The 142301-nt window shown below is 48.0% G+C and overlaps 9 protein-coding genes across 18 annotated transcripts in view; 5 read left to right on the top strand and 4 right to left on the bottom strand.

Annotated features, from left to right (window-relative positions):
• The window catches only part of LOC144735560 (uncharacterized), a 19207-nt gene extending 14723 nt beyond the window's left edge, over nt 1-4484 (top strand). Inside the window, 2 exon segments of the mRNA XM_078618001.1 lie at nt 3405-4144; nt 4147-4484. Coding sequence (XP_078474127.1) covers nt 3405-4144; nt 4147-4301 — 895 coding nt within the window. The 3' untranslated portion in view covers nt 4302-4484.
• A 21501-nt stretch (nt 4485-25985) lies between these two features.
• Nucleotides 25986-31666, top strand: LOC144735430 (complement C1q tumor necrosis factor-related protein 5-like). Its single transcript, XM_078617833.1, has 3 exons — nt 25986-26097; nt 28490-28623; nt 29348-31666. The coding sequence occupies exons 2-3, from the start codon at nt 28503-28505 to the stop codon at nt 29752-29754; spliced, it is 528 nt and encodes a 175-aa protein (XP_078473959.1). The 5' UTR covers nt 25986-26097; nt 28490-28502; the 3' UTR covers nt 29755-31666.
• Nucleotides 31667-33000: 1334 nt separating this feature from the next.
• Nucleotides 33001-41002, top strand: LOC144735429 (complement C1q tumor necrosis factor-related protein 5-like). Of its 3 annotated transcripts, none has more exons than XM_078617832.1 (4): nt 33001-33040; nt 36828-37039; nt 38952-39023; nt 39545-41002. In XM_078617832.1, the coding sequence occupies exons 2-4, from the start codon at nt 36841-36843 to the stop codon at nt 40027-40029; spliced, it is 756 nt and encodes a 251-aa protein (XP_078473958.1). In that variant the 5' UTR covers nt 33001-33040; nt 36828-36840; the 3' UTR covers nt 40030-41002. The 3 variants fall into 3 exon arrangements, with proteins under 3 accessions (XP_078473958.1, XP_078473957.1, XP_078473956.1); XM_078617830.1 differs by lacking the exon at nt 33001-33040 and adding an exon at nt 33066-35132; XM_078617831.1 differs by lacking the exon at nt 33001-33040 and having other exon boundaries at nt 33065-37039.
• Nucleotides 41003-45676: 4674 nt separating this feature from the next.
• On the top strand, nt 45677-50067 carry LOC144735445 (complement C1q tumor necrosis factor-related protein 5-like). The gene is made up of 4 exons (XM_078617845.1): nt 45677-45902; nt 47580-47788; nt 48013-48084; nt 48608-50067. Exons 2-4 carry the CDS (start codon nt 47593-47595, stop codon nt 49090-49092), a joined length of 753 nt encoding a protein of 250 aa, XP_078473971.1. The 5' UTR covers nt 45677-45902; nt 47580-47592; the 3' UTR covers nt 49093-50067.
• Nucleotides 46555-59313, bottom strand: LOC144735446 (uncharacterized). 3 transcript variants are annotated; one of them, XM_078617847.1, is made up of 5 exons: nt 58639-59166; nt 56710-58228; nt 56454-56504; nt 53721-53900; nt 46555-52393 (listed from the first exon to the last, which is right to left on the bottom strand). In XM_078617847.1, the coding sequence occupies exons 4-5, from the start codon at nt 53855-53857 to the stop codon at nt 51970-51972; spliced, it is 561 nt and encodes a 186-aa protein (XP_078473973.1). In that variant the 5' UTR covers nt 53858-53900; nt 56454-56504; nt 56710-58228; nt 58639-59166; the 3' UTR covers nt 46555-51969. The 3 variants fall into 3 exon arrangements, 2 of the variants coding, with proteins under 2 accessions (XP_078473973.1, XP_078473972.1); XR_013588614.1 differs by lacking the exon at nt 56454-56504 and having other exon boundaries at nt 56710-56837; nt 58639-59313; XM_078617846.1 differs by lacking the exon at nt 56454-56504 and having other exon boundaries at nt 58639-59165.
• A 2732-nt stretch (nt 59314-62045) lies between these two features.
• On the bottom strand, nt 62046-72995 carry LOC144735458 (uncharacterized). 4 transcript variants are annotated; one of them, XM_078617859.1, is made up of 4 exons: nt 68643-70286; nt 68393-68443; nt 64977-65156; nt 62046-64363 (listed from the first exon to the last, which is right to left on the bottom strand). In XM_078617859.1, the coding sequence occupies exons 3-4, from the start codon at nt 65111-65113 to the stop codon at nt 63940-63942; spliced, it is 561 nt and encodes a 186-aa protein (XP_078473985.1). In that variant the 5' UTR covers nt 65114-65156; nt 68393-68443; nt 68643-70286; the 3' UTR covers nt 62046-63939. The 4 variants fall into 4 exon arrangements, with proteins under 4 accessions (XP_078473985.1, XP_078473987.1, XP_078473986.1 ...); XM_078617861.1 differs by lacking the exon at nt 68393-68443 and adding an exon at nt 65700-65778 and having other exon boundaries at nt 68643-70285; XM_078617860.1 differs by lacking the exons at nt 68393-68443; nt 68643-70286 and adding an exon at nt 72792-72995.
• Nucleotides 72996-78141: 5146 nt separating this feature from the next.
• On the bottom strand, nt 78142-103337 carry LOC144735586 (uncharacterized). Of its 3 annotated transcripts, none has more exons than XM_078618019.1 (3): nt 102892-103337; nt 81062-81239; nt 78142-80448 (listed from the first exon to the last, which is right to left on the bottom strand). In XM_078618019.1, exons 2-3 carry the CDS (start codon nt 81196-81198, stop codon nt 80025-80027), a joined length of 561 nt encoding a protein of 186 aa, XP_078474145.1. In that variant the 5' UTR covers nt 81199-81239; nt 102892-103337; the 3' UTR covers nt 78142-80024. The 3 variants fall into 3 exon arrangements, with proteins under 3 accessions (XP_078474145.1, XP_078474144.1, XP_078474147.1); XM_078618018.1 differs by lacking the exon at nt 102892-103337 and adding an exon at nt 91472-91589; XM_078618021.1 differs by lacking the exon at nt 102892-103337 and adding an exon at nt 81783-81946.
• Nucleotides 103338-109611: 6274 nt separating this feature from the next.
• LOC144735447 (tumor necrosis factor receptor superfamily member 11A-like) lies at nt 109612-129552 on the top strand. The gene is made up of 7 exons (XM_078617850.1): nt 109612-110532; nt 117621-117777; nt 119676-119801; nt 120612-120764; nt 122231-122318; nt 125637-125713; nt 128331-129552. Exons 1-7 carry the CDS (start codon nt 110521-110523, stop codon nt 128471-128473), a joined length of 756 nt encoding a protein of 251 aa, XP_078473976.1. The 5' UTR covers nt 109612-110520; the 3' UTR covers nt 128474-129552.
• Nucleotides 129553-132133: 2581 nt separating this feature from the next.
• Nucleotides 132134-137132, bottom strand: LOC144735448 (complement C1q tumor necrosis factor-related protein 5-like). Its single transcript, XM_078617851.1, has 4 exons — nt 136943-137132; nt 136190-136367; nt 134631-134684; nt 132134-133532 (listed from the first exon to the last, which is right to left on the bottom strand). Exons 2-4 carry the CDS (start codon nt 136362-136364, stop codon nt 133045-133047), a joined length of 717 nt encoding a protein of 238 aa, XP_078473977.1. The 5' UTR covers nt 136365-136367; nt 136943-137132; the 3' UTR covers nt 132134-133044.
• Nucleotides 137133-142301: the final 5169 nt, after the last annotated feature.

Raw genomic sequence — 142301 nt, 5'->3', positions numbered from 1 at the left:
GAGTTAGGTTCCAGAGGTCTGTTTGTAAGTCGATTTGTTCAACTTTACTCCTGTCGACTCCAAACACGTTGTACGACGTGTACGCTACACACAGGGAATGGTTAAGTTGTATAATGTCCTGCAGATGTAGATGCCACTGGTTCTTCACGTTCCGCAGATGTAGATGCCACTAGTTCTTCACGTTCTGCAGATGTAGATGCCACTGGTTCCTCACGTTCTGCAGATGTAGATGTCACCACCACTGCCATGTATTGCACGGCGATTGAACTTATGACTCTGCGTCCGAACAGGAAAATGGACATACGGACCGGGTTTGTTTGTACTTCTTGGTAGAGTATTCCCTGTATAACGCGATCAAGTGAACGGAACTACGTCGCTGCGAGTAGGAATAAGCCGGTGGTTGTAACGGCACCCTCGGCGTAGCATCGTCATCGCACATGAGGCATTGGCGATGATGCTGGATGCTTCTCGACGCTTCCTACCATACGCCTCGGTCTTTGTTCAGTCCCCTGCATTATGCATCTCGCGTGTTATCACGGACTGTTGCTTTACCCCCTACATTATGTTATTTAATCGCAATTTTTTCTTCTTCCATAACGCAGTGTTCTTTAGGAACGCAACTACTACTGTTACCGTGCTATGGGGTAAGACAGACTGTGTAAGGGTAAAAGGGTTTGTCGACAACCATCTTGGCCGCGTGTCTTATCCCCCGTGACGCGCGCCGATAGCTTCTCTTCAGCGGCCACGGGTGCGCCCCTTCCCCAATTACAGCTTCGGATCTGAAGACCGTTAAAGTGGAAGGCGGCAGTGAGAGGCCAGAGGAGTTGACAGAGACCCGTGGGTGTTTGGTCACCGGAGACGAGAACTACATCAAGGTGGAGCTTTCGGCAGAGGACATTGGTGAAGGTGAGTCCATCGTTTGTCACTTCACTCTGCCCCGTCCAGAGACCCCTCTTATGGAGGTCACTGACTGGGTCCGTGACCTATTTTTTTTTTTATTGCCTTGGCTTAACCATTGATCATCGAGACATGGCGGTCACTGCCTCGCGGCGCTTTGCGGATGTGCTTCCGCGGCCGTCTGGAATGACTCTTCGTTCCGACATGAGGAAGCCACAGCATTTACAATTCGGGTGCTGGGTTTACTCTCCAACACACAACCAGTTAGTGCTGTACTAGTAATGAATTGGCAAGTTTTGTTTGTGTGACAAATCTTTACTTATCGGCTTTGTTGGGTGGTGGTGGGTTTAACGACACATTTATATTTCTACATTATAATTAGAGCGTGTTCGTTTGCATGTTCACCACAAGTAACTGTGGGGTTAATGCAGTAACTTGATTCCATGAAAAAGGTTTCTATTTGGTGTTTGAACATCTTAACACAACTCCTGTTTGATTGCCAGAGAGGGCAAAACCTATACTTATTTTTTCATACATTTATATTCACGCGCTCTAACCCCAAAAAAACCTCTGTAGTGGATAATGTTGGACGCAAAAGCCTACTTACTGCGCGCTAAACTAGACCTCCACCGTTGACGATCGGTGGCGTTTGTCACGGTACATTTTTTTTTCTGCATTACCAGCTCCGGATCTGAAGACCGTTAAGGCGGAAGGAACCAACGAGCGGCCGAAGGTGACGGCGGAGTTCCGCCGGTGTTCGGTCACCGCGGACAAGAACTTCATCGAGGTCGAGTTGTCGGAGGAGGATGTCGGTGAAGGTGAGCTGCGTTTTATCCACAACTTTCTTGCCGTTCAGCCCCCCCTCCCCCCCTTTTTACTAAGGCCGATTAGTCCCCCCCCACCCCCCCCACCCGCCCCACCCACATCTCCAACACAACGATTGATTACGTACGGTGCGAAAGAAGTTCGACGAACATCCTCACTTGTTGGCGATCGTACGTTACACAGTAGACTCTCGATTATCCGCGCGTGCGGTTAATTCCATTTGCTGATTAACCGCGCACATGAGATTTTGACGTACATTGATAACACATGGATTTTCCCTTAAGCCCAAATTAATGATCTAAAAAACAGTTATACAACAATGTTATTCTTGGAAAAGTTTTTTGGGTTAAACCGAACACACATGTTGCTCCAGTTAATCCGAAATCTACGCGGTCGCCACTGCAGTACAGTAGTTGTCTTATCTTTACAACAGTGGGTGACGGAGTTTGATTGATGTTGATTGGCGTGACTCTGCTGCTGTCATCCACTTAGTGGGCCGAGTCTTCTGCATGGGAGCAGGATAGTATTATCATCACTGCAATAAAACCAGAGCAATACATAAAATTTTGATTTGAAGCTTTCGTCACTGCTGGAATCCATATTCTTTGGTTCTTTCGAACTACTGGATTTTATTTTTATGCCTTAGGACGACCGGTTGTGTTGCGATCGAAACGTCGTGATATATTGTGTTTCATTTCATTTTATTTTTCTACCTATGTGACTTTACCGAAAGAACCAACGAGTATAGCAATACATTCGTTTATTTTGCCCATTAACAAACTCAATTTTCTTAACTGATACTTAATTAACACCTAATATTAGTGGCTTTTGGCATGGGCCATCCGCCAGGGAAATTAAGGATGGTGAACCGGAGCTTGAGGACCAGATGACCTCCGTAACAACGGCCAGGACCACAATGCCAGTTCCCCAGGATTGTAAATTGCCCCCAGCGAGTAGAATAGTGACTGCATCGATCATAACAAGAGACTGGGGCATCTTGCTCATCATTGTCCCGTGGAAACCAACAATGCATACACTGCTAACGCGCTGGCACTTATCACTTTATCTTCCTTGCGTCTGTTAAGCGAACTTTGAATGGTTCTTCTTTTTTACACGCTTTCATTTAACTCACTCTGCCTGTTGTTGTTGTCGTTGTTGTCGTTGTATCCTCAAATCTTGTTACTCAATTTTAACCTACTTCCCAATGTATCGACTGCAAACTTGGCATACTTATGTCATACTGATGACAATACTATCTTCTATAATAATAAAAAATATATATATTTTAAACAATATTTTTTTATATGTTATGTTTCGGCTTGGGTCTCATTGTCCACGGTAAACTGACGTTGGCTGTAATTGACAACTGTCCCTTACATTATGGCAAGCTTCGTGGCCAATTACTGGAGCCGTGGAGTTCTACCATTACTAGTACATTTCATAAAAGCGTGTTTAAATGTTTTTGTTTTTTAAATATTACTTACTTCAGCAGATCATGACGCAAAGGAAACGGAACTCCTGTGTGAGGAGTGCGGGAGGGGCGGACGCTTCGATGCACAAACGGACAGAGCGACGGAACGCAGCAGCGGCAGCAGCAGCAGCAAGACCCCTCGAGCCTGCAAGCGGTGCGGGAAGTCGCTCAACATCACTGCGCCGTCGCGCGCGAGAGTCGCCGGCGACAGGAAGAAGCCGCACACGTGCAAGGAGTGCGGGAAGGGCTTCACGCGTCTCTCCAACCTGGAGAGACACGCGACGACGCACTCCCTTGACAGACCGCACGCGTGCAAGGAGTGCGGGAAGGGCTTCGCGCAGCGTTGCACGCTGGAGGTGCACGCGAGGTCGCACACCGGCGAGAAACCGCACGTCTGCGTCGAGTGCGGGAAGGGGTTCGCGGCGCGCCACATTTTGGAGGCACACGCGAGGTCGCACACGGGCGAGAGGCCGCACGCGTGCGCCGAATGCGGCAAGGTCTTCGGGCAGAGCTCCACTTTGAAGGTGCACCTCAGGACGCACACGGGCGAGAGGCCGCACGTGTGCGCGGAGTGCGGCAAGGGCTTCGGGCAGAGCTCCGATTTGAAGGTGCACGTCAGGACGCACACGGGCGAAAAGCCGCACGTGTGCTCCGAGTGCGGCAAAGGCTTCGGACTGGGCTCCACGTTGAAGGTGCACATGAGGACGCACACGGGCGAGAGGCCGCACGTGTGCAAGGACTGCGGCAAGGGCTTCGCGCAGCGGTCCACTCTAGAGGCGCACGGCAGAACGCACAGCGGCGAGAAGCCGCACGTTTGCCCTGAGTGCGGCAAGGGCTTTTCACAGCGCTACACCTTGAAGATACACTCCAGGACGCACACCGGCGAGTGGCCCCACGTGTGCCAGGAGTGCGGGAAGGGATTCGCGCGACGCTCTGACCTGGAGAAACACAGGAGCACGCCGGTGAGGAGCCGCATGTGCGCCGGGAGTGTGGGGATCGTTTTTCTCAACGTAATACTGTGACGGCACATTCCAGGACACACGCAGCACTCGACTTAACCCTGCCCCCCCATTCCGAGACGTCTGCAAGTAGGCAGGGTCGGCGTTGATTTTACTTAGAGAGTAGCGGTGGTGCCGTTGTTTTTTATAAAGACGTCCTTACTCACCGCAGAGAACCGTAGCGACACGACCGCCGCCGCCACTCTACGATGGCTGGCACCAAAGCTGAGCCACACTCCCTCCCCGCACGGCCTTGTGAGAGCCTCGGTGTACCAATAAAGTTACTTCAGTTATTTTTCCAGTGTCGTTTTGACTATGTACACGTACGTCATCGGAATGTCATGGGGAAAAAAAACGATGGCGTACACACGTACGTACATGTGTGTACGTCATCGCCAACGGGAGTTGGGAGGCACACACATTACACACACATTACACACACATTACACACACACATGGGTAAGAAGTGGCACGCGCGTGCCAGGAGTGTGGAATAAGTTTTTTAAAAATCAACAGTCAACACTTTCAGAGCACACCCGAGAACGCAGACCGGGGGGGGGGGGGGAGTTGTGACCCGTTGACACGTCCATACATCCGGTCTCGTGCCCGTGAGATCCGTTTGGGAGACCAGCGCGCTCGCGTTGGGAGACTTGCTCCCGTCAAGCATTGCGAGGCAGCGCGCAAGGCGAGAATCCGCAAGCGAAGGAAACAGAGCTCCCGTGAAGGGGTTTTTTGTCGCTTTGCGAAATGAGCAAAGATGTTTCGAGTGAAGACGACGTCGCCAGTAAAGACGACGTCGCGAGTCGAGGATACGCGAGGCGCGGGGGACAAAGACACGGGGAGTGAGACACGGTGATAGATACATAGGGATAGAGCCACAGAGAGACGCGCAGATAGATATATAGATGGACTCGGGACACGCAACGTCGGATATGAGGATCTTTATTGTAGCACACTGACTCGCAAGCCTCAGTCACCATGCCTCCCAGCCCCCTTCTCGACTCTCTCCTTGTATCCCGGCCCCCCTCCATCTCGTCCCCCCTCTTCCTCCACCAATCTCATCTCTCTGCCACCCACCCAACCGACTCCCCGCTGTCTCCTCCCCCATATTCCACTTTCCTGCTCTTTTACTTTTGAAACCAAGATGACCAATCCTAGCTCAGTATTTTCTCTGGCACCTCCCCTGGGTATTAATTCTAGATTTGAAGCTTTCGTGACTGCAAGGATTCATATGCTTAGGTTTTTTCCGGTAAAGTCACGTAGGTAAAAAATTAAAATTAATAAAAGTAAAATAAAAATCACGATGTTTCGGAGGCAACACAAGCTTCCGTCTTCAGGTGGAACCGTCACAGCACGATTGCTGTATTTTACTTGATAGCTGTATCTTACTTGTGTTGCCTCCGAAACGTCGTGATTTTTATTTTATTTTACTTTTATTAATTTAAAATTTTTACCTACGTGACTTTACCGAAAAAACCTAAGAATACCTCCCCTGGGTTTGGGCCCGCCCCGCCCTCTGATGTTGATTGACTCCTCCTTCTCTCCCCGATCTCAAGATGTAATAAAGTGCAAGGATAATATGCAAAGTATAATATCCTCCTCCGGGGAAAGAAACTCTTGAGCCATCCTCGGCTCAGCATAGTTACCAACAAACCCCTTTGATGGCCAAGGAATTCCCATGAGTAACCACAACAACAACTGTGTAGGAGAACTGCAAGGAGGATGAAGTGTACGCGTTGAGATGATTGCCAAGAGGTGGCCGAGGGGCGGTGTAAAGGGGACGGCGAAATGTTTCCACGTTGAGGTGATTGAAGACACTCGCCCTAAGTGGGGTGGGAGGGGCCAACTGTTCGATTTGGAGGCGGGGCCGAGAGAGGAATATATAAGGGGAGTGAGGCCCCGCAGTCTGGGCCCAACAAGCTACGAGGTGGGCGACTTCGGGGCTTACTGTTGGCGGAGCGACGAGGTGGAAGCCGTCGGGGCTGACTGTTCGCGGAGCTGTATAACACGTTATTCTTTGGAAATCAAAGACTTCACCTTTTTCAACGGTTTAACTTAACTTGATTCCTCTGTTTATCGTGGTCAAATCTTGTAATCAAAATTTAGTTCACTTCCCGTTGTCAAATAAATTCCATTGACACACGTACTCAGATCCGGTGACAGTGCGTGCCTGTATCAAAATCGGCATGAATTAATTAATTCGCTACTTTAAAGCAATTTACATTTTGTATGGACGCCTAATTATTTTTATATATATATTTGTGTAGGTCAAAAACGCCGCGGTCCCTAAACTGTGGAATCGGCTCACACAAAAAGCAGGCGCCACGTGTCTCAGGTGCCATTAACGTACAGTACGTCTCGACCGTGAGTTAAACGAAGTTGTTAATAAAACCGTTGCTTTTAAAACAACTTTTTAAAAGGAGTTTATTAGATTGGACGTCTCCAAAGAGCATCTTTACGACTGCAATGTAGAATGATAATAATTTAGGAACGAACATGTCTCACGTCTATTCTAAGTATCAACAATCGTAATGTAATGGGTTGGTTTTTTTGGGTTAGATCGCGCAAATATAACACGTTCCTTCGGAGTGGGCAGGTAGGAACTTGGTTGGACAGCGCATTCGTGCACGACAGACAGACAAATAATCCCTGGTGGGCAGTGTGGATGCTGTTGTTCCTACCTGTATAAGTGTAGTTTATCGTGTATAGTGTAGTGTGTAGGTTAAACGTTGAGTTTTATAAGGGCACCACGGGGTGACCAGCCCCACCCCACCCAGCCCCACCCCTCCCACCCCCACCCAGCCCCTCCCCACCCAGCCCCTCCCCACCCTCCCCTCTCCACCCAGTCCTACCCCTTCCACCCCAAACTGAATCACCTTAAGGATGGGAATGTTGAAAGAAACACGAGGCAGTGTGGAACTGTTGTTCCTACCTGTATAAATGTGTCGTTAAAACCTGCCACCACCTGCCACAGTCAACAAGTAAGGGTTTTAACGACACATTTATATATTTATGCGATCTAACCCAAAAAAAACCCTCTTATGGATGACATTGGTCGCGGAAGCCTGCTACGTGTTAAATCGTAATGTATTTTGCGAATTGAATGGATGCACTTAAGGCGGCGAGGTGCATCAACACAGTGGCATGTAGAAAGACGAGCATGTTTGATCTATGATGAGGTGCCTGTGTAATGAGACGTGGGAAATCGCGTCATCTTTTGTGTGCGTGTATAGCAGGTGTGATATAAGCCCATTGTCTCACCATACCTGTCAACCCCTTATCAGTGCCCTGCCTTATTACAGACCAATTCAGACCTTACTGGTCACCCCGTGCCCTTTATAAATCTCAACGTTCAGCCTAGAAAGTCCCATCACAAGGAGAGAAATAAACACATAGACAATATTTTTTGCCCGTATTGAAACGGCTGCACGCACATATGGACTTGAAAATAAAATTTCCCTGTACTAGAATACGATTAAACCCAATAGGTTGACAGGTATGTCTCACGATTTCTAGAAAGTGGTGTATTGTGGTTTCTCGTTCAACCACGACGACCCATGTGTGGAGGCATATGTGAATTTGCCCTGCAATAAACAATAACCTATACAGTCAATCCGTTTTTTGTTTTGTGTGCATTTGGTTTTCCCTGATGTTCCGGGCTCGTGCACGGCTGATCGGCCCTTCGTGATGACTTTTGTCACCGTAGTTCTTGGGGTTCAGGCGCTACCGTCGTTTCTGAAGAGAGAAAATTCTGGGTTAGGTAGAGACGAGCGCACGGACGGCAGTGGTGCAGACAGATCGGAGCCTTACTCTTTGGTTCTTTCGGTAAAGTCACGGAGGTATAAAATAAATTAAATCACGACGTTTCGGACGCAACACAAGCGTCCGTCATCAGGTGGGACAACCACAGCAAATCTAGATTCGACCGGAGCCTGGTGAGTTTTGTGTGCATGGCAGGTTTGTTAACTCGTAGAAAGGCAGGCTTTCAGCCTAGACCAGGGGTCGGCAACCTACGGCTCCGGAGCCGCATGCGGCTCTTTACGGACTGCTTCTTGACGATATGTACGTATGTACAGTATGTACTCAGATGCATTGCGGCTCTTGAAATACTGAATTTTGTACCGAATTGGAAAGAAATGGCTCTTCTTGTTATTTTGGTTGCCGACCCCTGGCCTAGACGGATGAACAAACCACTGGCCAGGCAATTGGCCAGCGCCTGTAGTACTCAACTCCCACCAGCAGAGAGCGATGTCCCCGAGGCGTTGGAGGAAATGGACCCAGAATGTCCAACGTTACGATGTCGTTAACTCGACTGACTCATCGACTGCAGTGGCGGAATGATCTTCTCCGGTGGAGGCTTCCTTTGTGCGCACTCAATGGCATTTTTGCATCATGCGTGCATAGTGACTAACTCGGAGACTACTACTTGGAGTCACTTTTATTTCACGAACACCATTGGGATAACACCCTCCATGGGTGCACACTCTACAGTCACTAGCCTATACACAACTCCAACCCTCTAACACTGACGGCGCTGAACGGAGACAGCCAACAACAATATCGAGCGAAGAAGACAGCGACGATGTTGACGAGATGGTAACGACGATCTTGAACAGCACGACGGTAATCTTACTTCCAGCAACAGCCACGAGGTCTCCCACAGAGGCCCCTCTTATAGTCTCAGCGTGGCCTCGCTCTGCCCCGGTGTTACAGGCCGTAGTATACCCCCAGGCCGTAGTATACCCGGGGTTAAAACGGCCTAGGCTAGATTATACCCGGGTATATTATGGTCTAGGCCAATTTATACTCTGGGGTATATTATGGCCTAGGCCAAATTATACCCCTCTAGGCCAAATCATACCCCCATGATAGTAATAGTGTTGAGCGATATACACATGAATTACTAAATTTTTCCAACATTTTATTTAAAACTGTAAACACAGACTTTGATTGCTTCAACCAGAAAAACTTTAATAATAACCCTATCCATATCCCTAACCCTAAAAATTATTCAATTGATCAAATTGAGATTCTTCCATTTATACGCATTTTAGATATCGATTGAAGTTCGTTTGAACTTTCACATGGGGCATATTCTGGCCTGGAGGGGTATGGTCTGGCCCAGTCTAGTTTAAACCCCCGGGTAAAGTTTAGCCTAGGACAGTTTATCCCCCCGGGTATACTCTGACCTGGGCCAAACTATACCCGGGTTTAATCGGGACATGGGTAATTTTAGCCTGTTACACCGGGCACGCCAACGCCTCTGGAAACCTACTAGCGGGTTCCCGAGGCTTTCCGATGGGACCCCTCTGTGACCTTTCCCCTAGATGTCCCCATCTCGTGTCTATCGTGGCCTGCTGACTTGGAGGGGGGGGGGGGCAAATGTGACTCAGACCATCACTTGTCGGTGACAACCCTGAAGGTTAAACTAAAGAAGGAAGCAAGACAAAGTCCTATCCCACCACTGAACCTTGAGGAATTTAAAGAGGATAGAGCAGCACAGTACACGGTAGAAATGTCTAACAGGTTCAAGGCTCTGGAGTTGTTGAAAGAGAAAGAAACACCCAAGAACTTTGGAAGAGCACAAAAAACAGTACCCTTGGATGTTGCAAATGTAACAATCCATCAAGGCTAAGAGACAGAAAACCTGGATTTCTGATGAGACCTTCTTAATCGAAGAGAAAAGGGAAGCGAAGAGCAAAATACCTCAAACAATATCAAGATTTGAAGGCCGAAATACAGAAGAAGCTGCGAATTGGATAAGCAGATGTAGATAGTTGGATGATGTGTGGGTGAAGAACTGGAATCAGCAAACCAAAAAGGAAACGCGAGGAAACGTTTTTTTTTTCCAGGCAGCCAGGACAATCAATGAAATTTCAACCACGACTGCAATGCATCCAAAATGCGACTGGGGGAAAATCTCATGGAAGCTTCGCAGATTTGTCGTCGAGCCGTGGCGAGAGTATTGCGAAGACCTATATGATGAAACATAAATTAGCTGTTTTTATTGAAAATGCTATATTTGATATCTCAAAAACATGATGTGATAGACAAAAACGGATGCCAGATTTGGAATCAGCACCCCAAAATTACCTTAAAACCGTTAGAATACCTTATGCCAGAAAAAGTGTGTTGACCAGTGTTATCAGACGAATCCAAGCAAACAAAGAAAAAGATCCCCCATATAGCCTGTAACAGACTGTTGGGGCAAGTGCTGTTAGCGAGCAGCACCTATGAAGGCCGGCACGGCACACGAGGGGGTGGGTAGTCCAACACTACGCCCGACCGCCTTTGTTAACCCAGTGGCAATGCTTTTACGCATCGCACCGGGTACTCATTTGAGGCTGTGTCGACCTAGGGGAGGTTCAGATAATGGTCACTGGGTGTTGGTGACCGTGAGTGGGAATCGAACTTGGGTCGCCGGGTTCGCAGAGCAGCGTAGCATTGACCGCTTGCAACACCGCTTCCCCATCACAACCACCACTTGTCAGACGAATCCAAAGCAAACAACACGACCCTTGCTCGTATTTCACACCGAGGTTAATTACCAGCGTTGTGACCTCCATGGTGGTGGGGTCCTGTGGTGGGGGTCCCGTGGTGGGGGTCTCATGGTGGGGGTCTGGGCTGTCGTGGCTTCCTCTGGCGTGCCGAGATAATTAGAGGCACCAGTTTGGCAAGCGTACATCACAGACCGACGTTTGTTTGGTCATTGGGCATTGCTGCTCTAAGGGACCCCGCGTGAACCTTTAGACTCGAGTCAATTAACAAACTCTGTGTTTGTGTCTCTATATAAACAGGCTGTGTGTGTGTATATGTAATGGGTTCAACTGAGTCGCAGTTGTAGACTTGAAGGCAACACATTTATTCAGTTCCAACACACGGGGTAACTTTCCCCTTAACAGAATAACAACCGATGGTTGTGACCACCAGGCTATCTACACTAGTTACTACATAACTGCTACTACTGACCGGGACCAACAGCTTCGGTCCGGGTCCATGTGTTGGAGACTCGTTGAATGGAGAACGTAGACGAAGGGGTTCTCTGCGGCGTGGCCTGCTCTGCCCTTGGCCACGTCCACCTTCCAGAATCCTCGGGAAGGATCTTGGTCCCAATCACGTGACCACCCCTAGCCCCCTCTTGGGGCCCCTTTGTAGACTTAACTGGCCACGTGCTCTCCCGGGTCAACCAGAGTGCCATGGCCTCGAATAACCTAATCCTTCGGCCGGCACCCACACACCCTGTCCCGTAGGGTCGGCACTGCACGCAAAACGTGGTGCCATCCAGCGCTATCATTCAGCACTCACCGGGCCCCTCTAGGGCCGGACTACTCCCACACCACTGTGGTATCCGCGATGTCGTTACACGGCACGCCGTGCCCCTCTGAGGACGGCACTGCACCCAGCATGTTGACATCCAGCGATGTCACTACATATAGATAAGTAACTCACAATTGCCTGTCCTTCAGTCACACTCTGAATCACCCAAACTGTAAGTAACACCTAATAGAGGTTATTTTTTTAGGTGGTTAGATTGCGTAAATGTAAATGTTGTGTCGTTAAGTCCTCCACCGCCAGACGTAGTATTCAGTAAAAAGGTGGCTTGTCACGTCAACAAAACATGGCCAATTCGTTACTGACTATTGTATGTAGGGTGTTGATTTTAAGCTTTCGTGACTGCAGGAATCCATACTCTTTGGTTCTTTCGGTAAAGTCACGTAGGTATAAAATAAAATAAATCACGACGTTTTGGGCACAACACAAGCGTCCGTCATGAGGTGGGAAAGCATGGTCTGCTGCTGAGGCAGACTTTTAAAAGGTTTGAAATGGGTGTAGCCCAAGGGTCATAAAGAAGTGGCCGGGGCTAGTGATGTTAATGTGAGAAATTAGCATGTAACTGTAAGATAGAAGAGCGGCCTCCTGGACGAGGGCACGGAAGTGGCTATGTTAATGTGAGAGATTAGCATGAAATAATAGCTGACACAGGCAGGTAGGATGGAAACATCACAGTCAGTTAAGACTTTACCTGGTTAATAACGTCCTTCCAATGATTGCTCAGTTTGTATCCATCTTCTTGGTTGAAGTTGTGTCCATGTTTATATATCTGGATGACTTCATGAACAAATCTCTGAAGGTAGCCGGTAGGTTTGCAGAGTACCTCCGTCTTGGAAAAATAAATTTCGTGTGAGCCCACAGCGTTTAAACAATGATCAGCAACGGCAGAGGTATTGGTCCTACCGTGTTTCAGATCTGCCTTGTGTTCACGAACGCGGTCCGAAACGTCGTTTCGTTCCCCCAATGTAACTTCTGCCACAACCACAAGTCAGTTTGTAGACACCAGGGTATTGCATGTCAGGAATCACATCCTTTACAGATGGGATTAAATCAAGGATTTTGTGTACTGTGTTGAAACGAACCTGGATCCTGTGTTTGTTTAAGATTTTGGAAATCTTTTTGATAACGCCTGCTATGTATGGCCAAGTGATAGTTTTGGTTGGATCCTCAGAAGGTTGTCTCCCCATGGCCGGGGAGGCAGTCTTGCGGATTGTACGGTCCGAGTATCCGTTCATCCTGAGGACTTGGTGTACGTGCTCCAACTCACTAGCTAGGCGGTGCTGGTCGGAGATGCAACGGGCCCTATGGTGTCGTGTTTTGATGAGGGAATTCTTCTGGGCTGGATGGTGGTGGGAGTCAGGCTTTAGATAGGCATTCGTGTGGGTGGATTTCCTATATAACGAATGTCCCAACGAGCCATCAGGTCTCTTCTCGATCAAAACATCCAGGAATGGTAGCTTGCCATCCTTTTCCACTTCCATGGTGAATTTGATAGACGGGTGTATGGAATTGATGTGGTTGAGAAATTGGTTCAGTGCTGGCAGGCCATGTGGCCAGATGACGAACTTGTCATCTACGTATCTCTTCCACAAGGAAGGACGTAAGGTGTGTGTCTGGATGGCATCTGTCTCAAATTTCTCCATGAAAACATTCGCTACCACTGGCGATAAGGGAGAACCCATTGGGGTACCCTCATTTTTTTGTAGAATGTACCATTCCAGGCGAAGTATGTGTTGGTAAGACAGTGCCTTACCAAAGTTAGTACAACTGGATTCAGTCCTTGTTGGACCAAGTCTTCAATGATTGCAATTGTGTCAAGTACAGGTACATTGGTGAACAGAGAGACTACATCGAAACTGAAAAGCAAATCATCCGGAGACAGTGAGATGTCCTTGATTGGAGAAACCAAGTGAGCTGAGTTAAGTACAGCTGAGGTGGACTTGCCCGTGAAAGGAAGCAGGGTCTCAGACAGAAATCGGGCTAGTTTGTAGGTGGGTGAGTTAATGGTGGATTTGTTAGGACGGAGCGGGGTACCTACTTTGTCGATTTTTGGAAGGCCATAAAATCTGGGTGGTCTAGCAGCCGAAGGGTTTAGGGAGCTCTGCTTGGTCTGATTGATTAGAGAAGTCTATTTAGTGATGATATTGTTGGTTTTAGTGGCTAGGAAGTTGGTGGGATCTCTGTTGTTTTTGGTATAGCTGCCATCATTAAGAAGGTCCTGAATTTTGTTGTTGTAAGTGGTTTTATCTATGATGACAGTGGCATTGCCCTTGTCGGCTGAGAGGATGACAATGTCATCTCTGTTTTTTTATTTAGAGAGTTCAAAACGCTCGTCCTTGCTGATGTTACTAATGGGGTTCTCAGCGTTTTTGAGGATAGCAGCAATTTCAGATCTAGCAACGTCTGCCGAGATGTGTCCCATGTCTTTGAGGGCTACGTCGACCTGGGCGATTATATCATCCCCTGGGATATGTTTAGGGGTGACTGCGAAATTCAACCCTTTAGCTAGTACCGATTTTAGGCTGTCGGAAATTGGGATGTTACTCTGATTGATGACAATCTTGTTAACATCTAACTTTTGAACGTGTTGGTCTGGCTTCTTTTTTGACAGGCGGTTGAATTTAGCGATCAAGTTAACTTTACATTTGGTTGACATTGAAGTAGCAGAAGAGACTGTCATGTTATCTACATGGTCCCATGTAGATACCATGGAGGGTGTGTAGGTATATATAACTGACTCTATTGTGTGTAGGGTGTTCTCAGGTTTTTTCGGTAAAGTCACGTAGGTAAAAACATTAAAATTAATGAAAGTAAAATAAAACAAAACAAAATAAAATTCACGACGTTTCGGAGGCAACACAAGTCTCCGTCATCAGGTGGGACCGTCACAGCCGAATTAGCTGCATCAAGTGAAGCAATGATTCAAGATGTAATCCCTTATAAGCAAGTTGAAGGGAGGTGGAGAGGGGGGGGGGGGAGAGCTTATCAGGCTGTGGTAGCCAATGAATGGAAACGTATCGGGAGGGAGGAGGAGCGGTGATCAAAGACTGCACGCAGTGCTCAACACAATGAATGGAGACGTGTCGGGACGGAGGGCGAGCGGCGATCAAAGACTGCACGCAGTGCTCAACACAATGAATGGAGACGCGCCGGGACGGAGGGCGAGCGGTGATCAAAGACATCACGTAGTGCTCAACACAATGAATGGAAACGTGGCGAGCGGTGATCAAAGAACAATGAAGAGATTACTGTTAAACACTGTGGATGTTAACACTCGGTGAAGTAAATTAAAATAGTGCCTGTCAGATAAGATGGTCCAAAAAGTGTAATTAAGTCTTTTTTGCGTGGTTAATAACATCTTTCCAGTGATTACTGAGTTTGTACCCATCATCACGGTTGAAATTATGTCTGTGTTTGTATATTTGTATGGCTTCGTGTACAAACCTTTGATGGTAGCCCGGAGGTTTGCAGAGAACCTTGGTCTCGGAAAAGACAATTTCATGAGAGCCCGCCGAGTTGTAGCAATGATCGGCAACGGCCGAAGAATCAGTTCTGCCGTGTTTCAGATCTGACTTGTGCTCGCGGACACGATCAGCAACATGACGTTTTGTTTCTCCAATGTAGCAATCACCACAAATGCAACTCAATTTGTAGACTCCAGGATACTGTAAGTCAGGAACGACATCCTTCACAGATGGAATCAGATCACGGATTTTATGCACTGTACTGAATCGGACTTGGATCTTATGTTTGTTTAGAATTTTGGAGATCTTTTTGGTCACGCCTGCTATGTATGGTAACGTGATAGTTTTGGTCAGAGTTTCATGTGGTTGTTTCTGTGTGGTGGGAGAGACAGCTTGGCGGATAGTGCGGTCAGAGTATCCGTTCATCCTGAGGGCCCGATGTACATGTCTTAATTCATCAGTCAGGTGGTGTTGGTCAGAAATGCCATGGGCTCTGTGGTATAGCGTTTTGATGAGAGAATTCTTTTGAGATGGGTGGTGGTGGGAATCCGGTTTCAAGTAGGAATTTGTGTGGGTGGCTTTCCTGTAGACAGAATGTCCCAAGGATCCGTCAAGCCTCCTCTTAAACAGAATATCCAAGAATGGTAGTTTACCGTCTTTCTCCACTTCCATGGTGAATCTGATAGATGGGTGTCTAGAATTGATGTGGTCCAAGAAGTGGTTCAATGCTGGGAGGCCATGTGGCCAGATGACGAAAGTGTCATCCACATATCTCTTCCACAGGGAAGGACGCAGGGTGGATGTCTGGATGGCGTCTGATTCAAACTTTTCCATGAACATGTTGGCTATAACTGGTGACAAGGGGGAGCCCATAGGGGTACCCTCATTCTGTTTGTAGAAGGTGCCATTCCAGGTAAAATAGGTGTTGGTGAGGCAATGCCTAACCAGCGCAGGTACATCAGAATTCAATCCATGTTGGACTAAGTCCTCAATTATTGTTAGGGTGTCCGGTACTGGGACTTTGGTAAACAAAGATACTACATCAAAGCTGACGAGGATGTCATCAGGAGATAGTACCATGTCCTTAACCATAGAGACTAATTGGGTTGAGTTGAGTACTGCCGAAGAGGTCTTGCCTGTGAAGGGGAGCAGAGTATCTGATAGAAAACGGGCTAGTTTGTACGTCGGAGAGTTTATCGTCGACACGATGGGTCGTAGCGGGGTGCCTTCTTTATGGATTTTGGGAAGACCATGATCTGATTCCATCTGTGAAGGATGTCGTTCCTGACTTACAGTATCCTGGAGTCTACAAATTGAGTTGCATTTGTGGTGATTGCTACATTGGAGAAACAAAACGTCATGTTGCTGATCGTGTCCGCGAGCACAAGTCAGATCTGAAACACGGCAGAACTGATTCTTCGGCCGTTGCCGATCATTGCTACAACTCGGCGGGCTCTCATGAAATTGTCTTTTCCGAGACCAAGGTTCTCTGCAAACCTCCGGGCTACCATCAAAGGTTTGTACACGAAGCCATACAAATATACAAACACAGACATAATTTCAACCGTGATGATGGGTACAAACTCAGTAATCACTGGAAAGATGTTATTAACCACGCAAAAAAGACTTAATTACACTTTTTGGACCATCTTATCTGACAGGCACTATTTTAATTTACTTCACCGAGTGTTAACATCCACAGTGTTTAACAGTAATCTCTTCATTGTTCTTTGATCACCGCTCGCCACGTTTCCATTCATTGTGTTGAGCACTACGTGATGTCTTTGATCACCGCTCGCCCTCCGTCCCGGCGCGTCTCCATTCATTGTGTTGAGCACTGCGTGCAGTCTTTGATCGCCGCTCGCCCTCCGTCCCGACACGTCTCCATTCATTGTGTTGAGCACTGCGTGCAGTCTTTGATCACCGCTCCTCCTCCCTCCCGATACGTTTCCATTCATTGGCTACCACAGCCTGATAAGCTCTCCCCCCCCTCTCCACCTCCCTTCAACTTGCTTATAAGGGATTACATCTTGAATCATTGCTTCACTTGATGCAGCTAATTCGGCTGTGACGGTCCCACCTGATGACGGAGACTTGTGTTGCCTCCGAAACGTCGTGAATTTTATTTTGTTTTGTTTTATTTTACTTTCATTAATTTTAATGTTTTTACCTACGTGACTTTACCGAAAAAACCTGAGAATATGAATCATTGCAGTCACGAAAGCTTCAAATCTAGAATGTGTAGGGTGTGTAGTGATACTACTGACTCTATTGTGTGTCGGGTGTGTAGTAGATACTACTGACTCTATTGTATGTAGGGTGTGTAGTAGATACTACTGACTCTATTGTGTGTAGGGTGTGTAGTGATACTACTGACTCTATTGTGTGTAGGGTGTGTAGTGATACTACTGACTATTGTGTGTAGGGTGTGTAGTGATACTACTGACTATTGTGTGTAGGGTGTGTAGTGATACTACTGACTCTATTGTGTGTAGGGTGTGTAGTGATACTACTGACTCTATTGTATGTAGGGTGTGTAGTAGATACTACTGACTCTATTGTGTGTAGGGTGTGTAGTGATACTACTGACTCTATTGTGTGTAGGGTGTGTAGTGATACTACTGACTCTATTGTATGTAGGGTGTGTAGTAGATACTACTGACTCTATTGTGTGTAGGGTGTGTAGTGATACTACTGACTCTATTGTATGTAGGGTGTGTAGTGATACTACTGACTCTATTGTATGTAGGGTGTGTAGTATAGATACTACTGACTCTATTGTATGTGTAACGTAGTAACTCGGCGGGAGACGACTTCACGGGTAACACACTCTTTATTTTACCAAACTCGTTCACAGGTGACTAACACCTACTTTGTATCTCGGGTGACAAACACCCACTTAGTATCTCGGGTGACAAACACCCACTTAGTATCTCGGGTGACAAACACCCACTTAGCTACTCGGCGACTAACGCCCACTGAGCTACTCGGATGACCAACACCCACTTAGCTACTCGGCGACTAACGCCACTGAGCTACTCGGGTGACCAACACCCACTTAGCTACTCGGCGACTAACGCCACTGAGCTACTCGGGACACTCCCTGCCCGGGGTATCCGTCTTGACTGTGGGTCCCCAGCCCGACCCACGTGGGCGTCGGACCCCGGGTCCCACAGCCTCGCCTCCGAGCCACACAGGGCCCCGGTCCCCACAAGGACGGCGGGACTAGGGGTCTCGGGGCACTAGGTCTTCAGCTCCGTCTTCGGGTCTTCAACTGGGTAACTCTCCCCGAGTGCTCTCGCGCGTCCCCCTTTATACCCCACCTGCGGACGTCGCTGCAAGCACCCATCTTATTCGACCAATCACTCGGCGCTGGCTACGATCCTGTTTTCCCACATCTCATCGTGCCTCACCACCCACGCCGCGCCGCCCCGTCATCTGTCACTCCCGGCGCGCGCGTCCACACCACGCCCACAACGCGTGCCCAACCCCGCACCCCGCGCCGCCCCGTGATCCATCACTGTCACAGTCGGCGCACGTCAACACCACCACTACATCACCCCCTACCACATAGCTCGCAGCCGACCCGGCTGCTATAAAAATATACAAACCGCCCTGTGTGCCCCGTAACACAACACAACAACAAGAACAACAACTAACGTAACAACACAACACGACGCGAACACTACCATCCGCAACCATCAACCAATGCCACCGCGACAATAGAACAATATATACAAACCGGCGAGTGACAATAGCAATGTGTATGCAGAAAGGAAAATAAATGGAATTTTTTTTTTTTTCTTTCGACTCGTGCAGTGTCCCATTCTTTCCGAGCGTCCCTACAACGGGACATTACCCCGGCAGAGGGGAACACCGGGCGAGCTCGGTGTTGAGAAAAAACGTCTTCATGAAAATTGTTGTGCCCTAGCCCGAGTCCGCCTTGTCGGTCCGTCGTACGGCACCAGACGCGGTTGAACGTCCGGTGGTGCCGGCGGTTCAGGAAGACATCGGCCAGGTATCGAGGACCCGTGCGTGCCGCGGGGTTCAGGCTCCCGACGGTCAGCAGCCGTCAAGCCCGAGGCACCTGGGGGTGGGTCAGGTGGAGACACGTGAGGATCAGCCTGCGACACCTCCCTCCCCGAGTCGACGGTCACATCACACGCCCGGTCGTTACGGCACAGAACGGGGTCACACGGTGCCGCATAGGGCTTCAGTCGGGAGGGGTGCACGTACCAACGGCGTTTTTCCCATTTAATCTGTATACTCTGGGGTCGTGCAACCCGCACAATTTCCACCGGTCCCCTCCAAGGTCTCAACAACTTGGGGGACGTAGCCAACGGTGCATGTGGACAATGCAGCCAGGCCTTATCGCCTGGTTTCCAATCATGCGTATGCACCCTCCGCCCATGCAATCTCTCGTTCGCAATTTGCCGCGACCGCGAATTCAACCTCGCTGCCTCCCGCGCTTCAGTCAATTTGGCGATATTAAATTTGATGTGGTCTGCCAATTTAGATTTTGCACGTGGCTGGGAAATCCCCAGTTGGACGTCCATGGCCGGATCGGCCTCCCGCCCATACATAAGAAAAAATGGGGAAAACCCCGTCGCCGCATGAGGGGCCATTCGATAGGCCGCGAGTACCCCCGGCACCTGTAAGTCCCAATCAACCTGATCGTCGCAGACCTGTTGGCACAACATAGACGTAATCGTCCTGTTCAGACGCTCAACCATCCCGTCAGTCTGCGGGTGGTAGGGGGAAGTATGCACTTTCTTTGTACCCAACAGGTCGCACACCTCGCGCAACAAAACGCTCGAAAAATTCTTTCCTTGATCAGTCAGCAAGCGTTCGGGGGCGCCCTTGTCCAAAACATAACCCTGGACAAAGGCGTCCGCCACCCCTGCAGCCGACTGGTTGGCGAGCGGCCATGCCATAGGCCATCGGGTGAAGTATTCCACGCCAACCAGCAGGAACCTATTTCCCCTTGGTGTAGCAGGAAAGGGCCCCAAGATGTCCAACGCAACCAATTCGTTTATACGCGAGACTTGAATGGATTGCAGCGGTGGATTAGCTGCCAATGGTGGCGGTTTCCTTTTGGCGCACCCTACGCATCCCTTAAGAATATTCGCCACGTCGTTACCCATCCCCGGCCAATAATAGTCTCGCTGGATTAGGGCGAGCGTTTTGTGAAAACCCAGATGCATGAGCCGTTCATGAGCTGCCAGAACGACCCTACCCCGCATAGCAACAGGCACAATGAGCACGTGACGCCGGGACATGTTGTCCCACTTCATCAAAAGGCCCTGTCTGCACACCCAGGAACCGACCCGCGCATCCCCTACCTCGGGAGCGCCAACTTTCCGACGTAGCGTAAGTAGGGAGCTGTCGGACATTTGGAGACGGCCCCACTCAATGAGGGGCAACGACAACAACGAATCCCTCCCCGTGGGGGCGTCGACTCCCGGGGTGTCAGTGGCGGCGAGCGCAACTCCCGGGGTGCCGGCGACCGGGGGTTTGCACCGCGCCGATCCCGACAAACATGTGCAGTCCGTGCACGGTGGCAACCGCGACAAGGCGTCCGCATTTGAGTGTCGCAATCCCTTGCGGTAAATCGTCGTGAATTGGTAGTCCTGAAGGACCTCCAACCATCGGGACAATTGGCCCGATGGCTGTGCCACGCGCATAGCGTATTGTAGAGCCGCATGGTCCGTACGGACCGTAAAATGACGGCCGTAAAGATACGGCCTGAATTGCTGTGTAAAAACCACAATCGCTAACAATTCACGACGAGTTACGCAATAGCGTTGTTCGGCGGGGGAAAGAACTCTACTACCGTAGGCGACCACCCGTTCAACCCCCCCGACCACCTGTGAGAGCACCCCCCCGATACCCGTGTTGCTGGCATCTGTGTCAAGCAAAAACGGTTGTGTGAAATCGGGGTAACACAAGGGGGGAGCCTGCACCAAGGCGTCACGAAGGGAGCAGAACGCAGCCTCCTCTTCCGCCCCCCAGTGAAACCGCACGCCCTTAGCCGTCAAAGCGTGCAGGGGCCTGGCTATGGTGGCAAATTGCTTGACAAAACGACGGTAATAGGAGGCGAAACCAATGAAACTGCGAACCTCTGTGACCGAGGTTGGCGTTGGCCATGAGCTGACGCAATGCGTCTTAGCAGGGTCCGTCGAGATCCCTGAACGACTCACGATATGGCCCAAATACCTGACCGATTCCCGAAGCAGAAAACATTTAGCCGGTTTAAATTTAAGCTTAGCGGAACACATCCTGAGGAACACCGCTCTCAGTCGCTGGAGGTGCTCCTCAAAAGTCCGACTAAAGACGATGATATCGTCGAGATAAATCAAACAGGTATCCCATTGGAGGCCCGACAAAACCAATTCCATGAGTCTCTGGAACGTGGCGGGAGCGGAATGTAAGCCCATGGGCAAACGGTTGAATTCAAATAGGCCACCAGGTGTCCGGAAAGCGGTTTTAGGTTTAGACTCGTTATCGAGTGGCAATTGCCAAAATCCGGAAAGCAGATCGAGTGTGGAAAAAAACTGTGCTCCCGCCAAGGCATCCAGCGACTCATCCATCCTGGGGAGCAGATACGCATCCGCCATCGAGATTTTGTTTAAGCGGCGGAAATCGACACAAAACCGCAAGGACCCGTCCTGTTTTTTTACTAGGACAATAGGAGCACCCCACGGACTAGAAGAGGGCGAAATGATATCGGCCGCCAACATATCATTAACCGCCGATTGCACATGCTCCTTCTCGGCTGGGCTGAGCCGGAAGGGATTCTGACGAATAGGGGCCGCGTCCCCTGTAGCTATGTGGTGGCGCAACAGGTCAGTGCAGCCGATATTGTACTTATGTTCGCTGAACACGTCAGCAAACTCGAGTAGCAAACCCCTCAATGCTCCCAATTGCACCTTGGACAAGTTAGCAGAACCGGCACACAACGAGTCCAACCACTCAGTCCCCTCATCACTTGGAGGACGCGACTTGACAGTGAAATCTGCTTGAGCCACGAGCCGTTCCTCAACGGGTAGCGGCGCGGCGTGAGCCAGCACCGTTCCCTGCGCAATTACGGCCGGCCGCGACCCCGTATTCAGGACCATTACGAACGGCTCACTGTCCCCTCTCACCATGGTTTGAGCAACCGCTAAGTCGAGGCCCCTTCTGGCCCTGTTAGACGGCCCCAACAGCACCCCCTGTGCCTCCGCACCCACCTCGAGTGGCTTCCTCAACCGAAGGGGTACTAACATTTGCGATCCCGGGGGCACCCGTACAGTGTGAGTTGCCAGCGCCTGCACCGTCGCACAAACCGTGCGCATTTTGGTAGGGCTCGTCAAGAACGCAACGCGCCGACCTGACGGAAGCTCAATGCAGGCCTGATCTATAAGAATTTTGATGGGCATTTTGGCCAAAAAGTCCGTACCTAGCAAACAGGGAACGGCCAGCGATGATGATACAAAAATAGGGCCCGCCAATTTGATGTCACCAATGCAAATAGTCGCCCGAATCTGGCCGATGATCCCCAGGGAACCCCCATTCGCCGCATAAAATGGCACGTCTACTGGCAGAAGGGGTCTACTTTGGACGGGAAGAATGTTATAAATAAGGTCCGAGATGATGGTGGCCGACGCACCCGTGTCCACAAGCACCCGGACCTCAACCCCGTCAATAAACCCCGTTACCACGGACGACCCGGCCGACGCAGCCACGATCCTGTGGGCCAATTCGGACCACTCGACTGCTTGCGGGCCGTGTACGGAACCCCCTCGCCGAAGTGAACCCCCGGCACCCAGCCGCGAACCCCCCACCGCCAAGCGGCGACCCGAATGTGCCGTGTTTGTGGACCGAACGTGTGAGGTGCCGCGACTTGCCGGGTTTTGTTGGGATGACTTGTGGGCCTGGTCGTCGTCCCGACGTGGTCCTGTTGCGCGCTGACGCGGGGCCCGGCACCCGGCTGCGACGTGACCCCGAAGGCCGCAGTTGTAGCAGACGACGGACGTCGTAGGTTTCGGTTGCTCCAGCTTGCGGGGTGAACGTGTGGGCGAACAACCTCCCGTTCTCCACTCCCCCGGACGCGATGCAGCGAAGGCCTGCTCCTGATCCGCAGCTGGCTGAGGTTCGGCGATCGTGGCGGCCAGTGCCGCGTTCCCCGCCCATTTGCAGACGACCCCCGGCTTGCATTTGAGGACCTCGTACGCGTGAATGCTCGTGGCGATCGCCAGGGAGCAGATATCCATCTCGTCCGCCACATTGATGGGGACCCCCAACTCGTGGGCCAACGCCAGCAGCTGCTCCGTCACCATGGCGTCCTTCCCCTCCTTATCCATGCGGGGAAAAGCTGCGTCCGCCAAGGCGAGCAGTGCCGTGCGATAGGCGAGCGTCGTTTCTCCAGCCACCTTCCGCCGATCGTAGAACTGGTGGCGACACGTGGAGGGCGGTCCGAACACCTTCGCCATCAGGTGTAGTGCGTCCTGGAGCGTAGAGCGGGACGACCTTGCAGCAGATGTGAAGGCTGCAAGCGCGTCGTCGTCAAGCATCGCTGGCAACGCACGCAGGGCAGTGGTGTCGGACCACCCCGACATCTCCTGATGAGCGAGGAACCTTCGTTGGAAGGCTCCCCAGTCGCCCCCATCCGCCTTGAACGCCGACAGCGCGGGCAATCTTTGCTGGAGGACCCGATCGTCGTCGACGTCGGAGAGATTTTCCCGCGCTCCGCTGTAGTTGTGTAAAATGTCGGCTCGGTTGTCAGGCGCAAAATGGAGAGCTCCGGCGCGCGCTGATGACGTGGGCTGCGCTGAGCGGAGGTGTCCGGCCACGTGGCGTCCGTGTTTCCCGCCAATCGATGGCGGCCCCTCAAAAACGGCGGCAACTTCCAGACTTTTGGCGCGAAGCGCCTTTTGGCGGGATTCCTCCAACGTCGCTTCCTCCACCAACCCCGCAGCCGTTTTTTCCGCTCGCCGGAACGGAGATGTCAGCCAAGACAGCGGCGGCGGCGAGTAGCAACTCCGCCAACCGGGAGTGCGCGTCTTGGAGGCTGGTGTCGGCGGCAAGCGGAGCGTCGGCCATCACCGCGAAGTGCTGCATCGGCGGCAACTCCTCGTCCTCTCCTCCCGAGGTTGGTGTCCCCGGTACGCCGTCGTCGTCCCGACCTCGCTCGTGGGTACGGGTAGTCTTCCTCGTGTCCATACTTCTTGAAGACAGGTTTACTTCTGACGCCAGTTGTAACGTAGTAACTCGGCGGGAGACGACTTCACGGGTAACACACTCTTTATTTTACCAAACTCGTTCACAGGTGACTAACACCTACTTTGTATCTCGGGTGACAAACACCCACTTAGTATCTCGGGTGACAAACACCCACTTAGTATCTCGGGTGACAAACACCCACTTAGCTACTCGGCGACTAACGCCCACTGAGCTACTCGGATGACCAACACCCACTTAGCTACTCGGCGACTAACGCCACTGAGCTACTCGGGTGACCAACACCCACTTAGCTACTCGGCGACTAACGCCACTGAGCTACTCGGGACACTCCCTGCCCGGGGTATCCGTCTTGACTGTGGGTCCCCAGCCCGACCCACGTGGGCGTCGGACCCCGGGTCCCACAGCCTCGCCTCCGAGCCACACAGGGCCCCGGTCCCCACAAGGACGGCGGGACTAGGGGTCTCGGGGCACTAGGTCTTCAGCTCCGTCTTCGGGTCTTCAACTGGGTAACTCTCCCCGAGTGCTCTCGCGCGTCCCCCTTTATACCCCACCTGCGGACGTCGCTGCAAGCACCCATCTTATTCGACCAATCACTCGGCGCTGGCTACGATCCTGTTTTCCCACATCTCATCGTGCCTCACCACCCACGCCGCGCCGCCCCGTCATCTGTCACTCCCGGCGCGCGCGTCCACACCACGCCCACAACGCGTGCCCAACCCCGCACCCCGCGCCGCCCCGTGATCCATCACTGTCACAGTCGGCGCACGTCAACACCACCACTACATATGTAAGGTGTGTAGTAGATACTACTGACTTTATAGTATGTAGGGTGTGTAGTATATACTACTGACTATTGTATGTAGGGTGTGTAGGCATATACACTACCACCTATTGGAGAGACAAAGACAAAGATCCCCCGTACTGCCTGTAACAGATTGTTGAGGCAAGTGCTCTTAGTCGCGAGCAGCAGCGCACTGTGGCAACACGAGGGGGTGGGTGGCCATCACCACACCCGGCCGCCTTTGTCTCCCCCAGTGGCGATGTTTACGACACCACACCACTACACCAGGGATTCATTTCAGGCTGAGCGACGCACACACGCACACACACACTGACACTGTGTGTGTACGAAGAGCGATGGGAATGGACTTTGCGCGTTCCACAGCTATTTTCAAATATCCATAATTCATTTCAGGCCCCTGGCCACAATGGGGATCACTTATAAGACGAATCCAAGCAAACAAAGACAAAGATCCCCCGTGTAGCCTGTAACAGACTGTTGGGGAAAGTGCTGTTTGCGAGCAGCACCTATGAAGGCCGGCAAGGCACACGAGGGGGTGGGTAGTCCAACACCACGCCCCACCGCCTTTGTCACCCCAGTGGCGATGCTTTCACGCACCGCACCAGGTACTCATTTGAGGCTGAGTCGACCCAGAGGAGGTTCAAATAATGGTCACTGGGTGTCGGTGGCCCTGAGCGGGAATTCGCAGAGCTGCGTCGCGTTGACCGCTTATACCACCACTCCTCCACCACCACCACTTGTCAGACGAATCCAAAGTAAACAACATGACCCTTGCTCGTATATCACGCCGGGGTTAATTACCAGCGTCGTGACCCCCGTGGTGGGGTCCCGTGGTGGGGGTCCGGTGGACACCCGACAATCGGGGGTCTGGGCTGTTGCGGCTTTCTCTGGCGTGCCGAGATAATTAGTGGCAGCAGTCTGGCGCGCGTCCATCACGGCTGCTCTAAGGGACCCCGCGTGAACTTTTAGACTCGAGTCAATTAGCAGTCTCTCTCTGTGTTTGTGTCTCTATATATACAAGCTGTGTGTGTAGATAAGTAACTCACTTTTGTCTATCAGTCCGTCGCACTCTGTATCACCCAAACGGTAAGTGACACCAAATAGAGGTAATTTTTTTGGAGGGGTTAGATTGAGTAAATGTAAATGTTGTGTCGTTAAATCATCCACCACCCGACGTAGCCAATCAGTAAAAAGGTGGCGTGTCACGTCAACAAAACGTGGCCAATTCGTTACTGAGTACAGCACCGACCGGTTGTGCGTTGGAGAGTCAAACCCACAACATTTTAATGGGTTTAACGACACACATTTATATACATACGAGATCTAACCACCCCCATAAAAAATAAATCTGTATTATGAATATTGCTCGCGAAATCCTACGACTTGCTGAACTGGTAAGTCACACACCGCATGGACTGTGGCTTACTAACCCCATGCAGCTGCTGATGCCGCTGCTATCATTTGTGGTAACCAGGGTGGCTTCAGAAATGATAACCTCATAGGTCAGTGGGACTTTGCCTGCTAAAAATAAAATCATGAAATTTTTGTTTAGTGATTTGCTCACAATTTCCTTCACTCTGCCCTCCTGTCGTGTGTTTAGTGTTGTGTTTGTTGTTGTAGTTTATTTGACCCGACTGGACATCTGTGGACAAAGAGCTTCATAGCTCATCAGATTCCTCCTGCAGCATAAATACAATATTCTGATTCTATCATTAATTGGATCATAAAGACGGCAGCTTGCATCGCTGCAATGCCATCGCACAGCAGTCGATGGCTCTCGTAGGGAGATAGAGAGAGATAGAGAGAGATTGAGAGAGATGGAGAGAGATAGAAAGAGATATAAAGAGATAGTGAGATTGACCTTTCACTTTAAAACAACTATTATTGCCGCAGAGAGAGATAGAGAGAGGGATAGAGAGATATAGACTTTTAAACTACTTTTATTGCCGCCAGCAGCAACAGCACTGGAGGCGATTCCGATACGAAACATACAAAGTCACCAGCAAACAAATAACCGCTATAAATCCACGCGCTGTGGCACTAAATGCGCCGCGCTCAACAAAAAATGAAAGTCACGTGGTGGTGGTCATCGTGCCCGACACTGTGACGAGCGAGCGCTTCAGAAGGTGAACACGAGGGTGCCGTGCACGCTGGTACAGAGGGCTTTTCCGGCTCCCCAGTGTTCGAAGAAGACGTGCACATCACTGGTATGTGTGTGGTATGCATGCTCCAGCCGGAGCCGTGCCTTGAGCAGGCCCCTGAACACTGGAAGCACAGAGCAGCCGTCAGTGTCACCTTCCAGCATCTTTTTCCTCGTTCTGTACACCGCCATCTTCGCCTGAACACAGGCATGTTCCTGCAGCCTTCGGAGCATCAGTAGATTGCCGGAGTCGCTGTGGTCAGGGGGGTGCATGCAGGAGACGTACAACTCCGGGAAGGAGGAGGGGAGGGGGAGGACCGCCACCTTCCCCCGCTTCAGGCACAGCTCCTTCATGGTGCGGAGCGACGTCCCGCAGTAGCTTCTCCCCGGCGAGCATGGAGCAGAGTCCCGTGGTGCTGGCGATCTCAGCTGCGGTCTTCCACTTGCGCTGGTGGGCCTGCACGAGGTCGAAGACTGTCCGCAGCCCTGCTGATGTGAGGCGTAGAGCCAGGGTCCTCTCTCCTCTGATCCCCTGGAAGAGGCCGTTGCAGAACAAGGGCTCGTTCAGGAACTGGGTGAGGTCGTAGGGCTCGTGCGTTCTGCTCCACTCGAAGCTCCGCCACGCATCCAAGAAGCTCTGGTGATAACCTGGCAGCCTCGTGTAGTCGACCAGGCTCAGGTCCATCAGGAAGAGCTCCTTTCTGTACCCCAGGCACCCCCTTGCATTCCTCAGCAGGACGAGGGCCGGCGACTTCCACGGTAGCTCCTCCCGGTCGTACAGCAGCCGACTTACTGCCATGAGCCTGAAACTCATGACCCTGGCGGCAACGTCCACCAGACCCTTGCCGCCCTCACCCACCGGCAGGCAGAGAATGCCCGGCCAGTGTTTCCCATGCCAGACGAAGTGCGCGAGTGAGCGGTTGACTCTGGTGAGTAGCCAAGCAGGAGGCTGGAGGGCCTTGGTCTTGTGCCACAGCACGGATGCTGCCAGAGTGTTAGCGACAAGCACTTGACCCCTGAAGGACATCTGCAGAGCGAGGCGTGCCCATGTCAGTAATTTAGCCTCGATTGTGTTGGCCAGCTCGGTCCAGTTGTTCAGAGCGACGTGTGGTTTCCCCAGGTAAACGCCCAGGTACTTGAAGAGACAGAGAGAGATATAAAGAGAGATAGAGAGAGAGCGGTCGACTTGTGGGGCGGGGGAGAGGACGACTCAGAGAGAGATGGCGAGAGAGGACGACTAACACCACCACTACTAACCACCACTACTACCACCACCACCACTACCACCACCATTCCTACTACTACCACCACTACCACCTCCCCACCCTCTCCCCGCAGGGAGTGACTGGCGATGTCTCGTCTCTGGCTGCTATCGCTGCTGCTGCTGGGCTTGCAAGCACTGCCATCTGATGGTGCCAAGAAGCTGGACCATGCGAAGAGCCCGGGGAAGTGCTGCTGCACTTGCTCGGATGGTGAGGCGGGGAATTAGGACTGTATGATTGCGACGGTGGCGGTGGTGGTGGTGGTGATGGTAGTCGTGGTGGGTTGGTGGTAGTAGTGATGGTTGTAGTAGTGGTGGTGGAAGTGGTGGTAATGGTGGAAGTAGTAGTGGTGGTGGTGATGGTAGTAATGATAGTGGTGGGTTGGTGGTAGTAGTGGTGGTGGTAGTAGTGGTGGTAGTGGTGGTGGTAGTGGTGGTGGTAGTAGTGGTGATGGTAGTAGTGATAGTGGTGGGTTGGTGGTGGTAGTAGTGGTGATGGTGATGAGCATTGGGGAGCGGTGGTGTAGTGGTCAGCGCTCCGCTGCGCTATGAACCGTGGGACCCGGGTTCGATTCCCGCTCACGGGACAATGCCGGCGACCATTATCTGAACCCGTTCTGGGCCTTCCTTAGGTCGACTCTAACCTGGTGAATAACGTTCTTCCAATGGCTGCTCAGCTTATACCCATCTTCTCGGTTGAAGTTTTCTCTGTGTTTATATATCTGGATGGCTTCATGGATAAATCTTTGATGGTAGCCCGAAGGTTTGCAGAGTACCTTGGTCTCGGAAAAAATAATGTCGTGTGAGCCCACCGCGTTATAACAATGGTCAGCCACGACAGAGGTATTGGTTCTGCCGTGTTCAAATCTTCCTTGTGTTCGCGGACACGGTCCGAGACATGTCGTTTTGTTTCCCCAATGTAACTGTTACTGCAGACGCCACGATGCCCAAGTCTGCCTTCACAGCCAAGCTGTCGACGCCCAGACCGGCGTCGGGATCGCCCATAAAGTTCGACATGATACTCACCAACAGCGGGAACCACTACAATCCGAGCACGGGCAAGTTCACGTGCGTCTACCCGGGCACCTACTACTTCGTGATGCACGTGTGCGTGTTCTGGGAGAGCGTGTTCGCGAACCTGAAGAAAAACGGGGAGGTGGTGAACAGGTATCACAGCGCTTGGGTGAATGGCTGGCCTGGAGTGGCCGTGAGTGGTGGGTCCGTGCTAAGTCTCAAGGAGGGGGATCAGGTCTGGTTGGAGGTGACGGGTGCCTACAACGGTATCTTCGTGCGCAATGATATAGACAGCTCCTTTTCTGGCTTTCTCCTGTCGCCCGAGTGAATCAGACTTGAGAGCGCAACAAAGGGCATTTGCAGGTAGAATTATGATACTATAAATCTAAATGCATACTTTTCTGAAGGCGATCATCATTTATCAATCACTATTTGATTTTGGGATTTTAAAAAACCTTTATGAATGAACAATTAAATTTGAATGATTGAAAAAAGGCTTCACGCTTTTCTGGCATAAAATGAAGACACATTCTATAACAAGGCATAAAGTGTGCATTTTCTACACAGACTTGTGGTAAAACATTCAAACTTGCTTTAATACTGTACGCACTATCCTTGAAACTGATTGGACTACACCAGAGATAGCCTCCTCCGTGGCTTCGTTTCACCACCAGTGTTAGACCAGAGACTGCCAAGAGGAGCACAGTACAAGGACAATGCAAACCCTACAATTATTAACAGCTCCGGTTAAGCAGTTATATGGATGGGGCTCTTTTTGCTGGTCTCATTTAATACCTTTCTACTGGTGTAAGGATAAATCTTGACTTAAAGCTTTCGTGACTGCAGGGTTTAATATTCTTTGGGTCTTTTAGTAAAGTCACGTAGATAGGTAAAAAAATAAAATTACAAAAAACTAGGACGTTTCGATAGCAACACAAGCGATCGTCATCAAGTGGAGATGATGATCGTTTGTGTTGCGATTGAAACGTCGTAGTTTTTGTATATATTTTTTTACCTATCTACGTGACTTTACCGAAAGACCCAAAGAACATGGTGTAATGATGTTAAGACATCCTTGGATAGCGTCTTCGTAAGACATTGGGGTTACATGGATATCATAAACACCATAACCGCCACGAGGGGGCAGTACTGCATAAGGATAGCGAGGATGTGGCCTGCTAGATGGTAATTGGTTGGAAGGTTTGAAAGAGGGGGAAGCCGGGAATACAGGTAGTCCCCGAGTTACGTTGGTCCGACTTACGATATTTCGATTTTACGATGGCGATAGCCGTACGACAAAATTGCCATCAACAACCTAACATCGTTCAAGTATGCAGACGATGGACAAAATCTTGGTGAGTACAGTAATGATATGTTACGATACGTTCAATGCATGTATTATACGTAGCTTTAGCGATTTCATTTTAAGGTTACCACGATACGATACGTTCAATGCATGTTTAAAGTCTTTTTTTTTAGCAGATAGGATTGTTTCCTGAAAAAACTTTCTATTAATTTGCAGTTCATATAGGTAGGCTAAGAATTGACCTTGTTTTTTTACTTTACATTTTACTGTGCAATACAGTATTGTAATTAATACATACATACAGTATATAGTTTATACAGTACGGTACTGTAAATTGCTCTGTTTTGCCAAATTATCACCATTCTTTAAGACTCCTGGGTAGGCTAGGCCATCTTCGACTTACGATATTTTCGACTTAAGATGGGGTCGTCGTAACGCATCTCCATCGTAAGTAGAGGACTACCTGTATTTGAAAGAGGCAATAAGGGAGGATCCGTCGGGGACTGTTAGAAGGGCAGCAGAGAGATTGGTTAGAAGGAAAGCATGGGCTAGGATTGGAGAGGGGAATAGGGAGGAGAAAAGGGAACAGGGAGGGGGGAACGAGGGGCATTCGGGAGAGAGAAGAAAGGGAATGGAGTTGGCTGGTGGTAGCCACTGGACGTTGTTGTTAAGACAATAAACTTCATCCAAGATGTGACGCCTTTGGAGTCCTTCATTGCACTGGCAATAAGGGTACCAAAGAGGCATATTTATGCATTTTTTTCTTGAAAATATTTTTCTGTAAAAGTGAGATTCAATAACTCCGCGCACACAGGAGCCACTACTCACCCCCATAACAAAGTTGACAACTCGCTGCCGTTAAGGTTTGTGAAGTGACGATTCTGTAATCTGTAAAGTGTATTCCTAAATGTGATTAAAGTGCACTCCTAAATTATTTTATTGTACTGGTGTTTTTGTTGTTGTTCTCTCGCTGAGATCGCAACCACTGTCGTTCTTACCAAACGTCATCGTACAAAAAACACTCTTAAAGAAGAACCAACCTCGTGGTGTTTGTTTGCAACGTCGGAGTGCAGGCGTCTCTGGGTTTGTGTGCAATACAAAGTTACATCTGTCGCAGAAGCCAAAAGAGATGCTCGCATTGTGAACACCGATTCTCAATACACCAAAACCTTGCCCATCGTGGGCGGTTCATCAGCATCACGATCCATGTACAGATAGCCCCGTAGTAGTTGGTATCCACTGCACATTTCGTCATGTGTTTCCACTTTCTTTTTTCTTGTAGTGCCAATATGCTCAAGTAGAGCCGCATCTTTCTGGTACCAACCTCTTATGAGGTTGTCGTCAAGCCATTCTGTTAGGTCTTAGGGGTCGTCCATAAATGACGTCACGCGATTTTGGACGATTTTTTACCCCCCCCCCCCCCTAGTCACACGGCGTCACAAAAAGTCAGACCCCCCTAAATATGACGTCACAAAGCTCTGCCCTCCCCCCCCCAAAATAAAACATGCTTAAAATCGCTTTACACTATTGTCATTGTAGTGCGTATTTAATGTGGCGCTGCACTCTGATGTTGTAGGAGAAAACATTTATTAAAAAGGCGATTTAATTAAGCAGAACGTGTATTTATTTAAGGTTATGCATTTTGATGTGACGTCACATTTCTCAAACCCCCTCCCCCTCGTCACACATCGTCACAAATGTCTAACCCCCACCCCCTCCTAGGTGCGTGACGTCATTTATGGACGGCCACTTACTCTCTTTCCGATTCCTTACATTTTTCTTAACTACACACTTTTAATTTCCCCGTTGTGGTGGGGCGGGGGGGCGAGAGGCCGCAAGCGTGCCCCGAGTGCGGCAAGGCCTTCTCCCTGCGCTCGGATTTAGAGCGAGACTAGTTTTTGAATTGTGTACCGTGCCTAAACTCTAGTTAATTCGTCAATTACTCCCTAAAATATATGGTATTTTATATTGCTCAACGAAGTGGCTTATTATCGTCATCACGTGTACATTATAGCAGAAGCCAAATAACTCGAAATGCGTGATGTTGAATATAAACTAAACTATTTTTATTTTACCAGGTAAGGCCCCACTGAGCTGCAATGTGGTAGCTCTTTTTCATAAGCAATGTGGCTATCGCAAATGTTAGCTCAACGAAGTGGCTTATCACATGGAAACGGATAGCAGCCAAATCACTCTGAACGCGTGACCTTGATTCTAAATGTGGAGGGGAAAAGCGGAGGACCCGAAGAAAAGCTGCACGCGGACAATAGACTTCCAATCGTCAAGCGTGGTGGTCATCGCTCGACTGGTAAGCTGCGCGTTACATTAGCTCCAATAATATATAGCTGTTGAATCGATATTACTTGAATGTTGATCGACTAACAGGAACTCGGTAATGTTAATTGACCGTCGATTGAGTTGTTGGTGGAAGTGTAGATACGCACAACGAAGACTTTGACATTCAAGTTGATTTCAATAACAAAATACTGGTAACACTATGTAACACGATTTTTGTCCCTGGGTAGTAAGTGTTATTTACTAATTGATTATGCCTAAAAAGTAGGACCGTGATAGTTTGAAATGTACCTATTTTCAATGAGAAAACGTGGTGTGCATTTGTGTCTTTCGTTCACGAAAGCTTTAAGTCAAGATCTCTTTACTCTTCTGTAAATCTTGATTTGAAGATTGTAAATTTTCTTCAATGTTTTTTTCACCTTTCGCTTTTGCGTCTGAGGAGAGGAAATGTGGTGCACGTGCAGAAAAGTATTCATATGGTACGTAATGGGTTTCCAGGAACGGAACCCCAATGTATAACAATGCGCCTACAGGAAACGAGGGGTTCGACTTACGACGCCTCGACTTGCGGCCGTTGCCCAGGAACCAATTAGGTCGTAGGCGCGGGGGTCGCCTTTAGATTGCCGTTTTTGCGCGGAAATTTATTAATAAAATGGCGTTGCACCTCGTGCCGAGTTACTTTGTTATTACAAGTGTAGAGACACAGTTGGATGTCTTTGTGGGTCGCGCTAAGGGCACGTGACCGGAAGCCGGCCTCGATTGGACGAGCTAAAGTTTAGAGATGGGCGGGGCAGCTGATGTTGATGTAAACATTTATAAACAGCTTGCCCTCAGAGACGAACCTCCCTGTTCCTGATGACGACCGCTTGTGTTGTGATCGAAACATTGTGATATTTGTATTTTTGTATTCACTTAATTTTCATTTTTATTATTTAATTATAAAATTTTCTATCTACGTGACTTTACCGAAAGAACCACAGAATATGAATTCCTGCAGTCACGAAAGTTGTAAGTCAAAACTGTAACAGACTATTGGGGCAAGTGCTCTTAGTCGCGAGCAGCAGCACACTGTGGAAACACGAGGGGGTGGGTGGCCAGCACCACGCCCGGCCGCCTTTGTCTCCCCCAGTGGCGTTGTTTACGACACCACGCCCGCCCTCTTACCCTGAGGCTGCACCCATCTCAGGCCTATATAAGACCTTGTTTCAGTACCTTTCTCTCTGTCACCTGAAGACGGTCGCTTGTGTTGCGATCGAAACGTCGTGGTCTATTCATTTTCTATCGACGTGACTTTACCGAAAGAACCAAAGGGTATGGATTCCTGCAGTCACGAAAGCTTCAAATGAAGATTACACCACACCCTTGCACTGGTAACTATTTTGAGGCTGAGCGACGCACACACACACTGGTGCTGTGTGTGCACGAGGAGCGATGGGGTTGGATTTTGCGCGTTCCACAGCTAATTCCAAATATCCATGATTCATTTCAGGCCTCTGACCACAATGGGGATCACTGATCAGACGATTTCAAGCAAACAAAGACAAAGATCCCCCGTATAGCCTGTAACAGACTGTTGGGACAAGTCCTGTTAGCGAGCAGCACCTATGAAGGCCGGCACGGCACACGAGGGGGTGGGTGGTCCAAGGTCACGCCCGGCCGCCTTTGTCTCCCCAGTGGCGATGCTTTTACGCACCGCACCAGGCTGAATCTACCTAGGGGAGGTTCAGATAATGGTCACTGGGTGTTGGTGACCGTGAGCGGGAATCGAACTCGGGTCGCCGGGTTCGCAGAGCGGCGTAGCGCTGACCGCTTGCACCACCGCTCCCCCACCACCACCACCACTTGTCAGACGAATTCGGGGCTAATCACCAGCGTCGTGACCCCCGTGGTGGGGTCCCGTGGTGGGGTCCCGTGGTGGGGGTCCCGTGGACAGCCCACAACGGGGGTCTGGGCATTGCTGCTGCTCTAAGGGACCCCGCGTGAACGTTTTAGACCCGATTCATTTAGCAGTCTCTCTCTGTGTGGACGTCTCTATATAAACAGGCTGTGTGTATAGATAAGTAACTCACAATTGTCCGCCCGTCGCACTCTGTATCACCCAAACGGTAAGTGACACCTAATAGAGGTTATTTTTTTGGGGGTGGTTAGAACGCGTAAATGTAAATGTTGTGTCGTTAAATCCACCACCACCCGACGTAGCCAATCAGTAAAAAGGTGGCGTGTCACGTCAATAAACCGTGGCCAATTCGTTACTGAGTACAGCACCGACCGGTTGTTGTGCGATGGAGAGTCAAACCCACAACATTTTAATGGGTTTAACGACACACATTTATATACATACGAGATCTAACCACCCCAATAAAAAATAAATCTGTATTATGAATGATATTGCTTGCGAAATCCTACGACTTGCTGAACTCGTAAGTCAGTGGGGCTTTGCCTGCTAAAAATAAAAATAAATATATTTTAGTTTAGTGATCAGCTCGCAATTTCCAACACTCTGTCCTCCTGTCGTGTGTTTAGTGTTGTGTTTGTTGTTATAGCTTTTGTGATCCAACTGGACATCTGTGGACAAAGAGCTTCATAGTTCATCGGATTCCTCCTCCAGTATAAATACAATATTCTGATTCTGTCATGAATTGGATCATAAAGGCGGCAGCTTGCAACGCTGCAATTCCATCGCATAGCAGAATATGGCTCTCGTAGGGAGATAGAGAGAGATAGAGAGATGGAGAACGATGGAGGGAGATGGAGAGAGATTGAGAGATATCAGTTCAGTTCATGTATTAGGTATAGCCCTGTGAGCCATTCGGCTCTTGACTCGGGTGCAACCGCAACAAACAAAAACATGAACAAGAACATCTTAAAGTGACTACGCGCAACAGAAAAATCCAGGAAAAACAGCGAAGTCTTCCAGAAAAAGCACCGCATATCAATGCTGTGTGACAAAATCCCAGTGGGATGCAAGTCAAAAAAGAACAACCATAAGACAATTTAGATTAAAGTTATCAGTCTAACTCTGTACTGCAACAAACAAATTAGGCTAAACCAAAACGTTTTCGAAATCATCAAAATAAAGCTATAATAACAATGTAACAGTGATCATAGGAACTGTGATTGAAATTTAACATTAAACGATATACATAACATGTACGACCAAACTTTCCAGCCATAGAAGGCAGCATTAATCACTCCATAACAGCAGGAGTATCAGTAGGAGTATCAACATTTTTCAATGCACCTTTAAAGATCAGCACACTATAATAAAAACTGAAGATCATACTTTGCAGCAGTCATCCGGAGCGATACATTTGATTTCAGGCCATTGAATAGCAGTGGCAGCTAGGGGTGTACAACTCCTCTAGAGCATCTTATTGGTTATTTCGGTAAAGTCACGTAGAAGGAAAATAATAAAATAATACAAATAAAACATAATAAGATAATTCTCACGACGTTTCGGCCACAACGCAAGCAGCCGTCTTCAGGTGGAGAACAGGTCTGTCGAGAAGGCAGAGTCTGTATTATTTTATTATTTTCCTTCCACGTGACTTTACCGAAAGAACCAAGAAGATGAATCCCTGCAGTCACGAAAGCTTTAAATCGAAAATCCTCTAGAGCAGTTTTGAGTGAAGAGAGAGAGGGGTTGACTCGGGGGGGGGCGTGGGAGAGGAGGACTTCCACCACCACCACTACATCACCATCACCACCCCTACTACTGTCACCACCACCACTACCATCACCACCATTACCACCACCACCACTACTACCACCACTAACACCTCCCCACCCTCTCCCCGCAGGGATTGACTGGCGATGTCTCGCCTCTGGCTGCTGCTGCTGCCGCTGCTGCTGAGCTCGCACGCACCGGCAGCTGCTGGTGCCCAGGAGGAGCCGGGCGTGGCGGAGTGCCCGGGCCAGCGCTGCGGCTGTGCTGGCGGTGGCGCCGCGGGCATCCCCGGACTGCACGGGCAGCTCGGAGCCGCGGGCAGAGACGGCAGGGACGGCAGGGACGGTGAGGCGGGGAATTAGGTGGCGGTGGTGGTGGTAGTGGTGGTGGTGGTAGTAGTGGCAGTAGTGGTGTTTGTGGCGGTGGTGGTCGTGGTGGTAGTGGCGGTGGTGGTAGTGATGATAGTAGTAGTGGGTTGGTGGTAGTGGCGGTAGCGGTGGTAGTGGCGGTGGGTTGGTGGTAGTAGTGGTGGTGGTAGTGATGGTAGTGGTGATGTGGCGGTGGTGGTGGTGATGGTATTAGTAGTGGTGGGTTGGTGGCAGTAGTTGTGGTGGTGGTGGTGGCGGTGGTGGTAGTGGTGGTGATGGTAGTAGTGGTGGTGGTAGTGGCGGTGATCGTAGTGGCGGTGGTTTTAGTAGTGGTAGCAGTAGTTGTGGTGGTGATGGTAGTAGTGATAGTGGTGGGTTGGTGGTAGTAGTAGTGGTGGTGGTGATGAGCATCGGGGAGCGGTGGTGTAGTGGTCAGCGCTACGCTGTGGTACGAACCTTGGGACCCGAGTTCGATTCCCGCTCACGGGGCAATGCATAAGCTGTAAAACGAAGCCTCAATCCTCACGCCGTTGCTGGGCGGGTATTGGCTGAACCCCCCGCCTGGGACAGACGGGTGAGCGGGTATGAGGAAACGTAGGTGAGGGTAGCAGTAGAAATGCGAAGTTGCTGTGTGCGAAGTCGCTGAGAGCAGAGATGCTGTGTGCAGGATAAGTGAGGTGCAGAATATACAAGAGCGAGGAGAAGTTGAGTATATGTGACCGTATAGATAGTTGTAGGAGTGCCTACAACTGGTGCAAGTACAGGTGAATAAAGTGTAAGCAGGTGACTTGTTACAACGTGTTGGTGTGAGTAGTTTTTGAAGACACTACACATGTAAGCGTAGCTTTTACGTAGCCACTTACAGCGCGGTTTACATTTTTTAAAATTCCTTAGGATTACGTCCCACGTTTTATTTTAATTTAATTCACATCAAATATTGGAGGGGGATCCCCCCTCCCACCTGACCGATTTTCCGCACCACCCCCCTGAGCCGATGATGTGGTGACTATCCAACAACAATAGAGGCAGGTCTCAGAGTACGCGACGGGGGTTAGGTTCCGTGTACCCCTCCCCCACCGGGTAAGTGCGAATTGGCGTAATTTGGGGAATGCCTATACGAGTGTAGATACAATGTATAAATATACTGCTACTCTACTATACACTACCATATTACTATATACTACTACACTGTACTGCTATATTATTATACACTACCATACTACACTACTATATTACTATACAATACTATACTACACTACTAAATTACTAAAGACTACTATACTACACTACAATATTACTATATACTACTACACTATACTACTAAATTACTATACACTACCATACTACACTACTATTTTACTATACACTACTATACTACTATATACTACTATATTATTATTATACACTACTACACTATACTACTATATTTCTATACACTGCTCAACTATATTACTATATACTACTATATTACTATACACTATTATATTACTATACGCTACTATACACTTTTATATACTACTATATTACTAAGAGTCTATATACACAATGTAAGAGTGTATATGAATGTTTAATGAATGACAGTACTTTACAGTAAATGATTCACTCATCATCAGTAGCATCCAGGTCAGATAGAACACCTTTTTTTGCGGGCGATGGCTACACGCCGTCAAATCCATCTTTCGCGTAATGGTAGGGGGTTATTTGACGAGTCACAAAGTGTAAGCGTGAATCTGGGGGGGCGGTCGGTCGCGTGTGAGTGGACCCGTGTACTCTGAGCCCATTACTGTAATTTTTTGTTTTTAACGCCAAGAAATGTGGGCCATTGATTGTAACCACTGAAGCAAGGCGACTCGATGAACATTAAAAAATAACGCAAATTTCATTTGCAGGGAGCATCGGTCCACCAGGACCAAAGGGAGATGTCGGGAATTCCGCAGTCGACGGAGCGAAAGGAGAGCCCGGTGAGAGTGTGGATGACTTCGTCACAACGGGGTTACGGCAAGATCCGACACCCGTGGTCCATCCGGTGCTCGTGCAAGCTTCGTTGGCTTTGGGTTACCAAGCGAATATCCAGCGGTGTTGTTCTGAGGTCGCACTCGTTACACCGCGCAGAGCTCTTGCCACGAGCGAACCGCGGAACCGCGCTGCTGATCTCGCCAAAGAAGCGTTAACCATTTTCACGCGAACTCTGCTCGTCCAAGCAGCAGTGGTGGCTTTTGGCTCAGCCATGGATCAAAGACGGTCACCGCATTGCGCACTTTCAGATGAGGTTCTGTGGCCATCTGGAATGCTCTTCTGATATTAGGAAGCCACCGGGTCCATGCCATTTTAAATGTACAATTATTTTTTCTTGAGAACTGCTTTTTGTGTTTAGTTTGTTGTCCTTCCCCTGCACCTACGATTGTCACGCTTGGCAACGTGAGTTGCGAAAGAAACTCAACAAACATATACGCATACATATGCCGGAATTTCATATGTTCAGGTTTTCCGGGGAGGACTGGAATGCATGGCGAGTTAGGGCGTCCGGGACAGCCTGGCATGAAGGGCGACCCAGGCGACTGCGCCACGATGCCCAAGTCCGCCTTCACAGCCAAGCTGTCGGCGCCCAGACCGGCGTCGGGATCACCCATAAAGTTCGACGTGATACTCACCAACAGCGGGAACCACTACGATCCGAGCACGGGCAAGTTCACGTGCGTCCACCCAGGCGCCTACTACTTCGTGATGCACGCGTGCGTGTACTTGGCGGGCGTGTACGCGAACCTGAAGAAAAACGGGGAGGTGGTGAACAGGTATCACAGCGCTTGGGTGAATGGCTGGAATGGAGTGGCCGTGAGTGGTGGGTCCGTGCTAAGTCTCAAGGCGGGGGATCAGGTCTGGTTGGAGGTGCAGGATGCCAACAACGGTATCTTCGTGCGCAGTGATATAGACAGCTCCTTTTCTGGCTTTCTCCTGTCGCCCGAGTGAATCGGACTCGAGAGCGAAACAAGGGGCGTTTGCAGTTAGAATTATGATACTATAAATCTAAATGCATACTTCTCTGAAGGCGATCATCATTTATCAATCACTATTTGATTTTGGGATTAAAAAACCCTTTATTAATGAACAATTAAATTTGAATGATTGAAAAAAGACTTCACGCTTTTATGGCATAAAATGAAGACACATTCTATAACAAGGCATAAAGTGTGCATTTTCTACACAGACTTGTGGTAAAACATTCAAACTTGCTTTAATACTGTACGCACTATCCTTGAAACTGATTGGACTACACCAGAGATAGCCTCCTCCGTGGCTTCGTTTCACCACCAGTGTTAGACCAGAGGCTGCCAAGAGGAGGACAGTACAAGAACAATGCAAAACCCTACAATTATTAACAGCTCCGGTTAAGCAGTTATATCGATGGGGCTCTTTTTGCCGGTCTCATTTAATACCTTTCTACTGGTGTAAGGATAAATCTTGACTTAAAGCTTTCGTGACTGCAGGATTTCATATTCTTTGGGTCTTTCGGTAAAGTCACGTAGATAGGTAAAAAAGAAAATGACAAAAAACTAGGACGTTTCGATCGCAACACAAGCGATCGTCATCAGGTGGAGATGATGATCGCTTGTGTTGAGATTGAAACGTCGTAGTTTTTGTATATATTTTTTTTACCTATCTACGTGACTTTACCGAAAGACCCAAAGAATATGGTGTAATGATGTTAAGACATCCTTGGATAGCTTCTTCGTAAGACATTGGGGTTACATGGATATCATAAACACCATAACCGCCACGAGGGGGCAGTACTGCATAAGGATAGCGAGGATGTGGCCTGTTAGATGGTAATTGGTTGGAAGGTTTGAAAGAGGGGGAAGCCGGGAATACAGGTAGTCCCCGAGTTACGATGGTCCGACTTACGATATTTCGATTTTACGATGGCGATAGCGGTACGGCAAAATTGCCATCAACAACCTAACATCGTTCAAGTATGCAGACGACGGACAGAATATTGGTGAGTACAGTAATGATATGTTACGATACGTTCAATGCATGTATTATACGTAGCTTTAGCGATTTCATTTTAAGGTTACCACGATACGATGCGTTCAATGCATGTTTAAAGTCTTTTTTTTAGCAGATAGGATTGTTTCCTGAAAAAACTTTCTATTAATTTGCAGTTCATATAGGTAGGCTAAGAATTTACCTTGTTTTTTTACTTTACATTTTACTGTGCAATACAGTATTGTAATTAATACATACATACAGTATATAGTGTATACAGTACGGTACTGTAAATTGCTCTGTTTTGCCAAATTATCACCATTCTTATTCTCAGGTTTTTTCGGTAAAGTCACGTAGGTAAAACATTAAAAGTAATGAAAGTAAAATAAAACAAAACAAAAATAAAAAATAAAATTCACGACGTTTCGGAGGCAACACAAGTCTCCGTCATCAGGTGGGACCGTCACAGCCAGATTAGCTGCATCACATCCCGAGAGTTCTCTGGTAGCACATGTTCTTTTAATGTATTTTGTTTCTCTGATTAATGACTGTCATAACTCTTGTTTGGTGTTTGGGTTGCATCGACATTAAGAATTCCATCCTGGTTACGAGGCCACTTAGAGGAAATCATATTGCGTAAATTTACGTCAATTGTTTGAGTTCTGTCCCAGACCCTACATATTTTAAATTGGATATCTTGATGCAGCTAATCTGGCTGTGACGGTCCCACCTGATGACGGAGACTTGTGTTGCCTCCGAAACGTCGTGAATTTTATTTTTTATTTTTGTTTTGTTTTATTTTACTTTCATTACTTTTAATGTTTTACCTACGTGACTTTACCGAAAAAACCTGAGAATATGAATCATTGCAGCCACGAAAGCTTCAAATCTAGAATTATCACCATTCTTTAAGACTCCTGGGTAGGCTAGGCCATCTTCGACTTACGATATTTTCGACTTACGATGGGGTCGTCGTAACGCATCTCCATCGTAAGTAGAGGACTACCTGTATTTGAAAGAGGCAATAAGGGAGGATCCGTCGGGGACTGTTAGAAGGGCAGCAGAGAGATTGGTTAGAAGGAAAGCATGGGCTGGGATTGGAGAGGGGAATAGGGAGGAGAAAAGGGAACAGGGAGGGGGGAACGAGGGGCGCTCGGGAGAGAGAAGAAAGGGAATGGAGTTGGCTGGTGGTAGCCACTGGACGTTGTTGTTGTTAATACAATAAACTTCATCCAAGATGTGATGCCTTTGGAGTACTTCATTGCACTGGCAATAAGGATACTAAAGAAGCATATTTATGCATTTTTTTCTTGAAAGTATTTTTCTGTAAAAGTGAGATTCAATAACTCCGCGCACACCGGAGCCACTACTCACCCCCATAACAAAGTTGACAACTCGCTGCCGTTGAGGTTTGTGAAGTGACGATTCTGTAATCTGTAAAGTGTATTCCTAAATGTGATTAAAGTGCACTCCTAAACTCTTTTATTGTACTGGCGTTTTTGTTGTTGTTCTCTCGCTGAGATCGCAACCTCTGTCGTTCTTACCAAACGTTATCGTACAAAAAAACCCTTAAAGAAGAACCGACCTCGTGGTGTTTGTTTGCAACGTCGGAGTGCATGCGTCTCTGGGTTTGTGTGCAAGACAAAGTTACATCTGTCGCAGAAGCCAAAAGAGATGCTCGCATTGTGAACACCGATTCTCAATACACATAAACCTTGCTCATCGTGGGCGGGTTCATCAGCATCATATCCATGTGCAGATAGCCCCGTAGTAGTTGGTATCCACTGCACATTTCGTCATTTGTTACCACTTTCTTTTTTCTTGTAGTGCCAATAAGCTCAAGTAGAGCAACATCTTTCTGGTAACCAACCTCTTTTGATGTTGTCGTCAAGCCATTCTGTTAGGCCTTACTCTCTTTCCGATTCCTTACATTTTTCTTAACTACACACTTTTAATTTCCCTGTTGTGGTGTGGGTGGGGGCGAGAGACCGCACGCATGCCCCGAGTGCGGCAAGGCCTTCTCCCTGCGCTCGGATTTAGAGCGAGACTAGTTTTTGAATTGTGTACCGTGCCAAATCCTACTCTTGATTTTTTTGTTTTTCCTAAACTCTAGCTAATTCGTCAATTACTCCCTCAATATATGGTATTTTATATTGCTCAACGAAGTGGCTTATCATCGTCATCACGTGTACATTATAGCAGAAGCCAAATAACTCGAAATGCGTGATGTTGAATATAAAATAAATAATTTTTATTTTACTAGGTAAGGCCCCACTGAGCTGCAATGTGGGAGCTCTTTTTCATAAGCAATGTGGCTATCGCAAATGTTAGCTCAACGAAGTGGCTTATCACATGGAAATGGATAGCAGCCAAATCACTCTGAACGCGTGACCTTGATTCTAAATGTGGAGGGGAAAGCGGAGGACCCGGAGAAAAATCCACGCGACCACGAGGAGAGAGAGATAGAGACGCAAACTCCAAATCTACAGCAGCAGGCATTCTCAGGGTCGGAATCCAACCCACGACCTCCTGCACACCATGCAAGGTAGTTAACATCTCGCCACACTCGTCGACGCGTCAGTGCGACTGAACATCAACAACGTTCAACGGTCGTGAGCTGCACGCGGACAATAGACTTCCAATCGTCGAGGGTGGTGGTCATCGCTCGACCGGTAAGCTGCGCGTTACATTAGCTCCAATAATATATAGCTGTTGAATCGATTTTACTTGAATGTTGATCGACTAACAGGAACTCGGTAATGTTAATTGACCGTCGATTGAGTTGTTGGTGGAAATGAAGATACACACAACGAAGACTTTGACATTCAAGTTGATTTCAATAACAAAATACTGGTAACACTATGTAACACGATTTTTGTCCCTGGGTAGTAAGTGTTATTTACTAATTGATTATGCCAAAAAAGTACAGAAAATGGCTATTATTCCCCACAAACTTTGTGACCAGGACCGTGATAGTTTGAAATGTACCTATTTTCAATGAGAAAACGTGGTGTGCATTTGTGTCTTTCGTTCACGAAAGCTTTAAGTCAAGATCTCTTTACTCTTCTGTAAATCTTGATTTAAAGATTGTAAATTTTCTTCAATGTTTTTTTCACCTTTTGCGTCTGAGGAGAGGAAATGTGGTGCACGTGCAGAAAAGTATTCATATGGTACGTAATGGGTTTCCAGGAACGGAACCCCAATGTATAACAATGCGCCTACAGGAAACGAGGGGTTCGACTTACGACGCCTCGACTTGCGGCCGTTGCCCAGGAACCAATTAGGTCGTAGGCGCGGGGGTCGCCTTTAGATTGCCGTTTTTGCGCGGAAATCTAATAATAAAATGGCGTTGCACCTCGTGCCGAGTTACTTTATTATTACAAGTGTAGAGACACAGTTGGATGTCTTTGTGGATCGCGCTAAGGGCACGTGACCGGAAGCCGGCCTCGATTGGACGAGCTAAAGTTTAGAGATGGGCGGGGCAGCTGATGTTGAAGTGAACCTTTATAAACAGCTTGCCCTCAGAGACGAACCTCCCTGTTCCTGATGACGACCGCTTGTGTTGTGATCGAAACGTTGTGATATTTGTATTTTTGTATTCACTTAATTATAATTTTCATAATTTAATTATGTTTTTTCTATTTACGTGACTTTACCGAAAGAACCACAGAATATGAATTCCTGCAGCCACGAAAGTTTTAAGTCAAAACTGTAACAGACTGTTGGGGCAAGTGCTCTTAGTCGCGAGCAGCAACGCACTGTGGCAACACGAGGGGGTGGGTGGCCAGCACCACGCCCGGACGCCTTTGTCTCCCCCAGTGGCGTTGTTTACGACACCACGCCCGCCCTCTTACCCTGAGGCTGCACCCATCTCAGGCCTATATAAGACCTTGTTTCAGTACCTTTCTCTCTGTCACCTGAAGACGGTCGCTTGTGTTGCGATCGAAACTTCGTGATCTATTATTTTTTTATCGACGTAACTTTACCGAAAGAACCAAAGGGTATGGATTCCTGCAGTCACGAAAGCTTCAAATTAAGATTACACCACACCCTTGCACTGGTAACTATTTTGAGGCTGAGCGACACACACACACTGGTGTTGTGTGTGCACGAGGGGCGATGGGATTGGACTTTGCTCGTTCCACAGCTATTTTCAAATATCCATTATTCATTTCAGGCCTCTGACCACAATGGGGATCACTGATCAGACGAATCCAAGCAAACAAAGACAAAGATCCCCCGTGTAGCCTGTAATAGACTGTTGGGGCAAGTGCTATTAGCGAGCAGCACCTATGAAGGCCGGCACGGCGCACGAGGGGGTGGGTGGTCCAACACCACGCCCGGCCACCTTTGTCATCCCAGTGGCGATGCTTTTACGCACCGCACCAGGTACTCATTTGAGGCTGAGTCGACCCAGGGGAGGTTCAGATAATGGTCACTGGGTGTTGGTGACCGTGAGCGGGAATCAAGTTCGCAGAGCGGCGTAGCGCTGACCGCTTGCACCACCGCTCCCCCACCACCACTTGTCAGACGAATTCGGGGTTAATCACCAGCGTCGTGACTCCCGTGGTGGAGTCCCGTGGTAGAGACCCGTGGTGGGGTCCCGTGGTGGGGGTCCCGTGGTGGGGTCCCGTGGTGGAGACCCGTGGTGGGGTCCCGTGGTGGGGGTCCCGTGGACACCCCACAACGGGGGTCTGGGCATTGCTGCTGCTTTAAGGGACCCCGCGTGAACGTTTTAGACTCGATTCATTTAGCAGTCTCTCTCTGTGTGGACGTCTCTATATAAACAGGCTGTGTGTATAGATAAGTAACTCACAATTGTCCGTCCGCCCGTCGCACTCTGTATCACCCAAACGGTAAGTGACACCTAATAGAGGTTATTTTTTTGGGGTTGGTTAGAACGCGTAAATGTAAATGTTGTGTCGTTAAATCCACCACCACCCGACGTAGCCAATCAGTAAAAAGGTGGCGTGTCACGTCAACAAAACGTGGCCAATTCATTACTGAGTACAGCACCGACCGGTTGTTGTGCGTTGGAGAGTCAAAACTACAACATTTTAACGGGTTTAACGACACACATTTATATACATACGAGATCTAACCACCCCCATAAAAAATAAATGTATTATGAATGATATTGCTCGCGAAATCCTACGACTTTCTGAACTCGTAAGTCAGTGGGGATTTGCCTGCTAAAAATAAAAATCTTTGTATTTTAGTTTAGTGATCAGCTCGTAATTTCCAACACTCTGTCCTCCTGTCGTGTGTTTAGTGTTGTGTTTGTTGTTATAGCTTTTGTGACCCAACTGGACATCTGTGGACAAAGAGCTTTATAGTTCATCGGATTCCTCCTCCAGTATAAATACAATATTCTGATTCTGTCATGAATTGGATCATAAAGGCGGCAGCTTGCAACGCTGCAATTCCATCGCATAGCAGTCGATGGCTCTCGTAGAGAGATAGAGAGATGGAGAACGATGGAGGGAGATGGAGAGAGATTGAGAGATATCAGTTCAGTTCATTTATTAGGTATAGCCCTGTGAGCCATTCTGCTCTTGACTCGTGTGCAACCGCAACAAACAAAAACATGAACAAGAACATCTGAAAGTGACTACACGCAACAGAAAAATCCAGGAAAAAACAGCAAAGTCTTCCAGAAAAAGCACCGTATATCAATGCTGTGTGAAAAAAATCCCAGTGGGATGCAAGTGAAACAATAACAACCATAAGACAAATTAGATTAAAGTTATCAGTCTAACTCTGTACTACAACAAACAAATATGGCTAAACCAAAACGTTTTCGAAATCACCAAAATAAAACCATAATAACAATGTAACAGTGATCATAGGAACTGCGATTCAAATCCAACAACAAACGATATACGTAACATGTACGACCAAACTTTGCAGCCATAGAAGGCAGCATGAGTCACTCCATAACAGCAGGAGTATCAGTAGGAGTATCAAAAATTTCCAATGCACCTTTAAAGATCAGCACACTATAATAATAAAAACTGAAGATCATACTTTGCAGCGGTCATCCGGAGCGATACATTTGATTTCAGGCCACTGAATAGCAGTGGCAGCTAGGGGTGTACAACTCCTCTAGAGCATCTTCTTGGTTCTTTCGGTAAAATCACGTAGAAGGGAAGTAATAAAATAATAAAAATAAAACATAATAAGGTGAAGAATGAAGAAGTTCTTCACCTGAGGACGGCTGCTTGCGTTGTGGCCGAAACGTCGTGAGAATTATTTTATTATGTTTTATTTTTATTATTTTATTACTTCTCTTCTACGTGACTTTACCGAAAGAACCAAGAAGATGAATCCCTGCAGTCCTCTAGAGCAGTTTTGAGTGAAAAGAGAGAGAGGGGTTGACTCGGGGGGGCGGGGGAGAGGACGACTACCACCATCACTACCACCACCACCACTACTACTGTCACCACCACCACTACCACCACCACTACCATCCCCACCATTACCATTACCGCCACTACTACCACCACTAACACCTCCCCACCCTCTCCCCGCAGGGATTGACTGGCGATGTCTCGCCTCTGGCTGCTGCCGCTGCTGCTGCTGAGCTTGCACGCAACGTCAGCTGCTGGTGCCCAGGAGGAGCCGGGCGTGGCGGAGTGCCCGGGCCAGCGCTGCGCCTGCGGCTGCGTTGGCACCGCGGGCATCCCCGGACTGCACGGGCAGCTCGGAGCCGCGGGCAGAGACGGCAGGGACGGCAGGGACGGTGAGGCGGGGAATAGGTGGCGGTGGTGGTGGTGGTAGTGGCGGTGGTGGTAGTGGTGGTGGTAGTGGTGGCAGTAGTGGTGGTTGCGTGTGAGTGGACCCGCGTACTCTGAGCCCTTTACTGTAATTATTTTTTTAACGCCAAGAAATGTGGGCCATTGATTGTGACCACTGAAGCAAAGCGACTCGATTAACATTAAAAAATAACGCAAATTTCATTTGCAGGGAGCATCGGTCCACCCGGACCAAAGGGAGATGTCGGCAATTCCGCAGTCGACGGAGCGAAAGGAGAGCCCGGTGAGAGTGTGGATGACTTCGTCACAACGGGGTTACGGCAAGATCCGACACCCGTGGTCCGTCCGGTGCTCACGCGAGCTTAGTTGGCTTTGGGTTGCCAAGCGAATATCCAGCAGTGTTGTTATGAGGTCGTACTCGTTACACTGCGCAGAGCTCTTGCCACGAGCGAACCGCGATACCGCGCTGCTGATCTCGCCAAAGGAGCGTTAACCATTTTCACCCGAACTCTGCTCGTCCAAGTAGCAGTGGTGGCTTTTGGCTCAGGCATGGAACAAAGATGGTCACCGCATTATGCACTTTCAGATGAGGTTCTGCGGCCATCTGGAACGCTCTTCTGATATTAGGAAGCCACCGGGGCCATGCTATTTTAAATGTACAATTATGATTTTTTCTTGAGAACTGCTTTTTGCGTTTAGTTAGTTGTCCTTCCCCTGCACCTACGATTGTCACGTTTGGCAACGTACGCTGCGAAAGAAGCTCAACAAACATATACGCATACATATGCCGAATTTCATATGTTCAGGTTTTCCGGGGAGGACTGGAATGCATGGCGAGTTAGGGCGTCCGGGACAGCCTGGCATGAAGGGCGACCCAGGCGACTGCGCCACGATGCCCAAGTCCGCCTTCACAGCCAAGCTGTCGGCGCCCAGACCGGCGTCGGGATCACCCATAAAGTTCGACGTGATACTCACCAACAGCGGGAACCACTACGATCCGAGCACGGGCAAGTTCACGTGCGTCCACCCAGGCGCCTACTACTTCGTGTTCCACGCGTGCGTGTACTCGGAGAGCGTGTTCACGCACCTGAAGAGAAACGGGGAGGTGGTGCACAAGTTCCACAGCGCTTGGGTGAGCAGCTGGCCTGGAGTGGCCCTGAGTGGTGGTGCCGTGCTGAGTCTCAAGGCGGGGGATCAGGTCTGGTTGGAGGTGACGGGTGCCCACAACGGTATCTTCTCGCGCAGTGATATAGACAGCTCCTTTTCTGGCTTTCTCCTGTCGCCCGAGTGAATCGGACTCGAGAGCACAACACGGGGCGTTTGCAGGTATAATTATGATACTATAAATCTAAATGCATACGTCTCTGAAGGCGATCATCATTTATTAATCACTATTTGATTTTGGGATGAAAAAAAACTCCCTTTATGAATAAACAATTATATTATTTAAAAAAGGATTCACGCTTTTCTGGCATAAATACAGGTGTTAAGATGTAAAAAAATAAGACACATTCTATAACAAGGCATAAAGTCTGCATTCACTACACAGACTTGTGGTAAAACATTCACACATGCTTTGATACTGTACGCTAGGCCTCAGTAAGGTAAGGTAATTTACCCTTTTTACCGGGGTAAGGTAAAGGGTAGGGTAAAGGTAGCTCGGAAGAACTACCCGGTAGGTTAAAGGTAGCGCGAAGTATTACCCGGTAAATACAGTACCTTGTTTCCGCTAAAAGCTCCATGGCGCAGTCCGTGGCTTCCATTTAATAAGGAATATTTAAAATAAATACATTTTAAACACTCTTTTATGAAATGTACGAGTAATGGCAGAACTCCACGACTCCAGGAAGTGGCCCCGAAGCTTGCTATAGCATAAGGGGCCGTGGCCAATTACAGCCAACGTCAGTTTACCGTGAACAATTAGACCCAAGCCAAAACATAACATATAAAAAAGAATGTTTAAAAATATATATTTTAAATTTTTATGATGGAATATAGTATTGTCATCAGTATGACATAAGTATACCACGTTTGCAGTCGACACCACATTGGGAAGTGGGTTAAAATTGAGTAACAATATTTGAGTATACAACGACAACAACAACAAGCGTGTAAAATTGGAATCATCGAGAATATTCCATTTGAATATTATTTTTGAACCATAACAAAGTGGACACATCGCTTGCCATTAAGTTGTGTGAAGTGACAATTCTGTAATCTGTAAAGTGTATTCCTAAATGTGATTAAAGTGCACTCCTAAACTCTTTTATTGTTTTAGTTTTTTCAGTTTCATTTATTAGGTATAACCCTGTGAGCCATGCGGCTCTTGACTCGGATGCAACCGCAACAAAACAAAAACATGAACAAGAAACATCTTAAAGTGACTACACGCAACAGAAAAAAATCCTGGAAAAAAACATCAAAGTCTTCCAGATAAAACACCGCATTTCAACGCTGTGCAAAACTCACAGTTGGATGCAAGTCAAACAATAACAACCATAAGATAATGTAGATTAAAGGTATCAGGCCAACTCTGTACTACAACAAACAAACATGGCCAGACCAAACCGTCCTCAAAATCACCAAAATAAAGCCATGAAACAATGTAACAGTGATCATAAGATCAGTGATTCAAATCCAACAACAAACGATATACGTAACATGTACGACCAAACCCCGCAGCCATAGCTGGCTGCATGATTCACTCCATAATAGCAGGAGCATCAGTAGCAGAATCAACATTTCTCAATACACCTTTAAAGATCAGCACACCACAATCAAAACTCAAAATCATACTTTTTGTAGTACTGGTAGTTTTTGTGTACTGGTAGTTACAGGACCGCCGCGTGACATCGTGTTGTTGGTGTTTTTGTTGTTCTCTCGCTGAGATCGCAACGTCTTACCAAACGTCATCGTACAAAAAAAAACTCTTAAAGAAGAACCGACCTCGTGGTGTGTGTTTGCAACGTGGGAGTGCATGCGTCTCTGGGTTTGTGTAAAAGACAAAATTACATCTGTCGCAGAAGTCAAAAGAGATGCTCGCATTGTGAACGCCGATTCTCAATACACCAAAACCTTGCCCATCGTGGGCGAGTTCATCATCATCAGCATCACGATCCATGTGCAGATAGCCCCGTAGTAGTTGGTATCCACTGCACATTTCGTTATTTGTTTCCACTTTCCTTTTTCTTGTAGTGCCAATATGCTCAAGTAGAGCCGCATCTTTCTGGTACCAACCTCTTATGATGTTTTCAAGCCATTCTGTTAGGTCTTAGGGGACGTCCATAAATGATGTCACGCGATTTTGGACGATGTATCTGTGGGTCGCGCTTTGGGCACGTGACCAGAAGCGGGCCTCGATTGGATGAGCTAAGAGCATGTGACCGAAAGCGGTGCCCGATTGGACTAGTTAAAGACACGTGGAAGAAAACAGTGCCTCGATTAGACGAGCTAGGGGCACGTGGCCGGAAGCGGGGGGGGGGGGCTGTCCTTCATACAGCAAGGGGCGGCGCCAGGAGTTAAAGGGGGAGTGCCGGGGGGATTCGGGGCTCGTTCGGGCATAAAGCGAGTTAACTCACAGGCACATAGTGAGCAGCCTAGGGCAAGTTAGCCACACTTAGCAACAGAACCCGGTGTACATTGAATTGTTTATCTGCCTCCTACAACAGTGTGTGTGCGCCTCAGTTGACATACACTGCACAAGTGTTAATAACTTGTTTATTTTGATCAATCCAACTGGAGTTGGAAGATAATTAGAGTGTTTTGTTGATGAAAATATAAGTTGTTTTGGTAATTTCTGATATCATTTGGTATGTTTAACACGTATAGAGGCTTTTGGGTTAGAGTAAATCTAAATGTGTCGTTAAACCCAACACCAACCAACAAAGCCAATTAGTAACGTTTGTCACGTAAACAAAGAATGTCACTTTTTTTGTAAATGCAAATGTGGGTTTACTCTCCAACACACTGGTGTGCTGTACCAGTAAAAAATTGGCCACGTTTTGTTTACATGAATAACCTTTACTAATAGGAGAAAAATCCACGCGACCACGGGGAGAGAGACACACACGCAAACTCCAATTATACAACAGGCGTTAGGGTCTGGATCGGAACGCACGACCTCCTGCATACCAGTCGAGGTAGTTAACACCTCCTAGCCACCATGGGGTTACACGCCCGTGAGCTGCACGCGGATGATAGACCTATGCTCGTCGAGCATTGTGGCCGTCACCGCGAGATTCATCGCGCTGTTGGTGACCGTGGCGGGGGAGTCGCCGGCCTTCTTCTTGTCGAAATCGTACGGCTTGTCCCGGGAGTGGTCCATTTCCTCCAGGAGTCGATTCGACGCTCTGACGTAGGTCTTGCCCATGTTCTCCAGCTGAATGCCGACCATTCGGTCGTAGACGATGCACGCGTAAGGGCTGCTGAAGAAGATGTCCAGGCACCTTTCGGTGTCCCGGATGGCGTAGCGCAGCACTCCGAGGCAGCCCTTCACGCCTACCTTGTGCTTGCGGAATCCGCAGGCGCGCTTCTCCCCGGGTTTGATTTCTGTCTCCAGGGAGTAATCCAAAACGCCGTGAGATGTCACGTAGCTGGAGGGAGAAACACACACAGGTCACGTTGCGAGCGGTTCGGATTAAAAATCTTTGTTTATCATGGGCAATGCTTGTGCTGTCTGTTTCTATGTCTCGCACACAAGACAAAGATCCCTTGTATAGCCTTAATACACTGCTGGGACAAGTGCTGTTAGTGAGCACCTATGAAGGTTTTACCCGGTAAAGTAACAAGTTTAATTTTAGTATATTTAAGTATTTATTTTTAGTGATTTGCTTACCTTTACTATACTTTGCACTCCTATCGTTTTTTTCTTAGTATTGTTTTTTTGTAACTTTCTGACTGCGCCCAACCGGGACATCTGTGAAAAAGAGCTTCATATCTCATCGGATTTTTCCAAGGATAAACAAAGTTGTAACTTTCAAGTTGAAACTGTTAATAAAGGATAAATAAAGTTGTAACTGTCAAGTTGCACCTTTATTTATCCTGGAGAAATCCGATGAGCTATGAAGCTCTTTTTCACAGATGTCCCGGTCGGGCGCAGTCAGAAAGTTAAAACTACAAACAATGCAAAGAAAAAAACGATAGGAATGCGAAGTATGGTAAAGTTAAGCAATTCGCTGAAAATAAATATGTAAAAACTACAAAAATTCTACTTTTTTACATTACCAGTGTAGTGTAGCACAAGTCGGAGACGAGGTAGTTGCAGGAGGCACCTTTTACTGTAACACCTTTCGGCCGTTCACAAACTGGATCACCTCCTTCTCGCTCCTGTTACCCTACAGCCCAACCTAGACACAACCCTCACCGCTTTGCACCGACGGCATTGACCGAGACAGCCAACAACTGTCTGGCCACGCAATTATCTAGTGAAGACGGCAGTGACGAAGGTGGCGAAGATGACAGCGGCGGCGAGACGAGTCCACTCCCAGAACCGGCAGCCCAGAGCTCTCGCTCTCCGCTGCTTTTAATCTACTCGGCGCGGCCTGGCTCCGCCCTGGCCGCACCTCCTTTCTTGAACCCACTAGCGGGTTCCAGGGGCTTCCCAATGAGGTCTTCCTCTGCACTGCCGGCACGCCCTGTGCTCCACAGTTGCCGCAGCTGGACAGCAGTCGGTGCTGTGTCACTATACCAGGTAAAGCTTTCATAGATGCTACTCGCTAACAGTACTTGTACCAGCGGTCTGTTAAGGCCATACGGAGGATCTTTGTCTTATGTGTGAGACATAGAAACAGACAGCACAAGCATTGTCCATCCACCTGACCGATTTTCGTGTTTAGTTTATTGTCCTTCCCCCACACCTCAGATTACCATGGTTGGCTACGTACGGTGCGAAATAAGTTTAACAATCATGCGCGTACTCACGTTGGATGTTCGAGTGTGTACGTCGATAGGTTGGTGATCTCTATGGCAACCGCGACACTTGTGGGCATCCCGGCCAGAATAGCCTCGACTGTCTTGCCCTTGTACTCGGCCTTGCTCGGCGACGATTTGTGGGACATGGCTCCCTCTGACGCTCACCCTCACAGTCCGCGTGCGCGATTTCTGAGCACGTGGCAAGACATACGCACATAACGACGACAACACCAAGACGTGACATCACAATCAGAGCATAGTATTTCTACTGCAGGAGGAATCTGATGAGCTATGAAGCGCTTTGTTCACAGATGTACAGTAGGGGGCATGGGGTCAGAACGTTACAACAACAAACACAATACACAAACACGATAGCAGTCCAAAGTACAAGAAAGGTAAACAAATCACCGAAATTACATAAATATATAATACATCATAGAGGTTTTTTTTGGGTTAGATCGCGTGAATATGAACGTGCATCGTTAAACCCGCCACCACCCGACATGGCCAATTAGTAAAGGGTCTGTCACGTAAAAGGGGCAGCAGCGGGTTTAACGACACAACATTTATGTTTACGTGATCTAACGCCTCCAAAAAATCTCCATTATGGATAACATAGCTCAAGCGTTAAAGCTTCTGCGACGAATGGGTTCATGTATTTCGCGTGACATCAAGAGGGTGCCAGCCTTTGTTACAATATACCTACAGTTGTATAAACTATGCAACTATAAAAGATATTTGTATTTATGTTACCAGGTGGAAAGCCCCACTAAGCTGCTATGTATATCTTTTTTCAGAAATGACCTGGCTATCACAAATGATAGCCCAACGAAGCGACTTATCATCATTCAGGTGGTCAGGCCACAGACAACCGAGTCATCATTGTCGCTGTGATGATGTCTCTTTCGTATTTGTGGATCGGGGTCATTGCGTTTTCACGCGCTCTGTGCAACGCGTCATCGTGTCGCTTGTCCCCTGGCGATAGCCACACGGCATTTATTCACTGTTTTCGAGTCGTTCACGTAGCTACGTGATCGTCCATCGCTCCTTCGGCATCCGCGGCTATCGTGACCCCCACTTTTCCCCCACGAGTCATCTGAACGGGGACCCTTTGGCGGAGTGGAATTCTGGGCCAGTGCCACGTTGTGTACGTGCAGGACTCGTTGGCGCGCGAAAGAAATGATGAGAATGTGAACGAAAGTCTCACCGGAGCACGCGCGCGATCTCGGTTCAAACTGGCATAAGAAGGCAAAGAGTTGGAGTCATACCGGTTCAGTCAGGGTGCCGCGGTGGTTGGGAGATCTTAACTACCTCGTCTGGTATACAAAAGGTCTTGGTTTCGATCCCGACCCTAACGCCACGGTGGCGAGATGTAATCTACCTCGCCTGGTGTACAGGAGTTCGTGGGTTTGATTTCCACCCTCACGCCTGCGGTATATTTAGTTATTGCGCGTCTCGCTCTCTCCCTTCCGTGGTTGCTTGGATTTTTCTACGGGTCCTCCGTTTTTTTTCTCCACATTTAGAAACGACGTCACGCGATTAGAGTATTTTTCTGCTGCTGCTATATATTTCCACGTGATAAGCCACTTGGTTGAGCTATAATTTGTGATAGCCAGATCGCTTTTTAATAAGAGTTACATAACAGCGAAGACAGATTGAGGTATTGCTTTAGTTGCTCTTTGTTTAATTGTTTAATTCTAAGCGTAATAACAAGTAGATGAAAGGCTGGTCACATGGATACACAAAGAGCGGTGGAAATATATTTCCCGAAAAATGGGATTTAAATAAATAAATAAGCTAATTATAAGAAATGATGAATGACATTTGTAATTATACTGCACTGTTACAGGTGTAGGCCTGTTTTTCTACATTGATTTGAAAGCTGGGAGTCTATAGGTCTCTGTATGAATATGTGGGTCTGTGTGAGTATAGGGGTCTCTCTGCGAGTCTATGGGTCTCTTTGCGAGTCCATGGGTCTCTGTATTAGTCTTTGGGTCTGTCTGCGAGTCCATGGGTCTCTGTGTGGGTCCATGGGTCTCTGTGTTAGTCCATGGATCTCTCTACGAGTCTATGGGTCTCTGTGCAAGTCCATGGGTCTCGGTATTAGTGCATGGGTCTCTCTGAGTTTGTGGGCTCTCTGCGAGTCCATGGGTCTAGGTGAAGTCCATGTGTCTTTTAATGAGTCTAAGGGACTCTGAGTGAGTCTATGTGTCTCTGTGTGAGTAAGTTGGTTTCTGTGTGAGTCAGTGGGTCTCCGTGCGAGTCAATAGGTATTTATGAAAGCTGAACAATTACAAAGCTTCAAATCAAGATTAATTACAAATACCATACAAAGCAAACGGGAAGCAACAGAAGTATTTTTCGCAAGCATTTCATAGAAATGTAGTGTATCGTGTAGTGTATAGTAGTGTATAGTGTAATATAGATTAATGTATATAGCATCAGACAGCGCGCGATGCGGTGACCCTATTTGTTTAATGGCCAGCCAAAAGCCACTGGTGCTGTGAGGATTATCAGTTCGGTTTATTAGAATAACCCTGTGAGCCAAGTAGCTCTTAAATCATGACCAGAGTTTGCTTGACGCGATGTTTATAGCTCCTTGACGAGATGAGCAGCGAGGTGGCATTGTGTGGTTCATTTTATCGCAAGCACACTTTGTGTGTATGTGTAGTGTAACGATTTGCGACCTTGTAACAATGAGAGTGACGAGTGCATACCTATCAGCCCCTTATCAGAGCCTACCTTAAGACAGACCAATTCAGATATTATTGGTCATAAATCTCAACTTTCATCCTACAAAGTCCCATCACAAGGAGAGAAACACAAACAAATAGACAAAAACGTTATTTCTGTTTTCCCGTATTGAAACGGATGTATGCCGTATAGACCATAAAACTCGATTTACCTCTACAGTAATACGGCTAATCCGTATGGGTTGACAGGTATGCGAGTGCGACCTCATAATAATTATAACAGCGGGAGGTTAACCGCTACTCACCGTGCCAGCGAGTGTCCGCCTCCGCCTGACTGAATCCCGGAACCCTCCGAACTCGTGCAACCCAGGTAAAGCACAAGGGGCGTGCTGCCAACTCACGGTAGCCAGTACACTCGTCCAATAGGCGATACCTGTATTGTTCAAAGGGTGATGATGCGCATGGCCAGAACAGACACGAACCGGCTCGCATTTACCCTGCTCCAGCTAGCTTCATTCAGAATATGCCAACTGAAAGCTCCGTGCTGCTGCTACAATGTTGCGTTGAATTGTTCAAGACAAAGTTGCATTAGTGGGCTCCTCCAGCAGGCAAGGTCAAATTCAATGGTTCATGACCCCCCACCAATCATCGCCTCTCTTAACCTCACCTGGCCTAACCGTCCCACCTGACGCTCATCCAACCCTCCCGCTCTTCCTGGCTCCCTGTGCCCGCTAACCAATCAGAGCGTGGAGTGTTTGCTTTCCAGCCTTCTTGATTACTGTGTCCCAGGGTTCGTATGGGACAATTGCTACACACGGAGCATACTCGACAAAAGAAAACGGGGTGACATTTATGAATTTCTCCCCTGACTGCCCGAGATGGCCCTCCCGCTAAAACACAAACCTACTCCCATGCGTCATGTTATTGCCCAGGCATTGATAAATGTTACCGTGATGTCCCGAATTGTTTTCCCCTTCAATAAACTGCGCGGCACAAAGCTTTCGCCTAATGACAGAGGAGCCACTGGTGGGGTCTGAAGCGCTGAAAAGGTATAGAATCCTCAGCGTGCACTACTCCAGACCTTTCACTTAATAGCCATAGAGACCATTCACTTGAACCGGAGAGATCATGAACCTCCACCATCTACCTGGAAATGGCGGTACAACTCGCTCCTGGCATGTGTGAGTATGGAGCACCCTAAGCTATGACCTCAAGAGGAAGGAGTTTGATGCCAAATGGCACCCTCTGATACAACAGAGCCTGCATAGCTGTCAACCCCTTATCAGTGCCTACCATATTACAAACCAATTCAGACCTCATTGGTCACCCCGTGCCCTTATACATCTGTAGTGTCATAGTGCCGGCTTGTGGACAGCAACGGTAACTGTGGTGAGGGCATGCACGTGGTGATGGCAGAGTAGAGGAACAGGGGTAAGGGTCACAGAGGACCCCGTCTGGATGCCACTGGAATCTGCTAGCTGGTTCGAGAAGGCAGGTGCGGTCAGGGTGGAGACAGGCCGCGCTGGTAGCATAAAAGGAGCTGAGAGCGGGAGCTCAGGGCTGCCGGATCTGGGAATGGACTCGTCTCGTCGTTGCTGCCGTCTCGTTGCCGTCGTCGCTGCCATCTTTACTAGATATTGCACTGCTGGAAGTTGTTGGATATCTCATTCAGTGCAATCAGTGTTTGATGGTTAGGGTTGTGTACAGGCTAGGCTAAAGTAACTGTGGAGAGTGTAAGGACGAGTCCGTGAAAGGTGTTAATAAAGAAGGTGGCTCTTAGAAACTTTCTCTGAATCATTGAGACTACACATCTCAGCGTTCATCCTGCAAAGTCCCATCACAAGAGAGAAACACAAATAGACAATCACTATTACTACAATCATCACTGGCATTGTCATCACTACACCCACCACTAGTACACTCACCACTAATACCCTCACCACGACGTACCTGTCAACCTCTTAACAGTGCCTACCTTATTAGAGAGCCCAATTCAGACTTTATTGGTCACCCCGTGCCCCTTATTAATCTCAACGTTCATCCTACAAAGTTCCATCACAAGGCAGAAAGACAAATGGACAATTTTGGTTTGCCCGTATTGAAACGGCTGTACGGCGTATGGACATTTAAACTACATTTCCTTGTACAGGAATACGGCTAAACCGTATGGGTTGAGAGGTATGCGAGTACGACCTTAGAATAATTATAACAGCGGGAGGCTAAACGCGACTCACCGTGCCAGCGAGTGTCCGCCTCTGCCTGACTGAATCCCGGAACCGTCAGAACTCGTGCAACCCAGGTAAAGCACAGGGGGCGTGCTGCCAACTCACGGTAGCCAGTACACTCGTCCAATAGCCGATACCTGTTTTGTTCAATTGGGTGATGATGCGCATGTATATATTTTGGCAAGAACAGACACGAACTGGCTCGCATTTACCCTGCTCCAGCTAGAATAATTCAGAATATGCTAACTGAAAGCTCGTTGCTGCTGCTACAATGTTTTGTTGAATTGTTCAAGACAAAGTTGCATCAGTGAGCTCCTCCAGCAGGCAAGGTCAAATTCAATGGTTGACGACCCCCACCAATTATCGCCTCTCTCACCCTCACCTGGCCTAACCGTCCCACCTGACGCTCACCCACTCACTCACCCATCCACCCGCTCCCTCTTTTAACCTCTTCCTATCTCCGCAGGTCCTTGCACTCCGTCTCCGCTAATCATCGTCCTCTCTTACCTTTACCTGGCTGATCTCCGGACCGGTAAGCCGCGTATTACATTAGCTCCAATAATATTTAACTGTTGAATCGATACTACTTGAATGTTGATCGACTGACAGGAACTCGGTAATATTAATTGACTGTCGATTGAGTTGTTGGTGGAAATGAAGATACGAAACAACAAAGACTTTGACATTAAAGTTGATTTCAATTAGAAAATACTGGCAATACTATGTAACACGATTTTTGTCCTTGGGTAGTGTTATTTTTTTAATTCCTCATGCCTAAAAAGTATATAAAATGGCTATTATTCTCCACAAACTTTGCTTTTGTGACCAGGACATTGATATTTTGAAATGTACCTATTTTCAATGAGAAAACGTGTGCATTTGTGTATTTCGTTCACATAAAGTTCGGGTAACAAAAGCAAAGTTTGTGGGGAATAATAGCCATTTTCTGTACTTTTTAGGCATAAGCAATTAGGAAATAACACTTCCTACCCAGGAACAACATTTTTTCGTTACAGTGTAATCATTGCATCTAGATTACTAACACTGACACACTTAATCCCACTAAAATAGGAATTGAGAAGCGGTGTTGTGACGTGGAGAGTTTTGGTGATTGCTATTGAAGGCATTAGATGTTCACTTGAGTTGCGACCCCCTGCTTTTAAGACCTTCATTCATGTAATTAGGACCCCATGATAAGGACCAAAACTCGTAACTACGACTGCCAAACGACTGCTACAGACGACGAGTCGATTGGTGACGAGCATGCGTATGCCATGCGCTGCTTTGCTCCACTGCCGTGTGCGTTCGTACAATGTAGCCCGACAGTCTGCAGCTGCGCCGAAAGCGAACGCAGCAGCGTCGCTTTTGTAAAGTTCTTCACTATTATTCTTTGAGTATAATCACGTAGATAGGTTGAAAGAAAATAACAAAAACATTTTCGTTCAACCTATCTACGTGACTTTACCGAAAGACCCAAATAATGTGATTCCTGCAGTCACGAAAGCTTTAAGTCAAGATCTCTTCACTCTTACGTACATTTTCTTCAATGTTTTTTTTTCACCTTTCGCCTTTTCGTCTGAGAGGAAATGTGGTGCATGTGCAGAAAAGTACTTAAGGGTATTCAAAGGAAAGTGTTTGTTTTAACTTAATACATGTTAGTAAAAGGTATGTTAAGTTACAATAAATGTTTTTTTAGGGTTAATATTAGTTTATTTTCCTGGTAAATTTAGGTATTCATATGGTACGTAATGGGTTTCCAGGAACGAAATCCCAATGTATAACATTGCACCTACGGGAAACGAGGGGTTCGACTTATGATGGTTCGTCTTGCAGTCGTTGCCCAGGAACCAATTAAGTCGTAGGTGCGGGGGTAGCCTTTAGATTGTTTGCTGTTATTGCACGGACATCTAATAATAAAATGGCGTTGCACCTTGTGCCGAGTTACTTTATTATTACAAGTGTAGAGACACATTTCGATTTAAAGCTTTCGTGACTGCAGGGATTCATCTTCTTGGTTCTTTCGGTAAAGTCACGTAGAAGGGAAGTAATAAAAAAAACGTAATAAAATAATATAATTCTCACGACGTTTCGGCCACAACTCAAGCAGCCGTCCTCAGGTGAAGAGAGGACGGCTGCGTGAGTTGTGGCCGAAACGTCGTGAGAATTATATTATTTTTATTAAGTTTTGTTTTTATTATTTTATTACTTCCCTTCTACGTGACTTTACCGAAAGAACCAAGATGTAGAGACAGTTGGATGTCTCTGTGGTCGTGCTAAGGGCACGTGACCGAAAACGGGCCTCGATTGGGCGAGCTAAGGGCATGTGACCGGAAGCGGTGCCCGATTGGGCGAGCTAAAGACACGTGGCAGAAAACGGTGCCTCGATTAGACGAGCTAGGGGCACGTGACCGGGAGTCCCGATTGGAGGAGTAAGGGTCACGTGAACTGAAGCGGTATCTCGATTGGAGGAGTTAAAGTAACGTGGCCGAAAGTGGGGGTTGCCGTCCTTTATACAGCAAGGGGGGGGGGGGGCGGGGAGATTCGGGGCTCGTTCTGGGATCAAGCGAGCTAACTCATAGGCACACAGTGAGCAGCCGAGGCCAAGTTCGCCACAGTCAGCAACAGAACCCGGTGTACATTGAATTGTTTAATAAACGCGTTGCCTCCTACAACAGTGTGTGTGCGCCTCCGTTGACATACACTGCACAAGTGTTAATAACTTGTTTATTTTTATCAATCCAACTGGAGTTGGAAGATGATTAGAGTGTTTTGGTGATGAAAATAGAAGTTTTGGTAATTTCTGATTTCATTTTGTATGTTTAACACGTAGGGCTTCGCGACCAATATCCGTTAAAGAGGCGTTTGGGTTAGATTGTGTAAATCTAAATGTGTCGTTAAACCCTACACCAGGGGTCGGCAACCAAAATAACAAGAAGAGCCATTTCTTTCCAATTCGGTACAAAATTCAGTATTTCAAGAGCCGCAATGCATCTGAGTACAAACTGTACATACGTACATATCGTCAAGAAGCAGCCCGTAAAGAGCCGCATGCGGCTCCGGAGCCGTAGGTTGCCGACCCCTGCCCTACACCAACCAATAAAGCCAATTAGTAACGTTTGTCACGTAAACAAAGCATGTCACTTCTTTTGTAAATGCAAATTTTGTGGGTTTACTCTCAGACACACCGGTGTGCTGTACCAGTAAAGAATTGGCCACGTTTTGTCTACATGACAAACCTTTACTAATAGAAAAATCCACACGACCACGGGGAGAGACACACGCAAACTCCAAATACACAACAGGCGTTATGGTCGGGATCGAACCCACACGACCTGTATACAAGGCGAGGTAGTTCACATCCTGCCACACTCAACGGGCTTTGTGCCAATCTTTTCACAGCCCCGTGAACCAAGTGCGTGTACGTTCCGCAATATTTTTTTGCGATGCATATTGATTTATTCCAGAGGACAACCATTGTGATCTTTCCAAACAGTTATACCGATTATATCTGTAAAATGTGCGTTTTCCAGTAACAAGGTTAAACTGAAAGGCAGCCCCGTTCGCAACATAATACAGCCAATGAATCAACAAAGGCAATTGATACACGTTGCTACCAAGTGCGTACCATATACACGAATAATACTCATAGGATTAGCATTCGCGGTGGGTTGACAGCTAAAATACACACTGTCCAAAACCACGCAGCGTATTACAATTATAATAATCACATCTATTGCACGATATTGTTCTTAATCTGATGGACAGGAAGCAAAACATCAAACAAGCATCCTACGAGCTCCTATTGTAAGGTCGAATTCATGTGACATTTTCATTCCGTTTACATCAATTCTTAAAGAATATAGTCTGTGTGTGTGTGACTACATTGGAAACTCATTTCGAAATTTAAAATGCAATTCTTTAGAACTGCTGCTTGTTGTCGTTGTGTTTAGTTTGTTGTCCTTCCCACCGTACCTCCACTGAGTGGGGTTGGCTACGTTACGGTGGTGCTAAATAAATTCAACAAGCAATACGATGTGCGAGGGATATTTCAAAATGAGTGCCCCTAATTTTTCTTACCCAATGTGTTTCATTGCTCAACTGAACCTATCCCCCCCAAAGACGAGTAGATATTCAGATTAAAACTAAAAAATTGTGTTGTCCGGTTGGATTACTCAGCAATTGTTATTATTCGCTTTTACCGTAGTTCTTCATTTTCATGGAATTTCGAGAGTCGTCTTCGATAATGTGAATATATCAGCGTTTCTATTTCGCTTAGATCGTATTTATTTTTAACGTACAGCGCTTTAAAATACTTCAATAGAAAAAAATTTGATTGTAGAATATATCGAAATTTGAGAGATATTAAAATAATTTTTACCTTTCGGATAGCTACAGGAGTAGTGCTGCTTGGAAGTGAATCGCCAAGTAAAATGCAATGTTTAACTGCACACCTATGCTGGTTACCATATGTCGACGGTGATTGTGAGCAGACAACAACAGGAAGTGGCCACTGTCTGTTGTTGTCTGCTCCAAAGTCTACGTTTGCGACTCAGTTGAACCCACTACACATGTGTACGGTTTAAGCACTTGATTTGTGATTAACATTTCCAAGAATAACAATGTTGTATAACTGTTTTTAGATTATTAATTTGGGCTGAAGGGAAAATCCATGAGTTATTAATTCATGTCAAAATCTCAGGTGTCATGGTTAATGCGCAAACTAGATAAACCGCACGTGGATAATCGAGAGTCTACTGAGTATATACATGTATATAAGCCACATCTATTCAAGCCGCACTTCAAGTAATCTTAACATGCCATAAGTATGTCGGGCTTATGACGTGTCGGCGGTACTTAACATCAAACTAACATTTTTGTTTGTCCATAATAGTTTTTTTTGTCCGTAATACATTTTTTTTTGTAACGATTTCTGTTTTACCAGGTAAGGTCCCACTGAGCTGCTATGTAGCCCTTTTATAGAAGCGACTTGTCCCTCACAAATGATAGCTCAACGAAGCGGCTTATCATTACGTGGTAATTTATAGGAGCCAAATACTCTAAAAGCATGTTTCTAAATGTGGAGGGAGGAAAAATCCACACTACCACGGAGAGAGAGAGACACGCAAACTCCAAATACACAATAGGTTTGAGGGTCGGGATCGGACCCACGACCTCCCACATACCAGGCGAGGTAGTTAACATCTAGCCGACGTGATGATGATGCAGAAAGAATGAGATAGGGTCTGGATAGAAACCCACGGCCTCCTGCATACCAGGTGAGGTAGTAAACACCTCCTAGCCACCATGGGGTTACAAGCCCATGAGCTGCACACGGATGATAGACCTGTAATCGTCAATCATTGTGGCCGTCACCGCGAGATTCATCGTGCTATTGGTGACCGTGGCGGCGGAGTTGCCGGCCTTCTTCTTGTCAAAATCGTACGGCTTGTCCCGGGAGTGGTCGATCTCCTCCAGGAGTCGATTCGACGCTCCGACGTAGATCTTGCCCACGTTCTCCAGCTGAACGGCGACCGTTCGGTCGTAGACGATGCACGCGTAAGGGCTGCTGAAGAAGATGTCCAGGCACCTTTCGGTGTCCCGGATGGCATAGCGCAGCACTCCGAGGCAGCCCTTCAAGCCTACAGTGTGCTTGCGGAATCCGCAGGCGCGCTTCTCCCCGGGTTTGATTTCCGTGTGCGGGGGGTAATCCACCACGCCGTGAGAGGACACGTAGCTGGAGGGAGAACGATACAACGGTCGCGTTGCGAGCGGTTCGGAATCAGAATCTTTGTTTATCCTGGATAATGCGTGTGCTGTCTGTGTCTTTGTCTCACACACAAGTCAAAGGTCATCTGTATAGACTTAACATACTGCTGGGACAAGTGTTGTTAGCGAGTAGCATCTAAAAACGATAGGACTGCAAAGTATAGTAAAGGTAAGCAAATCACTAACAATAAATACGTAAAAATACTAAAATTACACTTTTTTACATTACCAGATAAAGCTTTCATAGATGTTACTCGCTAACAGCACTTGTCCCAGCAGTATGTTAAGTCCATACCGAGGACCTTTGACTTGTGTGTGAGACAAAGACACAGCACACGCATTGTCCAGATCCACGTGAGCGATTTTCGTGTTTAGTTTCTTGTTCTTCTCCCGCACCTCATATTAGCGCGATTGGCTACGTACGGTGCGAAAGAAGTTCAACATACATACACAGAGACCCACAGACACCCAGACCCACAGAGACTCACAGAGACACCCACAGAGACCCATAGAGACCCACAGATTAGCACGGTAGGCGACGTAGGGTGCGAAAGAAGTTCAACATGCGTGCGCGTACTAACGTCGGATTTTCGAGTGTGTATGTCGATAGGTTGGTGATCTCTATGGCAACCGCGACACTTGCGGACATCCCGGCCAGAATAGCCTCGACCGCCTTGCCCTTGTGCTCGGCCTCGCTCGGCGATGATTTGTGGGACATGGCTCCCTCTGACGCTCACCCTCACAGTCCACGTGCGCGATTTCTGAGCACGTGGCAAGACATACGCACATAACGACAACAGCAAGACGTGACATCACAATCAGAACATAGTATTTCTACTGCAGGAGGAATCGAATGAGCTATGAAGCTCTTTGTTCACAGATGTCCAATAGGGGGCACGGGGTAAGAACGTCACAGCAACAAACACAATACACACAAACATGATAGCAGTCCAAAGTAAAAGTTAAACAAATCACCCAAACTACACACAGAGACAACAATAAGCCATCCCCCATCCGACCAGGCAAAGCCCACTGAGGCATCAACTTATTTTTGTAGAACCTACCCGGCCGTCACAAATTGATAATCGCTCAAGAGAATGGCCTCGCGTCATCTGGTCACTCGTAGCGTCACAGGATGACGTGTGCAAAATCAATCGACGTCACGTTCAAAGGAAGCGTGTTCAATAAAAAAAACTCCTTTAAAAAAGTTGTTTTTTAAACAACGGTTTTATTAACAACTTCGTTTAACTCGCGGTCGAGAAGTACGCCAATGATGCGATGGCTGCTTCCACATCAACGCTTACTTGAATTAATTGATGACTTTCGTAACTCGTTCACACGGAGCAGGCGATTCGAGAGTTTAGGGACCGCGGCGTTTTTGACCTACACAAATATATATAAATAATACGGCGTCCATACAAAATGTGAATTGCTTTAAAGTAGCGAATTAATTGATTAATTTATGCCGATTTTGATACAGGCATTGATTGTTGCCGGATCTGAGTACGTGTGTCAATGGAATTGATTGGACAACAGGAAGTAGACTAAATTTTGATTTCAAGATTTGACCACGACAAACATAGGAATCAAGTTAAGTAAAACCGTTGAAAAAAATTTATTAAAATTATGCGAAGGAAAAGAGTCGGCCTTGTCGAGCAAAATGACATTTGTTTTTCATTTCGTCCACCAGTGGGCCAACTGTAGCGATGTCGCTTGGGCTTTTTTAAATCCTTTATATTAAGTTCACTTGCTTGCTTGCGCGCTTACGACCGTGCAAATCTTTCGGTCGTTTTTTAACCCACTTCCCGTGATCCAATCGAGCTGACATTTTGCACACAGACTCGTTGTGCGTGACAATTTATTTTCGTAAAATTTTTTTCCAAAATTTTCCACTTTTTAGGGAATTTTTTTTTCATATTTTATTTAAAATACCAATGTGATGAAAATGAAACTCTTACTCAAGAAAAACAGAAATTAATAATACAATAAAACGGGTTAATTTTTTCCATTCCGCCAGCAGAAACTATTTCAGCGAACCGGATTTCGGCGACACGTGAACGCTGCCATAACCGGATTCGGGGTGTTTTCTTTTTTGTGGCTTAGATCGCGTGAATATGAACGTGTGTTGTTAAACCCGCCACCACCCGATATGGCCAGTTAGTAAAGGGTCTGTCACGTAAACGGGCAGCAGCGTGTTTAACGATACAACATCTATGTTTACGCGATCTAACGCCCCCAAAAAAGTCTCTATTATGTGTAAGATTGCTCAAACGTTAAAGTTTGTCGTGTGACATCAAGAGGGTGCCAGCCTTTGTTACAATATACCTACAGTTGTATAAACTGTGCAACTATGAAGGATATTTGTATTTATGTTACCAGGTGGAAAGCCCCACTAAGCTGCTGTTTTGCTCTTTTTCAGAAGCGACCTGGCTATCATCAGCACGTAGACATTCATAGTGACCAAATAATCTAAATGCATGTAAAATCTTAACTAAACTATGTTTAATTTTATTTTGCCAGGTAAAACCCCACTAAGCTGCTATGTATCTTTTTTTCAGAAATGACCTGGCTATCACAAATTATAGCCCAACGAAGCGACTTATCATCATGATGTGGACATTTATATCAGCAGCCGGGTAACTATTAACGCGTGAGATGCTGATTATAAACGTGGTGGGGAAAAACAACCGGAGGATGCTGAGAAAAATCCACGCGACCACGGGGAGACAGACACGCAAACTGCAAATATACAACAGGCGTCATGGTCGAGATCTAGCCCACTACGACCTCCTGCATACCAGGCGAGGTAGTTAACATCTCCTAGCCACCTCGGTTCAAACCGGCATAAGAAGGCAAGGAGTTGGAGTCATACCGGTTCAGTCAGGGTGCCGCGGTGGCTGGGAGATCTTAACTACCTCGTCTGGTATACAAAAGGTCTTTGTTTCGATCCCGACCCTAACGCCACGGTGGCCAGATGTTAACTACCTCGCCTGGTGTACAAGAGGTCGTGGGTTCAATCCCGACCCTAACGCCACGGTGGCTGGGAGATGTTAACTACCTCGCCTGGTATACAGGAGGTCGTGGGTTCGATTCCCACCCTCACGCCGGCGGTATATTTAGAGATTGTGCGTCTCGCTCTCTCCCCCGTGCTCTGTAAGTCTCTGTGTGAGTCTGTGGGTCTCTGTATGAGTCAGTTGGTCTCTGTGAATCAGTGGGTCACTGTGTGAGTCAGTGGGTCACTGTGCGAGTCCATGGGTCTCTGTGTTAGTCCATGGGTCTATCTGTTAGTCTACGGATCTCTGCGTGAGTCTATGTGTCTCTGTGTAAGTTGTTTTTTGTGAGAATCAGTGGGTCTCTGTGTGAGTCAGTGGGTCTCTGTGCGAGTGAGTGGGTTTCTGTGCGAGTCCATGGGTCTCAGTGTAAGTCCATGAGTCTTTATGAAAGCTGAAAAATTACAAATACCCTACAAAGAAAACGGGAAGCAACAGAAATTTTTTTCGCAAGCAGGATAATATTAAACATTTCATAGTAGTGTAGTGTATCGTGTAGTGTAGTGTATAGTGTAGTATAGAGGAGTATATATTGTAGTGTATCGTCTAATGTACGGTAGTGTATAGTCTAGGGTATATTAGTGTTATAGTGGCAATATATTATGTACTGTATAGTGTATATTGTAGTTTAGGGGAGTGTATATAGCATCAGACAGCGCGCGATGCGGTGACACTCTTTCTTCGATGGCCAGCCAAAAGCCGCTGGTGCTGTGAGGATGATCAGTTCGGTTTATTTAGAATAACCCTGTGAGATAAGAAGCTCTGAAATCATGACCAGAGTTTGCGTGACGCGATGTTTATAGCTCCTTGACGAGATGAGCAGCGAGGTGGCATTTCATTTTATCGCAAGCACACTTTTGGTGTGTGTATGTGTAGTGTAACGAGTTGCGACCTTGTAACAATGAGAGAGACGAGTGCATACCTGTCAACCCCTTATCAGAGCCTACCTTAAGACAGTCCAATTCAGACCTTATTGGTCATAATTCTCAACTTTCATCCTACAGAGTCCCATCACAAGGAGAGAAACACAAACAAATCTACAAACACGTTATTTTTGTTTTGCCCATATTGAAACAGATGTATAGACCTTAAAACTCAATTTCCCTCTACAAGAATACGGCTAAACCGTATGGGTTGACATGTATGCGACTGCAACCTCGTAATAATTATAACAGCGGCAGGTTAAACGCAACTCACCGTGCCAGCGAGTGTCCGCCTTCGCCTGACTGAATCCCGGAACCCTCCGAACTCGTGAAACCCAGGTATAGCACAGGCGGCGTGCTGCCAACTCACGGTAGCCAGTACACTCGTCCAATAGCCGATACCTGTTTTGTTCAATTGGGTGATGATGCGCACGTATATATTTTGGCAAGAACAGACACGAACTGGCTCGCATTTACCCTGCTCCAGCTAGAATAATTCAGAATATGCTAACTGAAAGCTCGTTGCTGCTGCTACAATGTTTTGTTGAATTGTTGAAGACAAAGTTGCATCAGTGAGCTCCTCCAGCAGGCAAGGTCAAATTCAATGGTTGACGACCCCCACCAATTATCGCCTCTCTCACCCTCACCTGGCCTAACCGTCCCACCTGACGCTCACCCACTCACTCACCCATCCACCCGCTCCCTCTTTTAACCTCTTCCTAGCTCAGCAGGTCCTTGCACTCCGTCTCCGCTAATCATCGTCCTCTCTTACCTTTACCTGGCTGATCTCCGGACCGGTAAGCCGCGTATTACATTAGCTCCAATAATATATAACTGTTAAATCGATATTACTTGAATGTTGATCGACTGACAGGAACTCGGTAATATTAATTGACTGTCGATTGAGTTGTTGGTGGAAATGAAGATACGCACAACAAAGACTTTGACATTAAAGTTGATTTCAATTAAAAAATACTGGCAATACTATGTAACACGATTTTTGTCCTTGGGTAGTGTTATTTTTTTAATTGCTCATGCCTAAAAAGTATATAAAATGGCTATTATTCTCCACAAACTTTGCTTTTGTGACCAGGACATTGATATTTTGAAATGTACCTATTTTCAATTGTGTATTTCGTTCACATAAAGTCCGGGTAACAAAAGCAAAGTTTGTGGGGAATAATAGCCATTTTCTGTACTTTTTAGGCATAAGCAATTAGGAAATAACACTTCCTACCCAGGAACAACATATTTTCGTTACACAGTGTAATCATTGCATCTAGATTACTAACACTGACACACTTAATCCCACTAAAATAGGAATTGAGAAGCGGTGTTGTGACGTGGAGAGTTTTGGTGATTGCTATTGAAGGCATTAGATGTTCACTTGAGTTGCGACCCCCTGCTTTTAAGACCTTCATTCATGTAATTAGGACCCCATGATAAGGACCAAAACTCGTAACTACGACTGCCAAACGACTGCTACAGACGACGAGTCGATTGGTGACGAGCATGCGTATGCCATGCGCTGCTTTGCTCCACTGCCGTGTGCGTTCGTACAATGTAGCCCGACAGTCTGCAGCTGCGCCGAAAGCGAACGCAGCAGCGTCGCTTTTGTAAAGTTCTTCACTATTATTCTTTGAGTATAATCACGTAGATAGGTCGACGACAACACCAAGACGTGGCATCACAATCAGAGCATAGTATTTCTACTGCAGGAGAAATCTGATGAGCTATGAAGCGCTTTGTTCACAGATGTACAGTAGGGGGCATGGGGTCAGAACGTTACAACAACAAACACAATACACAAACACGATAGCAGTCCAAAGTACAAGAAAGGTAAACAAATCACCCAAATTACATAAATATATAATACAACATAGAGGTTTTTTTGGGTTAGATCGCGTGAATATGAACGTGCATCGTTAAACCCGCCACCACCCGACATGGCCAATTAGTAAAGGGTCTGTCACGTAAAAGGGGCAGCAGCGGGTTTAACGACACAACATTTATGTTTACGTGATCTAACGCCCCCAAAAAATCTCCATTATGGATAACATAGCTCAAGCGTTAAAGCTTCTGCGACGAATGGGTTCATGTATTTCGCGTGACATCAAGAGGGTGCCAGCCTTTGTTACAATATACCTACAGTTGTATAAACTATGCAACTATAAAAGATATTTGTATTTATGTTACCAGGTGGAAAGCCCCACTAAGCTGCTATGTATATCTTTTTTCAGAAATGACCTGGCTATCACAAATGATAGCCCAACGAAGCGACTTATCATCATTCAGGTGGTCAGGCCACAGACAACCGAGTCATCATTGTCGCTGTGATGATGTCTCTTTCGTATTTGTGGATCGGGGTCATTGCGTTTTCACGCGCTCTGTGCAACGCGTCATCGTGTCGCTTGTCCCCTGGCGATAGCCACACGGCATTTATTCACTGTTTTCGAGTCGTTCACGTAGCTCCTTCGGCATCCGCGGCTATCGTGACCCCCACTTTTCCCCCACGAGTCATCTGAACGGGGACCCTTTGGCGGAGTGGAATTCTGGGCCAGTGCCACGTTGTGTACGTGCAGGACTCGTTGGCGCGCGAAAGAAATGATGAGAATGTGAACGAAAGTCTCACCGGAGCACGCGCGCGATCTCGGTTCAAACCGGCATAAGAAGGCAAAGAGTTGGAGTCATACCGGTTCAGTCAGGGTGCCGCGGTGGTTGGGAGATCTTAACTACCTCGTCTGGTATACAAAAGGTCTTGGTTTCGATCCCGACCCTAACGCCACGGTGGCGAGATGTAATCTACCTCGCCTGGTGTACAGGAGTTCGTGGGTTTGATTTCCACCCTCACGCCTGCGGTATATTTAGTTATTGCGCGTCTCGCTCTCTCCCTTCCGTGGTTGCTTGGATTTTTCTACGGGTCCTCCGTTTTTTTTCTCCACATTTAGAAACGACGTCACGCGATTAGAGTATTTTTCTGCTGCTGCTATATATTTCCACGTGATAAGCCACTTGGTTGAGCTATCATTTGTGATAGCCAGATCGCTTTTTAATAAGAGTTACATAACAGCGAAGACAGATTGAGGTATTGCTTTAGTTGCTCTTTGTTTAATTGTTTAATTCTAAGCGTAATAACAAGTAGATGAAAGGCTGGTCACATGGATACACAAAGAGCGGTGGAAATATATTTCCCGAAAAATGGGATTTAAATAAATAAATAAGCTAATTATAAGAAATTATGAATGACATTTGTAATTATACTGCACTGTTACAGGTGTAGGCCTGTTTTTCTACATTGATTTGAAAGCTGGGAGTCTATAGGTCTCTGTATGAATATGTGGGTCTGTGTGAGTATAGGGGTCTCTCTGCGAGTCTATGGGTCTCTTTGCGAGTCCATGGGTCTCTGTATTAGTCTTTGGGTCTGTCTGCGAGTCCATGGGTCTCTGTGTGGGTCCATGGGTCTCTGTGTTAGTCCATGGATCTCTCTACGAGTCTATGGGTCTCTGTGCAAGTCCATGGGTCTCGGTATTAGTGCATGGGTCTCTCTGAGTTTGTGGGCTCTCTGCGAGTCCATGGGTCTAGGTGAAGTCCATGTGTCTTTTTATGAGTCTAAGGGACTCTGAGTGAGTCTATGTGTCTCTGTGTGAGTAAGTTGGTTTCTGTGTGAGTCAGTGGGTCTCCGTGCGAGTCAATATGTATTTATGAAAGCTGAACAATTACAAAGCTTCAAATCAAGATTAATTACAAATACCATACAAAGCAAACAGGAAGCAACAGAAGTATTTTTCGCAAGCATTTCATAGAAATGTAGTGTATCGTGTAGTGTATAGTAGTGTATAGTGTAATATAGATTAATGTATATAGCATCAGACAGCGCGCGATGCGGTGACCCTCTTTGTTTAATGGCCAGCCAAAAGCCACTGGTGCTGTGAGGATTATCAGTTCGGTTTATTAGAATAACCCTGTGAGCCAAGAAGCTCTTAAATCATGACCAGAGTTTGCTTGACGCGATGTTTATAGCTCCTTGACGAGATGAGCAGCGAGGTGGCATTGTGTTGTTCATTTTATCGCAAGCACACTTTGTGTGTATGTGTAGTGTAACGATTTGCGACCTTGTAACAATGAAAATGACGAGTGCATACCTATCAGCCCCTTATCAGAGCCTACCTTAAGACAGACCAATTCAGACCTTATTGGTCATAAATCTCAACTTTCATCCTACAAAGTCCCATCACAAGGAGAGAAACACAAACAAATAGACAAACACGTTTTTTTGTTTGCCCGTATTGAAACGGATGTATGCCGTTATGGACCTTAAAACTCGATTTGCCTCTACAGGAATACGGCTAAACCGTATGGGTTGACATGTATGCGAGTGCGACCTCATAATAATTATAACAGCGGGAGGTTAACCGCTACTCACCGTGCCAGCGAGTGTCCGCCTCCGCCTGACTGAATCCCGGAACCCTCCGAACTCGTGCAACCCAAGTAAAGCACAGGGGGCGTGCTGCCAACTCACGGTAGCCAGTACACTCGTCCAATAGGCGGTACCTGTATTGTTCAAATGGTGATGATGCGCATGTATATATATGGCCAGAACAGACACGAACCGGTTCGCATTTACCCTGCTCCAGCTAGATTCATTCGGAATATGCCGACTGAAAGCTCCGTGCTGCTGCTACAATGTTGCGTTGAATTGTTCAAGACAAAGTTGCATCAGTGGGCTCCTCCAGCAGGCAAGGTCAAATTCAATGGTTCATGACCCCCCACCAATCATCGCCTCTCTTAACCTCACCTGGCCTAACCGTCCCACCTGACGCTCATCCAACCCTCCCGCTTTTCCAGGCTTCCTGTGCCCGTTAACCAATCAGAGCGTGGAGTGTTGGCTTTCCAGCCTTCTTGATTACTGTGTCCCAGGGTTCGTATGGGACAATTGCTACACACGGAGCATACTCGACAAAAGAAAACGGGGTGACATTTATGAATTTCTCCCCTGACTGCCCGAGATGGCCCTCCCGCTAAAACACAAACCTACTCCCATGCGTCATGTTATTGCCCAGGCATTGATAAATGTTACCGTGATGTCCCGAATTGTTTTCCCCTTCAATAAACTGCGCGGCACAAAGCTTTCGCCTAATGACAGAGGAGCCACTGGTGGGGTCTGAAGCACTGAAAAGGTATAGAATCCTCAGCGTGCACTACTCCAGACCTTTCACTTAATAGCCATAGAGACCATTCACTTGAACCGGAGAGATCATGAACCTCCACCATCTACCTGGAAATGGCGGTACAACTCGCTCCTGGCATGTGTGAGTATGGAGCACCCTAAGCTATAACCTCAAGAGGAAGGAGTTTGATGCCAAATGGCACCCTCTGATACAACAGAGCCTGCATAGCTGTCAACCCCTTATCAGTGCCTACCATATTACAAACCAATTCAGACCTCATTGGTCACCCCGTGCCCTTATACATCTGTAGTGTCATAGTGCCGGCTTGTGGACAGCAACGGTAACTGTGGTGAGGGCATGCACGTGGTGATGGCAGAGTAGAGGAACAGGGGTAAGGGTCACAGAGGACCCCGTCTGGATGCCACTGGAATCTGCTAGCTGGTTCGAGAAGGCAGGCGCGGTCAGGGTGGAGACAGGCCGCGCTGGTAGCATAAAAGGAGCTGAGAGCGGGAGCTCAGGGCTGCCGGATCTGGGAATGGACTCGTCTCGTCGTTGCTGCCGTCTCGTTGCCGTCGTCGCTGCCATCTTCACTAGATATTGCACTGCTGGAAGTTGTTGGATATCTCATTCAGTGCAATCAGTGTTTGATGGTTAGGGTTGTGTACAGGCTAGGCTAAAGTAACTGTGGAGAGTGTAAGGACGAGTCCGTGAAAGGTGTTAATAAAGAAGGTGGCTCTTAGAAACTTTCTCTGAATCATTGAGACTACACATCTCAGCGTTCATCCTGCAAAGTCCCATCACAAGGGAGAAACACAAATAGACAATCACTATTACTACAATCATCACTGGCATTGTCATCACTACACCCACCACTAGTACACTCACCACAAATACCCTCACCACGGCGTACCTGTCAACCTCTTAACAGTGCCTACCTTATTAGAGACCCCAATTCAGACTTTATTGGTCACCCCGTGCCCCTTATTAATCTCAACGTTCATCCTACAAAGTTCCATCACAAGGCAGAAAGACAAATGGACAATTTTGGTTTGCCCGTATTGAAACGGCTGTACGGCGTATGGACCTTTAAACTACATATCCTTGTACAGGAATACGGCTAAACCGTATGGGTTGAGAGGTATGCGAGTACGACCTTCGAATAATTATAACAGCGGGAGGCTAAACGCGACTCACCGTGCCAGCGAGTGTCCGCCTCTGCCTGACTGAATCCCGGAACCGTCAGAACTCGTGCAACCCAGGTAAAGCACAGGGGGTGTGCTGCCAACTCACGGTAGCCAGTACACTCGTCCAATAGCCGATACCTGTTTTGTTCAATTGGGTGATGATGCGCACGTATATATTTTGGCAAGAACAGACACGAACTGGCTCGCATTTACCCTGCTCCAGCTAGAATAATTCAGAATATGCTAACTGAAAGCTCGTTGCTGCTGCTACAATGTTTTGTTGAATTGTTCAAGACAAAGTTGCATCAGTGAGCTCCTCCAGCAGGCAAGGTCAAATTCAATGGTTGACGACCCCCACCAATTATCGCCTCTCTCACCCTCACCTGGCCTAACCGTCCCACCTGACGCTCACCCACTCACTCACCCATCCACCCGCTCCCTCTTTTAACCTCTTCCTAGCTCAGCAGGTCCTTGCACTCCGTCTCCGCTAATCATCGTCCTCTCTTACCTTTACCTGGCTGATCTCCGGACCGGTAAGCCGCGTATTACATTAGCTCCAATAATATATAACTGTTAAATCGATATTACTTGAATGTTGATCGACTGACAGGAACTCGGTAATATTAATTGACTGTCGATTGAGTTGTTGGTGGAAATGAAGATACGCACAACAAAGAGTTTGACATTAAAGTTGATTTCAATTAAAAAATACTGGCAATACTATGTAACACGATTTTTGTCCCTGGGTAGTGTTATTTTTTAATTTCTCATGCCTAAAAAGTATATAAAATGGCTATTATTCTCCACAAACTTTGCTTTTGTGACCAGGACATTGATATTTTGAAATGTACCTATTTTCAATGAGAAAACGTGTGCATTTGTGTATTTCGTTCACATAAAGTCCGGGTAACAAAAGCAAAGTTTGTGGGGAATAATAGCCATTTTCTGTACTTTTTAGGCATAAGCAATTAGGAAATAACACTTCCTACCCAGGAACAACATTTTTTCGTTACACAGTGTAATCATTGCATCTAGATTACTAACACTGACACTTAATCCCACTAAAATAGGAATTGAGAAGCGGTGTTGTGACGTGGAGAGTTTTGGTGATTGCTATTGAAGGCATTAGATGTTCACTTGAGTTGCGACCCCCTGCTTTTAAGACCTTCATTCATGTAATTAGGACCCCATGATAAGGACCAAAACTCGTAACTACGACTGCCAAACGACTGCTACAGACGACGAGTCGATTGGTGACGAGCATGCGTATGCCATGCGCTGCTTTGCTCCACTGCCGTGTGCGTTCGTACAATGTAGCCCGACAGTCTGCAGCTGCGCCGAAAGCGAACGCAGCAGCGTCGCTTTTGTAAAGTTCTTCACTATTATTCTTTGAGTATAATCACGTAGATAGGTTGAAAAAAATAACAAAAACATTTTCGTTCAACCTATCTACGTGACTTTACCGAAAGACCCAAATAATGTGATTCCTGCAGTCACGAAAGCTTTAAGTCAAGATCTCTTCACTCTTACGTACATTTTCTTCAATGTTTTTTTTCACCTTTCGCTTTTTCGTCTGAGAGGAAATGTGGTGCATGTGCAGAAAAGTACTTAAGGGTATTCAAAGGAAAGTGTTTGTTTTAACTTAATAAATGTTAGTAAAAGGTATGTTAAGTTACAATAAATGTTTTTTAGGGTTAATATTAGTTTATTTTCCTGGTAAATTTAGGTATTCATATGGTACGTAATGGGTTTCCAGGAACGAAATCCCAATGTATAACATTGCACCTACGGGAAACGAGGGGTTCGACTTATGATGGTTCGTCTTGCAGTCGTTGCCCAGGAACCAATTAGGTCGTAGGTGCGGGGGTCGCCTTTAGATTGTTTGCTGTTATTGCACGGACATCTAATAATAAAATGGCGTTGCACCTTGTGCCGAGTTACTTTATTATTACAAGTGTAGAGACACATTTCGATTTAAAGCTTTCGTGACTGCAGGGATTCATCTTCTTGGTTCTTTCGGTAAAGTCACGTAGAAGGGAAGTAATAAAAAAAACGTAATAAAATAATATAATTCTCACGACGTTTCGGCCACAACTCAAGCAGCCGTCCTCAGGTGAAGAGAGGACGGCTGCTTGAGTTGTGGCCGAAACGTCGTGAGAATTATATTATTTTTATTAAGTTTTGTTTTTATTATTTTATTACTTCCCTTCTACGTGACTTTACCGAAAGAACCAAGATGTAGAGACACTTGGATGTCTCTGTGGTCGTGCTAAGGGCACGTGACCGAAAACGGGCCTCGATTGGGCGAGCTAAGGGCATGTGACCGGAAGCGGTGCCCGATTGGGCGAGCTAAAGACACGTGGCAGAAAACGGTGCCTCGATTAGACGAGCTAGGGGCACGTGACCGGGAGTGAGCCCCGATTGGAGGAGTAAGGGTCACGTGAACTGAAGCGGTATCTCGATTGGAGGAGTTAAAGTAACGTGGCCGAAAGTGGGGGTTGCCGTCCTTTATACAGCAAGGGGGGGGGGGGCCGGGGAGATTCGGGGCTCGTTCTGGGATCAAGCGAGCTAACTCATAGGCACACAGTGAGCAGCCGAGGCCAAGTTCGCCACAGTCAGCAACAGAACCCGGTGTACATTGAATTGTTTAATAAACGCGTTGCCTCCTACAACAGTGTGTGTGCGCCTCCGTTGACATACACTGCACAAGTGTTAATAACTTGTTTATTTTTATCAATCCAACTGGAGTTGGAAGTGTTTTGGTGATGAAAATAGAAGTTTTGGTAATTTCTGATTTCATTTTGTATGTTTAACACGTAGGGCTTCGCGACCAATATCCGTTAAAGAGGCGTTTGGGTTAGATTGTGTAAATCTAAATGTGTCGTTAAACCCTACACCAGGGGTCGGCAACCAAAATAACAAGAAGAGCCATTTCTTTCCAATTCGGTACAAAATTCAGTATTTCAAGAGCCGCAATGCATCTGAGTACAAACTGTACATACGTACATATCGTCAAGAAGCAGCCCGTAAAGAGCCGCATGCGGCTCCGGAGCCGTAGGTTGCCGACCCCTGCCCTACACCAACCAATAAAGCCAATTAGTGACGTTTGTCACGTAAACAAAGCATGTCACTTCTTTTGTAAATGCAAATTTTGTGGGTTTACTCTCAGACACACCGGTGTGCTGTACCAGTAAAGAATTGGCCACGTTTTGTCTACATGACAAACCTTTACTAATAGAAAAATCCACGCGACCACGGGGAGAGACACACGCATACTCCAAATACACAACAGGCGTTATGGTCGGGATCGAACCCACACGACCTGTATACCAGGCGAGGTAGTTCACATCCTGCCACACTCAACGGGCTTTGTGCCAATCTTTTCACAGCCCCGTGAACCAAGTGCGTGTACGTTCCGCAATATTGTTTTGCGATGCATATTGATTTATTCCAGAGGACAACCATTGTGATCTTTCCAAACAGTTATACCGATTATATCTGTAAAATGTGCGTTTTCCAGTAACAAGGTTAAACTGAAAGGCAGCCCCGTTCGCAACATAATACAGCCAATGAATCAACAAAGGCAATTGATACACGTTGCTACCAAGTGCGTATCATATACACGAATAATACTCATAGGATTAGCATTCGCGGTGGGTTGACAGCTAAAATACACACTGTCCAAAACCACGCAGCGTATTACAATTATAATAATCACATCTATTGCACGATATTGTTCTTAATCTGATGGACAGGAAGCAAAACATCAAACACGCATCCTACGAGCTCCTATTGTAAGGTCGAATTAATTCATGTGACATTTTCATTCCGTTTACATCAATTCTTAAAGAATATAGTCTGTGTGTGTGTGAATACATTGGAAACTCATTTCGAAATTTAAAATGCAATTCTTTAGAACTGCTGCTTGTTGTCGTTGTGTTTAGTTTGTTGTCCTTCCCACCGTACCTCCACTGAGTGCGGTTGGCTACGTTACGGTGGTGCTAAATAAATTCAACAAGCAATACGATGTGCGAGGGATATTTCAAAATGAGTGCCCCTAATTTTTCTTACCCAATGTGTTTCATTGCTCAACTGAACCTATCCCCCCCAAAGACGAGTAGATATTCAGATTAAAACTAAAAAATTGTGTTGTCCGGTTGGATCACTTAGCAATTGTTATTATTCGCTTTTACCGTAGTTCTTCATTTTCATGGAATTTCGAGAGTCGTCTTCGATAATGTGAATATATCAGCGTTTCTATTTCGCTTAGATCTTATTTATTTTTAACGTACAGCGCTTTAAAATACTTCAATAGAAAAAAATCTGATTGTAGAATATATCGAAATTTGAGAGATATTAAAATAATTTTTACCGTTCGGATAGCTACAGGAGTAGTGCTGCTTGGAAGTGAATCGCCAAGTAAAATGCAATGTTTAACTGCACACCTATGCTGGTTACCATACGTCGACGGTGATTGTGAGCAGACAACAACAGGAAGTGGCCACTGTCTGTTGTTGTCTGCTCCAAAGTCTACGTTTGCGACTCAGTTGAACCCACTACACATGTGTACGGTTTAAGCACTTGATTTGTGATTAAAATTTCCAAGAATAACAATGTTTTATAACTGTTTTTAGATTATTAATTTGGGCTGAAGGGAAAATCCATGAGTTATTAATTCATGTCAAAATCTCAGGTGTCATGGTTAATGCGCAAACTAGATAAACCGCACATGGATAATCGAGAGTCTACTGAGTATATACATGTATATAAGCCACATCTATTCAAGCCGCACTTCAAGTAATCTTAACATGCCATAAGTATGTCGGGCTTATGACGTGTCGGCGGTACTTAACATCAAACTAACATTTTTGTTTGTCCATAATAGTTTTTTTTGTCCGTAATACATTTTTTTTTGTAACGATTTCTGTTTTACCAGGTAAGGTCCCACTGAGCTGCTATGTAGCCCTTTTATAGAAGCGACTTGTCCCTCACAAATGATAGCTCAACGAAGCGGCTTATCATTACGTGGTAATTTATAGGAGCCAAATACTCTAAAAGCATGTTTCTAAATGTGGAGGGAGGACAAATCCACACTACCACGGAGAGAGAGAGACACGCAAACTCCAAATACACAATAGGTTTGAGGGTCGGGATCGGACCCACGACCTCCCACATACCAGGCGAGGTAGTTAACATCTAGCCGACGTGATGATGATGCAGAAAGAATGAGATAGGGTCTGGATAGAAACCCACGGCCTCCTGCATACCAGGTGAGGTAGTAAACACCTCCTAGCCACCATGGGGTTACAAGCCCATGAGCTGCACACGGATGATAGACCTGTAATCGTCGATCATTGTGGCCGTCACCGCGAGATTCATCGTGCTATTGGTGACCGTGGCGGCGGAGTTGCCGGCCTTCTTCTTGTCAAAATCGTACGGCTTGTCCCGGGAGTGGTCGATCTCCTCCAGGAGTCGATTCGACGCTCCGACGTAGATCTTGCCCACGTTCTCCAGCTGAACGGCGACCGTTCGGTCGTAGACGATGCACGCGTAAGGGCTGCTGAAGAAGATGTCCAGGCACCTTTCGGTGTCCCGGATGGCGTAGCGCAGCACTCCGAGGCAGCCTTTCAAGCCTACAGTGTGCTTGCGGAATCGGCAGGCGCGCTTCTCCCTGGGTTTGATTTCCGTGTGCGGGGGGTAATCCACCACGCCGTGAGGGGACACGTAGCTGGAGGGAGAACGATACAACGGTCGCGTTGCGAGCGGTTCGGAATCAGAATCTTTGTTTATCCTGGATAATGCGTGTGCTGTCTGTGTCTTTGTCTCACACACAAGTCAAAGGTCATCTGTATAGACTTAACATACTGCTGGGACAAGTGTTGTTAGCGAGTAGCATCTAAAAACGATAGGAGTGCAAAGTATAGTAAAGGTAAGCAAATCACTAACAATAAATACGTAAAAATACTAAAATTACACTTTTTTACATTACCAGATAAAGCTTTCATAGATGTTACTCGCTAACAGCACTTGTCCCAGCAGTATGTTAAGTCCATACCGAGGACCTTTGACTTGTGTGTGAGACAAAGACACAGCACACGCATTGTCCAGATCCACGTGAGCGATTTTCGTGTTTAGTTTCTTGTTCTTCTCCCGCACCTCATATTAGCGCGATTGGCTACGTACGGTGCGAAAGAAGTTCAACATACATACACAGAGACCCACAGACACCCAGACCCACAGAGACTCACAGAGACACCCACAGAGACCCATAGAGACCCACAGATTAGCACGGTAGGCGACGTAGGGTGCGAAAGAAGTTCAACATGCGTGCGCGTACTCACGTCGGATTTTCGAGTGTGTATGTCGATAGGTTGGTGATCTCTATGGCAACCGCGACACTTGCGGACATCCCGGCCAGAATAGCCTCGACCGCCTTGCCCTTGTGCTCGGCCTCGCTCGGCGATGATTTGTGGGACATGGCTCCCTCTGACGCTCACCCTCAGTCCACGTGCGCGATTTCTGAGCACGTGGCAAGACATACGCACATAACGACAACAGCAAGACGTGACATCACAATCAGAACATAGTATTTCTACTGCAGGAGGAATCGAATGAGCTATGAAGCTCTTTGTTCACAGATGTCCAATAGGGGGCACGGGGTAAGAACGTCACAGCAACAAACACAATACACACAAACATGATAGCAGTCCAAAGTAAAAGTTAAACAAATCACCCAAACTACACACAGAGACAACACTAAGCCATCCCCCATCCGACCAGGCAAAGCCCACTGAGGCATCAACTTATTTTTGTAGAACCTACCCGGCCGTCACAAATTGATAATCGCTCAAGAGAATGGCCTCGCGTCATCTGGTCACTCGTAGCGTCACAGGATGACGTGTGCAAAATCAATCGACGTCACGTTCAAAGGAAGCGTGTTCAATAAAAAAAACTCCTTTAAAAAAGTTGTTTTTTAAACAACGGTTTTATTAACAACTTCGTTTAACTCGCGGTCGAGAAGTACGCCAATGATGCGATGGCTGCTCCCACATCAACGCTTACTTGAATTAATTGATGACTTCCGTAACTCGTTCACACGGAGCAGACGATTCGAGAGTTTAGGGACCGCGGCGTTTTTGACCTACACAAATATATATAAATAATACGGCGTCCATACAAAATGTGAATTGCATTAAAGTAGCGAATTAATTGATTAATTTATGCCGATTTTGATACAGGCATGCATTGTTGTTGGATCTGAGTACGTGTGTCAATGGAATTGATTGGACAACAGGAAGTAGACAATTTTGATTTCAAGATTTGACCACGACAAACATAGGAATCAAGTTAAGTAAAACCGTTGAAAAAAATTTATTAAAATTATGCGAAGGAAAAGAGTCGGCCTTGTCGAGCAAAATGACATTTGTTTTTCATTTCGTCCACCAGTGGGCCAACTGTAGCGATGTCGCTTGGGCTTTTTTAAATCCTTTATATTAAGTTCACTTGCTTGCTTGCGCGCTTACGACCGTGCAAATCTTTCGGTCGTTTTTTAACCCACTTCCCGTGATCCAATCGAGCTGACATTTTGCACACAGACTCGTTGTGCGTGACAATTTATTTTCGTAAAATTTTTTCTCCAAAATTTTCCACTTTTTAGGGAATTTTTTTTTCATATTTTATTTAAAATACCAATGTGATGAAAATGAAACTCTTACTCAAGAAAAACAGAAATGAATAATACAATAAAACGGGTTAATTTTTTCCATTCCGCCAGCAGAAACTATTTCAGCGAACCGGATTTCGGCGACACGTGAACGCTGCCATAACCGGATTCGGGGTGTTTTCTTTTTTGTGGCTTAGATCGCGTGAATATGAACGTGTGTTGTTAAACCCGCCACCACCCGATATGGCCAGTTAGTAAAGGGTCTGTCATGTAAACGGGCAGCAGCGTGTTTAACGATACAACATCTATGTTTACGCGATCTAACGCCCCCAAAAAAGTCTCTATTATGTGTAAGATTGCTCAAACGTTAAAGTTTGTCGCGTGACATCAAGAGGGTGCCAGCCTTTGTTACAATATACCTACAGTTGTATAAACTGTGCAACTATGAAGGATATTTGTATTTATGTTACCAGGTGGAAAGCCCCACTAAGCTGCTGTTTTGCTCTTTTTCAGAAGCGACCTGGCTATCATCAGCACGTAGACATTCATAGTGACCAAATAATCTAAATGCATGTAAAATCTAAACTAAACTATGTTTAATTTTATTTTGCCAGGTAAAACCCCACTAAGCTGCTATGTATCTTTTTTTCAGAAATGACCTGGCTATCACAAATTATAGCCCAACGAAGCGACTTATCATCATGATGTGGACATTTATATCAGCAGCCGAGTAACTATAAACGCGTGAGATGCTGATTATAAACGTGGTGGGGAAAAACAACCGGAGGATGCTGAGAAAAATCCACGCGACCACGGGGAGACAGACACGCAAACTGCAAATATACAACAGGCGTCATGGTCGAGATCTAGCCCACTACGACCTCCTGCATACCAGGCGAGGTAGTTAACATTTCCTAGCCACCTCGGTTCAAACCGGCATAAGAAGGCAAGGAGTTGGAGTCATACCGGTTCAGTCAGGGTGCCGCGGTGGCTGGGAGATCTTAACTACCTCGTCTGGTATACAAAAGGTCTTTGTTTCGATCCCGACCCTAACGCCACGGTGGCCAGATGTTAACTACCTCGCCTGGTGTACAAGAGGTCGTGGGTTCAATCCCGACCCTAACGCCACGGTGGCTGGGAGATGTTAACTACCTCGCCTGGTATACAGGAGGTCGTGGGTTCGATTCCCACCCTCACGCCGGCGGTATATTTAGAGATTGTGCGTCTCGCTCTCTCCCCCGTGCTCTGTAAGTCTCTGTGTGAGTCTGTGGGTCACTGTGTGAGTCAGTGGGTCACTGTGCGAGTCCATGGGTCTCTGTGTTAGTCCATGGGTCTATCTGTTAGTCTACGGATCTCTGCGTGTGTCTCTGTGTAAGTTGTTTTTTGTGAGAATCAGTGGGTCTCTGTGTGAGTCAGTGGGTTTCTGTGCGAGTCCATGGGTCTCAGTGTAAGTCCATGAGTCTTTATGAAAGCTGAAAAATTACAAATACCCTACAAAGAAAACGGGAAGCAACAGAAATTTTTTTCGCAAGCAGGATAATATTAAACATTTCATAGTAGTGTAGTGTATCGTGTAGTGTAGTGTATAGTGTAGTATAGAGGAGTATATATTGTAGTGTATCGTCTAATGTACGGTAGTGTATAGTCTAGGGTATATTAGTGTTATAGTGGCAATATATTATGTACTGTATAGTGTATATTGTAGTTTAGGGGAGTGTATATAGCATCAGACAGCGCGCGATGCGGTGACACTCTTTCTTCGATGGCCAGCCAAAAGCCGCTGGTGCTGTGAGGATGATCAGTTCGGTTTATTTAGAATAACCCTGTGAGATAAGAAGCTCTGAAATCATGACCAGAGTTTGCGTGACGCGATGTTTATAGCTCCTTGACGAGATGAGCAGCGAGGTGGCATTGTGTGGTTCCTTTTATCGCAAGCACACTTTTGGTGTGTGTATGTGTAGTGTAACGAGTTGCGACCTTGTGTAATAAACGACTGGACCACGATGTCTGGCTCAGTGTCCTTTATTATTCGGTTCGTGCTGTACACCCACACGGGTGTCTTTACTCTGTAGCTTCTCCACGGTGCTGACTCCAATGTCGGCCCGATCCACAACAGCAGCTCCGCTGCTGTTTCTCTCACACAGCCCCCCTTGGCTGTACTCGCTGCTGCTCTTCTCCCTCCGCAGCTCTCCCAGCTTCTTGCTCTCTCTCTCTCTCTCCGCAGCTCCTCCTGGCAGCCACACCGCTGCCTCTAACAAGCAGCCCCCTCTATCTCTCTCTCTCCGCAGCTCCTCCTGGCAGCCACACCGCTGCCTCTAACACGCAGCCCTCCTGGCTGTCTCCTCCTCAGCTGCACACCACTCCGCAGCTTCCTCTTATCTTCGGGGTTGGCTCCCAATGGCCGTCGGCGCCCCCCCCTCTCCACACTTGCCCGCGTGGCCTCACTCTTTTCCGCTCACACCCCGACTACCTTCCCCTTCCGGTTTACCCGCTTAAAGCCCCGAACCTTACCCCCACGTCACATGACTCCACCCCCCGTGACGTCACCTCCGGAAGGTCGCTTACGCCCGCATTACACCACCCTCCCCCGTAGAAAAATCCCAGCCGACCTCGGCTGACCAATAGCAAATCGTAATGCGGCGAACCGAGCTTCCCCCCCTTAAAGGACACTAAGCATATAATGTAACAGCAAGAACAACAACAACGCAATCAACATCAACGATCGTACAAAAGCATGCAATAAATACAACTGTAAGAAGAAAATAACAAGACAGCAACAATCAACGAAACGTAAGCGATTTGGAACGTGTGCGGGTCGCCGGCCCGTCCCGGACGGTCGGCGGCCCACTCGCAGAACGGGAACGCGATGAAAGTCGAGGAACGACAGGGGGTAATCCCCCTCTCGCAGCTGGAAGTCCACCGCCGTCCCGTGTCTCTAAAGAGTTAGTCTTGGGCTCGTCCTGTGACCGTGCCCGCAGCTGGGTCGGAAGGGCTGCAGGGCTCGAAGGTCCCGCAGACCTGGCAGGCGTCCTCCGAGCAGGGCCCCACGTCCCCCGCAATGTCACGGCCGGCCTGTCTGGAACAGGTACGACAGGCGCTCTAGCAAAATCAATGGACGCAGGCAGGGGAGAGTCAGCAGCAACAGACCCCGGCAAGGCAACATTGGGGGATGACGCATCATGTAAGGGAGCAACATATGGTTTCAAGCGCGACGTATGCACAACCCAGCGACGAGACCCAATCTGGACGCGTGCTGTCTGTGGGTTGGGAACCGCAATGAGGCGTACGGGACCATGCCAGGGTTTGTGCAATTTCGGCGAGGTCCCCGGACGTACCTGTGGACAATGAAGCCAGGCTAGGTCCCCAACCTTCCAAGGGCACTCCCCCTCAGACCGTCGCGCATATCGCTCGTTCCGGGCCTGGGCTTTGGCCGTAGCCACGCGGGCATTCTCCCGCGCCTCCGTGACTCGGCGAACCGTGTCCTGAATGTATTCAGGAAGTGGTTTCCGAGGTCCCTTCACCCCAGTTCCCAATTGCACATCCACCGGCGGCACGTTTTCCCGACCATACATAAGGTAAAACGGCGAATATCCCGTAGCCGCATGAGGCGTCATCCTGTACGCCGAAAGCACCCCGGGGATGTGCAGATCCCAATCTGATTGTTGTTCACTCACGGTATGGCAAAGCATGGCAGACAATGTCCTGTTCAGCCGTTCAACCATACCATCCGTCTGCGGATGGTATGGGGATGTCCGTACTTTCTTAGTCCCAAGGCCCGCGCACACTTCCGCCAATAATTTAGAAGAGACATTCCTGCCCTGGTCCGTGAGGAGTCTCTCAGGCGCCCCCTTATCCATAATATACCCAAACAAAAAGGCGTCGGTAATGGCCGCGGCCGACTGATCAGGCAACGGCCAGGCCATCGGCCAACGGGAGAGGTACTCAACCCCCACCAGCAAATATTTATTACCCCTCGCCGATGGTGGAAAAGGTCCCAATATGTCCAGTGCCACCAATTCATTGACTCGAGACACCTGAATCGACTGGAGAGGCGGCACGTAAGGATGTTTCGGCGGCTTACGTTGTGCACACGCAGGGCACGCGCGCACGTGCCCTACGACATCTGTCGCCATGCCGTGCCAAAAATAATGACGTTGCAACGTCAACAAGGTCTTCTGCACCCCTAAATGTAAGAGAGTGTCACAATGGAGGGTTCTAATCAACTCGAACCGCAAGGACGTTGGTACCACCAGGCGCCAACGTTCCTGGAACCCCTCCCGCCACATAAGCAGACCATCTCGGAGAGCGGTTTGCGGCCCCACAGCCGTACTCGGACTCCCATTGTCCTTAGCAGACCGCTTCCGCAAGGACACCAATGACTCATCCATCATCTGTTCCCGGATCCAGACAGACCGCGGCAGATTCAAAACCCCGTCAGCCGGTCCCGGTTCCATCGGAGTGTCCGACTTCTCGACGGCCAACGTGAGCGGCTGAGGGGGGTTTGGAATCGGCGAACACCTATGCGTCCCCGACTCACATTTACAAGGGGCGCGCCGCGGTAATCTGGAAAGTGCGTCAGCGTTCGCATGGCGCACACCCTTCCGATGTTGAATTTGGAAGGAAAATTCCTGTAGCGTGTCCAACCAACGTGCCAACTGTCCGGATGGCTGGTCAATTTTAAGGGCATATTGCAAGGCCGCATGATCCGTACGCACAATAAAAGAACGACCGTAGAGGTATGGTCGAAATTGCCGTAGGAAAAAAACAACCGCCAATAGTTCTCTGCGAGTGACACAGTAGCGGGTTTCCGCAGGAGACAAGACTCGGCTACCATACGCCACGACACGCTCTACACCCCCTTTAGACTGTGATAACACCGCCCCAATACCTGTGTCACTTGCGTCCGTATCAAGAATGAATGGGTGATCGAAATCGGGATAATCCAATGTTGGGGCCGTGGCCAATAGATCACGCAGACTCCGAAAGGCCGCCTCCTCCGGCTGTCCCCAACCAAACTTCCGTCCTTTACCCGTAAGGAGATGCAAAGGCCTCGCAATCGTCGCAAAACCCGGCACGAATCTTCGGTAATACGAGGCAAATCCCAAAAACCGCCGAACATCCCCCACGGTGGCCGGAGTCGGCCAATCCCGGACGCACGCCGTCTTTTCCGGATCCGTGGACACTCCCTCAGCGCTCACAATGTGCCCCAAATAGCGGACGGACCGTTGCAGTAGGTGACATTTCTTTGGTTTGAATTTCAATTTGGCAGAACGCATCCTCGTGAACACTGTCTCCAGCCGCGTCAAATGTTCATCGAATGTGCGGCTGAAGACAATGATATCGTCCAAATATATAAGACATGTCTCCCACTGCAACCCCGTCAAAACGAGCTCCATCAATCTTTGAAATGTAGCAGGGGCCGCATTCAATCCCATCGGGAGACAGTTGAATTGAAATAACCCCTGCGGCGTACGGAATGCGGTTTTCTCCCGTGAGGACTCGTCAAGGGGAAGCTGCCAAAATCCCGAAGAGAGGTCCAGTGTGGAAAAGAACTTAGCCCCCGACAATGCGTCGAGGGAGTCATCCATACGCGGCAGGGGGTACGCATCTGCCACCGATATCTTATTCAATTTGCGGAAATCAACACAAAATCGCAATTTGCCATCCTTCTTCTTAACCAAGACGACTGGAGCGCCCCATGGGCTGTTAGATGGCGATATAATGTCCGCAGCCAACATGTCTTCCACTGCCCCCCTTACGTGTTCTCGTTCCGCAGGACTCATCCGATGCGAATTTAATCGAATAGGGGCAGCATCGCCCGTCTCAATGTGATGGTAAAGTAAGGAAGTGCGGCCCAAATCCAAATCATCGGAGCTGAACACATCGGAATATGTCAACAACAATTTACGCAGCGCACCACGTTGCTCCATGGACAGGGAAGAATTTTCGTCACATAATTGAGCAACCCAACGATCATCCGAACTCCTTGGCTCGGAAACCCCAGCAACAACTCCCCGGCTATGTGGACAATCATGGGTCGCAAACGCCGTAGTGGCATGTGCCACAACCGTACCGGCCGGGACACGGACGTTTTCTCCCCCCGCATTAAGCACCTGTAAAAACGGTAATTGATCCGGCCGGACGATGGTCTGTGCCCCCACTAACGCCAACCCGGTTGTTATCGTGGCGGACGGTGACAACAAGACCCCTACTGCTCCTAGCCGATCAGGCAGGGGCTTCCGATACCGCAAGGGTATAAGCATCTGTGTACCAGGTGGAATGTCCACAGATGCGACGGACAGCGCCTGCACTTGTACGGCCGAAGCAGGTCGCCCCCAGGGCGACGGCAGAAACGAGATTTGACGGCCCCCCGGCAGTTCAATACAATTCTCATTGATTTTGATCAAAATGGGCATCTTAGCCAAAAAATCGGTGCCTAACAAACAAGGAACCGCCAAAGATCTCGATATCAACACAACACCCGAGGCCGACACATCCCCAATAGATATCTTAGCATCCACCTGACCCACGATGCCCATGCTACCCCCGTTCGCAGCGACGCACGACCCATAAACCGGACGCACAGCCCCCGACGGAATGCCCAACAGATGGAAAATGACATCCGATATAATAGTCGCAGACGCCCCCGAGTCGACCAAAATGCGCACGTCCACACCTTGTATGGACCCCGGTACAGTGGACGAACCCGTAGCGGCCGCGACAACTCTCCGTGCCAATTTGCGCCACTGCGTAACTGAATGACAAAGCCCCGTCGATGGCCTTTCTTTAACAACAACAATAGGATCGCGCAACACAGGTGGTGGGTGAGGTGGAAAGCCTTGCCGAGTGTCTGGTGCGTGCCGACATGCCTGTTTCGGAGGATCTTTAGCCGACTTGACCGGTGCCGAGGCCTCCTGCTGCGGCGGAGCCGGGAAGCGGGCCCAGCAGTCTCTGGCGTAGTGGCCCCTACGCCCGCAGCGGAAACATTCGGCCTCGTTGCGCCGAAGCGCAGGCCTCGCCTCCTGACGGCCCCGTTCTGGTAGCACCGCGCGCGGTCTCGGCCCGCCGCGTCCCGTCCATGGAGCGGAGGCGGCCGTCAGTTGTTGAGGGCCCCGGTCATCCGGAACATAGACGGCCTGCGCAGGGTTCCACCCCAGCGCATCCCCTTCTTTGACGGGCCCCCCCGTCCACGCCGTCACTTGTTTCCAGCGACGGAGGTTGAATTGCGCATCGAGACACTTAGCAGCCATCCGGGAAGTTAGCTTCTCATGCCCACACACAGGCATGGGGATCCCTAGATCCCGAGACAGCTCCAACATCTTCCCTAATATGAGAGGCTCAAGCAGGTCCTGTGGCGTCTCAGGATAAGCTGCCATGGCCAGCTCCAGCACCGCACCCCTGAACGCCACGGGCGACTCCTCTGGTGCTCGTTGTCGTTGAGCGAATCGCCGATGCGCATCATCTGGTGGCTCATAAGCATCGGCCATTTCTTGAAAAACACCACATAAAGTTGCCTTCTTATCGGTCGCTATGGAACGGAAGAATCGGACAGATTCGTCGTCCAGAAGAGTCGGCAACACCTCCAAAGCCTCCGCATCGGTCCATCTTGCTGTGCGTACCGCCGCCAAGAAGCGGCAGGCGAACGCGCTCCAGTCCCCACCGACGGAAAATTCTTTAACCGTTGTAAGGTGGCGACTCCGACTCCTCTTCCCGCCGTCTTCCAATGGTGGTAGTTGTGATGGCAAATTCAAAATGGCGTCGGCCCGCGGCGTGGCCAAGATGGCGGTTTGGCGCCACGGAGCGCGCAAAATGGCGGCCTCTTGCCGCGTGGGCAATGGCGGCGGCAGGACAGGCAACGTGGCGGCCCGCGGAGCACCACTTGCATCATCCATCGTCCCTGGCGCGACGAGATGGCATAGATGCGCCAGGACGTCCTTAAGTGCCTCCAGTTGTACCGCCATCGCTTGCCATCGTTGATCCGCGTCTGATAATGTCGACGGACCCGCCAACCCGCCAACATCCTCCACACCCGTTCCCGTGGTCGCCTCAGCCTGGCTCTCCTCCTCCACCCCAACAGGATCCGTGGTTGGAGGGAGTTCGTCGTCGTCGGACGAAGAAGCCGATGCAGGCGCCGGATTAACTTTCTTCCTCACTTGTTTCGACATGCCGTTGCACTTCCGACACCAGTGTAATAAACGACTGGACCACGATGTCTGGCTCAGTGTCCTTTATTATTCGGTTCGTGCTGTACACCCACACGGCTGTCTTTACTCTGTAGCTTCTCCACGGTGCTGACTCCAATGTCGGCCCGATCCACAACAGCAGCTCCGCTGCTGTTTCTCTCACACAGCCCCCCTTGGCTGTACTCGCTGCTGCTCTTCTCCCTCCGCAGCTCTCCCAGCTTCTTGCTCTCTCTCTCTCTCTCCGCAGCTCCTCCTGGCAGCCACACCGCTGCCTCTAACAAGCAGCCCCCTCTCTCTCTCTCTCTCCGCAGCTCCTCCTGGCAGCCACACCGCTGCCTCTAACACGCAGCCCTCCTGGCTGTCTCCTCCTCAGCTGCACACCACTCCGCAGCTTCCTCTTATCTTCGGGGTTGGCTCCCGATGGCCGTCGGCGCCCCCCCCTCTCCACACTTGCCCGCGTGGCCTCACTCTTTTCCGCTCACACCCCGACTACCTTCCCCTTCCGGTTTACCCGCTTAAAGCCCCGAACCTTACCCCCACGTCACATGACTCCACCCCCCGTGACGTCACCTCCGGAAGGTCGCTTACGCCCGCATTACACTTGTAACAATGAGAGTGACGAGTGCATACCTGTCAACCCCTTATCAGAGCCTACCTTAAGACAGTCCAATTCAGACCTTATTGGTCATAATTCTCAACGTTCATCCTACAAAGTCCCATCACAAGGAGAGAAACACAAACAAATCTACAAACACGTTATTTTTGTTTTGCCCATATTGAAACAGATGTATAGACCTTAAAACTCAATTTTCCTCTACAAGAATACGGCTAAACCGTATGGGTTGACATGTATGCGACTGCAACCTCGTAATAATTATAACAGCGGCAGGTTAAACGCAACTCACCGTGCCAGCGAGTGTCCGCCTTCGCCTGACTGAATCCCGGAACCCTCCGAACTTGTGAAACCCAGGTATAGCACAGGCGGCGTGCTGCCAACTCACGGTAGCCAGTGCACTCGTCCAATAGGCGATACCTGTATTGTTCAAATGGTGATGATGCGCATGTATATATATGGCCAGAACAGACACGAACCGGCTCGCATTTACCCTGCTCCAGCTAGATTCATTCAGAATATGCCAACTGAAAGGTCCGTGCTGCTGCTACAATGTTTCGTTTAATTGTTCAAGACAAAGTTGCATTAGTGGGCTCCTCCAGCAGGCAAGGTCAAATTCAATGGTTCATCACCCCCCCTCCCAATCATCGCTTCTCCTACCCTCACCTGGCCTAACCGTCCCACCTGACACTCACCCAACCCTCCAGCTCTTTTCCCTTTTGACTCCCCGTGCCCCCTAACCAATCAGAGTGTGGAGTGTTTGCTCTCCAGCGTTCTTGATTCATCTGTCAGAGGGATCGTGTGGGACAATCGCTACACACTGAGCATATTCGATGAACGAAAACAGGGCAACATGAAGGTCTCACCCGACTGCCCGAGATGCCCTCCCGGTACAACACAAACCTACTCCCTCTCCTCATGGTCTTGCCCAGGCATTTGAGAAACGTTACCATGATGTCCCGAATTGTTTTCCCCTTCAAAAAATTGCGCGGCACGAACCTTTCGCCCATCGACGGAGGAGCCACTGGTGGGGTTTGAAGCACTGAAAAGGTATCGAATCCTCAGCGTGTAATGCTCCAGAACTTTCACATAATTTGCCGGAGAGATCATGAACCTCCACCAGCTACCTGGAAATTACGCTACAACTCGATCCTGGCACGTGTGAGCATGGAGCATCCTGAGCTACAAGCTCAAGAGGAAGGAGTTCGATGACACATGGCATCCCCTCATGCAACAGGGCCTGTATAGCTGTCAGTCCCTTACCAGTGCCGATCTTATTACAGCCCCCTATTTAGACCTTATTTGTCATTCGGTGCCCCTTATACATCTCAACGTTTATCCTACAAAGTTCCATCACAAGAGAGAAACACGAACAAATAGACATTATTATTATTTTTAAATTTGAAATTTTCGTGACTGCAAGGATCCATACTCTTTGTTTTTTCGGTAAAGTCACGTAGGTGAAAATAAAATGAAAACAACTAAATCACGACGTTTCGGAGGCAACACAAGCCTCTGTCATCAGGTGGAACTGCTACAGCAAAACTTACTGTAGTGAGTAGATATAACTATTTGAGACACGTGATTATATAGGATGATAAGGGGGGAGGAGCCAGGGAGGATTAATAAAAAAAAATTATGATGCAGGGGAGGGGAGGGTGAGTATTGGGAGGATAGGGATAAGAGAGATCCTGGGCATACTGCGCATGTAACACGGATGGCGGGGGGCGGCAGCAGCTGTTACATTGTGTAAATAACAGGACCCTGCGGGGTGGGCTGGTAGGAATAATACTAATACCGGTACAGGGATATCGACCGCACACACACGCACACGCGCACACACGCGCATAAACGTACACACGCACACACACACGCACACACACACACCGCACGCACACACACATACATGCACGCACGCACACGCACACGTAATGAAGTTGTGTTGCTACGCTTCCAGTTCGCCGTGAATAACGATCCGAAGCCCAATAGCGCCCATTCATCACGCCGCTCGAGTGGGCCGGACACGCACACACGCACGCACACACACGCACGCACGCAAACACACACGCACACACACACACACGCGCAGGGGGAGCGGGCGGCCATCTTGTCGGACGGACGGACGGACAAACGGACGCGGACGGACGGACGGACAAACGGACGCGGACGGACGGACAAACGGTCGGACGATATAATCTATTGGTGGTCTGGTCCACTTCGTTCCTACCAGTATATAAATGTGTCGTTAAACCCGCCACCACCCGACACAGCCAATTGGTAAGGCTTGTCACGTAAGCAGGATGTGCCAAACCTTACTAATTGGCGGCTATGTCTCGCAGCCCCCAGAAAGGGCATTACGCAACTTGCGTTCGTGATGCACGCCAGGTTAAGAACCACTGGTCGACGCGTTGACATCCAGTCCGACATTTGACTATTTTCTAGCACGAGCCTGATATTGATGCTTCGGTTTCAGGCTGTAATTAGTATTTTGCTCTCCCGCCAAGTTGAAGAGCAACGTTCATTGGACACACGCGGCCCCATGGTCGCTTGCCGTGTGGCAGAACATAGTGAACATTGACTTAAAGCTTTCGTGACTGCAGGAGTTCATATTCTTTAGGGTCTTTCGGTAGAACAAAACATTTTTTAAACAAAAAACAACGACGTTTCGATCGCAACGCAAGCAATCGCCATCAGGAGGGAAAAAAATGATGACGATTGCTTGTGTTGCGATCGAAAAGTCGTAGTTTTTTGTAACAAAAAATTCTATGTAACTTTACCGAAAGACCCAAAGAATATATTGAACATTACTAATTGGCCGCGTCGGGTGGTGGCGGGTTTAACGACACATTTATATTTACGCGATCTAACCCCCAAACACCTCTATGATTGATGCTATTGGTCGCGAAAGACCCTACGACGTGTACAGCAGAACATCTACTAGCAAAAATATGTTTTAATAATCACACATAATGCTACGTGAAGACGCTTGGGATGATAATAATGACAATAATTCAAATCTACAATGCGCATTCCATCCTAGGAGCCTAATGCACAATGCATGAAAGGCAGGGCACAATACCTATACTTATCGTTGGAGTGATGGACGGGATCATTTGTTGTTTACTGGAGTTCACAACCAGGGCGTGGGAAGCGAGCAAATGCCATAACACCCTAGGTTCGATTAAGAATGCAGAAAGGCCGGGGGCTGGTCAAAACGTTCTTCGTCGACGCTCGACAAAGGGGCCGCGTGTTGTGCGATGAACGGTGCTCTTCAACTTGCCCTGAGAACAGGAACAAAAAACGAATTACAGCCTGAAACCGAAGCGTCAATATCACACTCATAGGTCAGGAGGTATCCATTTATAGCAGGGGTGGGGAACCTTTTTTCTGCCAAGGGCCATTTGGATATTTATAACTTCATTCGCGGGCCATACAAAAGTATCAGCTTAAAATGTGCCTGTTATATTTGGTCAAACATTTAATTAACTCACCCCTAATACCCCTAATGTGATGGCTGGAACTGCTTCTCTTTGGCGAGGCGTGTGATGTTAGCTGGTAGACCAAATGATTTCGCGGGCCTCATACGGCCCGTGGGCCGGACGTTCCCGACCCTGATTTATAGGCTCGTGCAAGAAAATAGTCAAATGTCGGACTGCATGTCATCGCGTAGACAAGTACTTAACCTGGCGTGCATCACGCAACCGCTGGGGGTGCGAGATGCCCTTTCTGGGGTGTGCGAGACATGGGCAGATTGTTTTTGTAGAAGGCAAATCGTCGACAACACGAATTAAGTACGGGGCAGTTTCCTTTGTTTCATTAAACCCCCTCTGTGTGTATTAACATTGCACATCGTTATACCGATTGAGAATCAAAGGGGTGCAAAGGCTGCAGTCGAGGTTGAGAATAGTGCAATAACGAGCACGGCACGGGCTGCTGGATTAAACGTGCGGGTGGAGATGGCAGAGGCGAGGCAGAAGAAGCAAACGTGATACGAGGTGAGCTCAATGATAACCTCTACAAGCGACGGAGAAGCTCAGCAGGGGGTTGAAGCGTGCAGAGATCTCTCAAGCAAGGCCGTAGCTATGGAATCAACATTGGGGCTGGACCAAATCTTCCAAGGGATCTAAATTTGAAAACTAATTTCCTGCCTAAAAATATTGTAAAATTCACTAACACATAGGATGGACTCTTTGGTTCTTTCGGTAAAGTCACGTAGAAATAAAATACATTAAATAATAGAGTATGACGTTTCGATTGCAACACAAGAAACCGTCATCAGGTAGAACTAAATTTGAGAGAGAGACAAAACACAGACACACAGACACACAAGCAGAGAGAGACAACACAGACACACAGAGTACATGGGATGGACTTTTTTATTTTATTTTTACAATAATGTCAAATAGTGAGTTGTATTACATTGCTCTGTTTTTACTTTTTTACCATTTCTTGTTTCATTGTATGTAATGGCAGAGATTAGGGATTAAAAAAGTACAACCATAACCACAATCATATAAACAGAAATCTATGCATTGATTTACATGATGACAAGTCCACGATTGTAAATGTGGAGGGGAAAAACCGAAGGAGAAACAAAAAATCCACGCGACCACGGGGAGAGAGGCACGCAAACTCCAAGCTCCTGCATACCAGGCGAGATAGTTAACATCTCCTGGCCCACTCACCCACCCACCAGGGCCGTATTATGCAATAAGCAACAGTAGGCAGTGTGCCTGGGGCCTACTCACCCATCCACTCATTCAGCCACCCACCCACTCATTCACCCACTCACCCACCCACTCACTCATTCAGCCACCCACCCACTAACCCACCAACTCATTCAGCCACCCACCCACTCATCCACCAACTCATTCACCCACTCACCCACTCATTCAGCCACCCACCCACTCACCCACCAACTCATTCACCCACTCACCCATTCATTCAGCCACCCACCCACTCACCCACCCAATCATTCACCCACCAACTCATTCAGCCACCCACCCACTCACCCACCAACTCATTCACCCACTCACCCACTCATTCAGCCACCCACCCACTCACCCCCCGGGTTGTCATACACCCACCCACTCATTCAGCCACCCACACACTCACCCACGCACTCACCCACCCACTCACCCACCCACTCATTCACCCACTCACCCACTCACTCACTCACTCATTCAGCCACCCACCCACCCACTCATTCACCCAGCCACCCACTCACTCATTCACCCACTCAGCCACCCACTCACTCATTTACCCACTCAGCCACCCACTCACTCAGTCACCCACTCAGCCACCCACTCACTCATTCACCCACTCAGCCACCCACTCAGCCACCCACTCACTCAGTCACCCACTCAGCCACCCACTTAGCCACCCACTCACTCATTCACCCACTCACTCATTCACCCACTCACTCATTCACCCACTCAGCCACCAGGGCCGTTGTCATCCAATAGGCCACAGTAGGCACTGTGCCAAGGGCCTACGAAAAAAAAATGACCGTGTTTTTTTGGGTAATGATTAACAAAAAAAAATGTAACCGAGACATCTTCTTGAATAAATGTGTATTTATATAGCAAGGATAGGCATGGCGGTTATACAAAGAGGCAAGAGTCGTCCCAATGTCAATTCTGTTTTTATCAAAAGGTGAGACAGATGAATCACGGGAGATGAACTTTTCGAGATTTGTTTTTTTCCATTGCAAAATGATCAAAATGAACATCTTTCAAAGTGGTGTTTTTCGCACACCCACCCATGGATTGTGTCAAGTATGTTCGTGATCACTGATATTATCCTGCGACCTTCATTTAGCCCAAGGCTATCACGAAGGCGCTGATGTTAACTACCTCGCCTGGTGTGCAGGAGGTCGTGGGTTCGATCCCGACCCTGACGCCTGCTGCTGCTGTATATTTTGAGTTTGCGTGTCTCTCTCTCTCATCATTATCACAGTGGCTAGGAGATGTTAACTACCTCGCCGGGTATACAGGAGGTCATGGCTTTGATCCCGACAAACATGGCTCAGCCAAAACTTTCGAAATCACCAAAATAAAGCTATAAAACAATGTGACGGTGATCATAGGAACTGTGATTCAAATGTAACAATTAACGATATACGTAACATGTACGACCAAACTTTGCAGTCATAGCTGGCAGCATGAGTCACTCCATAACAGCAGGAGTATCAACATTTTTCAATGCACCTTTAAACATCAGCACACTATAATCAAAACTCAAGATCATACTTTGCAGCGGTCATCCGGAGTGATGCATTTGATTTCGGTCCACTCTGCATAGCAGTGGCAGCTCAGACGCAGCAGCAGCAGCAGCGGTAATCCTTCTGTAGCGATAAACATTTGGAATGCCGACTGCATGGCGCACAAACGGTAGTGCGGCCAGCAACCGCTGCCTTTTATGCCCCAGTGTAGCGGTGATTGTAGTGGTGAGTGTACTAGTGGTGAGTGTACTAGTGGTGAGCGTACTAGTGGTGAGTGTACTAGTGGTGAGTGTAGCGATTGTCTATTTGTTTGTGTATCTCCCTTGTGATGGGACTTTGTAGGATGAAGTATAGTGATAGATTTTTACCCTTTCAACTGGTACAAAAACGGACACCTTTATACAAGGCATCATGTTTGCAATAACCACAACACAAGCAGTCAAAATGCAAACAAAAATAATCAACTCGGATAATGATATGCACTGTCCTTGAAGTTGATTGGTCCACACCCGAGACAGCTTTTCTTAGAGCCTAGTCTCCATTGGTGTTGGACCAGATGACGCCAAAAGGCGTACAACTCAAAAACAGCGCACTATCAGAGTATTGAGAGCTCGGGGTAGGAATTTATACTATGAGACCTCCATTACCAGTGGCAAAAATATAGTGATAGGTTTTTACCCTTTCAACTGGTACAAAACTGAGACCTTTATACAAGGCATCATGTTTGTAGTATGAACTTTGAGATTTATAAGGGCACGGGGTGACCAATCAGGTCTGAATTGGTCTGTAATAAGGTAGGCCATTGATAAGGGGTTGACAGGTATGTAGTGATGAGTGTACTAGAGGTGAGTGTGCTAGTGGTGAGTGTAGTAGTGGTGATTGTCTATTTGTTTGTATTTCTCCCTTGTGATGGGACTTTGTAGACTTTGATATTATTAATAAGGGGCACGGGGTGAGCAGTAAGGTCTGACTTGGTCTGTAATAATGTAGGGCACTGATTAGGGGTTTACAGCTATGCAGGCGCTTCTGTATCAGGGGATGCCACGTGGCATCAAACTCCTTCCTCTTGACGGTGGAGGTTCACGATCTCTCCAGTTCAGGAGAATGGTCCTTCTGGCTATTATGGTCATGCACCGCACCATGTAGCTATTTAAAAGGACTTCATTTCGTTTGAACCAGGTAAGTCCCCCCCCCCCCCCCCCCCCATTCAGTGTCGCTCTTTTTCAGAAGCGACCTGGCCATCGCGAATGATAACAGCTCAGCGACGTGGCTTATCATCATCACCATCACGTGGAAATTTATGGTAGCAGCCAAATAAAAAACCGGAGGGCCCGGAGAAAAACCCACGCGACCACGGGGAAGACCGACAGAGAGAGATGTACGCCAACTCCAAATAAACAGCAGCAGGCATCGTCAGAGTTGGGATCGGGATCGAACCCACGACCTCCTGTTTACGAGACGAGGGGATTCACATCTCACCACCGTGGCTGAGTCGACTTAGGGGAGGCCCACGACCAGTTTTCTATATCCTTCTATATTTGGCTCACAGCTCATACTGCCACTGGGCATGATGACGTGCAGAAAGGGGAGCAGACATATTGATCTTTAATGATCGCGCTTTGTGATTTAAGTGTCTCCACACCGGCGTGCACTTTGTCGTGATAACAACAGTCTCGTGATTGATGGACAGGGCTTCTCCTTGTGGGCACATAGATGTAGTCACGTATTTCCGCCCTTCAAAGGGTAACTAGGAAACGCACCCCCTCTGTTCCACGCTGTGAGAGCCAATCGGCGCCGTGAACAGCTCACGGTCTCGAACATTTAACGCTGTAGGCGGGGGGGGGCACACTCGCCCGCTCTTTGCAAAAGATGCAGCCGCCCACCAACGGCTCCGTCGGGGGCGGACCAGGCGGTGGCAGTGGCAGAGATGAGGATGTTGCGGCGGATGTTGGTGTTTAACAAGGAAGGACAGGGAGGGGGAAAATGAAGAAGTGAGACTCGAGGTGGTAGAAATGACGGAGAAGACGAGAGAGAGAGCGAGAGAGAGAGAAAAGGCTCTGGTTGTGGGTTCGGTCATGTTGAGAGACGAAGGGGAAAATTACGTGGGGGGGGGGGGTCAGTCAAGAAGGTGGCAAGTGATGCAAGTTCAAGTTCATTTATTAGGTATAGCCCTGTGAGCCATCCGGCTCTTGAATCGGGTGCAACCGCAACAAACAAAAAATTAAAACATGAACAAGAAAACATCTTAAAGTGAATATGTGACTAAGTGCAAACAGAAAATCCAAGAAAAGACAGCATAATATTGCAGAAAAAGCACCGTACACCAACGCTGTGTGCAAAAATCCCAGTGGGATGCAGGTCAAACAACAACAACAACAACAACCACAAGACAACTTAGATTAAGGCCATCAGTCTTACTCCGTACTACGACAAACAAACATGGCCAAACCAATAAACTTTTCGAAATCACCAAGTGGAAGGAATGAGATGAAGAGTAAGAAGGCAGAAGAAGGGTTGGAGGGGGGTGTAGCGATGTGGTGCGATCGGAAGCGGAAAGAAAGATACTCTTAGTTCTTTCGGTAAAGTCACATAGGCAAAAAATGAAATCTAAATTAATAAAAATAAAAAACATTATTTTTATTAATTTTGATTATTTTTATTTAAAAAAAATAAAAATAATGTTTTTTAATTTTTATTAATTTTGATTTCATTTTTTACCTACGTGACTTTACCGAAAGAACTAAGAGTATGAATCCTTGCAGTCACGAAAGCTTCAAATCTGGAAAGAAAGATGGCGCAGAACGGGGCAGCGTGGAGGAGGTTGGCAAGGACAGCCGGACCCGCCCCCCCTTGCTGCAGCACATGAGAAGAAGATTACGACTACGACTGCAGCTCCGCTGGATACTGTACACCGCGGTGGCGATGACGATGACAAAAGCGTAGAAACAAACGCGCGATGGCGGCAATTTTGCGGAAGCCGAACAAACGGTGGTCTCCCCCCACCCACCACCAACTCGTAGCTTTGGCCACTAGGGGGCGGGGGGGGGCAAGGCACCCCAATCAAACGATAACGAGTTCATTGTCAAGCCGCTTAACAACCAATATTCCGATCCGTAGAGCCATAGGGAAATATATATATGATATCAATTTAATAATCGCGATCATAATGATTGAGTCATCCAGGAGAGTCGTGATGAGTCGTGGTATCGTCCCGTCGTTTTTTCGGGACGGGTTTGTGTGAGGGTCGCTAGCCCCCGAGATCCCTCCCTCGGTACCCCTAACGGCCGGGTTAACCTCATTACTCGCCCCCTCGCTGCTAGGCGAACCGCTGCTGCGTTCTTCACCCATGGGGTGAGAGCCGTCGCTCCAGGATTCCCCTCCCCCGCGGGTCCGCGTAGTAGGCATGGTTAATTACGTACGCGCACACCCACACACAGCTCTGCGCGGCACTCACTCAACCCTGACCACTCACGCTAGGATCGCGCACCTGTATTATACACGTCGTGAACGTGCGCGCACACACACATACAGCTCCACACGCGATACCCACTTTTGCGCCGCTCTGCGCCGCGCTCGCCGCTCACGTTATGATCGCGCACCTGGGGTACGCTGATTACGCACGCCGCGAGCTTACGCATACACAGTACCACACACGTTCACACTTATAACACGAGATCACACGAGGCCACGATCAGCTATTAATGATTTATTGTCTGCTACGTGGGACTGGTTGTTGAGTCAGTATGAATCGACGAGGCTGCCTACTCTACTAACCCGGAACCTATTCCCTATTTATCGTTCACGAAACACTTTTACCTCCTTACTCACGGTTTGAGGCACTCGACGTTCCGTGGGTTTTCCTCGCTGCTTGCCTCGACACGTCGCACGGACGTCCGGAGGGCAGAGCTGGGGCAGTCCTGGACGTTGGCTTCTCGGAGCAAGAGAGCGATTTCCCCTTTGCGCTCCCCATTTATCCTCCCTACCTCAAAGGGAATGCGACTCTGGACAATAGGCTCGCGACCCTCTCGCATGCGCACCGCCGTTCCGGGCGCTTTTGATATGCTACTTAATGCTCAACCTGCGCGGCGCAAATTCCAATCAATCCGCTTTTGATATGCTAATTAATGCTCAACCTGCGCGGCGCAAATTCCAATCAATCCCTTTCTCACGCAGGCCCCCCCCCCATTATCGCAGTTTATGCGGCGGCGTCCGTCACAAAGGTGCGCCGTGGGAATTTGTGCACGGCTCCCCGCGTGACCCCGCTCTCCCGATTACTCATACTAACAGCCGTATCCTTTAACTCCCCTAACAATGGTGCCTGCGTGTTTTCTAATGATGCTCCTCCATCACAATGCTTATTCCCTCTGCCTGCCCCGTCGATACTTGCGTGTGTGGGGTGTGTGAGATGCGTTTCCCCCGCGGTGGCCGAGTGGCCCCTCGCTGCGACCTTGCAACCTTAAGGCCGGTCGCAGCGCCGCGGTGCAAAGTAGCGTCGGGGGAGGTCGTCCAATTCCCTGGTCGCCGGAAACCGTGAAAGTTTAATCCCGATAAGGGCTTCTCGGATAAAAACCGGTCGGCCAGGTGACCTCCCCACGGAGCTCTATGGGGGGGGGGGGGGAATGCGTGCGGGTGTGTTCGTGTGAGGTGAGGTGAGGGGGACGCGGGGTCGGCTCCGTCGCTTGGTGGTGGCGAGGTCTTAGATGGGGCGCCTGCTGAACGGCTTCGTGGCGGCGGCATGACATTTGCTCTGACTGGATCGGTAAATAACTTTACAGGCAAACTCGAGTTGAAAATAAAATGCACGCACACACACACCGCGTTTGGTTGCTCAAATTCGACTCACGCGATGCGCGCGTACCTTGTACGCAAAGACAACATTTATGTATATAAAATGGAAATTTGTGAATGTGTGTCTGTTCGAAATGCTTAGCATACTTCCCAACATGTAACAAACTTAAAATGTGGCATGTGGGTAGCTTCCAGAGTGTACACAATGCAAAAGGTATTAAAAACATATTTTTGTATTTTTGGGGGGGGGGGGGGGGGCGCAATAATGGATATATTTTGCACGGCAAGTGAGCACTGACGTCACATCTGTGATATCACCTGCATGCGGTAGCGTCACGCAGTGTGCCTGAGGTCACGCATCCCTCCCCACCCTCCGCGTAGGCCGTGTATTAATCCAAGACAAGAATCCAAGTCTCGGGCGAAGCCAGGTAAGTAAAGCTATTTTATAATATATATATATTTGTTGGGTTATCTTGCATAAATATAAATGTGTCGTTAAACCCGCCACTGCCCGACGCAGCCAATTATTACAGATTTGTCACGTAAACCGAACGTGCCAATTCGTTACTGGTACAGCACTAACCGGTTGCGTGTTGGAGAGCTATTCCACAACAACATTTAAAATCTGAGAACAACGTTTCGCCAGTAATTACGACCGGCATCATCAGGCGGACATCCATATCTGTGTGGAGCAAGCTTACCGTTTGGTTCCTTAAATAGAGGAGTGGATGTGATGACGTCACTTGTGAGCCCTTCATAATGTAATAAAGGACTCTTTCTCAGTTTCGATCTCCGTTGTCCTTTATTTGGGTTCGTAGAATCTCGCTCTCACGGCGTCCTCGCTCAGGCCCGCGTCTCCTCCGACGATCACTCCACAGCCACCCTGCTGCTCCGCTCTGCAGCTAGCCTTCCACAGCCCGCTAGCCCTCTGCGTCCTGACACCGATGGCTGACGGTGCCGACGTCTCCCAACACGTGGCGATCGCGCCACTCTCCCCGTACTGCCCAGCGTGGCCTCCTCCCGTTTCACTCCGTCTCAACTCCCCGAACCCCTTCCGGTTCTCTCCCTAAATCCTCTCCCCCACGTGACCCTAACTCCTCCCTCTCCTCACGTGACCCAGACTCCGCCCCCCTCAATCCTTGCTCGCATTACAATATTAATGACAATGGGTATCCATTGGGTTTAACGACACATTCACATTTACGCGCTCTAACCCAAATAAAACCGACATTATGGATGGCATTTGTCGCGAAAGCCTGCGTAGAATGCATTTCCATGCATGCCGAGTTTCAAATCCCACGCGTTATCATCGTCAGCGGCCCGCTGTGATGAATGTATTGGTTCAACCTTATCCGATACAAATTTATTGGTTCAACTTTATTCGATACGAATTTATTGGTTCAACCTTATTCGATACAAATGTATTGGTGTAACCTTATTCGAGTACGTTGACATTCGACCCCCCCCCGAGAGGCACGCTGATGATGACGTGCTTAGGCGCGTCGACATTCGTGTGATCAATTGCTTTGTTGTCGTGGAAAGGTCGCCGCCACAATAGAAATATCTCACGGCGTGTAGAGCAGCCACGGTGGCGAGGGAGATGTTAACTACCTCGCCTGGTATACGGTAGATCGTGGATTCGATCCCGTCCCTGACGATGCCTGCTGCTGTATATTTGGAGTTTGCGTCTGTCTCTCATCATCATCACGGTGGCTAGGATATGTTAACTACCTCGTCTGGTGTGCAAAGGAGGTCGTGGGTTCGATCCCGACCCTGACGATGCCTGCTGCTGTAGATTTGGAGTCTGCGTCTCTCTCTCATCATCATCATCACGGTGGCTAGGAGATGTTAACTACCTCGCCTGGTGTGCAGGAGGTCGTGGGTTCGATCCCGTCCCTGACGATGCGTGCTACTATACATTTGGAGTCTGCGTCTTTCTCTCATCATCATCACGGTGGCTATGAGATGTTAACTACCTCGCCTGGTATACGGTCGATCGTGGGTTCGATCATGACCCTGACGATGCCTGCTGCTGTAGATTTGGAGTTTGCGTCTCTCTCTCTCATCATCACGGTGGCTAGGATATGTTAACTACCTCGCCTGGTGTGCAGAGGTCGTGGGTTCGATCCCGACCCTGACGATGCCTGCTGCTGTAGATTTGGAGTCTGCGTCTCTCTCTCATCATCATCATCATCATGGTGGCTAGGAGATGTTATCTACCTCGCCTGGTGTGCAGGAGGTCGTGGGTTCGATCCCGACCCTGACGACGCCTGCTGCTGCTGTATATTTGGAGTCTGCGTCTATCTCTCTCTCATCATCATCATCATCACGGTGGCTAGGAGATGTTAACTACCTCGCCTGGTATACAGTAGATTGTGGGTTCGATCCCGACCCTGACTTATGGTTGTTATTTTTTGACTTGCATCCCACTGGGATTTTTGCGCACAGAATTGATTTACGGTGCTTTTTCTGCAAGACTTTGTTGTTTTTTCCTGGATTTTTCTGTTGCGCATACTCACTTTAAGATGTTTCTTGTTCATGTTTTTGTTTGTTGCGGTTGCACCCGAGTCAAGAGCCGAATGGCTCACAGGGCTATACCTAATAATTGAACTGAACTGAAAAATAAGTTTAACCAGTAAAACAAAGTTTTTCACTATAAATCTTTTATATGCGTGGCAGCGAACTTAATATAAAGGATTTAAAAATATATTCGCCTGTGGAGGACGCGGGGATCGATCCCGCGACCTTTGGCATGGGAAGCGAGGGCGCTACCAACTGCGCTACTCCGCCACGGCCTGTGTAGGGGTTACGCTCTGGGCTCTTACACTGAATGAGTTGTATTTGAATATATGTAAAATACATTTTTTTTGCCTAAAAAGTGTAAAATTTTGGGAACATTAATTGTCTCGCACAACGAGTCTGTGTGGAAAATGTCAGCTCGATTGGATCGCGGGAAGTGGGTTAAAAAACGACCGAAAGATTTGCACGGTCCTAAGCAAGCAAGCAAGCACGCAAGCAAGCAAGCACGCGAACTTAATATAAAGGATTTAATAAAGGATTTAATAAATGAACTGAACTGAAGACCTGCTGTATATTTGGAGTTTGAGTGTCTCTCTCTCCCCGTGGTCGCGTGGATTTTGCTCGGGTTCCTCCGGGTTTTTCTTTCCTCCCACATTTAGAATCGACGTGACCACGCGTTTAAAGTGATTTGGCTGCTGCTATACATTTCCCCGAGATGGTGATGATGAGCCAATTCGTCGAGCCGCTACCAGGGTCGCTTCTGAAACAGAGCTACTACACGGCAGCTCAGCGGGGCTTTACCTGGTCAAATAAAATAGTTTAGTATGAGTAAGGGTCTCTGTGGGTCTCTATGGGTAACTGTGTATCTCTATGGGTCTCTGTGGGTTTCTATGGGATTCTATGGGTCTCTATGGGTAACTGTGGGTCTCTATGGGTCTCTGTGGGTTTCTATGTGATTCTAAGGGTCTCTATGGGTCTCTGTGGGTTTCTATGTGATTCTAAGGGTCTCGATGGGTCTCTATGTGTAACTGTGGGTCTCTATGGGTCTCTGTGGGTTTCTAGGGGATTCTATGGGTCTCTATGGGTCTCTATGGGTAACTGTTGGTCTCTATGGGTCTCTGTGGGTTTCCATGGGATTCTATGGGTCTCTATGGGTCTCTATGGGTAACTGTGTATCTCTATGGGTCTCTGTGGGTTTCTATGGGATTCTATGGGTCTCTATGGGTCTCTATGGGTAACTGTGGGTCTCTATGGGTCTCTGTGGGTTTCTATGTGATTCTATGGGTCTCTATGGGTCTCTATGTGTAACTGTGGGTCTCTATGGGTCTCTGTGGGCTTATATGGGATTATATGGGTCTCTATGGGTCTCTATGGGTCTCTATGGGTAACTGTGGGTCTCTATGGGTCTCTGTGGGTTTCTATGGGATTATATGGGTCTCTATGGGTAACTGTGGGTCTCTATGGGTCTCTGTGGGTTTCTATGGGATTATATGGGGCTCTATGGGTCTCTATGGGTAACTGTGGGTCTCTATGGGTCTCTGTGGGTTTCTATGGGATTCTATGGGTCTCTATGGGTCTCTATGGGTAACTGTGTATCTCTATGGGTCTCTGTGGGTTTCTATGTGATTCTATGGGTCTCTGTGGGTAGCTGTGGGTCTCTATGGGTCTCTGTGGGTTTCTATGGGATTATATGGGTCTCTATGGGTCTCTATGGGTAACTGTGGGTCTCTATGGGTCTCTGTGGGTTTCTATGTGATTTTATGGGTCTCTATGGGTAACTGTGGGTCTCTATTGGTTTCTGTGGATTTCTATGGGATTATATGGGTATCTGTGGGTCTCTGTGGGGTTTCTATGTATCTCTTTGGGTTTCTATGGGTCTCTGTGGGTCTCTATGGGTATCTGTGGGTTTCTATGGGTGTCTGTGGAATTTTATGGGATTCTATGGGTCTATATGGATCTCTGTGGGGTTCTATGGATCTCTATGGGTCTCTGTGGGTCTCTATGGGTCGCTACGGGTCTCTCTGAGTCTGTAGAAACACACGTTTAGAGTTATATGTCGACTGCTATGAATTTCCACGATGATGATGACGATGATCCCACTTGGTGGAGCTGCTATCATTTGTGATATTTAGGGTCGCTGCTGAAACAATGCTGCTACATAGCAGCTTAGTTGGGAGTAACTTGGCAAAATAAAATAAATCAGTTTAGTTTAATTTATTTTAGAAATTAAAACCGGTTTAAAATAAATGTTGTTTACACAGCTATAAGGTTTAATTTAGAGGTGGAGGGTGTGGTTTAATCAGGGGTATTTTACCTCGCTTCATTTTTTAAATTAAATATCACAAGTAGACCATTCATTCATGTGCAACACAAACGGTATAAACATCGTTATTCTGTTTACGTGTGTAGTGGTGATACGCGCTGGGTGTGTACGTCATGTGCCAGCGCGTATGTACGTGTGTGTGTGGTGACGCGCGCTGACGGGGAGGAGCAGGCGTCAGTGCGCGGGTGGGGGTAGTGCTGCTGATTGGCTGTGTGCCGGTGACGCGCTGAGAGGGAGTGATCGGGTGGCAGCGCGGTGTGATTGGTCGAGGAGTGGAAACACGCGCTGGGCGGAAACGGATCGTAGAGATAGCGCGTGGTGATTGGGTAACTGAGGAGCGGTGCCGACGTTGAGGTCCGCATCCGCTCCGTCTCCCGGGAGGAAGAGATATATAAGATGATGCACAGAGGAGTAGAGGGCAGAAGTGGAACCATCTAAGAATGAAGACGAAGGTGCAGAGATAGAGCCCGGAGAGGAGAGTAATGGAGAGGAGAGGAGAGTAAGGGAGAGTAGAGGAGAGTAAGGTATAAGTGTGTAGCCAGAGAGAGAGAACGGTCTACACGAGCTGAGTGATGTATAGTGTGTAGCCAGAGAGAGAGAACGGTCTACACGAGCTGAGTGATGTATAGTGTGTAGCCAGAGAGAGAGAAAGGTCTACACGAGCCGAGTATGCATACGGTGTAGCCAGAGAGAGAGAAAGGTCTACACGAGCCGAGTATGCATACGGTGTAGCCAGAGAGAGATGCAAAGTCTACACGAGGCGAGTGGAGAGTGTAGCAGAGGCGCAGAGTCTACACGAGACGAGAGAAGAGTGTAGCCGAGGCGCGGAGTCTACACGAGGCACAGAGAGCCAGCAGCACAGAATCTAAGAGAGTCAAGAGAAGCGTAGGGTGAAGAAGAAGAGGTCACGAGTTGTACCGTTGTATGGTGACCGCATTGTGAAGAAGAGAGGCCACGCGTTGTATCGTTACAAGTCAAGATTTAATAAAAGAAGTGTGTTCCCGTCAAGGAGTTTCCTGCCGTCATTTTCCAATACTTCACGTGTGTGTATGTTGCAAGAAGTGGTTCATCATCATCATCATGTGGATATTCAAAAAAGCAGCAAAATAACTTTCTACGCGCGTGACGACGTTGATTCTAAATGTGGAGGGGGAAAAACTAGCAGGACCCGGAGAAAAATCCACGCAACCATGGGGAGAAAAAAACGCAAACTCCAAATCTACAGCAACATGAACAAGAAACATCTTAAAGTGAGTACGCGCAACAGAAAAATCCAGGAAAAAACAACAAAGTCTTCCAGAAAAAGCGTCGTAAATCAATTCTGTGTGCAAAAATCCCAGTGGGATGCAAGTCAAAAAATAACACAATCTACTGTATACCAGGCGAGGTAGTTTACATCTCCTAGCCACCGTGATGATAATGATGACAGAGACGCAAACTCCAAATCTACAGCAGCAGGTATCGTCAGGGTCGGGATCGAACCCACGACCTCCTGCACACCAGGCGAAGTAGTCAACATATCCTAGCCACCGTGGCGCTCTGCCGTGGTTGACGTTTGGCATTTTAATCATGTGAGCCAAAACAAACTCAACTATCACTCCTGTGCCTGTGTGCCGTGTGGGGTTGCCCGGAACTCAGTGGCTCAAGATAGTTGGTGCGTGTCTCGGCATGACAATGTATCGATTTTAACTTTCCTGTTGAGTTTGTGATGAGTTTGTGTTGAGTTTGTTGTCATCCCCCCAGCCCCCACCCCCGCAGCACCCTCCGATTAGCGCGGGTGGCTACGTACGGTGCTAAAGAAGTTCAACACACAAAGATCCCCCCCACTCCCATGTCGCATGTGACAGACTTTAGGGGCAAGTGCTGTTAGCGAGCACCTATGAAGGCCGGAACGGCACACGAGGGGGTGGGTGGCCAGCACCACACCCGGCCGCCTTTGTCTCCCCAGTGGCAATGTTTACACACCGCACCAAATACTCATTTGAGGCTGAGTCGACCTAGAGGAGGCCCAGGACCGGTTCAGATAATCGTCGCTGGTGTTGGTGGCCATGAGCGAGAATCGAACTCGGGACGCCAGGTTCGGAGCGCAACGTAGCGCTAACCACTACACCACCGCTCCCCTAACACATAAGCCGAAGACAAAGATCCCCCCCCCATAACACACGCACACACATACACACGCACACACACACGCACACATACACACGCACACACGCACACACACGCACGCACACACACGCACACACACACACACAATCCGACGAAGCAGTTAAACCGGCCTTGACAAATCGGCTAGATTTGAAGCTTTCGTGACTGCAAGGATTCATATTCTTAGGTTTTTTCGGTAAAGTCACGTAGGTAAAAAAATTAAAATTAAAATTAATAAAAGTAAAATAAAAATAAAAGAAAAATCACGACGTTTTTTAATTTTATTTTTATTGCACTTTTATTAATTTTAATTTTTTACCTATGTGACTTTACCGAAAAAACTTAAGAATATGAATCCTTGCAGTCACGAAAGCTTCAAATCTAGCATCATCATCATCATAATTTATTTGTTCTACACAACACCGAGCTAAACAAATTCACACCCTTTTCCGTGCACTTCCTCCCCACGCGACTATAGGTTATGTTGACACTCGAGTGCACACACCACCACCCACCCACCCCACCACCACCTGCCTATCCACCTCTCACAAACGCATTCCCTCCCAACTGCCCACACGTGTTTCTAAGTCGAGGTGACAGCGACAACTCCTGCCCCCCAGGGGCTTCGAGCAGTCGGCATTCTTCAAGCGCCACCCTCCTCTCCACCCCCTGCGCTGCCGCGTGTCGCCCAGTCCCCGAAAGGAGCCACACCACCACCAACGACCCCACACAGCACACCACACAGCACACCAACACACCACACAGCACACCAACGCAGCACACACGCGTAGAGAGAGAGAGAGACGCGCTTTAAAAGCAAGAGCCACTCGAGACTCTCCGCCTCTCTCAGTTCTCATCTTTGAAACGAGGAGAACTTTAGAGGAGTCATTCGCCAACAATTATCATTAGTTGTCTCTCGCGCTGTCTCTCACGGTGTTTTAGTTTCACACGCACAGACACAGTTTCACACGCGCAGTTTCACACACACACGCACAGTTCACACATTCACACACAGTTTCACAGACACAGTTTCACACACACACACAGTTTCACCCGCAGTTGTACACACACAGATTCACACACACACACAGTTTGACACACGCACAGTTTCCCGCACACACAGTTTCCCGCACACACAGTCTCACACACACACAGTTTCACACACACACAGTCTCACACACACACAGTTTCACACACACAGTTTGACACACGCACACAGTTTCCCGGCGTCTGTTGATGTGCCTCCTCGTTCGACCGACGGTTCGGACTCGGGCCCCATTTTTCGAGCCGCGAAGCGACCTGCGGGGAGTGGGGGGGGGGGTGTCTGCATCCTGTGGCCATGTCCATCGCGGTAAGTTTGAATGTCGCTTGGAGTTCGGGGACAAACGAGTTTTTGTTGTTGTTTAACGCGGGCCAAGTGACATTTAACGCGGCGAGATGATAGCACGGTTGGCTACGTATGGTGCGAAAGAAGTTAAACGTACGTACATACACACAGAGACCCACAGACACCCAGAACCATAGAGACACCATTAGAGACACACAGAGACCCACAGACACCCAGACCCATAGAGACACCGATAGGGACACACAGAGACCCACAGACACCCAGACTCATAGAGACACCCATAGAGACACACTGAGACTCACAGACACCCAGATCCATAGAGTCACCCATATGAACACAGAGACCCACAGACACCCAGACCCATAGAGACACCCATAGAGACACACAGAGACCCACAGACACCCAGACCCATAGAGACACCCATAGGGACACACAGAGACCCACAGACACCCAGACCCATAGAGTCACCCATAGGAACACACAGAGACCCACAGACACCCAGACCCATAGAGACACCCATAGAGACACACAGAGACTCACAGACACCCAGACCCATAGAGTTACCCATATGAACACAGAGACCCACAGACACCCAGAACCATAGAGACACCCATAGAGACACACAGAGACCCACAGACACCCAGACCCATAGAGACACCCATAGAGACACACAGAGACCCACAGACACCCAGAACCATAGAGACACCATTAGAGACACACAGAGACCCACAGACACCCAGACCCATAGAGTCACCCATAGGAACACACAGAGACCCACAGACACCCATACCCATAGAGACACCCATAGGAACACACAGAGACCCACAGACACCCAGAACCATAGAGACACCATTAGAGACACACAGAGACCCACAGACACCCAGACCCATAGAGTCACGCATATGAACACAGAGACCCACAGATATCCAGACCCATAGAGACACCCATAGGAACACACAGAGACCCACAGATACCCAGACCCATAGAGACACCCACAGAGATCCACAGATTAGCACGGTTGGTTACGTACGGTGCGAAAGAAGTTCAACGCACGTAATCATTTCACGCCGGCTATCGTTTTTGGCGGAGCACTTAGAGACGACCTCTTTGGCCTCTCCGTGTGTTGTGATGATGAGTCGTTGGCCGAAACGTCGCCTGTTCTATACGTTTTTTTAAGGCCGCACATTGTTAAAAAATAGTTGGAATTCATTTCGCCTTCCACGAATCTCTTTGACGACGCAAGACGAGGAGGTTTTCTCCACACAAATCTGGCTGCCGCCTGATGGTGCCGGTTGTAATCACTGGCCAAATGTCACGGTGCTCAGATTGTCAATGTTGTTGTGGCTTTTCTTTCCAACACACAACCGGTTAGTGCTGTACTAGTAACGTACTGATTGTGATTGTATTCAGTACTCAGATTGTAAATGTTGTGGATTTGCTCTCCAACACACAACCGGTTAGTGCTGTACTAGTAACGTACTGATTGTGATTGTACAAATGTTGTGGATTTGCTCTGCAACACACAACCGGTTAGTGCTGTACTAGTAACGTACTGATTATGATTGTACTCAATACTCAGATTGTCAATGTTGTGGATTTGCTCTCCAACACACAACCGGTTTGTGCTGTACTAGTAACGAAATGGTACGTTCTGTTTAAGTGACAAACCAATTGGCTGTGTCGGGTGGTGGGGGGTTTAACGACACATTTATATATTTACGAGATCTAACCCAAAGAAAACCTCTATTATGGATATATAATCAGGGTGGCTTAATGATTATGGTGGTTCAGTACTTACAGCTGTTGTTCTTTCACGTCTTCAATTCATTTAGAAAATAAATAAGACATTGTCGACGTAGGCGATGACTTGTGTACAGGATCTGCGTGTTTATATGCATCCTGGTACACTGTTTGACGCGTAGTAGGAGGCTTTCGGGTCCGATATTATCCATAATAAGAGAGATTTTTGGGTTCGATCGCGAAAGTATAAATGTTGTATCTTGATTTGAAGCTTTCGTGACTGCAGGAATTCATACTCTTTGGTTCTTTAGGTAAAGTCACGTAGGTAGAAAAATAAAATAAAAAATAATTACTATTTTATCTTTCTGCCTACGTGACTTTACCGAAAGAACCAAAGAGGATAAATGTTGTGTCGTTAAACCCGCCACCACCCGACCACAGCCCAATCAGTTAAAGGGGTTGTCACGTAAATAAAACGTGGCCAATTCGTTACTGAGTTCAGCACTAACCGGTTGTTCTGTGTTGGAGAGTTAAACACACAGCTACACATTTACAATTATAGTGTAGTCTATAGTGTAGTGTAGTAGTACAGGGCACTGGTTGTGTGTTGGAGAGTAAAGACCACAGCACAACATTTACAATTCGAGTAACCAGGTGACGTTTTGCCGGTAATTACAACAACAACCACCACCAGCAGCATGATCAAGCAGACAGCCACGAAGTTGTGGAGAAATCCTCCTGCTCGTGTTATGGTTTGAAATAGAGGTAGGTGGGGGATGAATTTGACGTCATCACTTGTGAGCCAATCAGGTGCGAAGACCAGAGGGAGGGAGAGGAGGAGGGTGTTAATATATTAATATACAGGGATTCCTCTACTTACGAACGAGTTAGGTGCCAGAGGTCTGCTCGTAAGTCGGTTTGTGTTCGTAAGTTCAACTTTACGCCTGTCGATTCCAAATATGTTGTACGGCGTGTACACTAAACACGGATAATGGCCTTAGAAGTTACGTAATCTCCTGTAGATGCCACTGGCTCTTTTCGTTCCGCAGATATATAAGCCACTGGTTTTTCACGTTCTGCAGATGTAGATGCCACTGGTTCTTTACGTTCTGCATATGTAGATGTCACTGGTTCTTTATGTTCTGCAGATGTAGATGCCACTGGTTCTTTACGTTCTGCAGATGTAGATGTCACTGGTTCTTCATGTTCTGCAGATGTAGATGCCACTGGTTTTTCACGTTCTGCAGATGTAGATGTCACTGGTTCTTCATGTTCTGCAGATGTAGATGCCACTGGTTCTTTACGTTCTGCAGATGTAGATGCCACTGGTTCTTCATGTTCTGTAGATGTAGATGCCACTGGTTCTTCATGTTCTGCAGATGTAGATGCCACTGGTTTTTCACGTTCTGCAGATGTAGATGCCACTGGTTCTTTACGTTCTGCAGATGTAGATGCCACTGGTTCTTCACGTTCTGCAGATACCACTGGTTCTTCACGTTCTGCAGATATAGATGCCACTGGTTCTTCACGTTCTGCAGATGTAGATGCCACTGGTTCTTCACGTTCTACAGATGTAGATGCCACTGGTTCTTCACGTTCTGCAGATGTAGATGTCACTGGTTCTTCACGTTCTGCAGATGTAGATGCCACTGGTTCTTCATGTTCTGCAGATGTAGATGCCACTGGTTCTTCACGTTCTGCAGATGTAGATGCCACTGGTTCTTCATGTTCTGCAGATGTAGATGTCACTGGTTCTTCACGTTCTACAGATGTAGATGCCACTGGTTCTTCATGTTCTGCAGATGTAGATGCCACTGGTTCTTCATGTTCTGCAGATGTAGATGCCACTGGTTCTTCATGTTCTGCAGATGTAGATGCCACTGGTTCTTCACGTTCTGCAGATGTAGATGCCACTGGTTCTTCATGTTCTGCAGATGTAGATGTCACTGGTTCTTCACGTTCTACAGATGTAGATGCCACTGGTTCTTCACGTTCTGCAGATGTAGATGCCACTGGTTCTTCATGTTCTGCAGATGTAGATGTCACTGGTTCTTCACGTTCTGCAGATATAGATGCCACTGGTTCTTCATGTTCTGCAGATGTAGATGTCACTGGTTCTTCACGTTCTACAGATGTAGATGCCACTGGTTCTTCACGTTCTGCAGATGTAGATGCCACCACTGCACCATCTATTGTGCGGGAGTGGTTGAACTTATGACTCTCGGTCCGAAAGGGCAACCTGGACGTACCGGGACCGGGTTTCCTCGTATCTCTGAAAGTTCGAAGGTCGAATGTTCGTAAGCAGAGGAGGAGTGCCTGTGTCCATATAAAATAACAATGGAATCACGTGTTCGGCGACACCACGTGTTAAACCGACACCACGTGTTACAACGTCACCACGTGTTAAAGCGTCACCACGTGCTAAAGCGACACCACGTGTTAAAGCGTCACCACGTGTTAAAGCGACACCACGTGATAAAGCGTCACCACGTGCTAAAGCGACACCACGTGTTAAACCGACACCACGTGTTACAACGTCACCACGTGTTAAAGCGTCACCACGTGTTAAAGCGACACCACGTGTTAAAGCGACACCACGTGCTACAGCGTCACCACGTGTTAAAGCGACACCACGTGTTACAGCGTCACCACGTGTTAAAGCGACACCACGTGTTAAAGCGTCACCACGTGCTAAAGCGACACCACGTGTTAAACCGACACCACGTGTTACAACGTCACCACGTGTTAAAGCGTCACCACGTGTTAAAGCGACACCACGTGTTAAAGCGACACCACGTGCTACAGCGACACCACGTGTTAAAGCGTCACCACGTGTTACAGCGTCACCACGTGCTAAAGCGTCACCACGTGTTACAGCGTCACCATGTGTTACAGCGACACCACGTGTTACAGCGTCACCATGTGTTACAGCGTCACCACGTGCTAAAGCGTCACCACGTGTTACAGCGTCACCATGTGTTACAGCGTCACCACGTGTTAAAGCGACACCACGTGTTAAAGCGTCACCACGTGTTAAAGCGACACCACGTGTTACAGCGTCACCATGTGTTACAGCGTCACCACGTGCTAAAGCGTCACCACGTGTTAAAGCGACACCACGTGTTAAAGCGACACCATGTGTTAAAGCGACACCACGTGTTACAGCGACACCACGTGTTAAAGCGACACCACGTGTTAAAGCGTCACCACGTGTTAAAGCGACACCACGTGTTAAAGCGACACCATGTGTTAAAGCGACACCACGTGTTAAAGCGACACCATGTGTTAAAGCGACACCACGTGTTACAGCGACACCACGTGTTAAAGCGACACCACGTGTTAAAGCGTCACCACGTGTTACAGCGTCACCACGTGTTAAAGCGACACCACGTGTTAAAGCGACACCACGTGTTAAAGCGTCACCACGTGTTAAAGCGTCACCACGTGTTAAAGCGACACCACGTGTTACAGCGACACCACGTGTTAAAGCGTCACCACGTGTTACAGCGTCACCACGTGTTAAAGCGACACCACGTGTTACAGCGACACCACGTGTTAAAGCGACACCACATGTTAAAGCGTCACCACGTGTTACAGCGTCACCACGTGTTAAAGCGACACCACGTGTTACAGCGTCACCATGTGTTAAAGCGACACCACGTGTTAAAGCGACACCACGTGTTAAAGCGACACCACATGTTAAAGCGACACCACGTGTTAAAGCGTCACCACGTGTTAAAGCGTCACCACGTGTTAAAGCGACACCACGTGTTAAAGCGACACCACGTGTTAAAGCGTCACCACGTGTTAAAGCGTCACCACGTGCTAAAGCGACACCACGTGTTAAAGCGACACCACGTGTTAAAGCGTCACCACGTGCTAAAGCGACACCACGTGTTAAAGCGACACCACGTGTTACAGCGACACCACGTGTTACAGCGACACCACGTGTTAAAGCGACACCACGTGTTACAGCGTCACCACGTGTTAAAGCGACACCACGTGTTACAGTGACACCACGTGTTAAAGCGACACCACGTGTTACAGCGACACCACGTGTTACAGCGACACCACGTGTTACAGCGACACCACGTGTTAAAGCGACACCACGTGTTACAGCGTCACCACGTGTTAAAGCGACACCACGTGTTACAGCGACACCACGTGTTAAAGCGACACCACGTGTTACAGCGACACCACGTGTTAAAGCGACACCACGTGTTACAGCGTCACCACGTGTTAAAGCGACACCACGTGTTACAGCGACACCACGTGTTACAGCGACACCACGTGTTAAAGCGACACCACGTGTTACAGCGTCACCACGTGTTAAAGCGACACCACGTGTTACAGCGTCACCACGTGTTAAAGCGACACCACGTGTTACAGCGACACCACGTGTTAAAGCGACACCACGTGTTACAGCGTCACCACGTGTTAAAGCGTCACCACGTGCTAAAGCGACACCACGTGTTAAAGCGTCACCACGTGTTAAAGCGACACCACGTGTTAAAGCGACACCACGTGTTAAAGCGACACCACGTGTTACAGCGTCACCATGTGTTACAGCGTCACCACGTGCTAAAGCGTCACCACGTGCTAAAGCGTCACCACGTGTTAAAGCGACACCACGTGTTAAAGCGACACCACGTGTTAAAGCGTCACCACGTGTTAAAGCGACACCACGTGTTACAGCGTCACCACGTGTTAAAGCGACACCACGTGTTACAGCGTCACCACGTGTTACAGCGTCACCACGTGTTAAAGCGACACCACGTGTTACAGCGACACCACGTGTTAAAGCGACACCACGTGTTACAGCGACACCACGTGTTACAGCGTCACCACGTGTTAAAGCGTCACCACGTGTTACAGCGTCACCACGTGTTAAAGCGTCACCACGTGTTAAAGCGACACCACGTGTTAAAGCGACACCACGTGTTAAAGCGACACCACGTGTTAAAGCGACACCACGTGTTACAGCGTCACCACGTGTTAAAGCGACACCACGTGTTAAAGCGTCACCACGTGTTAAAGCGTCACCACGTGTTAAAGCGACACCACGGGCTACAGCGTCACCACGTGTTAAAGCGACACCACGTGTTAAAGCGACACCACGTGTTAAAGCGTCACCACGTGTTAAAGCGACACCACGTGTTACAGCGTCACCACGTGTTAAAGCGACACCACGGGCTACAGCGTCACCACGTGTTAAAGCGACACCACGTGTTAAAGCGACACCACGTGTTAAAGCGTCACCATGTGTTAAAGCGACACCACGTGTTAAAGCGACACCACGTGTTAAAGCGTCACCACGTGCTAAAGCAAATATGTCCGCCTCGGCGTCGCAGGGCGCGCTGCGGGCCACGTGCGTGGTTCACCTGCTGCTGGCCGTGGCGCACGGTGGTGGCGGAGGTGGCGTCGCGGCGGCGTCGGCGGCGGCTGCTTGCAACCACACTTGGCAATACCGGCGAGACGGCGGCGCCTGCTGTAGCAAGTGCACCCCAGGTGAGTGACAGAGGCTCTGTCTCTCGAACACAAGGCCAAAGATGCCCACCCCAAGTAGCCTTAATATAATGGTTGGGGCAAGTGCTGTTAGCGAGTACTTTTGAGGGCCGGCACTGTGGCGCACAAGGTGGTGGGTGGCCGGCACCACGCCCGGCCGCCTTTGTCTCCCCCAGTGGCGAGGTTTTTGCACACCGCACTCAGGCACTCGTTTGAGGCTCGAGTCGACCTAGGGGAGGCCCGGGACCGGTTCAGATAATCGTCGCCAATGTTGGTGGCCGTGAGCGGGAATCGAACCTGGGTCGCCAGGTTCATAGCGCAGCGCTGACCCAAGCGTGTGTGTGTGTAGGGGACCTGCTGCTGTTATTTAACGTAAAGAAAAACAACAAACTACGCCACTATTGAAGAGGATAGAGAGCATCGACTGTGGAGTAAGAGGTCACCGTGTTTGCGTGCAGACACCCGCGTAACGGTGTTAGACCAGAGGACGCCAAAAGGCTGTCCTCTGGTCTAACACCATTTGAGACTAGGCTTAAAATAAAGCTGTCTGTGGTGTGGACCAATCAGTTTCAAAGACAATGCATCATCTACTATCAGAGTAAGTTTTTTGTTTGCATTCTGACCACAAGTATTGTGGCTAATGCAGACATGATTCCTTGTAAAAAGGTTTCAGTTTGGTGTTTTAACATCTTAAGGCAGCTGTTTTGTTGCCAGAAAAAAAGGGACAACTTATTCCCATATTTTGGTGCTGGCAAAGGAGGTCTCATGGGGTGTTTCATGTCATGGGATGCTTTGTTCGTGTGCCAGTTATCAAAGTATGAAAAAAAAAGATTCGGTTTGTACGCCTTCCTGTCAATCAAAAACCAGGAGTTTGGCTTGGTACGTTCTAACGCCCAATAGATTTGACCTTTTTTTTTGCAAGGAATCAATTTACTGCATTAACCACACACTTCGTATTTGTGGCGAGCATACAAACACACTCTGATAATCATAATAACAATGTATGGCATCGTCTTCAATAATAATGTAACTAGAATGTTACATGGCATTCTCTTTGAAACTGATTGGCCCACACCAGAGACAGCCTTTCGTCATGGCCATGTCTCACCACCAGTGTCAGTAGACCAGAGAACAACGCCGCAAGGCGAACAGCACAGGGACAAGACTTGTTCCATATAAGAGAGTGTTTTGTTGTTGGGCTAGATCGCGTGATCGCGTGTCTTGGGTTAGATCAGTTCAGATCATTCAGTTCAGTTCATTTATTAGGTATAGGCCTGTGAGCCATTCGACTATTGAATCGGGTACAACCGCAACAAACAAAAACATGAACAATAAACATTTGAAAGTGACTACGCGCAACAGAAAAATCCAGGACAAAACAGCAAAGTCTTCCAGAAAAAGCACGGCATATCAACGCTGTGTGCAGAAATCCCAGTGGGATGCAAGTCAAACAATAACAACCATAAGACAATTTAGATAAAAGTTATCAGTCTAACTCTGAACTACAACAAACAAATATGGCTAATCCAAAACGTTTTCGAAATCACCAAAATAAAGCTATAATAACAACGTAACAGTGATCATAGGAACTGTGATTCAAATTTAACATTAAACGATATACATAACATGTACGACCAAACTTTGCAACCATAGCTGGCAGCATTAGTCACTCCATAACAGCAGGAGTATCAGTAGGAGTATCAACATTTTTGAATGCACCTTTAAAGATCAGCACACTATTATCGCGTGATCTAACCCAAGACACCTCCATTGGGGATAATTTTGGTCGCGAAAAGCCGTGCGTCTATCTCGCCGTTCGAACATCGTAAACGCAATTAGTGTTGTATTGCCAGAAAGGGGTGTGCCCACCTACGTTGTTTCGTGTGTTGCCCCTCCCGCAGGGCACTACCTTTCCGCCAGGTGCACAGCAGACGCGCCCAGCCTCTGCGATCCGTGCCCACAGGGCACCTTCACCGCGGACCTGAACACGCAGCAGAGATGCACACCTTGTGGGCAGTGCAACACAGGTACACTCACCAGCCACTCACCAGCCACTCACCCACACCAGCCACTCACCAGCCACTCACCAGCCACTCCAAAGCCACTCACCCACACAGACACTCACCCACACAGCCACTCACCCACACAGACACTCACCCACACAGCCACTCACCCACACAGACACTCACCCACACAGACACTGACCCACACCAGCCCCCTTCCTAGCAATTATTTCACTGTGTAACAAGTATTTTCTGTCCCTGGGTACTAAGTGTTACTTCCTAATTGCTTATTGTCAAAAGTACAAAAAGTTGCTATTATTTCCCACAAACTTTGCTTTTGTAACCAGGACAGTGATATTTTGAAATGTACCTACTTTCAATGAGAAAACGGGCGAATTTGTGTCTTTTCGTTCACATAAAGTCAGAAAAAAACAACATATGAATCACAATTAACATGCATCTATACTAAAGTAATACAAAGATGACGACTAAAGATTTAGACACCAAGGCGCACGACCACAGGCGGGACTGGCCACAGCGGACCGAGTTCTCTGTGGGGATGAATAACCACGATGCTTGTGCCAGGCCATGTGCACCTTGAGGCACACACATACTCATGTAGACACATACATTCACACACACACGCATACTCACAGACACACATGTACACACACACTCACACACTCTCTGAACAACGAGTTGGGGGAGTACATTAAGAGGAAAGGCCGTGAGGCACGAGTGTTACCATTGCACTTGTCGCCCTCATAATGATGATGGTGGTGATGATGATGATGTTGGCGATAACGTTGATGACGATCGAGATGTTCCCCACAGGACTGGGACAAGTGTCTCTGACTCGCTGCACCTCGACACGGGATGAGGTGTGCGGCTGCCTTCCCGGCTCGCACGCTTCTCGCGAGCACGACTACGGCTCCGTGTTCCGCTGCTGCCGGAATTGCCCGCGGGGCCTTGGGTCCCTGGCCCAATGTGAGATTTACGAGGTCGCACTCATCGGAGCCATCATAATGTTGTCTCCACACCGCAGGAGGAGTCCGAAGAGCCGTGAAGCTGTTTTTGTCACAGATGTCCAGTTAGGGTCATGGGGTAAGAGAACATTACAACAACAATTTGCCATTAAGTGGCAGTGATATCACCACGACGCTTGTGCCAGACTAGGTGCACGTGGAGGCCACGTGAAGTGTCGAACGCCCGCTGGCAGGAGGTCACGGGGCAAACCTAGCAGGTACCACGGGTCGACTGAAATGAGTGGCCGATGGCCGATGCACCACCTGTGCCCCCTACTGTGCCAACTCGCTGTGTTTTAGCCGCCTGGCGCTCCGCTCGTTGTTGTGAGCGTCGCTCCTCTGCACTCCGTTATTGTTGGGAGGGCGACTGCCTCCAACTGCCCAGTAGCAGCGTCCTTCACGAGCCTCCTCCACAGAGGCCGATCTTGACACCGCTGGTACCAGTCATCGGCAAGTCCACTCAGCTTCACATCCTCTTGTACCACATCACTCCATCTCTTCTCTAGCCCGTGCCGCGCCCGTTTAGCTCCTTCTTTTTGACTGAACAAAAGCTGTTTAGGCATGCGGTGGCTGGGCATGCAGGCTACATGGCCCAGGCAAGGCAGCCTTACAACAACAACAAACAACAACAAACACAAAACACACAAACACGATAGCAGTGCAAAGTACAATAAAGGCAAACAATTCGCCCAAACTACATACAGATACAACACTAAACCATCCCCAATCCTTCCTGGCATAGCCCACTGAGGTATTAACTTATTTTTCAGAAGCGACCTGGCCACAAACGAAAGCTCAACAAAGTGGCCTTATCATTTGGACTGTTATAGCACCAACATAATCTAAATAGTCTAAACGCATGTTTCTAAATGTGGAGGGAAAAACCAGAAGACTCGGAGAAAAAATCCACTCGATCACAGAGAGAGAGAGACACGCAAACTCCAAATATACAGCAGGCGTCAGGGTCGGGATCGAACTCCCGACCTCCTGCATACCAGGCGAGGGAGGTAACCATCAATGCCAATACAACCGCCATTCACCACGGCGCCTGTGCCAGGCCAGGTGCACTTTGAGGCCACGTGAAGTGTCGAAGGCTCGCTGACAGGAGGTCACGGCACAGACCCAGCAGGTGCCACGGGTTGGCTGACTGAGATGACCGGCAGATGCACCACCTGTACCTCCCACTGTGCCAACTTGCTGCATTTTAGCCGACCGGCGCTCCAGCATAAATTTCAAACACGATTACGATAAGCTCCCACTTCGATGAGCTATCATTTGTGATCAGCCAGGTCGCTTCTGAAAAGAGTTAACATAGCAGCTCAGTGGGGCCTTACCTGCCGAACAAAAACATTGATTAGTAGTTTAGTTTAAATTGATTGCGTCTTCTCTCCTTAAAGCTTTGAATGTCTCTCCCGTGACCCCTCCCAGGTGACCTCGTGACGGACGTGGCCTGCAGGCCGTGCCCCCCCGGTTTCCATAGCGATGGCTCGGGTGGGCAGTGCCGACCCTGCACCAGGTGGGCCACGTGACTGCCGTGGATGACGAATCGCTTTGGATTCTTTTTGGCATTTTCGGCGAGTGAAAGCGATTCGTTGCGGCGAGATGATGTCTCCCTCGCCTGCGATGCATGAGGTCGTGGCTTCGGTCCGTGCACGTGCGTCCGCGTATGTCAACGTATGCGTCATCGGAAGGGGAAAGGGTTAGCAATCACTAATTCAACTTGCAACACGGCGTAGAGAGAGGGAGGACTCGGACGCACTAAGAGGAGGAACCACAGATGAGCAGACCAATTGCCCAAACTCTGCAGTCCTCTGTATGTTAGGGCGACGCGGTGGTTAGGAGATGTTCACTAGCTCGCCTGGTATACAGGAGGTCGTGGGTTCGACCCTGACGCGTGTTGTATATTTGGAGTTTACGTCTCTCTCTCCCCGTGGTGGTCGCGTGGATTTTTCTCCGGGTCCTCCGGTTTTTTCCCCCCTCCACATTCAGAATCAACATCACACGTTTAGAGTATTTGACTACTGCTATAAATTTCCGCATGATGATGATATTAGCCACTTTGTAGAGCTATCATTTGTGATAACCAGGTCGCTTCTGAAAAAGGAGCTACATAGCTCAGTGGAGCTTTCTTTACCTATTAACAACTTAAAAAAGATTTTTTATATTGATATATATGGCAAAACCAAAAGCAATAATTAGAGAAGGCTTACAAGCTGGGTTCACAAAACGTACGGACAAACAAAAGTAATGTAGTTTAACACGCAGTCGGCTTTCACGACCAATATTATCCACAATACTGTAAAGGCTTCTTTTTTGTTGGGTTAAAAGTGATGAAAACAAATTTCATAGACAAAACAAAGTGTTTGGTGCGAACTCGACACGTAAAAAAGACGTCATTATATAAAAGCAAGTTATTGTATTATTATTGGTTTAACACGTCGGCTTTCGCGACCTTTATTATGTATTATTATTGTTTTGTTAGTATGCCTATAAACCTGTTTGGAACCTGTTAAACGCGTTGCTCGTTAATATTCACACAAATTGCTGATCAAGGGAAAGGGCTTTGACTGAGTGTCAATGTTTTTATATTTCAGGAGTGCCACTGTATTCATACCCTTAGGGGCGAGGCTTGGCAACCTAAACAACAATGAGACATCTTTAGTTTTTTATTCAATAAAAAAACACAAACTTTTTTTTCTGAAGAGCCTCGCAATGCATCATGGCGAATATGAGAGAGGCGGTGGCGCTCCCTTCACAAATACACGGTCATGAAGCAGCAGTCCCCTTAAAGAGCCACACTTTACACTCCTACCGTGTTTGCGTGTATCGTGTGTTCTTGTTGCTGGAACATTCTGACCCCGTGCCCCAAACTAGACATCTGAGACGAAAAAAGAGTTTCATAGCTCATCGGATTCCTTCTGCAGTATAATAATCTCGATTTGAAGCTTTCGTGACTGCAAGGATTCATATTCATAGGTTTTTTCGGTAAAGTCACGTAGGTAAAAAATTTAAATTAATAAAAGTAAAATAAAATAAAAATAAAAATCACAACGTTTCGGAGGCAACACAAGCTTCCGTCTTCAGGTGGAACAGTCACAGCACGATTGCTGCATCAAGTAAGTAAGATACAGCAATCGTGCTGTGACTGTTCCACCTGAAGAAGGAAGATTGTGTTGCCTCCAAAACGTCGTGATTTTTATTTTATTTTTATTTTACTTTTATTAATTTTAATTTTTTACCTACGTGACTTTACTGAAAAAACCTAAGAATACAATATTCTCATTCTGCGTGCTGGCTCCAGAGCCGCAGGTTTGCCGACCGCCTTTGTTTAGGGCAGGGGTGGGGAACCTTTTTTCTGGCAAGGGCCATTTGGATATTTATAACATCATTCGCGGGCCATGCAAAATTATCAACTTAAAAATGTGTTATATTTGGTCAAACATTTAATTAACTCACCCCTAATACGATGGCTGGAACTGCTTTTCTTTGGTGAGGCGCGTGATGTTAACTGGTATTGATGATGTTGCTACTCGCAACTGCTTTTCCAGGTTTGCTCCTAGAATTATTGAATTTCGAGTCCCGCCTGCGGTTGCCTTGGCAGGGCCAGACCAAATGATTTCGCGGGCCTTATACGGCCCACAGGCCGGACGTTCCCCACCCCTGGTTTAGGGTAACAACATCCTTAATCGTGATAATGTCTTTGTTTAGAATACTTGTCGTGTTGTTCGCACATAAATAAATGTGTGCCGTTAACGCGCCACCATCTGACACAGCCAACCAGTAAGGGGTTCGTCGCGTAAACAAGACGTGGCCAATTAGTTACGAGTCCAGCACTAACCGGTTGTGTGTTGGAGAGTTCAATCCACGGCATTTGCCCATTTGAGAAGCCGTGACGTTTCGCCGGTAATGAGAACGACCAGCTTCATCGTCAGCCATTTTTCCACAGGGTGACGTCATCACTGTGAGCCAATCAAGTGCGGAGAGCAGCCGGGTTTGGTTTATTGTAATGATAAAACAATGGATTGTCCATCACAGTTAACTAGTATGTGATGCCTTTACAAGGCATGCAATTGCAAGGTGTATTACTTCAATTCATATGCTGACAAGCAGGAGCGGAACAACAACATAAACCTTTATTATGAATATTGGTCGCGAAACCTGAGAACTAATTAGTCTCAACCTGAGTACCAATTCGGCTCAACGTGAATATGAATTGGGCTCAAGCTGAGCACCACTTAGGCTTAACACTGCTTATCTTTTGAAACCCTTTTGGAATAGGGCATTTTTAGAGAGGAGACTAGGTCAGTCTAATCATAGACAGCTCCGTGAATAAATATAGTAAACTGCAATAAAAACAAGTAATATTTTTTAAAACTTTTTTTAAAACACGCTTTAATGAAATGTACTCTACTAGTAATGGAATAACTCCACGACTTCAGGAAGTGGCCCGGAAGCTTGCCATAACGTAAGGGACCGTGGTGATTTACAGCCAACGTCAGTTGAGCGTCGACGATTAGACCCAAGCCGAAACATAACATGTAAAACATAATGTTTAAAAATATACATTTGAAATTTTTAATGATAGAATATAGTATTGTCATCAGTATGACATAAGTATACCAACTTTGCAGTCGATACCAAATTGGGAAGTGGGTAAAAATTGAGTTACAAGATTTGAGGATACAACAACGACAACAACAACAACAGACAGAGTGAGTTAATATAAAGCGTGTAAAAACGGTACCCCCGCTAACAGCACTGTCCCCGTGAGTCTGATTGGCCCTCGTGGGGGGGTTCGTCTGTGACGCGAGTGTGACGTGCGTGTGACGCGCAGGTGTCCCGGAGCTCAGCTCACCTCGTGCTCTGCCACCAACGATGCCGTCTGCCTTTGGGAAGTGAAACTCGCTCCAGGTGAGCCGCCCGTAGTTGCATGTACGTACGTATGTTAGCTGTATGCATGTTGTTTGTATGTCGCATGTATGTTGTATGTGTCGTATGTAGCACGCATGTTGTATGGTATATGTATGTTGTATGTATGCCGTATGCATGTTGTATGTATGTCGTATGTTGCATGTATGTTTTATGTATAATTTATGATGTTTTATATATTTCATATGTTGTATGTATGTTGTATGTGTCGTATGTAGCACGCATGTTGTATGGTATATGTATGTCGTATGTATGTTGTATGTATGTTGTATGTATGTCGTATGCATGTTGTATGTATGTCGAATGTTGCATGTATCATAATCAACGATTTTTGGGTTTAGATCGCGTTATTTATAAATGTGTCGTAACCCTCCACCACCCGACACGGCCAATCAGTAAAAAAAGTGTCACGTTGACAAAAGACAAATAGTTCACTGCTTTAGCCCACCGGTGTGTTGAAGCGTGAAACCACAACATTTACAATTTGAGTACGACGTTTCGCTGGTAATTGCATCCAGCATCATCGGGCAATTCGCCAGAATGGCGAATTGCCCGATGATGCTGGCGAATTGCCCGATGATGCTGGATGCAATTACCAGCGAAACGTCGTACTCAAATTGTAAATGTTGTGGTTTCACGCTTCAACACACCGGTGGGCTAAAGCAGTGAACTATTTGTCTTTTGTCAACGTGACACTTTTTTTTACTGATTGGCCGTGTCGGGTGGTGGAGGGTTACGACACATTTATAAATAACGCGATCTAAACCCAAAAATCGTTGATTATGAACAATATTGGTCGCGAAAGCCTACGTGTTAAACTGTTGCATGTATGTTTTATGTATAATTTATGATGTTTTATATATTTCATATGTCGTATGTATGTTGTATGGGGAGTGGTCGTGTAGCGGTTAGCATGCTACGCTACGAACCTGTCAACCCGGCTTCGATTCCCGCTCACGGCCAACATCAGTGATGATTATCTGAACCGGTTCGGGGCCTCCCCTAGGTCGACTCAGCCTCAAATGAGTATCTGGTGCGTGAAATCTTCACCACTGGGGATACAAAGGGGGCCGGGCGTGGTGCTGGCCACCCACCCCCTCGTGTGCCGTTCCAGTCTTCATAGGTGCTGGCTAACAGCACTTGCCCCAACAGCCTGTTCAGGCTATACGGGAGATCTTCTTCGTTCTTTCGGTAAAGTCACGTAGAAGGAAAGTAATAAAATAATACAAATAAAACATAATAAAATAATTCTCACGATCTTTCGGCCACAACGCAAGCAGCCGTCTTCAGGTGGAGAACAGGTCTGTCAAGTAGACAGAGTCTGAATGGCACGCCCCAGGCTTGGAGCGACTATTTATGCTGGGATGGAGGGGCGAAGAGCGCTTTTACAAAATAATTTGCATATCAAAAGGAATTTAGCATATTCATGGGAAATGGAGATATTCGATTAGTACTACTTGTGAAATGCGTAGGAGGTTTGGCGAGGGGTTTGGCAACGGTCACGAGATGTGTTCCTGCAACACAAACTCACTCGGTGGAAAGTACAAATTAAAACTTTTTCTAATTTTTTGAAAATACTTTGATACTGGCAAAAAGTTGATTTGAAGCTTTCGTGACTGCAGGAATTACTCTTTGGTTCTTTCGGTAAAGTCACGCAGAAAGAAAACAAACCAAACAATAGAGCACGACGTTTCGGGGCCTCGGAAAAGAGGCATTGGGTCTCTGTGTGTCTATGTTGTTGTGTCTTTCTCTGTGTGAGTCTCTCTCTGCTTGTGTGTCTGTCTGTGTGTCTCCGTGTCTGTGTTTTGTCTCTCTCTCGTGTTTGGTTCTGCCTGATGACGGTTGCTTGTGTTGCAATCGAAACGTCGTGCTCTGTTGTTTGGTTTGTTTTCTTTCTTGCGTGACTTTACCGAAAGAACCAAAGAGTGGCAAAAAGTTCCCATTTTGTAACTGCTCGAGCCCGAGCTATAAATGCTCTGATAGTGGCATTGTCTTTGTACTGGTCGCATTTTGGCGTTGTTCTCTGGTCTGACACTGCTGGTGAGACTAGACCCTAAAGAAGGTTGCTGTCTCTGGTGTAGGCCAATCAGTTTCAAAAACAAGGCCATATATCATCAGAGCATATGTCTATGTTGTGTGTCCCTCTCTATGTGTGTCTCTGTGTTGTCTCTCTCTGCTTGTGTGTCTGTCTGTGTGTCTCCGTGCCTGTATTTTGTCTCTCTCTCAAATTTAGTTCTACCTGATGACGGTTGCTTGTGTTGCAATCGAAACGTCGTATTCTATTATTTAATTTATTTTCTTTCTACGTGACTTTACCAAAAGTACCAAAGAGCATATGAGAAAAGGTTTTACGCTTTCTGGCAATATAACAGGTGTTTAGATGTTAAAGCACCAAACAGAAATATTTTGTAAGGAATCATGTCTGCATTCACCACACACAGCACTTTTTGCGTGTAGCCACGATGTCCCTGCGTTTAGCCACGATGTTCCTGCGTGTTCTCTCAGCCCTCAAATAGGCCGACAATAGAACCGATGACGTGCCGCGTGTAGCTATGACGTGGAGTCTGTAGCGACGATGTCCGCGTGCGTCTTCTCCCAGCCCCCAACAGGCTGACGGTGGAGGCGATGGCAAGTTCGGCGATCGGCGCCATCTTTGGCCTGCTCCTCGTCGCCACCCTGCACGTCGCTCTCCGCGCTTGGAAGCAGAAACATCGGCGTCGACCCCTAACTCGCATTCGTTGACTTGCGAAACGGGGGGCACGCGTGCATCACAGTGGCTGGGAAACGTTAACTACCTCGCCTGGTATACAGGACGTCGTGGGTTCGATCCCCGACCCTGACGATGCCTGCTGCTGAATATTTGGAGTCTGCGTCTCTCTCTCATCATCATCATCACGGTGGCTAGGATATGTTAACTACCTCGCCTGGTACGCAGGAGGTCGTGGGTTCGATCACGACTCTGACGATGCCTGCTGTTGTACATTTGGAGTCTGCGTCTCTCCGTGGTGGTGGCGTGGATTTTTCTCCGGGTCCTCCGGGGTTCTCCTCCACATTTAGAATCAACGTCACCGTGCGTTCAGAGTGTTTGGCTGCTGCTATACATTTCCACACCATGATGATGACGATAAACCACCTCGTTGGGCAGCTATCATTGGCGATAGTCAGGGTCGCCTCTGAAAAAAGAGCTCCTACACGGCAGCTCAGTGGGGCCTAACACACCTGATAACAATAAAATCGAAATCGATTTGTTTTAGTTGATGAATATTTGATCACTAGCTAGTTTGCCCGTCCTAGTAATATTTGCGAAATAATTGTCCAGGGTATGATTGTATCTTGTGTCAATTTAATGGCAGTGAAGCATGCACGAAAGTATGTCATCAAACACTTCACTGCAGTTCACTGTAGTGCTGTATTTAATGGCAGTGAATCTGGCACAAAAATATGTCATGAAAGACTTCACTGCAGTTCACTTTAGCGCTGTATTAATGGCAGTGATTCTTGCACGAAACTACGTGATAAAAAAAACCTCACTTCATGTCACTGTAGCACTGTATATAACTAACCTTCAATTTGTTCAAATTCACTGCTCTGATACTTTATTCTCTTCTGCTTTCGGTCGCTGGGGTTGACATAAATTTGAATTCGATACAATATCTGGAAAATCACCGAGAAATGTCTATTTTACCATAATGTAGAAGCATAAATTAGACTAACCTTTTGTCTCAAGTGCTGAAGAAATAAATAAAGACACCAAATCCACTTTGTGCTGCGTAGAATTATTAATTAGATTTTACTTTCAATAAAGAAGCGTCAAACTTAAAGCGAATTTGCGAAAAAAACTTTATTTCTGCAGGACCTTCTGCGCGAGTGCAAAAATCCACCCGCTCATGAATATTAATGACGGGGGGGGGGGGGGGGGGTGTGACATGTGGAGGGACGTCACGCGCGTTACACACAGACAGACATTCTTGGCTCAATCTTGATTTGAAGCTTTCGTGACTGCAGGAATCCATGCTCTTTGGTTCTTTCGGTAAAGTCACGCAGGTTTAAAATAAAAAGTCACGGAGGTATAAAATAAAATGTGATTTATTTTATTTTATACCTGTGTGACTTTACCGAAAGAACCAAAGAGTATTCTTGGCTCATCATAGTAGGTGATGGTCCCGCGGTGCAACGAATACGTCTGGCCATCTAAGTTGTCATCGCACCAGCTTGGACCCACCCGCCCGCTGCGCTCTCGACCTTCTCCGACTCCTCGCCGTTTCCACCCCGTCCACTCTCATTGTGCGCAACCCACCGCTTCCGCTGCAACTGTGTAAAGGCGTAAGTAGCGCAGAAGACGTTTGACGGAGGCAACACGTTTTTATTAACAAATGGGTACTATACAGTACGTAGCGCACCCTAACACTGGAAGGGGTAACGGCCCCTTCACCCGGTCTATCCGAGGCAGTGTCCCTCGGCTAACGTTTCCCCGTTAGCTCCTACACTCCTCTAACCCAGACCATCCTATAAAGGCTAACTCACCTGGCCCAGCTTCGGCTCAGGTCCGACCCTCAGCCACACGAGCCTGGCCCTCACAAGGACACAGTCCTCGCTGCTCTGAGGTCGCCCCTGGCTTGCCCTGCTCGGCTCTTATAAGAGGAGCGAGTTAGGGTAGTCCCAGGGCTAGCTAGCTGGTCTTCAGTCTTCACTGGCTCTTCTGCTCCAACGACTGCCTCGAGCTCTCACCGCCTTATATACCCAACTGCCCCCCGAGGGGCGGGGCTATATGCGGACGTTGATGTAGACACCCCACGCACGGACCGTGATGTAGACACCGCAACGTAATGGCTTGCTACACCCCGGTACGTAACACCACTGCAACTGCAACGAACTTCCCCTCCACGTGAAGCGAGAGGCGACCCACTCTCCCCTCAAGACCCCCACACCTCTTCTCCCTGGCCCCATCCTTCCCCTCCATCCTCTAGGTACCCACCCCAATTCCCGTTCCCACTTCAATCTCCCTCCCCATACCCCCATCCCTAATACCCCTCCCCTAGTTTCCCCTCCAGCTCTCACATGCCACTACATCACTTTTAGCGAACTGATTTACACCATTTATAAACATACTCTTTGTTTTTTTTGGTAAAGTCAAATAAAATAAATCACGACGCAGTTCCACTGCTGGATTATATTTTTTCCGCCTGAGGGCGACCGCTTGTGTTGCGATCGAAACGTCGTGATTTATTTTATTTTCTACCTACGTGACTTTACCGAAAGAACAAAAGAGTATGGATTCCTGCAGTCACGAAAGCTTCAAATCACCATTTATAACTCTTGCAAAGCGCCTTGGATACGAGACACTACGTGAATAAGGTAAGGTGAGTTGGTAGGGAGGGAGGGAGGGAAGGGGATTCATTGCCCCGTAAGATCGGCCAGTTCGCCAACATCGATTCGAGATCGAGCCTCGCGAGAGACGCGTGAGCGTCAAAGCCGCTAACCGGAGTTGGTTCCTTGGTCGTGAGTCGACGCGTGCCGATATTGCGTACTGACCGGATGGTTGCGGAGGCTTGCGGGGTTTTGTGTGGGGGAATGCTTTTTGTTGTTTTGTTCACGCGGAGAGACGGAAGATACGCGGATTTTTTTTGTTGTCTATTTTTTTGTTCTAGATTTGAAGCTTTCGTGACTGCAAGGATTCATACTCTTAGGTTTTTTTCGGTAAAGTCACGTAGGTAAAAAAATAGACTTGTGTTGCCTCCGAAACGTCGTGATTTAATAGATTTATTTTCATCTATTATTATTTTATTTCTATTATTATTATTTTTACCTACGTGACTTTACCGAAAAAACCTAAGAGTATTTTTTTGTTAACGTTTTGTCGCAAAACACACGCAAAACGTGTTCGTGCTGGCGATTATGAAGATTAAAAACAAAAACCGCTGACAACATTGGTCAATTCCTACTGTGTCAATCATTCGTCAATAACCACTGTGCCTCAATCAATCATTAGTCAAAAACCACTGTGCATCAATCAATCAGTCTTAATTTTCCGATCCGGGGGCATTATGAAAGCCATCACGACCTTGGCGGCGAACACAGACTGTGGCTTTAATAGAGGGAAAAAATATATATAATCGGTGACGTTTCGGGCAATGGCCCTTATTCATGGCAGTGTTGTTGACACGGAGCGTGTTGAGTTGTTGTTGAATCTGCACAACAGCCAACGCAGCACCACCACCAACACAACGAGTTTACCTTTGTGGGTGTTGAACACCATACATAGGCAACCGTACTAATCTGTGGGTGTGTCTGTGGGTCTCTGTGTATATATGTTGAACTCCTTTCGCACCATACGTACAGTGAGGGAAAAAAGTATTTGATCCCCTGCTGATTTTGTACGTTTGCCCACTGACAAAGAAAGGATCAGTCTATAATTTTAATGATAGGTGTATTTGAACAATGAGAGACAGAATAACAACAAAAGCATCCAGAAAAACGCATGTCAAAAATGTTATACATTGATTTGCATTTTAATGAGGGAAATAAGTATTTGATCCCCTCTCAATCAGAAAGATTTCTGGCTCCCAGGTGTCTTTTATACAAAATCAGCAGAGGATCAAATGCTTTTTTCCCTCACTGTATGTTGAACTTCTTTCGCACCATACATAGCCAACCGTACTAATCTGTGGGTGTGTCTGTGAGTCTCTGTGTATATATGTTGAACTTCTTTCGAACCGTATGCCGCGCAAATCGGAGCTGGCAGGTGGGAAGGACAACAGACCAAGCAGAACATCAAGCAGTTCTTAAAGAAACGAGTTTGTCGATCTAGAAAGTGGGCAGCTCGCAGCGGCCGCAGAAGCAGCGTATCAGAAAATCAGCGCGCGATGCCCGGCGCGACCGTCTTCGTTCGACGGCCAGCCGAACGGTTCCGTGCCGTCGCCGTGTCGATGGTTGGTTCCCCTAAACTGCAGGGGTGGGGAACCTTTTTTCTGCCAAGGGCCATTTGGATATTTATAACATCATTCGCGGTCCATACAACATTATCAACTTAAAAATTAGCCCGTTATATTTGGTCAAACATTTAATTAACCCGCCCCTAATGTGATGGCTGGGACCGCTTCTCTTCGGTGAGGCATGTGACGTTAGCTGGTATTGATGATGTTACTGCTACTCGCAACTGTTTTTCCAGGTTTTCTCCTAGATTTATTGAATTTCGAGTCCCGCCTGCGGTTGCCTTGGCAGGGCCAGACCAAATTATTTGTGGGCCTTGTACGGCCCGCGGGCCGCACGTTCCCCACCCCTGCCTTAAATGGGGCAACCGAACAACGGCGTCGCTATTCCGCGAACAAAAGGAACCCCATGAAAGTGGAGTCTCGATGTTCGGGCTGATGGAAAAGGCCATTGTAGGGTTGGGTCACCTCGAGCCAGACCTGGTCGCCAGCGCCGAGGCTCAGAACGGAGCCGCCACTCAAGCCGATGGAGTAGTAGCTGTCGAGGTAGTGGTTCGCGAACTTGACGACGGTAACGCCATTCTTCACGAGCACCACGGCCAAGTGTGTGGCGTGAATGTGCAGGTGCGCCACGAAGTAGTAGAGGCCCGCGTGAGCGCACGTGAACTTTCCCGTGCCGGGGTCGTAGTGCCCTTGCTCGTTGGAAATGGGGACGTCGAACTTAATGGGCGTGCCGAACGGAGGTCGCGAGGAGGAGATCTTTGCGGCGAAGGCCGAAGGTCGGGTCGCACGAGGCTCGGACTGGAGGCCGGGAACTCCAGGAGGTCCGAGGGGCCCCGTCTCACCGCGCGGTCCAAATTTGCCCGGATTACCTTCAGGAGGCAGGGAGAGAGATAGAGAGTGGAAGAAATGCAAACGCATCGCATTCGTCAAGGACGCCGATTGAAAACTAATTTCTTTAAAACTGCTTGTTGTTGTTGTGTTAGTTTGTTGTCCTATTCCCCGCCGCTTCTCCGATTAGCGTGGTTGGCTACGTACAGTGCGAAAGAAGTTCAGAAAACATGGACTACACTATACATTACAATACATATTACACTATACACTACAATACACACTACACTATACACTACAATACACGCTACACTATACACTACAATACACACTACACTATACACTACAATACACACTACGTATACAAAATTCACTGTACACTACATACTATGCTATACACTATGATACACTGCACTATACACGACTTTCCACTACACTACTATACAATACACTATACATTATACTACTATACACTACACCACTATACTAAATTGGAAATTAATTTCTTTACAACTTCTTGTTGTGTTTAGTTTGTTGTTCTCCCTCGAAAGAAGTTCAACATACATACATACACCGGTACCCAGAGACACCCAGATACAGAGAGACACTCACTGAGGTCTACAGAGACCCACAAAGATACCAACACAGACCTACAGATCAGCACAGTTGGCTACGTACGGTGCGATGGAAGTTCAACATCCATAGTCAATGTTGAGAAGCGTGCCTCTGATTACAGTGGTGGTGGTGGTCTCTGCGGGGAGCGGCACCGTGGCACACAATGGGGGTCGGTGGCCAACACCACGCCCGGCCGCCTTTGTCTCCCCTTTGGCGATGTTTACACACTGCACCATGTGCTCATTTGAGGCTGAGTCAACCTAGGGGAGGCCCTGGACCCATTCAAATGATCATCACCGGTGTTGTGCCGTGAGCGGGAATCGAACTCGGGTCGCGACACCACGGCTTCCCGCTTAAGGCCACACACGCACGTACGTAGTGTGTGTATGTTGAACTTCTTTCGCTCCGCACGTAGCCAACCGCGCTGAATCGGTGGGTGCGCGCCTTGTGGCGCGTGCGTGCTGCGGGGGAGGATTTTCACACCCCCCCCTTCATCCCCTCCGAGTGCTAAAAGGGGTCCTCACCTACATCCCCTTTGTGTCCCGGGACTCCGGTGTCGCCCTTGCTCCCAGGCGGTCCTGCGTTGAGGGGGTACAGAAAGGCAAACTTGGTTCGATTCGTGACTTGAAGCTTTCGTGACTGCAGGAATTCATACTCAAAGTCACGTGACTTTACCGAAAGACCCAAAGAGTTGGGTTCTATTCGTTTCTCTCCCCCCCCCCCCACCATTTACTGCTGAAGTCCGGGGGGGGGGACACATCCCCCCCTCCCCCCCCCCAATATTCAAATATGCTCAAAATGTCCCCGTCAATATATTGCTATAAAATATGTTATTGCTGTACTATGCAAATTTAAACAACTATTTGTTAAACCTTGGTCTTCACATAAATCAATGCTTAGATTTCTGTTCATATGATTGTGGTTATGGTTGTATTTTATGAATCCCTAATCTCTTCCATTACATGCAATACAACAAGAAATGGTAAAAACAGAGCAATGTAATACAATACACTATTAGACATTATTGTAAAAAATAAATAAAAAGTCCATCCCATGTGTTAGTGAATTTAAAAAAAAATTTAGGCAGAAAATGAGATTTTAAAATTTAGATATTTTTCTGGGTTTGGACCCCCAGACACCCTGGAAGATTTGGTCCCCCCCAATGTTGACTCCATGGCTACGGCCTTAAGTTGAGCACACACACACCGGTTGTGTGTTGGAGAATAGACCCACTACGACGTTCACAGATTATACAGCTCGCTGGCGATTACAACAGTAGCAACCAACAGCAGCATCCTCAGGCGGACAGCCAGAATTGTGTCCACCAGCACCGCTGATTGCCTTGGGTCTCTGTGTGGATTTTTTTTAGTTACCACTCCAGCACACACACCGGTTCTGTGTGCTGGAGAGTGAACCCACAACGACGTTTGCAGCTTGAGCATTGTGAATTTTCGCTGGCTATTGCAACCAGCTCCATCGGGCGATTTGACAGAATTGTGAACAAACGTTCTGCCAAGGTTCCACGGGGGAATCTGTGTCCTTGTGTCTGTGTGTGTCTATGTGTGTGTGTCTGTGTGTGTGTCTGTGTGTGTGTGTGTCTGTGTGTGTACCTGTGTGTGTACCTGTCTGTGTGTGTGTCTGTGTGATAGCGTAGCGGTTAGCGCTACGCTGCGCTATGAACCTGGCGTCCCGGGTTCGATTCTCGCTCACGGCCAACACCAGTGACGATTATCTGAACCGGTCCTGGGCCTCCCCTAGGTCCAATCAGCCTCAAATGAGTACCTGGTGTAGCGGTGTGTAGTAGTATAGTAAACATCGCCACTGGGGAGACAAAGGCGGCCAGGCGTGGTGCTGGCTACCAATCCCCTTGTGTGCTGTGCCCGCCTGCATAGGTGCTGCTTGCTAACAGCACTTGCCCCAACAATCTGTTAATATTCTGTCACAGGCTACACGGGAGATCTTTGTCTTTGTGTGTTCATAGGCGCTGCTGCTACTCGCTAACAACACTTGCCCCAACACTCCGTCGAAGGCTACACGGGGGAGCTTTGTTTGTTTGTTTGTTGTTGTGCCGTCCAAAGCTCACCGGCTATGCCGTCTCGACCGGGAGCTCCGTGTAGCCCCGGGATGCCCGGGATGCCCGCGGTGGGTGCTGGGCACGAGGTTGAGCTGCGAGCGTCCGGATCATCTCCCGCGCGTGCCACCGTGCAGAGCAAGAGGAGCAGAACCGAAGTGAACAACGGAGGCAGAGGAGTCGCCATCTCCTGCAGTGGCCAAACACACAGACAGAGAGAAGAGGCGAGGGAGATGGGGGGTCGGTGGGATGAGCAAAGAGAGCGCACAGCGAGATCAGTGGCCACGCGAGAAAACTCCAAATATACAGCAGCAGGCATCTGGAGGGTCGGTTTCGAACCCACGACCTCCTGTATACCAGGCGAGGTAGTCAACATCTCCTAGCCACCGTGATGATGGTGAGAGAGAGACACACAAACTTCAAAAATACAGCAGCAGGCATCGCCAGGGTCGGGATTGAATCCACTACCACCTGCACACCAGGCGAGGTATTTAAGATCTCCTGGCCACCGTGATGATGGTGATGAGAGAGAGACGCAAACTCCAAATCTACAGCAGCAGGCATCGTCAGGGTCGGGATTTATCCCACGACCTCCTGCACACCAGGCGAGGTAGTTAACATCTCCTAGCCACCGTGATGATGATGATGAGAGAGAGAGACACGCAAACTCCAAATCTACAGCAGCAGGCGTCGTCAGGGTCGGGATCGATCCCACGACCTTCTGAGTCGGCAGGGTTTGCCAGGTTCACCGAGCTAGGGAATCACCTTTTGCTTCCTCCTCGTGTCGGCGTGAGTCGGTGTCAGAGGAACGCCGAAGGAGCTCCCCTGCTCAAGGGGACTTTGACAACAGAGCGAGCGAGATCTGTCGGACGACTGAACCGAACTAATCTGCTAAAGGGCGGCGTTTGTGTGTGTGTGTGTCTATGTGTGTGTGTGTCTGTGTGTGTGTTATATATCGGCCCGCTCGTGATTGCAAGACGGATGGCGTCTTTGTGTTGTTATCATTTGTCCTCCCTCCCTCTCCTCCATCCCTCCCCCCACCCCCCCCCCCCCGCAGGAAGAGAAGTACATTCAAGGTCGCGTCCGTGTCACGGGACAGGCGACGAGTCTGTTGTGGTACAGCGACGAGCGCGGCTCATGACCGCCTGGCTGACCACGAGACCCATCTTTTTTGTTTTACGATCAGAGGAAACAAGAAGATGCTCGGTGTAGTCGGCACTTTGCTTCGTTCATCATTTAGTTTTTTGGGGGTTTTTTTCCCATGCTTTGCTTTATGTGCCCCCCCCACCCTTTTTCGCTCGAAGTGTGTCGTATGTGTCGTATTGTGATCGCTTCTTCGCGAGGGCGCTCACACGCTCGCGTTCAGGCAAAGACAACGATCCCCCGTGTAGCCTGCCACAGACTGTTGGGGCAAGTGCTGTTAACGAGTAGCAGCAGCGCCTATGAACACACAAAGACAAAGATCCCCCGTGTAGCCTGCGACAGACTGTCGGGGCAAGTGCTGTTAGCGAGTAGCAGCACCTATGATGACGACGATCGTGTTGATGATGATGGCCAGGATGGTGGTGGTGGTGACGATGATTGTGGTGGTATCGGTGGTGGCGATGATGACGACGATGATCATGATGTATGTTGAACTTCTTTCGCACGGTACCTAGCCAACCGCGATAATCAATCTGTGTTGCTCCATGCATGTCTCTATGGTTCTGGGTATCTGTGTGTCTCTGTATGTGTATGTTGAACTTCTTTTGCACCGTACGTAGCCAACAGTGCCAATCTGTGCGTCTCTGTGGGTCTCTATGGGTGTCGATGGGTCTCTGTGTATGTGTGTTGAACTTCTACTGCACCGTACATAGACAACCATGCTAATATGTGTCTCTGTGAGTCTCTATGGGTGTCCATGGGTCGCTGTGTATGTGTGTTGAACTTATACCGCACTGTACGTAGCCAAACGTGCTAATCTGTGTGTCTCTGTGAGTCTCTATGGGTGTCCATGGGTCTCTGTGTATGTGTGTTGAACTTCTACTGCACCGTACATAGACAACCATGCTAATATGTGTCTCTGTGAGTCTCTATGGGTGTCCATGGGTCTCTGTGTATGTGTGTTGAACTTATACCGCACTGTACGTAGCCAAACGTGCTAATCTGTGTGTCTCTGTGAGTCTCTATGGGTGTCCATGGGTCTCTGTGTATGTGTGTTGAACTTCTACTGCACCGTACGTAGCCAACCGTGCTCATCGGAGGTGCGCGCGAAGGACAGCGAACCAAACGAAGCATCTTCACACACCGAATGGGCACCTATTAGGAGGTAGCCAATCAGTTCAGTTCATTCGGTGTAGCCCTGTGAGCCATGCGGCTCTTGACTCGGGTGCAACCGCTACAAACAAAATATTAACTTAGAAACATCTTAAAGTGGCTACGCGCAACAGAAAAATCCAGGAAAAAACAGCAAAATCTTTGCTGTTGGTGCTTGTGGTTATGGTTGAACGTGGCGTCTCGTGGCAGAACGCCATATCAGTGTCAGGGACACGGTGCGTACATTGTCACAGCGTGTGTGTGTGTGGGTGAGTGTGTGTGTGGGTGAGTGTGCAGGTGAGTGTGTGTGTGGGTGAGTGTGAGTGAGTGTGTGCGTCTGTGTGAGTGTGTGTGTCTGTGTGAGTGTCTGTGTGTGTGTCTGTGTGTGTGTCTGTGTGTGTGTATGTGTCTGTGTGTGTGTGTCTGTGTGTGTGAGTGTGTGTGTCTGTGTGTGAGTGTGTGTGTCTGTGTGTGTGTGTGAGAGTCCGGCAAAACAACCCCCTACCTCCTCGCGGTGCCGGACGGGGAACTCTGTCTTGGACAGTGCTGTGGGGGGAGGGCCAATGCCCATTGGCCTCACCCCTCATGGCGTCTGTGACCACCACAGTGGCTAAACGGGGGCTCTGGATGGGTGCGAGGGGCTGGCAACCCTTCCACCTTCAATTCATTACCACTAAACTACAAATTAAACGTAAATATGTAACTAATAAGCTTGTGCTAGAGGCCCCGGGGGGCCAGGCGTCTATGACGTCTCCTGGCCAAACCCCATTTGACGGAGCCAGGAGATTGAATCTTTACCCTCGGGGTTCCTCCAGAGACAACGACAAGCAACTACGAATGGCCACGGGGAATGTTCTAACGCTCACTGCGGAGAAGAGGCTGCCACTCCTCTGTCAGGAGCTGGACCGGTACCGCATGGATCTCTGTGGCATTCAGGAGGTCCGGTGGACCGGTTCTGGCTCCTGCCACCATGAGGGGTGAACAGTTCTCCACTCGGGGCAGGAGACTGCCAAACAACAAGGTGTGGCTCTTCTTCTGAACAAAATAATGAAGGGGGCGTGGGAGCGTGGCGGTGAGGTGTGGGAAGCTGTAAGCCCCAGGCTACTTTGGGCTCGCCTTCCCATCAACCGGAGGCGTGGAGTGGTGGTCGTGGTTACTTATGCCCCCACCGAAGACGAACATCCGTGGAGAGATGCAGGCAAGGCCGATGAGTCAGATGCCTTCTATGACTTCCTGTCACAGGTGCTGGCTAAAGTGGCCACTCGGGATAGAGTCATCGTGTTGGGTGACTTCAATGCCCGAGTTGGTCATGATGCTGGCACCTGGTCTGGGGTGATTGGAAGGCATGGGCCAGATCAGCTCAATAACATAGGTAGGAGGCTGCTAGATTTTTGTGCAGCCCATGGGCTTGTAATTACCAACACGTTGTTCCAGCATCGGTGCATCCACACAACATCATGGATGCAATGCGGGTCCAAGCAAGAACATCTGCTGGACTACATAGTGACGGATCAGTGAATGCGAGCCCATGTCCTTGACACCAGGACCTACCGTGGAGCTGATCTGCCCTCTGACCATCGACTAGTCATCTGTAAGATGCGCCTGCCATTCTTCCACTCCGGTGGTGGGTCTACACCCAAGACCCCACGTCCAAGGTGGCCTGGTCTCAGTTAGCTGATGAAAGTTGCAAGCGAGAATTTCATCATCGCTTGCGGCTGAGGTTGGCATTGTCCCCCACTCCTGATGTCGAGGGTAAATGGGCGAGGTTTAGGACTGTAACTCATGCAGCTGCAATGGCTGCTTTGGGTACCCTGGCTGACAGTGGAGGTGTTCAGGATGGTTGAGAAAAAGCGACAGGCCCACTCTAATCGTCTACAGCATCCCACAATAGAGAATGAGGTTTACCGCAGCCTTCGCTCGGGGGTTCGGAGAGCCGTGAGGCGCTGCAAGGATGGAGATGGATTCTGCCTCAGTGGCCCACGATCACAAATCCCAATTTAACTTTATCAAAAAAGGAACCTGCAGCGCCACTTAGTGGCGAATGGCAGTTGTTGTTGTGTATGTGTGTGAGTGTGTGTGTCTGTGTGTGGGGAGCGGTTATGTAGTGGTTAGCGCTACGCTGCGCCATGAACCCGGCGACCCGGGTTCGATTCCCGCTCAACACCAGTGACGATTATCTGAACCGGTCCTGGGCCTACCCTAGGTCGACTCAGCCTCAAATGAGTACCTGGTACGGTGTGTAGTAAACATCGCCACTGGGGAGACAAAGGCGGTCGGGCGTGGTGCTGGCCACCCATCCCCTCGTGTGCTCGCTAACAGCACTTGCCCCTACAGTCTGTTACAGGCTACATGGGGGATCTTTGCCTTTGTGTTGTGCGTGTGTCCCTGTGTGTGTCTGTATGATTGCCGGAGAGGGTAAAAGCCCGTTACTTGTTTTTAATCATCACAATCATCATCATCAACTGGTTTAACACATAGGCTTTCGCGACCGATATTATCCATAATTCGGGTTTTTTTGAGGTTAGATCGCGTAAATATATAAATGTTGTGTCGTTAAACCCGCCACCACCCGACACAGCCAACTAGTAAGGTTTGTCACGTAAACAGAACAACGTAACATTTGCCACAAGTGCAATTAATCCAGTACACACCTTCTGTTGATAGTAGTGTAGTGTATAGCAGTGTATAGTGTAGTGTATAGTGTAGTGTATAGTCGTGTGTAGTATAGTGTATAGCAGTGTATAGTGTAGTGTATAGTGTAGCGTATGGTGTAGTGTATAGTAGTGTAGTGTATAGTAGTGTATAGTGGAGTGTATAGTGTAGTGTATAGTGTAGTGTATAGTAGTGTAGTGTATAGTAGTGTATAGTGGAGTGTATAGTGTAGTGTATAGTGTAGTGTATAGTCGTGTGTAGTGTAGTGTATAGCAGTGTATAGTGTAGTGTATAGTGTAGTATATCGTCGTGTGTAGTGTAGTGTATAGCAGTGTCTAGTGTAGTGTATAGTGTAGTATATCGTCGTGTGTAGTGTAGTGTATAACAGTGTATAGTGTAGTGTATAGTGTAGTGTATAGTAGTGTATAGTGTAGTAGTGTATAGTGTAGTAGTGTATAGTGTAGTGTATAGTAGTATATAGTAGTGTAGTGTATAGTGTAGTGTATAGTATTGTATAGTAGTGTATAGTGTAGTGTATAGTAGTGTATAGTGTAGTGTATAGTGTAGTGTATAGTAGTGTATAGTGTAGTGTATAGTGTAGTGTATAGTAGTGTATAGTGTAGTGTATATAGCATCTGACTGCACAATGCAGTGACTTTTTTTCCATGGCCAGCCAAAAGCCGCTGCGAGGATGATGATACTCATGTGACCGTATACGACGTACAACACAACGTGCGACAATTCGGGCAAGGGCCCTTCTCCATGAGCACACAACATCTTGAAGAAGCGGAATTTTCCCAAACGTCGCCAAATTATATTTAAAAAATGCTCTTCTCACACGCCCACAGTTTTGTACATTTCCGTTGTCGCTAGAAGAATGTCTAAATAAAGTTGCCTAGACCCTCCGCATTCCATTTGTGTGAGTTGGGTCTGTGCAGCCGTGTCTGTGGCCGGCCTACGAACCATGGGTGGTGTGTGCCTCCTCTAGGTTGACTGAGCCCAAAATGTGCCTACCTACTGCAGCATAGCGTCGTGTGTGTGTGTATTATGTTCAACTTCTTTTGCACCATACCTAAACTAAACACAACAAGTAGTTCTAAAGAAATTCGTTTTCAATTTAGTATGGTGGTGTAGTGTATCGGAGTGTCGTGTTTCACGTATAATAGTGTATAGTGTG

This window comes from Lampetra planeri, chromosome 55 (assembly GCF_965212315.1).
Source record: "Lampetra planeri chromosome 55, kcLamPlan1.2.h2, whole genome shotgun sequence".
Lineage (NCBI taxonomy): Eukaryota > Metazoa > Chordata > Hyperoartia > Petromyzontiformes > Petromyzontidae > Lampetra > Lampetra planeri.
This window is presented reverse-complemented; position numbering and strand designations above follow the sequence as displayed.

What these genes read in the sequence shown, in the direction of transcription:
- LOC144735430 (XM_078617833.1), top strand. Translation starts at nt 28,503, where the DNA reads ATGTCTCGTCTCTGGCTGCTATCGCTGCTGCTGCTGGGCTTGCAAGCA. An exon ending in CTGCTGCACTTGCTCGGATG is followed by an intron (nt 28,624 to 29,347) that starts GTGAGGCGGGGA and finishes CTGTTACTGCAG; the next exon opens with ACGCCACGATGCCCAAGTCT.
- LOC144735429 (XM_078617832.1), top strand. Translation starts at nt 36,841, where the DNA reads ATGTCTCGCCTCTGGCTGCTGCTGCTGCCGCTGCTGCTGAGCTCGCAC. An exon ending in CGGCAGGGACGGCAGGGACG is followed by an intron (nt 37,040 to 38,951) that starts GTGAGGCGGGGA and finishes TTTCATTTGCAG; the next exon opens with GGAGCATCGGTCCACCAGGA. An exon ending in CGGAGCGAAAGGAGAGCCCG is followed by an intron (nt 39,024 to 39,544) that starts GTGAGAGTGTGG and finishes TCATATGTTCAG; the next exon opens with GTTTTCCGGGGAGGACTGGA.
- LOC144735445 (XM_078617845.1), top strand. Translation starts at nt 47,593, where the DNA reads ATGTCTCGCCTCTGGCTGCTGCCGCTGCTGCTGCTGAGCTTGCACGCA. An exon ending in CGGCAGGGACGGCAGGGACG is followed by an intron (nt 47,789 to 48,012) that starts GTGAGGCGGGGA and finishes TTTCATTTGCAG; the next exon opens with GGAGCATCGGTCCACCCGGA. An exon ending in CGGAGCGAAAGGAGAGCCCG is followed by an intron (nt 48,085 to 48,607) that starts GTGAGAGTGTGG and finishes TCATATGTTCAG; the next exon opens with GTTTTCCGGGGAGGACTGGA.
- LOC144735446 (XM_078617847.1), bottom strand. Translation starts at nt 53,857, where the DNA reads ATGTCCCACAAATCGTCGCCGAGCAAGGCCGAGTACAAGGGCAAGACA. An exon ending in TACACACTCGAACATCCAAC is followed by an intron (nt 52,394 to 53,720) that starts GTGAGTACGCGC and finishes TTCTCCCTCCAG; the next exon opens with CTACGTGACATCTCACGGCG.
- LOC144735458 (XM_078617860.1), bottom strand. Translation starts at nt 65,113, where the DNA reads ATGTCCCACAAATCATCGCCGAGCGAGGCCGAGCACAAGGGCAAGGCG. An exon ending in TACACACTCGAAAATCCGAC is followed by an intron (nt 64,364 to 64,976) that starts GTTAGTACGCGC and finishes TTCTCCCTCCAG; the next exon opens with CTACGTGTCCTCTCACGGCG.
- LOC144735586 (XM_078618019.1), bottom strand. Translation starts at nt 81,198, where the DNA reads ATGTCCCACAAATCATCGCCGAGCGAGGCCGAGCACAAGGGCAAGGCG. An exon ending in TACACACTCGAAAATCCGAC is followed by an intron (nt 80,449 to 81,061) that starts GTGAGTACGCGC and finishes TTCTCCCTCCAG; the next exon opens with CTACGTGTCCCCTCACGGCG.
- LOC144735447 (XM_078617850.1), top strand. An exon ending in CTGTAGCAAGTGCACCCCAG is followed by an intron (nt 117,778 to 119,675) that starts GTGAGTGACAGA and finishes CCCCTCCCGCAG; the next exon opens with GGCACTACCTTTCCGCCAGG. An exon ending in GGAAGTGAAACTCGCTCCAG is followed by an intron (nt 125,714 to 128,330) that starts GTGAGCCGCCCG and finishes GTCTTCTCCCAG; the next exon opens with CCCCCAACAGGCTGACGGTG.
- LOC144735448 (XM_078617851.1), bottom strand. Translation starts at nt 136,364, where the DNA reads ATGGCGACTCCTCTGCCTCCGTTGTTCACTTCGGTTCTGCTCCTCTTG. An exon ending in CGGTCGAGACGGCATAGCCG is followed by an intron (nt 134,685 to 136,189) that starts GTGAGCTTTGGA and finishes CCCTCAACGCAG; the next exon opens with GACCGCCTGGGAGCAAGGGC. An exon ending in GGGACACAAAGGGGATGTAG is followed by an intron (nt 133,533 to 134,630) that starts GTGAGGACCCCT and finishes TGCCTCCTGAAG; the next exon opens with GTAATCCGGGCAAATTTGGA.